The 144,179-nt window shown below is 43.7% G+C and overlaps 4 protein-coding genes across 5 annotated transcripts in view; 3 read left to right on the top strand and 1 right to left on the bottom strand.

The window, feature by feature from the left end:
• LOC109881223 (calsyntenin-2) overlaps positions 1 to 25,140 on the top strand; it is a 410,239-nt gene extending 385,099 nt beyond the window's left edge. The window contains exons 12-17 of the mRNA XM_031791101.1: positions 1,516 to 1,727; positions 4,315 to 4,485; positions 5,166 to 5,311; positions 5,556 to 5,679; positions 18,964 to 19,148; positions 20,299 to 25,140. Coding sequence (XP_031646961.1) covers positions 1,516 to 1,727; positions 4,315 to 4,485; positions 5,166 to 5,311; positions 5,556 to 5,679; positions 18,964 to 19,148; positions 20,299 to 20,481 — 1,021 coding nt within the window. The 3' untranslated portion in view covers positions 20,482 to 25,140. The remainder of the gene's footprint in view (positions 1 to 1,515; positions 1,728 to 4,314; positions 4,486 to 5,165; positions 5,312 to 5,555; positions 5,680 to 18,963; positions 19,149 to 20,298) is intronic.
• Positions 25,141 to 30,581: 5,441 nt separating this feature from the next.
• On the top strand, positions 30,582 to 32,004 carry LOC109881220 (uncharacterized). Its single transcript, XM_031789420.1, has 3 exons — positions 30,582 to 31,310; positions 31,424 to 31,648; positions 31,765 to 32,004. Exons 1-3 carry the CDS (start codon positions 30,600 to 30,602, stop codon positions 31,819 to 31,821), a joined length of 993 nt encoding a protein of 330 aa, XP_031645280.1. The 5' UTR covers positions 30,582 to 30,599; the 3' UTR covers positions 31,822 to 32,004.
• Positions 32,005 to 49,148: 17,144 nt separating this feature from the next.
• Positions 49,149 to 99,169, top strand: LOC109881221 (SPRY domain-containing SOCS box protein 4-like). Of its 2 annotated transcripts, none has more exons than XM_020473370.2 (3): positions 49,149 to 49,779; positions 87,573 to 88,425; positions 97,702 to 99,169. In XM_020473370.2, exons 2-3 carry the CDS (start codon positions 87,717 to 87,719, stop codon positions 97,827 to 97,829), a joined length of 837 nt encoding a protein of 278 aa, XP_020328959.1. In that variant the 5' UTR covers positions 49,149 to 49,779; positions 87,573 to 87,716; the 3' UTR covers positions 97,830 to 99,169. The 2 variants fall into 2 exon arrangements, with proteins under 2 accessions (XP_020328959.1, XP_020328960.1); XM_020473371.2 differs by lacking the exon at positions 49,149 to 49,779 and adding an exon at positions 80,445 to 81,054.
• Positions 99,170 to 100,993: 1,824 nt separating this feature from the next.
• LOC109881222 (solute carrier family 25 member 36-A) lies at positions 100,994 to 127,811 on the bottom strand. Its single transcript, XM_020473372.2, has 7 exons — positions 127,369 to 127,811; positions 118,293 to 118,457; positions 114,930 to 115,007; positions 106,869 to 106,969; positions 104,876 to 104,942; positions 104,475 to 104,758; positions 100,994 to 104,282 (listed from the first exon to the last, which is right to left on the bottom strand). Exons 1-7 carry the CDS (start codon positions 127,407 to 127,409, stop codon positions 104,089 to 104,091), a joined length of 930 nt encoding a protein of 309 aa, XP_020328961.1. The 5' UTR covers positions 127,410 to 127,811; the 3' UTR covers positions 100,994 to 104,088.
• Positions 127,812 to 144,179: the final 16,368 nt, after the last annotated feature.

The raw sequence follows: 144,179 nt of genomic DNA, 5'->3' as shown, positions 1-144,179 counted from the left end.
TCTCCTCTCCACAACAATACCCTGCTGCTCCACTGTCTCTGCCTCCTCTCCACAACAATATCCTGCTGCTCCACTGTCTCTGCCTCCTCTCCACAACAATACCCTGCTGCTCCACTGTCTCTGCCTCCTCTCCACAACAATACCCTGCTGCTCCACTGTCTCTGCCTCCTCTCCACAACAATACCATGCCGCTCCACTGTCTCTGCCTCCTCTCCTCAACAATACCCTGCTGCTCCACTGTCTCTGCCTCCTCTCCACAACAATACCATGCCGCTCCACTGTCTCTGCCTCCTCTCCTCAACAATACCCTGCTGCTCCACTGTCTCTGCCTCCTCTCCTCAACAATACCCTGCCGCTCCACTGTCTCTGCCTCCTCTCCACAACAATACCCTGCTGCTCCACTGTCTCTGCCTCCTCTCCACAACAATACCCTGCTGCTCCACTGCCTCTGCCTCCTCTCCACAACAATACCCTGCCGAGGCGAGGAAAGACACAACTTGTGGATCACCGCTTGAGAGAAAAAGAGAAAGGGAGATTAGGCTATACCACGCTTGACTGAAAACATGTTTTTTACACCAGAAAGAGGGAGATATGACTGTGAAATCCCTGTGTGTTAGTGTTCCATGTGAGGGCTTTTACAGCGGTGTTTATGCGTGAAATAAACAAGAACTAGGCCAGCAGCAATGTCATATATAACGGGTAATCACAGGTAATTATGTCGGAATCTCCTTATGCTTGTGCATTTTTCTGCAAAGCTCCAACTGAATAAAGAGCTGTTGTTGTGCCAGTCCCAGCCTCTGACAGATGTTCAACTTCCTTCTCTGTAACTACATGGATGTGAAAAACATCCCTCTAGTTGCTACCAGCTTTCACAGCTCCCTTGTTAACTGTATTTTCCTTCTCTCCTCAGCCTCCCTCTTTCTCTCTCTCTCCTCAGCCTCCCCTCTCTCTCTCCCCAGCCTCCCTCTCTCTCTCTCCCTCACTCTTTCTCTCCTCAGCCTCCACCTGTCTCTCTCTTTCTCTCCTAAGCCTCCCTCCTTCTCTCCTCATCCTCCCTCTCTCTTTCTCTCCCTCACCCTTTCTCTCCTCAGCCTCCACCTGTCTCTCGCTTTCTCTCCTAAGCCTCCCTCCCTCTCTCCTCATCCCCCCTCTCTCTCTCTCTCCATATTGTATCTTGCTCCTGTGGTTTCTCATTGATTGATGTCTAATCTGCATTGTTTATGCAGTATGTGTCAGGTTATTTATGCATGTCTATGTCAGATGTCTGTCTCACAGATGTCTGCATTCAGTCAGCCTCACAGTGTAGTAGGTGGAGGCTTATTCAACCTTTTCAAGGTTGCTGATTTCTGGAATTAGCCCACGCACACATTCTCAAAGTATCTAAGTATTCAATGGCTCTGATATTTCACACATACCTGAAGTGATGCCCAGCAAACACATACTGAAACATACATTCACATTCTATTTAATCAGAGTTAACCCTTCCCTCCATCTCTGTATTCCTCGCCCTCCCAGGTGTTTTGGGGAGGACACGTGTATCTCCATCCCGGACATCGATGCAGTGGTGATGGTGCTGCAGCCCAGTGAACCCAGGATCACCATAGCTGGGGTGGACAGACTGACCAGGCCAGTAGCTGACCTCAGAGGACCAGCCGGACTCACTCTGTTCCAGGACCTTCACATCATCAGTACTGTCACCAAGGGAGACACAGCCTCACACCATACAGGTACAGGGTACAGGCATAGAGGTGTGTTTGTGTGTGTGTGTGTGTGTGTGTGTGTGTGTGTGTGTGTGTGTGTGTGTGTGTGTGTGTGTGTGTGTGTGTGCGTGCGTGCGTGCGTGTGTGTGTAAAGGGAGAAATTGATAGATACTGGGTGCAAACCAAACAGAGAGAGAGAGAGAGAGAAATAGACAGAGAATAGCAGAGGGGAATGGCTTGTAATTATAATACTGGTCCAAGACACACTGCTCACCACCACAAAACTATTTGATTAGGTTGAAGTCTTTAGACTCTGGAGAGCACAACATCTCCTGTCATATTGGAACTTCATCAACTCCTCTCTATCCCATACACGCACACGCCATTAACCACACGCTCCTAGTCACACAACAGTTGGCTAATATATAGCCTCCAGCTGTGGTCTCCATTTCAGCTGCAGAACGAGAGGAGGAAAGAAGGAGGCTGAGTCCTGAAAGCGCTGCAGAGTGTTTTCCACCTTCCTGACAATGGAGCGAGTGAAACCTCTCGCTCTGGTTATCCCCGTCTAATTGGCAGCTATAGCGTTGAGGCTGAGGCAGAGCACTGCTGTTCTGTGTTGTTCCCAGACTCCGCACTGAGAGGACTAGAGACGGGATTTAAATGTCATTTCCATTTGCTGTTCAGCCAGGCAGGAACCCATGCAATCATTTGTCTGGTAGGCAGAGGTCTTAGTCAGCGGGGGGGCTGGACTGTAGAAGCTGGGGATAGTGGGAGGGAGGGAGGGCAAGTCTGATGTCAGTTGTACAGGCCGGCTCTGTTCTGCCTCCCCCACCATTCACAGTTCCTTTAGTAAGAATTGTGACTTGCACAGCAGGATTAGACTGTACTTAGTGTGGAGAAAGGGTCACCGGGTGTTAAACGGCTCAGTGCAGCAGTAGGATAGTTGGAGATCCCCGCACACACACACACAATCTCATACAATATGAAATACAGATTCCATTCACTCCATCATATGACATCTACTCTCGCTCTTTCTTTCAGGTTTCATTATGTTTGCCCTCCATGAGTTATTCTCCTCTTCTCTGTATTTGTTAGTCTCTCATGCTCTACTCTTTCCTTACACCAGCACACTCTCCTCTCCACTCCTTTCTAAACATTCTCTCCTCTCCACTATATCTCCACTCCTTTCTAAACATTCTCTCCTCTCCACTGTATCTCCACTCCTTTCTAAACATTCTCTCCTCTCCACTGTATCTCCACTCCTTTCTAAACATTCTCTCCTCTCCACTGTATCTCCACTCCTTTCTAAACATGTTCTCCTCTCCACTGTATCTGCACTCCTTTCTAAACATTCTCTCCTCTCCACTGTATCTCCACTCCTTTCTAAACATTCTCTCCTCTCCACTGTATCTCCACTCCATTCTAAACATTCCCTCCTCTCCACTGTATCTCCACTCCATTCTAAACATTCCCTCCTCTCCACTCCATTCTAAACATTCCCTCCTCTCCACTCCATTCTAAACATTCCCTCCTCTCCACTCCATTATAAACATTCTCTCCTCTCCACTGTATCTCAACTCCTTTCTAAACATTCTCTCCTCTCCACTGTATCTCCACTCCTTTCTAAACATTCTCTCCTCCCCACTGTATCTCCACTCCTTTCTAAACATTCTCTCCTCTCCATGGTGCAGTATTCCATCTCTCTCAGTCTGCATGTCTCATGGGGTCTCCTCAGCTCCAGATGTTTACCCTCCTTCCCTCAGTTAGCACAGCTCTGAGATCAGTCAAGCCTCAGCCAGGGATAGAGGAGAACCAGGGTCTTCCCGGACCCCTGCTCTTCCAAGGACAGCCCCTGATTTGAGGAGTGTCTCTCCGTAGGGAGGCTGTTGAGTGGGCATGCCAGGTGTTACCCCTCCCCAGGAGAGAACACAGCAGGCTGAGAGGCAGGGAGCGCTAGAGAACTGTGGCTAACCTAACTGTACAGCAGACTCTGTGACACCCAGGCTGGCTGAGTGTGTAGCAACAGAGGTCGTTAAAAATGCAGCTGAAGAGTTTTTGAACAGTGTTTTTGAACAGCGTTTTGGGGAAAATAGCTTGTTAATTTAAGTTGGTTAGTGTGGAATAGTGTTTAAAACAATGCTCTTGGATAATATTGTTGTGTACAGATGCACAATCTTAATTTGACCCTGCTTCTCACAGCAGGAAAATAATCCTGCAGCGACAGGAAATGTAAATGATTGTGTGGATTGTAATTAATGGGCATTTTTGTAGGTGGTGAATCATTTATTGTTATGATAAATCTAATTTAGTTTATTTGCACAAATAGAAAGGTAGTTTGTAACATTAAATAACATCAACAGTATGTGCAGGAGTGGAAGAAAGACCCAAACAGCTTGTCTAGTAACCCCCCATAATGGTCAGAAATCCTACAGATTCAGCAGTGTGGACACTTTAAAGTGAAACTACAACCTTTAGAAGCCTTGTTAAAACCTCCGATACACTACCAGTTGTATTTCCTGCTGTGCAACAGACGGATCAAATTAACATAGCAGGTCTGTATGTGTGAGCGCATGCATTCAACTGTGTATGTGTGTGTGTGTGTTTTTTCTTTCAGCGGGCAGGCTGGGGGTCCAGGAGGAGATCATCCATAACCTGGACTACTGTGACATCCTGGTGCTGGGGGAGGAGCTAAGGCCGGAGCAGGAGGGTCTCCAGCTGCAGCGTAGCACCCTGCTGGGGAAACACCTGGACGCCACCAACTCCACCTCCGGCATGTCTATATACGGTAAGTTACCATGGCAATATCTAACCTCCAGACCTCTAACCCATATATAACCTCTGACCCTTACCCCAACTCCACCTCTGGCATGTCTCCATCTATGTTACCATGCAAACATCTAACCATAACCCACATCTTCCTCCATAACCATAACCCCCATCTTCCTCCATAACCATAAACCCCCATCTTCCTCCATAACCATAAACCCCCATCTTCCTCTATAACCATAAACCCCCATCTTCCTCTATAAAAATAACCCCCATCTTCCTCCATAACCCCCATCTTCCTCCATAACCATAAACCCCCATCTTCCTCCATAACCCCCATCTTCCTCTATAACCCCCATCTTCCTCCATAACCATAACCCCCATCTTCCTCCATAACCCCCATCTTCCTCTATAACCCCCATCTTCCTCCATAACCCCCATCTTCCTCTATAAACCCCATCTTCCACCATAACCATAACCCCCATCTTCCTCCATAACCATAACCCCCATCTTCCTCCATAACCATAACCCCCATCTTCCTCCATAACCCCCATCTTCCTCTATAACCCCCATCTTCCTCCATAACCATAACCCCCATCTTCCTCTATAAAAACTAACCCCTATCTTCCTCTATAACCATAACCCCTGTATCTATGAAACTGGTAGTGACCATAGAAACATGTCCACCATCTCTCTTAGGTGTGGACTCGATGTCCAACTATGAGCAGGTGATCAGACAGGTGCATTACCACAACTGGCACCCCACCCAGACCCCAGACAGGAAGTTCCGTCTCACCTGCTCCGAGCTCAACGGACGCTACACCAGCAATGAGTTCACCCTGGAGGTCAGTGGACTAGAGAATGGAATGATAAAGATATAGGGATTCCAATGTTCCTGTGCTTTTAGAGATTATATTTGTTTAGACAATTCCTGACTTGAGACCCCTTTCCTTCTATGTTCTTGCTCTAGCCAGAAAACCTCTGACAGTTCTGTGTCTAATAGTCCTTATTTGTAGTTTACTCTTATATTTTCTGAGACATTTATCTTATTATACCTATAACCTTGCTCTCTATTCTTGCCCCCCCCAGATCAGTGTACTCCACAAATCAGAGGCTGGGGAGCATGTCAATCACATGGTAGCCCCGCCCCAGTACATGCAAGTGGTTCATCATCCGGCCATGGTCCACAGTCTATACCCCACACACGGTTCAGGTAAGACTGTAGAATCAGTCTATACACCACACACTGCTCACTACAGAATAAGCAGTCTATACCATACACACAGCTCACTACAGAATCATCAGTCTATACCCTACACACAGCTCACCATAGAATCAGCAGTCTATACCCCACACACAACTCACTACAGAATCATCAGTCTATACACCACACACAGCTCACTATAGAATCATCAGTCTATACTCCACACACAGCTCACTACAGAATCAGTCTATACCCCACACACAGCTCACTATAGAATCAGTCTATACCCCACACACAGCTCACTACAGAATCATCAGTCTATATCCCACACACAGCTCACTACAAAATCATCAGTCTATACCCCACACACAGCTCACTATAGAATCATCAGTCTATACACCACACACAGCTCACTACAGAATAAGCAGTCTATACCATACACACAGCTCACTACAGAATCATCAGTCTATACCCTACACACAGCTCACCATAGAATCAGCAGTCTATACCCCACACACAACTCACTACAGAATCATCAGACTATACACCACACACAGCTCACTATAGAATCAGTCTATACACCACACACAGCTCACTACAGAATCATCAGTCTATACCCCACACACAACTCACTACAGAATCAGCGGTCTATATCCCACACACAGCTCACTATAGAATCATCAGTCTATACACCACACACAGCTCACTACAGAATCATCAGTCTATACCCCACACACAACTCACTACAGAATCAGCAGTCTATACCCCACACGCAGCTCACTACAGAATCAGTCTATACCCCACACACAGCTCACTACAGAATCATCAGTCTATACACCACACACAGCTCACTACAGAATCATCAGTCTATACCCCACACACATCTCACTACAGAATCAGCAGTCTATACCCCACACGCAGCTCACTACAGAATCAGTCTATACCCCACACACAACTCACTATAGAATCAGTCTATACCCCACACACAGCTCACTACAGAATCAGCAATCTATACTCCACACAGCTCACTACAGAATCATCAGTCTATAGACCACACACAGCTCACTACAGAATCAGCAGTCTATACTCCACACACAGCTCACTATAGAATCAGTCTATGCCCCACACACAGCTCACTACAGAATCATCAGTCTATATCCCACACACAGCTCACTACAAAATCATCAGTCTATACCCCACACACAGCTCACTATAGAATCATCAGTCTATACCCCACACACAGCTCACTACAGAATCATCAGTCTATACTCCACACACAGCTCACTACAGGATCATCAGTCTATACCCCACACACAGCTCACTATAGAATCAGTCTATACCCCACACACAGCTCACTATAGAATAATCAGTCTATACCCCACACACAGCTCACTATAGAATCATCAGTCTATATCCCAAACACAGCTCACTATAGAATCATCAGTCTATACTCCACACACAGCTCACTACAGAATCATCAGTCTATAAACCACACACAGCTCACTACAGAATCAGCAGTCTATACTCCACACACAGCTCACTATAGAATCAGTCTATACCCCACACACAGCTAACTACAGAATCATCAGTCTATACCCCACACACAGCTCACTACAGAATCAGTCTATACCCCACACACAGCTCACTATAGAATCAGTCTATACCCCACACACAGCTCACTACAGAATCATCAGTCTATATCCCACACACAGCTCACTACAAAATCATCAGTCTATACCCCACACACAGCTCACTATAGAATCAGTCTATACACCACACACAGCTCACTACAGAATAAGCAGTCTATACCATACACACAGCTCACCATAGAATCAGCAGTCTATACCCCACACACAACTCACTACAGAATCATCAGTCTATACACCACACACAGCTCACTATAGAATCATCAGTCTATACACCACACACAGCTCACTACAGAATCATCAGTCTATACCCCACACACAACTCACTACAGAATCAGCGGTCTATATCCCACACACAGCTGACTATAGAATCATCAGTCTATACACCACACACAGCTCACTACAGAATCATCAGTCTATACCCCACACACAACTCACTACAGAATCAGCAGTCTATACCCCACACGCAGCTCACTACAGAATCAGTCTATACCCCACACACAGCTCACTACCGAATCAGCAGTCTATACTCCACACACAGCTCACTACAGAATCATCAGTCTATACACCACACACAGCTCACTACAGAATCAGTCTATACCCCACACACATCTCACTACAGAATCAGCAGTCTATACCCCACACGCAGCTCACTACAGAATCAGTCTATACCCCACACACAACTCACTATAGAATCAGTCTATACCCCACACACAGCTCACTACAGAATCAGCAGTCTATACTCCACACACAGCTCACTACAGAATCATCAGTCTATAGACCACACACAGCTCACTACAGAATCAGCAGTCTATACTCCACACACAGCTCACTATAGAATCATCAGTCTATACTCCACACACACCTCACTACAGGATCATCAGTCTATACCCCACACACAGCTCACTACAGAATCATCAGTCTATATCCCACACACAGCTCACTACAAAATCATCAGTCTATACCCCACACACAGCTCACTATAGAATCATCAGTCTATACCCCACACACAGCTCACTACAGAATCATCAGTCTATACACCACACACAGCTCACTACAGAATCAGTCTATACCCCACACACATCTCACTACAGAATCAGCAGTCTATACCCCACACGCAGCTCACTACAGAATCAGTCTATACCCCACACACAACTCACTATAGAATCAGTCTATACCCCACACACAGCTCACTACAGAATCAGCAGTCTATACTCCACACACAGCTCACTACAGAATCATCAGTCTATAGACCACACACAGCTCACTACAGAATCAGCAGTCTATACTCCACACACAGCTCACTATAGAATCATCAGTCTATACTCCACACACACCTCACTACAGGATCATCAGTCTATACCCCACACACAGCTCACTACAGAATCATCAGTCTATATCCCACACACAGCTCACTACAAAATCATCAGTCTATACCCCACACACAGCTCACTATAGAATCATCAGTCTATACCCCACACACAGCTCACTACAGAATCATCAGTCTATACTCCACACACAGCTCACTACAGGATCATCAGTCTATACCCCACACACAGCTCACTATAGAATCATCAGTCTATACCCCACACACAGCTCACTATAGAATCATCAGTCTATATCCCACACACAGCTCACTATAGAATCATCAGTCTATACCCCACACACAGCTCACTATAGAATCATCAGTCTATACCCCACACACAGCTCACTACAGAATCAGCAGTCTATACCCCACACACAGCTCACTATAGAATCAGTCTATACCCCACACACAGCTAACTACAGAATCAGTCTATACCCCACACACAGCTCACTACAGAATCAGTCTATACCCCACACACAGCTCACTATAGAATCAGTCTATACCCCACACACAGCTCACTACAGAATCATCAGTCTATATCCCACACACAGCTCACTACAAAATCATCAGTCTATACCCCACACACAGCTCACTATAGAATCATCAGTCTATACACCACACACAGCTCACTACAGAATAAGCAGTCTATACCATACACACAGCTCACTACAGAATCATCAGTCTATACCCTACACACAGCTCACCATAGAATCAGCAGTCTATACCCCACACACAACTCACTACAGAATCATCAGTATATACCCCACACACAACTCACTACAGAGTCAGCGGTCTATATCCCACACACAGCTCACTATAGAATCATCAGTCTATACACCACACACAGCTCACTACAGAATCATCAGTCTATACCCCACACACAACTCACTACAGAATCAGCAGTCTATACCCCACACGCAGCTCACTACAGAATCAGTCTATACCCCACACACAGCTCACTACCGAATCAGCAGTCTATACTCCACACACAGCTCACTACAGAATCATCAGTCTATACACCACACACAGCTCACTACAGAATCATCAGTCTATACCCCACACACATCTCACTACAGAATCAGCAGTCTATACCCCACACGCAGCTCACTACAGAATCAGTCTATACCCCACACACAACTCACTATAGAATCAGTCTATACCCCACACACAGCTCACTACAGAATCAGCAGTCTATACTCCACACACAGCTCACTACAGAATCATCAGTCTATAGACCACACACAGCTCACTACAGAATCAGCAGTCTATACTCCACACACAGCTCACTATAGAATCATCAGTCTATACTCCACACACAGCTCACTACAGGATCATCAGTCTATACCCCACACACAGCTCACTACAAAATCATCAGTCTATACCCCACACACAGCTCACTATAGAATCATCAGTCTATACCCCACACACAGCTCACTACAGAATCATCAGTCTATACTCCACACACAGCTCACTACAGGATCATCAGTCTATACCCCACACACAGCTCACTATAGAATCATCAGTCTATACACCACACACAGCTCACTACAGAATCATCAGTATATACCCCACACACAACTCACTACAGAGTCAGCGGTCTATATCCCACACACAGCTCACTATAGAATCAGTCTATACCCCACACACAGCTCACTATAGAATCATCAGTCTATATCCCACACACAGCTCACTATAGAATCATCAGTCTATACCCCACACACAGCTCACTATAGAATCATCAGTCTATATCCCACACACAGCTCACTATAGAATCATCAGTCTATACCCCACACACAGCTCACTATAGAATCATCAGTCTATATCCCACACACAGCTCACTACAGAATCAGCAGTCTATACCCCACACACAGCTCACTATAGAATCATCAGTCTATATCCCACACACAGCTCACTATAGAATTATCAGTCTATACCCCACACACAGCTCACCATAGAATCTGCAGTCTATACACCACACACAGCTCACTACAGAATCATCAGTCTATACACCACACACAACTCACTACAGAATCAGCAGTCTATACCCCACACACAGCTCACTATAGAATCAGTCTATACCCCACACACAGCTCACTACAGAATCAGCAGTCTATACCCCACACACAACTCACTACAGAATCTTCAGTCTATACCCCACACACAGCTCACTATAGAATCATCAGTCTATACACAACACACAGCTCACTACAGAATCATCAGTCTATACCCCACACACAACTCACTATAGAATCATCAGTCTATACCCCACACACAGCTCACTATAGAATCAGTCTATACCCCACACACAGCTCACTACAGAATCAGCAGTCTATACTCCACACACAGCTCACTACAGAATCATCAGTCTATACACCACACACAGCTCACTATAGAATCATCAGTCTATACTCCACACACAACTCACTACAGAATCAGCAGTCTATATCCCACACACAGCTCACTATAGAATCATCAGTCTATATCCCACACACAGCTCACTATAGAATCATCAGTCTATACCCCACACACAGCTCACTATAGAATCATCAGTCTATATCCCACACACAGCTCACTACAGAATCAGCAGTCTATACCCCACACACAGCTCACTATAGAATCAGTCTATACCCCACACACAGCTCACTACAGAATCAGCAGTCTATACTCCACACACAGCTCACTACAGAATCATCAGTCTATACACCACACACAGCTCACTACAGAATCAGCAGTCTATACTCCACACACAGCTCACTACAGAATCAGTCTATACACCACACACAGCTCACTACAGAATCAGCAGTCTATACACCACACACAGCTCACTATAGAATCATCAGTCTATACCCCACACACAGCTCACTACAGAATCATCAGTCTATAACCCACACACAGCTCACTACAAAATCAGTCTATACCCCACACACAGCTCACTATAGAATCAGTCTATACCCCACACACAGCTCACTACAGAATCATCAGTCTATATCCCACACACAGCTCACTATAGAATCATCAGTCTATACACCACACACAGCTCACTACAGAATCATCAGTCTATACCCCACACACAACTCACTACAGAATCAGCAGTCTATACCCCACACACAGCTCACTATAGAATCAGTCTATACCCCACACACAGCTCACTACCGAATCAGCAGTCTATACTCCACACACAGCTCACTACAGAATCATCAGTCTATACACCACACACAGCTCACTACAGAATCATCAGTCTATACCCCACACACAACTCCCTACAGAATCAGCAGTCTATACCCCACACGCAGCTCACTACAGAATCAAATCTATACCCCACACACAACTCACTATAGAATCAGTCTATACCCCACACACAGCTCACTACAGAATCAGCAGTCTATACTCCACACACAGCTCACTACAGAATCATCAGTCTATACACCACACACAGCTCACTACAGAATCAGCAGTCTATACCCCACACACAGCTCACTATAGAATAATCAGTCTATACCCCACACACAGCTCACTATAGAATCATCAGTCTATACCCCACACACAGCTCACTATAGAATCATCAGTCTATATCCCACACACAGCTCACTACAGAATCAGCAGTCTATACCCCACACACAGCTCACTATAGAATCATCAGTCTATATCCCACACACAGCTCACTATAGAATTATCAGTCTATACCCCACACACAGCTCACCATAGAATCAGCAGTCTATACACCACACACAGCTCACTACAGAATCATCAGTCTATACCCCACACACAACTCACTACAGAATCAGCAGTCTATATCCCACACACAGCTCACTATAGAATCATCAGTCTATACACCACACACAGCTCACTACAGAATCATCAGTCTATACCCCACACACAACTCACTACAGAATCAGCAGTCTATACCCCACACGCAGCTCACTACAGAATCAGTCTATACCCCACACACAGCTCACTATAGAATCAGTCTATACACCACACACAGCTCACTACCGAATCAGCAGTCTATACACCACACACAGCTCACTACAGAATCATCAGTCTATACCCCACACACATCTCACTACAGAATCAGCAGTCTATACTCCACACACAGCTCACTACAGAATCATCAGTCTATACACCACACACAACTCACTACAGAATCAGCAGTCTATATCCCACACACAGCTCACTATAGAATCATCAGTCTATAGACCACACACAGCTCACTACAGAATCATCAGTCTATACCCCACACACAACTCACTACAGAATCAGCAGTCTATACCCCACACACAGCTCACTACAGAATCAGCAGTCTATACCCCACACACAGCTCACTATAGAATCAGTCTATACCCCACACAAAGCTCACTACCGAATCAGCAGTCTATACTCCACACACAACTCACTACAGAATCAGCAGTCTATATCCCACACACAGCTCACTATAGAATCATCAGTCTATATCCCACACACAGCTCACTATAGAATCATCAGTCTATACCCCACACACAGCTCACTATAGAATCATCAGTCTATATCCCACACACAGCTCACTACAGAATCAGCAGTCTATACCCCACACACAGCTCACTATAGAATCAGTCTATACCCCACACACAGCTCACTACAGAATCAGCAGTCTATACTCCACACACAGCTCACTACAGAATCATCAGTCTATACACCACACACAGCTCACTACAGAATCAGCAGTCTATACTCCACACACAGCTCACTACAGAATCAGTCTATACACCACACACAGCTCACTACAGAATCAGCAGTCTATACTCCACACACAGCTCACTACAGAATCAGTCTATACACCACACACAGCTCACTACAGAATCAGCAGTCTATACCCCACACACAGCTCACTATAGAATAATCAGTCTATACCCCACACACAGCTCACTATAGAATCATCAGTCTATATCCCACACACAGCTCACTATAGAATCATCAGTCTATACCCCACACACAGCTCACTATAGAATCATCAGTCTATATCCCACACACAGCTCACTATAGAATCAGCAGTCTATACCCCACACACAGCTCACTATAGAATCATCAGTCTATATCCCACACACAGCTCACTATAGAATTATCAGTCTATACCCCACACACAGCTCACCATAGAATCAGCAGTCTATACACCACACACAGCTCACTACAGAATCAGTCTATACCCCACACACAACTCACTACAGAATCAGCAGTCTATATCCCACACACAGCTCACTATAGAATCATCAGTCTATACACCACACACAGCTCACTACAGAATCATCAGTCTATACCCCACACACAACTCACTACAGAATCAGCAGTCTATATCCCACACACAGCTCACTATAGAATCATCAGTCTATACACCACACACAGCTCACTACAGAATCATCAGTCTATACCCCACACACAACTCACTACAGAATCAGCAGTCTATACCCCACACGCAGCTCACTACAGAATCAGTCTATACCCCATACACAGCTCACTATAGAATCAGTCTATACACCACACACAGCTCACTACCGAATCAGCAGTCTATACACCACACACAGCTCACTACAGAATCATCAGTCTATACCCCACACACATCTCACTACAGAATCAGCAGTCTATACTCCACACACAGCTCACTACAGAATCATCAGTCTATACACCACACACAGCTCACTACAGAATCATCAGTCTATACCCCACACACAACTCACTACAGAATCAGCAGTCTATACCCCACACACATCTCACTACAGAATCAGCAGTCTATACTCCACACACAGCTCACTACAGAATCATCAGTCTATACCCCACACACAACTCACTACAGAATCAGCAGTCTATACCCCACACACAGCTCACTATAGAATCAGTCTATACCCCACACAAAGCTCACTACCGAATCAGCAGTCTATACTCCACACACAGCTCACTATAGAATCATCAGTCTATACTCCACACACAGCTCACTATAGAATCATCAGTCTATACACCACACACAGCTCACTACAGAATCATCAGTCTATACCCCACACACAACTCACTACAGAATCAGCAGTCTATATCCCACACACAGCTCACTATAGAATCATCAGTCTATATCCCACACACAGCTCACTATAGAATCATCAGTCTATACCCCACACACAGCTCACTATAGAATCATCAGTCTATATCCCACACACAGCTCACTACAGAATCAGCAGTCTATACCCCACACACAGCTCACTATAGAATCAGTCTATACCCCACACACAGCTCACTACAGAATCAGCAGTCTATACTCCACACACAGCTCACTACAGAATCATCAGTCTATACACCACACACAGCTCACTACAGAATCAGCAGTCTATACTCCACACACAGCTCACTACAGAATCAGTCTATACACCACACACAGCTCACTACAGAATCAGCAGTCTATACCCCACACACAGCTCACTATAGAATCAGTCTATACCCCACACAAAGCTCACTACCGAATCAGCAGTCTATACTCCACACACAGCTCACTACAGAATCATCAGTCTATACACCACACGCAGCTCACTACAGAATCATCAGTCTATACCCCACACACAACTCACTACAGAATCAGCAGTCTATACCCCACACGCAGCTCACTACAGAATCAGTCTATACCCCACCCACAACTCACTGTAGAATCAGTCTATACCCCACACACAGCTCACTACAGAATCAGCAGTCTATACTCCACACACAGCTCACTACAGAATCATCAGTCTATACACCACACACAGCTCACTACAGAATCAGCAGTCTATACCCCACACACAGCTCACTATAGAATCATCAGTCTATACCCCACACACAGCTCACTATAGAATCATCAGTCTATATCCCACACACAGCTCACTATAGAATCATCAGTCTATACACCACACACAGCTCACTACAGAATCAGCAGTCTATACCCCACACACAGCTCACTATAGAATAATCAGTCTATACCCCACACACAGCTCACTATAGAATCATCAGTCTATACCCCACACACAGCTCACCATAGAATCAGCAGTCTATACACCACACACAGCTCACTACAGAATCATCAGTCTATACCCCACACACAACTCACTACAGAATCAGCAGTCTATATCCCACACACAGCTCACTATAGAATCATCAGTCTATACACCACACACAGCTCACTACAGAATCATCAGTCTATACACCACACACAACTCACTACAGAATCAGCAGTCTATACCCCACACGCAGCTCACTATAGAATCAGTCTATACCCCACACACAGCTCACTACAAAATCAGCGGTCTATATCCCACACACAGCTCACTACAAAATCATCAGTCTATACCCCACACACAGCTCACTATAGAATAATCAGTCTATACCCCACACACAGCTCACTATAGAATCATCAGTCTATATCCCACACACAGCTCACTATAGAATCATCAGTCTATACACCACACACAGCTCACTACAGAATCAGTCTATACCCCACACACAACTCACTACAGAATCAGCAGTCTATATCCCACACACAGCTCACTATAGAAGCATCAGTCTATACACCACACACAGCTCACTACAGAATCATCAGTCTATACCCCACACACAGCTCACTATAGAATCATCAGTCTATACCCCACACACAGCTCACTATAGAATCATCAGTCTATATCCCACACACAGCTCACTATAGAATCATCAGTCTATACCCCACACACAGCTCACTATAGAATCATCAGTCTATATCCCACACACAGCTCACTACAGAATCAGCAGTCTATACCCCACACACAGCTCACTATAGAATCAGTCTATACACCACACACAGCTCACTACAGAATCATCAGTCTATACCCCACACACAGCTCACTATAGAATCATCAGTCTATATCCCACACACAGCTCACTACAGAATCAGCAGTCTATACCCCACACACAGCTCACTATAGAATCATCAGTCTATATCCCACACACAGCTCACTATTGAATTATCAGTCTATACCCCACACACAGCTCACTATAGAATCATCAGTCTATGTCCCACACACAGCTTAACCATCAAGCCTGATAATTCTGTTCCAGACCAACATTAGCACACCTAATTCAATGAATCAGAGCAGTTGATGAGTCGAAGTGGGTGTGTTCATAGATCTTCAGGACTAGGATCTTCAGAACCCAGTGAGTCCACTCTATAGCTAGCACAGAGACAGTGATACATCTTAGTTAAAAAACAGAGAGAGAGGCTGGTGAAAAAGACCCTACAGATCTCAATCTTGAACATCGCCTCCCAATTTCTGCTTTCTGCTAATTATTTATTAAACCCTAATGGATGGCTTAGTGTCCTGGGGAGCTCTGTGCCCTACCACTGCTTTTAAAGGTTGGGAAAGAGCAGGTGTGTGTGTCTGTGTGTCTGTGTGTGTGTGTGTGTGTGTGTGTGTGTGTGTGTGTGTGTGTGTGTGTGTGTGTGTGTGTGTGTGTGTGTGTAAGAAACTGGACTACAGTATAAGTGGAGAAGGGGGAAAACTGTGTGTGCATGTGTAAATAGCTACTATTGTTGAAGAGAGAGAGATGCAGAATTCTGCAAAAATATCTTCAGTGTACAACGTAGAACACCAAATAATGCATGCAGAGCAAAATTAGGCCGATACCCACTAATTATCAAAATCCAGAAAAGAGCAGTTCAATTCCACAACCACCTAAAAGGAAGCGATTCCCAAACCTTCCATAACAAAGCCATCACCTACAGAGAGATGAACCTGGAGAAGAGTCCCTTAAGCAAGCTGGTTCTAGGGCTCTGTTCACAAACACAAACAGACCCCCAGGACAGCAAAATCAAATCAAATGTATTTATGTAGCCCTTCGTACATCAGCTGATATCTCAAAGTGCTGTACAGAAACCCAGCCTAAAACCCCAAACAGCAAGCAATGCAGGTGTAGAAGCACGGTGGCTAGGAAAAACTCCCTTGAAAGGCCAAAACCTAGGAAGAAACCTAGAGAGGAACCAGGCTATGTGGGGTGGCCAGTCCTCTTCTGGCTGTGCCGGGTGGAGATTATAACAGAACATGGCCAAGATGTTCAAATGTTCATAAATGACCAGCATGGTCAAATAATAATAAGGCAGAACAGTTGAAACTGGAGCAGCAGCACAGCCAGGTGGACTGGGGACAGCAAGGAGTCATCATGTCAGGTAGTCCTGAGGCATGGTCCTAGGGCTCAGGTCCTCCGAGAGAGAGAAAGAAAGAGAGAATTAGATAGAGCACACTTAAATTCACACAGGACACCGAATAGGACAGGAGAAGTACTCCAGACATAACAAACTGACCCTAGCCCCCCAACACAAACTACTGCAGCATAAATACTGGAGGCTGAGACAGGAGGGGTCAGGAGAACAACACAATTAGACCCAACCAAATCATGAGAAAACAAAAAGATAATTACTTGACACATTGGAAAGAATTAACAAAAAAACAGAGCAAACTAGAAAGCTATTTGGCCTTAAACAGAGAGTACACAGTGGCAGAATGGCAACCAGTGAAGAACAGACACCATTGTAAATACAACCCATATTTATGCTTATTTATTTTCCTTAACCATTTGTACATTGTTACAACACTGTATGTATATATGTGACATTTATAATGTCTTTATTGTTTTTAAACTTCTGTCTGTGTAATGTTTACTGTTAATTTTTATTGTTTATTTCACTTTTGTATATTGTCTACCTCACTTGCTTTGGCAATGTTAACACATGTTTCCCATGCCAATAAAGCCCCTTGAATTGAGAGAGAGAGAGAGAGAGAGAGAAAGAGAGAACAGGGAGGAGGGAAGAGAAAGATTTTCCCGATAGTGTCTTTAATGAGGTGAATAATGTACATTGTTCTGTTAGGAGACCATACACACCCTCTAGCAACATTCTGTGTGCATTCATGTATATATACTGAGGGGGCTTTTACATGAGAGAGATCAATGGCTATGGATTGGTCTTTAAAAAATCTCTCTCTGTCTGTGTGTGTAATAAGGAGGCAGACTGAATCAATTGACCAATTAAAAGAGTCCTCTGTAGCTGGATGAACACACACATTTCTAATATCTTCTCTGAAGGACAGAGAGAGAAGGCAGGGTGGTGATCTTATTTTGAAAGTACAGATCAGATCAGCATTCAACAGATAAACATTACAGATCAAGGACCTTGTGTGTGATATTTTGGTTGTGTGCATAACCAAATATTTGTAATGCGTGTGGGTGCACCATGTTACTTAACATACATTAACATTACCTTTCCCCAAGGAGTCCCCAGTGCTGCCACAGTGGTGATAGTGATCTGTATCGCCGCCCTGGTGGTGGTGGTTGTGCTAGGCATCTACCGTATTCACCTGACACACCAACAGGAGGGCAGGAGCTCAGACACAACCAAGGAGGGAGAGCTGGACTGGAACGACTCAGCGCTCAATATCACAGTCAATCCTATGGAGGTAAGGGACTGAAAACAAAACCGTGAGGGAGAGGCAAGGGAGGAATAAAGGAAGGAAGGTGAGTGTTGTAGGGACCAGATTTTGGAACAGCCTTAAGGGCAGTAAGTAGGAGGAGGCAGCAGGATCAGGGGCAAGATACTGTCCAGTATATTAACAGTGAAAGGTGGTTCCAGGTGAATGACAAGTTCCTATGAATAGTTACATAATCTTTACAGAATACAGGTTTGAATAGAAATCAAAACCCTAAGCCTCAATCAGGCCTACCCTGCCAAACCAATAGTAGCAGGTTGGGGCATACCAGGTTATGGACAGCCTCCAAAACAGCTCACATACCAGAGCTAGAGCATCCCTCCAGCTCACAGCTCATAGGTGAAACAGGTACCTTTATACCTATGGCCCCTCCTTATGGAACATCCCATTAAACATGGTGCTCTTTACCCATTAAATCATGTTAACAGGCATCTTCATTATATTACATATTACATTGAAATAAACATCTTAAACATTCCTGGCTTATCCTCAATGCGTGAAATCTTTAAATGAATGAATACACATTTCATAACAATAGTTCTGCAACCTGCGTATGGTCCCATTACGCACGGACATGATAGACAAGACATGGAGCTCCGAGATGAGCCAACTTCAAACACAGGACACATTACAATATGGAAATAAACAAACTTCTTTCTCGTCAGTGTAGCAGGTGTCCATGTGCACCTGAACATGGCATCCACTTGGAGGATTGCAAAAGGGTCAATTAATGCATTTAAATATGAAACTGAAATTCGTCACAATGCAACTTGACCAAACATTTGCTCAACACACATTTAGCCTTACGCACAATAAATAGCCATGATACTGGCAAGAGGGAAATAACAACAGTATACACTTTTATAATAAATTAATTACTAGATATATAGGGACACATGAATGCGCTAAACAAGGGGAATTCAATAATTAGTGACGAGAGGTACTGAGTCAGCTTCGTCACAGTGAGAAAAGGGAGAATGGACTGAAATAGAGTGAGTACCTGAAGATAGAGGGCAGAGGGAGAAATGGGACATAGTGAAACAGAGTAGGATACACAAGGGCCACAGTAATCAGCTCCAGAGCCTGTCACACACCTGTTGCCTCTCTGTGCCCCATGCAGAGCTTCCAGGAGCCCCAGGGAGCTGAGGAAGAGGCCAGTGAGGAGGAGGAGGAAGATGAAGAGGATGACATCACCAGCACAGAGTCAGACGACAGTGAGGAGGAGGAGGTTCAAGGAGCTCCCAGGGTACAACAGAGCAGCAAGAGGGGCCAGCTGGACTGGGACAACTCTACATTAACCTGAATAAAATTATACATACACACTGATGCACACACATACACACTGATGCACACACATACACACTGATGTATATACACACACGCTGAGGCGTCAACATACTCACTACTATAAAATAAATTGTTCAAGTCATGAGACTACCTGAGATTTCTCTGAGTTGAGGTAACATCTCCCCCTACTGGTGAAAAAAGGAAATGGTATTAAGAATAGAATGAGCACTAAAGTGAAAACACACACACACACACACACACACACACACACACACACAACACCAGTCTGAATTTAAAAAGACTCCTTTCCTTTATGTCAAACTATGTGGTGTTAACTAAAGGCTACCCTGTGGTACTCCAATGCTGTAATACTATCCTGTGGTCTTGAGTACCTCAGACCTCAAGCCCTCGTCCACAAGCTGAAACCTTACCTACTGTTTTTTACTGAGACTGTGAAAAAAAGACAACAAAATGTGAAAATACTGTATACAACTGAAATTGCTTGTCAAACATCTGTTCTCCACCTATTTTTTCAGGGTCTAAAATCTTGTCTGAGAAACTGTGGTCCTATAGGTCGCTGTGATCTTTTGTAATGGTAACAACCAACTAATGAAACAAATACCAAATGATAGTCTTTGGGTGGAGTTTTCCTTTAAGATGGTACAGTCCAGTATAGGGGAACACCTTCGATCCTTACCTTGATACACTATATTGCAAAAGTATGTGGACACCCCATCAAATTAGTGGATTTGGCTATTTCGGTCACATCCGTTGCTGACGGGTGTATAAAATCCAGCTCACCGCCATGCAGTCTCCAAAGACAAACATTGTCAGTAGAATGGCCCTACTTAAGAGCTCAGTGACTTTCAACATGGCACCGTCATAGGATGTCACCTTTCCAACAAGTTAGTTCATCAAATTTCTGCCCTGCTAGAGCTGCCCCGGTCAACTGTAAGTGCTGTTATTGTGAAGTGGAAACATCTAGGAGCAACAACAGCTTAGCCACAAGGGGAAGGCCACAGAAAGGGACCGCTGAGGACTGAAACTGAAAAAATGATGTCCTCGGGTGGGACAATCACTCCCGAATTCAAAACTGCCTCTGGAAGCAACGTCAGCACAAGAACTGTTTGTCGGGGGCTTCATGAAATTGGTTTCCATGGCCGAGCAGCCGCACACAAGCCTAAGATCACCATGTGCAATGCCAAACATCAGCTTGAGTGGTGTAAAGCTCACCGCCACTGGACTCTGGAGCACTGGAAACATGTTCTCTGGAGTGATGAATCACTCTTCCCCATCTGGCAGTCCGACAGACGAATCTGGGTTCCAGTAGAACGCTACCTGCACAAATGCGTAGTGCCAACTGTAGTTTGGTGGAGGAGGAACAATGGTCTGGGGCTGTTTTTCATGCATCGGGCTCGGCCCCTTAGTTCCAGTGAAGGGAAATCTTATCGCTAAGGAATACAATGCCATTCTAGATTATGCTATGCTTCCAACTTTGTGGCAACAGTTTGGGAAAGGCACTTTCCTGTTTCAGCATGACAATGCCCCCGTGCACAAAGCAAGGTTCTCACGCAATTGCACACCCTATAGAAATGTTGCGCAACATTAGCTCATGGGCTCTCATGAAGTGTTTGATTAGATTTTCGATTACATTTGCATTGATGTGAGAGTGATTAAAGGGACAACAGAGTGCTGAGGACCAGGCAGTTAGCAAGTTTGGTAGACTACTAATTACCATCAGCAGCATAAGAGCTTGGAGAAGCCTAATTACCATGACTAAGCGGTCATTTGTAATTTGACTGCCTTCATGACTCGTGCCCGCCAGTGTGGCGGTAACACCCCTACATACAGAAATGGTTTGTCGAGATCGGTGTGGAAGAACTTGACTGGCCTGCACAGAGCCCTGACCTCAACACCATTGGAATGAATTGGAATGCCGACTGCAAGCCAGGCATAATCGGCCAACATCAGTGCCCGACCTCACTAATGCTCGTGGCTGAATGGAAGCAAGACCCTGCAGCAATGTTCCAACATCTAGTGGAAATCCTTCCCAGAAGAGTGGAGGCTGTTATAGCAGCAGAGGGGGGACCAACTCTATATTAATGCCCATGAATTTGGAATGAGATGTTTGACGAGCAGATGTCCACATACTTTTGGTCATGTAGTGTATCTGTGTTCAGTATATCATACCTTTTGTCTATTGCATCAAATTAAAATTTAAGACAAAATAAGAAAAAATTATTGCATTGATTTGCAATATTTTAATACCTGAAAAATATGTTGGGTTTATTGCAATGGAACATATTTGATTTATCACTGCGTATTTAAGCCTGGATGATGTGTCTAGGTGATTTTACATTTGGTGTAACCAATGGCACTAAACAATCTTTATTTGTTTTTTGATTGGTGTCCTGTTGGAGATGTTGTAGTTACTTGAGGCATAATCATGCAGTTGCAACGTTACAGAATGTGCAGATAGAAATATGTTGCATAGAACAGACACGTTTCTCTGTCATGCAAAACAATAACCATGTCAGCTATATGCTTTTAATTTCTATCTTCAATATTCTGTACCCAACTGAATAAGCACCCAGGTGAAAGTTGACCTTGCCTGTTCTGATTTTTTGGACACACTATAAGAGAGAAGGAACCTTGTACATTTTGATATGTTCCTCTTACCTGTACATACTGACTAGAGTAGGTGACCCTGCCCTGAACCTAGCAAAGCCCCTCCCTCTGTTCATCTGTATGTATGTATGCACACCCCCCCCATCTTTATGTACTAACCCACCCATGTCATTTAATTCTGTTCATATCACACCAAACCCACCCCTCTATGTTTGCATCTCAATGTTCAGTTCATTCCAAATGGCTGTGCTCTCTGTCTCTGTTAAGACAGGCAAGACAAACAGACACCGCTGTTCCTACATTTTAGGATGGGAGACAACAGTGGGAAATGATCATGGAGGTTAAACCAATTTAAACCCAACTTAAACTGGTTAATGGGCAGGGCATGTATAGGGTGTTGTCTTCTGTCTTTCTGTAGTCAATCCCAGCAGTCCCCCTTACCCCCATCATACACAGTCCACCTATTACAAATGTTGTTTAACCTGCCATGAGGAGAAATTGAACGTTTCTATTTTCTTCATTTGGGTATTTGACTGTGTGACCCTGCTTGACGTATTCCTTCCCGGGGATAGTCCTTTGGTTCTAGCTGTACCCGTATGTATCCCCTTTGAACCCTTGCTGGACTTTGCATCAATCCTCCCCAATGTTCTCCCAACGTTTGATTTATAACAGTGGTCACCAACATTTGAGTCAAGATCACTTTCGCAGTCAAAAGGCAAGCCAAGATCTACCACTCAGATAATAATTTTTACATTAACCTAATAAAAACATCTCTGTCAGAATGAGATTTGTGCAGTACACAATATATTATCTTAGCATATTGGCTATATTCCTGCCCTGACAATATTGTTATTCTCGACCATATTATATTTCAAAACTCGAGCTAATAGATCAGTTGGTGTAGCACTTGTGAGGCACAGCTGAGCATAAATAATACGCTTTTTTATTTAACTGGACTGATGGTACAGTACCTGCATCTGATGGTCATGGTGATTTTAAGACAACCGGGAACTCTGAATAAACGAGGTCAAACCAAGAAGTCAGTGAACTTCAGGTCGGGAAGTCGGAGTTCTAGAAAGATACCAGCGTTTACGAGTTGGATGACCATTCAAAACTATTTTCCAAAAGTCGGATATTGCTTTTTCCGAGTTCCCAGTTGTCTTGAACGATTACAAGTCAATGAATCCCGAGTTCCCAGTTATTTAAAAAAAAAAAATAAATAACAGTCTCAGTGGGTGGAAGAAATGAGCAGCAGACGGTCCTTGCTCTCTCCTTCCTTTCCTCCAGTGAGACTGACCAGAGAGAGGGGACAGTCTTCCACCTGATGGCAAAACTCGAGTCGCACCACATCTGCCTCGGCACAAATTCATGTTGTTCCTATGACCAGCGAAAGTGAAATACTCCTCGATATTAAAATACACACGACGAGCAGCTAATAATAACAATACAAACGCAAGGCTAGCCATACACTTGGCTACTCAATCATTTTCCGGGGTCGTGGATGTAGGTAGGCACCGTGAATTGAGCTATCCGATTGGCCACCACCAAAAGCGCACTCGATTTAGCCACATATCTCCCGGTCCGCAGGGTAGCCGGAGTTTGTCTTTTCAGACAAATGCAATGGTAAAAAATGGTAAAACTTTGTATACCGGGTGCCCAGGGCTTCCGAATCAAGTTGAACGTACCGGCAACACGGAAAAAAAGGGGCGCAAGCGTATCCTGTTACCGTTGGCTTTTCTACAGAAATGTTTGGTGATCGACTAGGAATGCCTTGAAGATCAACCTGTCAATCAACATTAAATAAAGGGTAAAAAATTGTTTTAAATAAATTACAATCGCGATCCACCGGTTGGTGACCACTGTTAGAGAAGAAGAAGAAGAAGAAGAAGAAGAAGAAGAAGAAAATAAATATCATCCTCGTAAAATGTGTAAAACCTTTTTTCGGTTTTTCTTGATTTTTTCTTTGGACTGTTTTTCTTAGTTTACTTTAGATGGTCACTACAACACTTTCTGTCAATTGACCAATAAAGACTTGTTTTACAATCTAGCTGTGTCTCATTCATTCTGCAGTCCCATATCAATTTGTTCAATACAGAAAACAACTAGAGAATGTGAATTAAAATGGGGTGGGAAATACTCAGCCGCAGGTCACTAATTAGTCATATAGTTAAGTCTATGGACATTTCAGCCTATGGCATTTCAAAGCTATGAAAGGTATTAGACCAATTTAACCGTTTAACCCTCCTGTTGTGTTAGTTTCATGTTAATTAATTCTGTGTTCCCAGTCCAAAATGACCATCCCATTATAGCTGATTATAAATCCATAATAATACATACAGTGGGGCAAAAAAGTAATTAGTCAGCCACCAATTGTGCAAGTTCTCCCACTTAAAAAGATGAGAGAGGCCTGTAATTTTCATTATAGGTACACTTCAACTATGACAGACAAAATGAGGAAAAAAATCCAGAAAATCACATTGTAGGATTTTTAATGAATTTATTTGCAAATTATGGTGGAAAATAAGTATTTGGTCACCTACAAACAAGCAAGATTTCTGGCTCTCACAGACCTGTAACTTCTTCTTTAAGAGGCTCCTCTGTCCTTCACTCGTTACCTGTATTAATGGAACCTGTTTGAACTTGTTATCAGTATAAAAGACACCTGTCCACAACCTCAAACAGTCATACTCCAAACTCCACTATGGCCAAGACCAAAGAGCTGTCAAAGGACACCAGAAACAAAATTGTAGACCTGCACCAGGCTGGGAAGACTGAATCTGCAATAGGTAAGCAGCTTGGTTTGAAGAAATCAACTGTGGGAGCAATTATTAGGAAATGGAAGACATACAAGACCACTGATAATCTCCCTCGATCTGGGGCTCCACGCAAGATCTCACCCCGTGAGGTCAAAATGATCACAAGAACGGTGAGCAAAAATCCCAGAACCACACGGGGGGACCTAGTGAATGACCTGCAGAGAGCTGGGACCAACGTACCAAAGCCTCCCATCAGTAACACACTACGCTGCCAGGGACTCAAATCCTGCAGTGCCAGACGTGTCCCCCTGCTTAAGCCAGTACATGTCCAGGCCCGTCTGAAGTTTGCTAGAGAGCATTTGGACGATCCAGAAGAAGATTGGGAGAATGTCATATGGTCAGATGAAACCAAAATATAACTTTTTGGTAAAAACTCAACTCGTCGTGTTTGGAGGACAAAGAATGCTGAGTTGCATCCAAAGAACACCATACCTACTGTGAAGCATGGGGGTGGAAACATCATGCTTTGGGGCTGTTTTTCTGCAAAGGGACCAGGACGACTGATCCGTGTAAAGGAAAGAATGAATGGGGCCATGTATCGTGAGATTTTGAGTGAAAACCTCCTTCCATCAGCAAGGGCATTGAAGATGAAACGTGGCTGGGTCTTTCAGCATGCCAATTATCCCGAACACACCGCCCGGGCAACGAAAGAGTGGCTTTGTGAGAAGCATTTCAAGGTCCTGGAGTGGCCTAGCCAGTCTCCAGATCTCAACCCCATAGAAAATCTTTGGAGGGAGTTGAAAGTCTGTGTTGCCCAGCATCAGCCCCAAAACATCACTGCTCTAGAGGAGATCTGCATGGAGGAATGGGCCAAAATACCAGCAACATTGTGTGAATGTGTGAACAGAAAACGTTTGACCTCTGTCATTGCCAACAAAGGGTATATAACAAAGTATTGAGAAACTTTTGTTATTGACCAAATACTTATTTTCCACCATAATTTGCAAATAAATTCATAAAAAATCCTACAATGTGATTTTCTGGATTTTTTCAAATAATTTTGTCTGTCATAGCTGAAGTGTACCTATGATGAAAATTACAGGCCTCTCTCATCTTTTTAAGTGGGAGAACTTGCACAATTGGAGGCTGACTAAATACTTTTTTGCCCCACTGTATATCACCTAATGCTGTGTTAGATCTTTTTATCAACTTAAATTATTGTGAACATTACACGTTTTTAACTTCTATTTGCTATTTATGGCCTGTAGGCCTCATTGACCTGAGCTCATACAACTCTTTTTTGAGTAAAAAAAAAGATGGATTATTGTATTATTTTGACTATAACAAATACTCAGATGAAACCTATTGTGCTATTTATCACAGACTACTTTGTGTCAAAGTTTAACAAGGATTCTCTCCTCACCAGTGTCATGATCAAAGATATGATCAAGAGCCTCGCATACAGTATATCGTTTGGTCATTGTGGTGCCACAGAATTAATTGTGAGCAAGGCCTCAAAAAAGCTTTATATTCCAGCGCTGCAAGAAAAGTTCTATATATTATTGAAACAATTTTGCAATTGTTTGTGAGAATGCCAACAGATGTGGTTCCCGTGGGGGAAATATTCTATTGGGGAAAGGTTACCGTGGGGGTTGCCATGGAAGCCAAGAAGGGGAGTGAGATGTGTGTGTGTGTGTTTAATCCAATGTCAAATGTAATACAATGTCTCCATCTAGTGGCCATTTCTAGTGATGTGTTTATTGGTAGTGTTAATCAACTTTTTCCCCACTTCGAGGAAATAGGCTGTAGAGAATCATATTAAAGCGCTGGGCTTGGAATTTGACCACGTTAACACATAATTCGGCCGCCAGGTACGCTGCCATAATAACGTCATAGACGGCCGAAAGTGTACGTCATAGTAAAACAGCTGAGATATTCCCGCGAGTTTCACTTTTTGATCGCATTCAGACGTGCTGAAGAACGTAAGTGCCTCAGTAATGAATGAAAAATACAGATTAATTAACTAGATTAGGCTAATTAAATATAAAGATCTCTATTAGAATTTGCAACCAAAATGTAAGCCAATGAGTGAAATAGAAAGTAGGCTAGCCTAACGAGCGAAATCTAATCATTACTTTGTTTTCTTTAGGATATCTCACGCATAAAATAGAATTGGGAATCTGTTATCTAATACAAGAATGCTTGGTACTGATTCTGAATCCGGCTGTTGGCCGCGCTTGAGGTCTTCGAAGATGCGCAACAACCCCAAAGCCAAACACACAGGAAAGGAGATAGGGTATGAAACAGATAAAAAGCCTAACAAGTACTGAAGTAGTGCCATATATGATTTTTATTTTTATATGGACTGGAATAACAGAAATAGTCATCTGAAAATGTCTGGCATAGTGGGGGGATATCTGTAGTGTAACTGTGACTACATTAGTATTTTTTTTCCAGCTCTCCCCTCTCTGACCCCTAAGCCTGCCTGTTACCCCTTCTAGCTCCCAGGATGCCCAGATAAAAGCTGAGCTTGACCCAGTGACCCGCTCCCTGGCTCTCCACCTGTGCTGCCCAGCCTGTGACACTCTCCTCCTCCAGCCTGTGTCTCTGCCCTGTGGCCACTGCCTCTGTCGGCCCTGCCTGGAAGGTGTCCGCAAGAAGCCGCCCAGCACCAAGGCTTCTGATGCCGAGCAACCTCAGCCCAGCTCCCAGTGCCCCCGCTGCCTGGTCCACTACTCCCTCCAGCCCGGCGAGTCCTGGCACTTCCCAGAGAACCTTCTCCTGGCTAACGTGGCTGAGCAGCTCCTGGAAAGGTTTAAGGGCTTGAGGCGGGTGAAGCAACCCAAAAACACCCGTGCCAAGAAGATACCCCTGAGGGTGACCGCCTGCGAGATCTGCTGTAAGCAGCGCAAGGCCCAGCGCTACTGCCACACCTGCGGCCTCAACTACTGTGCCAAGTGCCTGAGAAAACTCCATGGCAAACGGGCATTCCAGGTCCACGTGCTGACGGAGCCCGTGGAGAGCGGGTGCCGCGATCCGTGCCCCACCCACCACGACCGCTCCCTGTCCCACTGTTGCCTTGACGACGGAGCTCTGGGGTGCCAGGGGTGCATGGAACAGGGGCACCAGGGACACGATGTGTCACTAGTCCACGATGCCCGCGCCCACATGGAGGTGGGCATCCACAATTCCCTAGAGCAGGCTTGGAAGGGTAAGGTCACGTCTACTACTCTAATTTCATGGATTTATGTCGTTCATTTGACATCTTAATGTTGCTGCACAAACAGCTTTTGTTCAGTTAATTAGCTTTCATAAGTGTAGCCAGAATATACCAGTGCTAACCTTTCACATCTTAATTACTCCAAGTAAAAAATACATTCTCAAAATCCAATCTCTGTGAATCACAGTAATAGTAGCCAATGTTCCCTCAAAAGAAAATAGGCACTGAGCAAATTTCAGGTCTGCTGAGGACAAACTTGAACATTTTGAAAATTCTGTGCAAATTCCAGCGCAAGTTTACTGTGAACACTGAGGTCGTACTCGCTTTAAGTTTCAGTTTTAACAGTGGTCAGGTAGGCTACTATGGATATTTTATCATAATGTAGGTCTACCAGAGTGGCCTACCATTGAAAACAATGGAGAAAAATACATCCCATAACATTTTAACATGGAAATAGCTGTTCTATCAATCAGCCTACAGTAGCAGCAAATGTGTGGTGTTCAATGTAGGCCTACATTCCATGAGACTTAAAAAAACATGCAGGGCTTAACATTACCCCGTTATCCACTAGTCCTTCAGACAAGGAGATGGCTTAAAATGTTTTGTTGTTTGATGCAAGACGCCACTTTACAAAATAAAATGCATTATTATTCCTATACCATTATTATAGAAAACCAGACAAATTATGCTTCCCTCTGCCTATTGGCTACTTACCTTATCAAGCCTGTCTCAAAATACAACACTGCCCCTTTAACACTTAAAAAACGCACTTTACCTGACTAGCTTTTCAAAGATGACTAGAAATGCACACATCTTGTGCTCTTGTCGGAAGCAACCACTCCCCCATTGTTGACTAGAAATGAGAGATAACCGGGCTAATGACTCACTAACTAGCAAAGAATATGAACAAATGTGCACAGGTTTGATCTCAAAACAAGCGCATCTACTCGTGACCACTCATGTTGTAAACACAGTCAAGATCAAAGTGAATGGCACAGATCCATATATGACTATTTGCATATAGGCCTACTGCAGCTCTGATTGGTTATGGTGCTGTAGAGTAGGGGCCTGAGTCATGCCTGTCAATGCAATAGAATAATACGCCAATGCTCTCTGCATACAAGGAAATCTCTTACACAGTTAATTTAGCATACAAAGTCTTGCATAGTTTGTTTTGTTTCAGTATGTTACATTGAATGTGGCTAATATTGTATTGATTTGAGCACAATTTCCCACAGTATAGTGAAACGTGGATAGTGTTAACTAAAGGGAAAAACTAGGAAGTTGAGTGAAGTTCAAACTCATTCTTCTCTGCATGGGCTGATATTTCTTCTGCCCGGCCATCTGAGGGGAGCTGCATGCCGACGCACGTGCACAGCTTAGAGGGAATATTATGTCAAACAGATTACTTGCAGCAGAGTAAACTCAAAGTTAATTCATTAAAAGTTCATACAGAAATGTAAGTTTGTATCAGATGTTTATTGCTGCACCCGTCATGTGGCTGTAGTGAAGTCCCAGTGTGAAGCTGACATGGTGTTCATGGACCAGTTGAGGGCCCGGACGGACTCCGACGGCACCGAGCTAAGACGCCGTGTACGAGAGGGCTTCCTGTCTCTCCATAATGTCCTGCTAGACCAGGAGGCATTGCTGCTCTCACACCTGGACAACCTGACCTCCAGCACCTGCAGCGGAGCCATTGACTTCCTCCAGACCTCTGCCCCACTCCTGGGCTCCCTGACTGGGCTGGAGATGATCTCTGAACAGGCCCTTCTGGAGCCCAACACCGTGGCCTTCCTGACCGGGGCCATGGCTCTGACCCAGCGGCTGCAGAGGGTCAACGGGGACATTCATCGCCCTGCCCTGACTCTCCAGGAGGGGGAGCCCTTCAAGGGGGTGAAGATGGACTTTGATGCCCTCTTTAGGGACCTGCAGGCCCTGCTGGGGACCCACCTCCACTGGAAGAGCCCCGAAGTGGCTGCAGTGGTTTCTGTGGCGACCAGCATGGAGGCAGACGTTTTGGAGGGGTGCTGCGAGGTGGTGCAGCTGCCGTCATGCCCAGGGACCCCCCACCGCTCCCTGGCGGACTCACCCCGAAGCCCCCGGACCCCCAGGAGCCACAGGAAGCTGGTGATGGAGGAACAGCTGGGCCTGTCAGCTGGGGACTGCAGCGATAAGGAACGCTATCTGCTGCCCAGGCCCCCCATCATCTACCAGCACATCGTCAGTGGAGCCACTGTGGAGGTACAGTTAAACAGCAACTATGGACTTATTCAGGAATTAAACTTCAAATGTATTGTTTTATATCTATGTAGACGTTATCCAATATGATGATAGTTATCTATCTGTCTGTGTAGATCTTCTGGATGCTGCCCATGGGTGAAGAGGTGGAGACCTTTGACATCCACTTCCAGGATGCTGTTACCGTGGGGATGGCCATGGAGGAGGGGAAGGGAGTGGTCCTGGTGGGGCTGAAGACATGCAACCTGCAGACGGCCGGGCTCTGCCTAAACACACACTACCTGTTCCGGGCACGCTCTGTCAACAGCAACGGGGCCGGGGAGTGGAGCTCCTCCTACAGAGTGAGTGTGGTATTACATGACCAATGACATTCACTGACTGACTGTGAGCCCAATCCTATTTTGATATACATGAGTATTACTAACAACTAACTTGTTCATGTTGTCATTGTTCCCAGGTGAACACCGAGTGCCAGGGAGATGAGGCCAAGGCAGCCATGACACAGGAAATCTAACTCTTACAACAGGAAATAAAGATCCCACACATCAAATCTCATACTCCATATGTCTACTTACAATCTGCCATTTACACATATTACTTTACATTATCAAACAGAAACATACATTGCATAAAAAAATAATGCAAGCAACTTTGAAAAAGTGAGTTATTCAATTTTTTCAATAAACACAATGCACACATCTTGTTGCTATGTGGAATTTGTTCCTAACTAATTCACCTGGTTAAATAAAGGTTAATCAGAATAAAATTGTATTGACCACTTTAAAATTATAGTCTTAGTCACGTCTCGGTGCCCAGAGCAAACAGTGGAAATCTTTCTTTAATCACCTATGAAAAAAACCACTAATTAACATCAGGCTAACGAGTCCTAGGTGACCCTCTCGTTATACAACATTAAATAATTACATCCTATTACCCCCAGCAGCAGCAGCCCTCTGCTATTACAGCCCACACATCTCTCAAGGACATTGTAATCCACTCATTCTAATTAAAACACTGCTGAAAGTGCACTGTCCGGAAAAATTTGGTAAGTGTCGTGACTTGACTTTAAAATCAATCTGAGGATTGTTATTTATCTAATTACCTAAATATGTTTAATTGTTACCCGATTAAATTTATCATGTAAAAATTAACTCATTAGGATCTGGGGTACCACGAGAGGGGTTCTTTAAAGAGTTGCCATCTCCCGAATTAAACTCTAAAGGTCTTTACCTATCACATCTATAAACAGTCAATGTATTAATCATAACCTCATATCATATCATCATTCTGAACAGTCGTAACCTCCTTGCATCTGCAAAAACCTGAGACTTTCTTATGATTCAGTATTACACAAATTGGTGTAATTATTTATTTACAAACTAATTAAATGGTAACACAGGATAACATACACACTTAATACGTTAAAAACAGGTCCATAGCGGACTGACAACAATATGGCTGCCTGTTACAAAAGACATGGAGAGGGCGAGAGGGAGAGAGACCCTTAACGTTGGTACATACTCTCACATACTCTCACTTATAGTAGTCCTATACTTTGCACACGAACCGCCGCCCGCTTGGAGTGAGAAATCATTAATATATTTACGTGAAATGCCTTGGTTTGCCGTGTCTCTATCAAAACCATACCAGTGATTGTCCGGGAGGTAGTTTTATTGTCTCTACCTCGTGTTGAGATTCAGGGCTCAAACCGCTCTAATAGTGCAGCTGCAGCTCTATGTCTCTCTGGTCTGATATGTAAATTCTTAACCCATCATTTCATACAGTTTGTTCAAAAGGGCGGTTCCGTCAGGCTGACACACTCTCTGACCTCACTCAGTGGCGTGACTTGTAACTTGTGCAAAGTTTATGTAAAACAATTATATATTTTGTCTCTTAAAATCATTTCCCTCTCTTAACAAAAACACTTTCATCATTTTTCATATTTCATGCACAACACATTGGATGGACACTTCACTCATGTAGTGTGTGTACTTTCCAAGCTCCAGCATTTCCTTTAGAACATTTTTTTTTATATGATATCACAAAATTACAACCAAAATGACATTAGTGGTCTTTAGATCACCTCTGACCATTCCCCACGTTTTATGTTTGAAACATTGTTCCAGTATTCGCTTTAGAACATGTTATAGTTTCAGCGGGAAAAGTCTGTAGAAACAAAAGACCTTCCTCTGGTGAACATTGGAGAGGGAGAGCTGAATGTTATGTCCTTGATTTACAACAGGGTGTGAGTTGATCCTCATTAACCCCAACAGCCCCACCGGTCCACCTGGTGCATGGTTGGTTATATGAGGGTTGGTCTGGGTGATAGAGTCTGTTGTGTGAACATGGTGTCTGTGCTGTAATATTAGTCATCTGCTCCACTATGAGAGGCTGTTAACCTGCAATATCACACTACATTTATAAAACAAGTCATTGTGTCCTTTAAAATCACTACAGGCATCGCTCTTTCTCTCGCTTTTTTTCTCTCTCTGTCTCTTACTCGCTCTCTCATACACACACTTAGGCTGCGTCTACACAGGCAGCCCAATTCTGATATTTTACCACTTTGGTATTTTGACCAATCAGATCAGCTGTTTTGCCAATAATTGTGCAAAATATTAGATTTTGGCTGCCTGTGTAAACACAGACTTATAGTACATGGATCATAATGTCATCTATTCTTTTCTTGTCTTCAAACACATGGTTAGCAGATGTTATTGGTCACATTCACATGGTTAGCAGATGTTATTGGTCACATACCCATGGTTAGCAGATGCTATTGGTCACATACCCATGGTTAGCAGATGTTATTGGTCACATACACATGGTTAGCAGATGTTATTGGTCACATACCCATGGTTAGCAGATGTTATTGGTCACATACCCATGGTTAGCAGATGTTATTGTGGGTGTAGCAAAATGCTTGTGCTTCTGGTTCTGACAGTGCAGTAATATCTAACAAATAATCTAACAATTCCACAACAACTACCTTATCATCATCATTGCCATCCCCACAGTCTGTGAGGAAAGAGAGGACTGATTGCCACAGTGTTATTTGAGGATTCATCAGTGATAATGCTGTAATCTTACCTGCTTGTGTACAATGTTACAGTGCAGTAGGCCTGATCCTCATGGACAAGTACAAAGTTACAGTGCAGTAGGCCTGATCCTCATAGACAAGTACAATGTTACAGTGGAGTAGGCCTAATCCTCATGGACAAGTACAGTGTTACAGTGCAGTAGGCCTGATCCTCATAGACAAGTACAATGTTACAGTGCAGTAGGCCTAATCCTCATGGACAAGTACAATGTTACAGTGGAGTAGGCCTAATCCTCATGGACAAGTACAATGTTACAGTGCAGTAGGCCTAATCCTCATGGACAAGTACAATGTTACAGTGGAGTAGGTCTGATCCTCATGGACAAGTACAATGTTACAGTGCAGTAGGCCTGATCCTCATAGACAAGTACAAAGTTACAGTGCAGTAGGCCTGATCCTCATAGACAAGTACAAAGTTACAGTGCAGTAGGCCTGATCCTCATAGACAAGTACAAAGTTACAGTGCAGTAGGCCTGATCCTCATAGACAAGTACAATGTTACAGTGGAGTAGGCCTAATCCTCATGGACAAGTACAGTGTTACAGTGCAGTAGGCCTGATCCTCATAGACAAGTACAATGTTACAGTGCAGTAGGCCTAATCCTCATGGACAAGTACAATGTTACAGTGGAGTAGGCCTAATCCTCATGGACAAGTACAATGTTACAGTGCAGTAGGCCTAATCCTCATAGACAAGTACAGTGTTACAGTGCAGTAGGCCTGATCCTCATAGACAAGTACAATGTTACAGTGCAGTAGGCCTAATCCTCATGGACAAGTACAATGTTACAGTGGAGTAGGCCTAATCCTCATGGACAAGTACAATGTTACAGTGCAGTAGGCCTAATCATCATAGACAAGTACAGTGTTACAGTGCAGTAGGCCTGATCCTCATAGACAAGTACAATGTTACAGTGCAGTAGGCCTAATCCTCATGGACAAGTACAATGTTACAGTGCAGTAGGCCTAATCCTCATGGACAAGTGCATTGTTACAGTGCAGTAGGCCTAATCCCCATAGACAAGTACAATGTTACAGTGCAGTAGGCCTGATCCTCATAGACAAGTACAATGTTACAGTGCAGTAGGCCTAATCCTCATGGACAAGTACATTGTTACAGTGCAGTAGGCCTAATCCCCATAGACAAGTACAATGTTACAGTGCAGTAGGCCTGATCCTCATAGACAAGTACAATGTTACAGTGCAGTAGGCCTGATCCTCATGGACAAGTACAATGTTACAGTGGAGTAGGCCTAATCCTCATAGACAAGTACAATGTTACAGTGCAGTAGGCCTGATCCTCATAGACAAGTACAATGTTACAGTGGAGTAGGCCTAATCCTCATGGACAAGTACAATGTTACAGTGCAGTAGGCCTAATCCTCATAGACAAGTACAGTGTTACAGTGCAGTAGGCCTGATCCTCATAGACAAGTACAATGTTACAGTGCAGTAGGCCTAATCCTCATGGACAAGTACAATGTTACAGTGCAGTAGGCCTAATCCTCATGGACAAGTACATTGTTACAGTGCAGTAGGCCTAATCCCCATAGACAAGTACAATGTTACAGTGCAGTAGGCCTGATCCTCATAGACAAGTACAATGTTACAGTGCAGTAGGCCTAATCCTCATGGACAAGTACATTGTTACAGTGCAGTAGGCCTAATCCCCATAGACAAGTACAATGTTACAGTGCAGTAGGCCTGGTCCTCATAGACAAGTACAATGTTACAGTGCAGTAGGCCTGATCCTCATGGACAAGTACAATGTTACAGTGGAGTAGGCCTAATCCTCATAGACAAGTACAATGTTACAGTGCAGTAGGCCTGATCCTCATAGACAAGTACAAAGTTACAGTGCAGTAGGCCTGATCCTCATAGACAAGTACAAAGTTACAGTGCAGTAGACCTGATCCTCATACACAAGTACAATGTTACAGTGGAGTAGGCCTAATCCTCATGGACAAGTACAGTGTTACAGTGCAGTAGGCCTGATCCTCATAGACAAGTACAATGTTACAGTGCTGTAGGCCTAATCCTCATGGACAAGTACAATGTTACAGTGCAGTAGGCCTAATCCTCATGGACAAGTACAAAGTTACAGTGGAGTAGGTCTGATCCTCATGGACAAGTACAAAGTTACAGTGCAGTAGGCCTGATCCTCATAGACAAGTACAAAGTTACAGTGCAGTAGGCCTGATCCTCATAGACAAGTACAAAGTTACAGTGCAGTAGGCCTGATCCTCATAGACAAGTACAAAGTTACAGTGCAGTAGGCCTGATCCTCATAGACAAGTACAATGTTACAGTGGAGTAGGCCTAATCCTCATGGACAAGTACAGTGTTACAGTGCAGTAGGCCTGATCCTCATAGACAAGTACAATGTTACAGTGCAGTAGGCCTAATCCTCATGGACAAGTACAATGTTACAGTGGAGTAGGCCTAATCCTCATGGACAAGTACAATGTTACAGTGCAGTAGGCCTAATCCTCATAGACAAGTACAGTGTTACAGTGCAGTAGGCCTGATCCTCATAGACAAGTACAATGTTACAGTGCAGTAGGCCTAATCCTCATGGACAAGTACAATGTTACAGTGGAGTAGGCCTAATCCTCATGGACAAGTACAATGTTACAGTGCAGTAGGCCTAATCCTCATAGACAAGTACAGTGTTACAGTGCAGTAGGCCTGATCCTCATAGACAAGTACAATGTTACAGTGCAGTAGGCCTAATCCTCATGGACAAGTACAATGTTACAGTGCAGTAGGCCTAATCCTCATGGACAAGTACATTGTTACAGTGCAGTAGGCCTAATCCCCATAGACAAGTACAATGTTACAGTGCAGTAGGCCTGATCCTCATAGACAAGTACAATGTTACAGTGCAGTAGGCCTAATCCTCATGGACAAGTACATTGTTACAGTGCAGTAGGCCTAATCCCCATAGACAAGTACAATGTTACAGTGCAGTAGGCCTGATCCTCATAGACAAGTACAATGTTACAGTGCAGTAGGCCTGATCCTCATGGACAAGTACAATGTTACAGTGGAGTAGGCCTAATCCTCATAGACAAGTACAATGTTACAGTGCAGTAGGCCTGATCCTCATAGACACGTACAATGTTACAGTGCAGTAGGCCTGATCCTCATAGACAAGTACAAAGTTACATTGCAGTAGGCCTGATCCTCATAGACAAGTACAAAGTTACAGTGCAGTAGACCTGATCCTCATAGACAAGTACAATGTTACAGTGGAGTAGGCCTAATCCTCATGGACAAGTACAGTGTTACAGTGCAGTAGGCCTGATCCTCATAGACAAGTACAATGTTACAGTGCAGTAGGCCTAATCCTCATGGACAAGTACAATGTTACAGTGGAGTAGGCCTAATCCTCATGGACAAGTACAATGTTACAGTGCAGTAGGCCTGATCCTCATAGACAAGTACAATGTTACAGTGGAGTAGGCCTAATCCTCATGGACAAGTACAATGTTACAGTGCAGTAGGCCTAATCCTCATAGACAAGTACAGTGTTACAGTGCAGTAGGCCTGATCCTCATAGACAAGTACAATGTTACAGTGCAGTAGGCCTAATCCTCATGGACAAGTACAATGTTACAGTGCAGTAGGCCTAATCCTCATGGACAAGTACAAAGTTACATTGCAGTAGGCCTGATCCTCATAGACAAGTACAAAGTTACAGTGCAGTAGACCTGATCCTCATAGACAAGTACAATGTTACAGTGGAGTAGGCCTAATCCTCATGGACAAGTACAGTGTTACAGTGCAGTAGGCCTGATCCTCATAGACAAGTACAATGTTACAGTGCAGTAGGCCTAATCCTCATGGACAAGTACAATGTTACAGTGGAGTAGGCCTAATCCTCATGGACAAGTACAATGTTACAGTGCAGTAGGCCTGATCCTCATAGACAAGTACAATGTTACAGTGGAGTAGGCCTAATCCTCATGGACAAGTACAATGTTACAGTGCAGTAGGCCTAATCCTCATAGACAAGTACAGTGTTACAGTGCAGTAGGCCTGATCCTCATAGACAAGTACAATGTTACAGTGCAGTAGGCCTAATCCTCATGGACAAGTACAATGTTACAGTGCAGTAGGCCTAATCCTCATGGACAAGTGCATTGTTACAGTGCAGTAGGCCTAATCCCCATAGACAAGTACAATGTTACAGTGCAGTAGGCCTGATCCTCATAGACAAGTACAATGTTACAGTGCAGTAGGCCTAATCCTCATGGACAAGTACATTGTTACAGTGCAGTAGGCCTAATCCCCATAGACAAGTACAATGTTACAGTGCAGTAGGCCTGATCCTCATAGACAAGTACAATGTTACAGTGCAGTAGGCCTGATCCTCATGGACAAGTACAATGTTACAGTGGAGTAGGCCTAATCCTCATAGACAAGTACAATGTTACAGTGCAGTAGGCCTGATCCTCATAGACAAGTACAAAGTTACAGTGCAGTAGGCCTGATCCTCATAGACAAGTACAAAGTTACAGTGCAGTAGACCTGATCCTCATACACAAGTACAATGTTACAGTGGAGTAGGCCTAATCCTCATGGACAAGTACAGTGTTACAGTGCAGTAGGCCTGATCCTCATAGACAAGTACAATGTTACAGTGCTGTAGGTCTAATCCTCATGGACAAGTACAATGTTACAGTGGAGTAGGCCTAATCCTCATGGACAAGTACAATGTTACAGTGCAGTAGGCCTGATCCTCATAGACAAGTACAATGTTACAGTGGAGTAGGCCTAATCCTCATGGACAAGTACAATGTTACAGTGCAGTAGGCCTAATCCTCATAGACAAGTACAGTGTTACAGTGCAGTAGGCCTGATCCTCATAGACAAGTACAATGTTACAGTGCAGTAGGCCTAATCCTCATGGACAAGTACATTGTTACAGTGCAGTAGGCCTAATCCCCATAGACAAGTACAATGTTACAGTGCAGTAGGCCTGATCCTCATAGACAAGTACAATGTTACAGTGCAGTAGGCCTGATCCTCATGGACAAGTACAATGTTACAGTGGAGTAGGCCTAATCCTCATAGACAAGTACAATGTTACAGTGCAGTAGGCCTAATCCTCATGGACAAGTACAATGTTACAGTGCAGTAGGCCTAATCCTCATGGACAAGTACAATGTTACAGTGGAGTAGGCCTGATCCTCATAGACAAGTACAATGTTACAGTGGAGTAGGCCTGATCCTCATAGACAAGTACAATGTTACAGTGCAGTAGGCCTAATCCTCATGGACAAGTACAATGTTACAGTGCAGTAGGCCTAATCCTCATGGACAAGTACAATGTTACAGTGCAGTAGGCCTAATCCTCATGGACAAGTACAATGTTACAGTGCAGTAGGCCTGATCCTCATGGACAAGTACAATGTTACAGTGCAGTAGGCCTGATCCTCATGGACAAGTACAATGTTACAGTGCAGTAGGCCTGATCCTCATAGACAAGTACAATGTTACAGTGCAGTAGGCCTGATCCTCATAGACAAGTACAAAGTCACAGTGCAGTAGGCCTGATCCTCATGGACAAGTACAATGTTACAGTGCAGTAGGCCTGATCCTCATGGACAAGTACAATGTTACAGTGCAGTAGGCCTGATCCTTATAGACAAGTACATGGTTGCTATTTCCAGAATTGACCAAAAGATGGGAACATAGATCCCACCAGCACAGGATCAGGTGGAGCAACAAATATTCCGCATCAGCAAAAAAATAAAACTAATCTAAACTCCCAGGTGAGTTTATTATGACAAGGTTTCCAGCTTCATCAGAGTTGTGCTGATGATCATGATTGTATAATAACAGAGCGTAGCATGCAAAGTCAGAGGAAATGGGACTCATGCTGAGCTCAAGTGACTTGCCTACATTTGTATGGCTGACATCAGTACAAACACAGCAGGAGTCCTGTTTGTGTACACAGAGGGAGAATCTTAATTGCATACTCCTCACTTCTTCTCTCCTCACCTCCTTCTCAAAACCCATTGGATAAGAAAGCCAGAGGTCCCTACCCTCTGACCTCCTCCAATCGGTTTTGAGAAGGAAGAGTGGAGAAAGGTTGCAATGAGTATGCAATTACGATTCTCCCATACAGTAGAAACCAGCCTGTGATCATGTGGCATAGTGACTACTTGTGAATCCATGCATGCATGAGTTATACGATTGTGTTTGTAAGGTCACGAGGTCATACAGTCATCCAAAAGCCTTGACATCATCTGTAGAACATACACAACACACATGTTATTGGTCACATACACATGGTTAGGGGTTTAGGCAATGTCACTGGTATCACCATAAGGCTGTGGCCTCTAATTGTGTGTGTATGTGTGTGTGTGCGCATTACAGTTGCTAATTTGAGATGAACCTTCACAGTAACAGTGTTTGGCTGCACTAATAGGCAGTGGCTGACATTTGAAAAGGTTGAGATGGAGGGTGGGGGGTCTCACTCGCATTCTGACTAAAGAGTCGGTTCCCTTGTGCAGAATGGCCAGAGGATAAAACATTGAGACTCAAGCTTTTGTCCTAGCTAATCCTTAGACCATTTATTGTAAAAATCTAATTCATTCCTATGCTACAATATACAGGTAGGTGGTAGGCTAAATTAAATGTTATGTCACTCAATCTTCTCCATCTCTCTCTCAACATCTGTTCTCATAGTATGCAGTCATGCAAAACCAATGTTTATTCAAGAATAATAAGGGATGTAGGAGAAGAGATAAGTAGGCAGTAGGAAAGGTATCAGTGGAAGACAGAGATATGGAGAGATGAAATTAGAGACAGAGCGAGAGAGAGAGTGTTGGAGGGACTACAGCAGCAACTAGATCTTCTGCACAGATTCTGTCAGACCTGGGCCCTGACAGTAAAACTCAGTAAGACAAAAATAATGGTGTTCCAAAAAAGGTCCAGTTGCCAGGACCACAAATACAAATTCCATCTAGACACCGCTGCCATAGAGCACACAAAAATCAATACATACCTCCACCTAAACATCAGCACCACAGGTAACTTCCACAAAGCTGTGAACGAGCTGAGAAACAAGGCAAGAAGGGCCTTCTACACCATCAAAGGTACATAACATTTGACATACCAGCCATACCAGACATACCAGGATCTGTCTAAAAATAGTTTAATCAGTTATAGAACCCATTGCCCTTTATGGTTGTGAGGTCTGGGGTCCGCTCACCAACCAAGACTTCACAAAATGGGACAAACACCAAATTGAGACTCTGCAAAAATATCCTCTGTGTATAATGTAACACACCAAATAATGCATGCAGAGCAGAATTAGGCTGATATCCGCTAATTATCAAAATCCAGAAAAGAGCCTTTGAATTCTACAACCACCGAAAAGGAAGTGATTCCCAAACCTTCCATAACAAAGCCATCACCTACAGAGAGATGAACCTGGAGAAGAGTCCCCTAAGCAAGCTGGTCATGGGACTCTGTTCACAAACACAAAGAGAGCCCACAGAGCCCCCAGACAGCAACACAATTAGACCCAACCAAATCATGAGAAAACAAAAAGATAATTTCTTGACACATTGGGAAGAATTAACAAAACAACAGAGCAAACTAGAATGCTATTTGGCCCTAAACAGAAAGTACACAGTGGCAGAATACCTGACCACTGTGACTGATACAAACTTAAGGAACGCTTTGACTATGTACAGACTCAGTAAGCATTGCCTTGCTATTGAGAAAGGCCGCCGTAGGCAGACATGGCTCTCAAGAGAAGACAGGCTATGTGCACACTGCCCACAAAATGAGATGGAAACTGAGCTGCACTTCCTAACCTCCTGCCAAATGTATGACCATATTAGAGACACATATTTCCCTCAGATTACACAGACCCATGAAGATTTCGAAAACAAATCCAATTGATTTGATAAACTCCCATATATATTGGGTGAAATACCACAGTGTGCCATCACAACAGCAAGATGTGTGACCTGTTGCCACAAGAAAAGGGCAACAAGTGGAGAACAAACACCATTGAAAATACATCCTATATTTATGTTAATTTATTTTCAATTTTTCACTTTAAATATTTGCACATTGTTACAACACTGTATATAGCCATAATATGGCATTTGAAATGTCTCTATTCCTTTAGAACTGTTGTGAATGTAATATTTACTGTTCATTTTTTATTGTTTGTCACTTTTGTCTTCCTTTATCGCAACAAAGCATCCTTCACTCATGCTGCCAAACATGCCCTCGTAAAACTGACTGCACTACCGATCCTCGACTTCGGTGATGTCATCTATAAAATAGCCTCCAACACTTTACTCAACAAACTGGATGCAGTCTATCACAGTGCCATCCGTTTTGTCACCAAAGCCCCATACACTACCCACCATTGCGACCTGTACGCTCTCGTTGGTTGGCCCTCGCTTCATACTCGTCGCCAAATCCACTGGCTACACGTTATCTACAAGTCTCTGCTAGGTAAAGCCCCGCCTTATCTCAGCTCGCTGGTCACCATAGCAGCACCCACCCATAGCACGCGCTCCGGCAGGTATATCTCACTGGTCACCCCCAAAGCCAACTCCTCCTTTGGTTGTCTTTCCTTCCAGTTCTCTGCTGCCCATCAAATCAAATCAAATCACATTTATTTATATAGCCCTTCGTACATCAGCTGATATCTCAAAGTGCTGTACAGAAACCCAGCCTAAAACCCCAAACAGCAAGCAATGCAGGTGTAGAAGCACGGTGGCTAGGAAAAACTCCCTAGAAAGGCCAAAACCTAGGAAGAAACCTAGAGAGGAACCAGGCTATGTGGGGTGGCCAGTCCTCTTCTGGCTGTGCCAGGTGGAGATTATAACAGAACATGGCCAAGATGTTCAAATGTTCATAAATGACCAGCATGGTCGAATAATAATAAGGCAGAACAGTTGAAACTGGAGCAGCAGCACAGTCAGGTGGAAGTTGAAACTGGAGCAGCAGCATGGCCAGGTGGTTCCATGACTGGAACGAATTGCAAAAATCTCTGAAGCTGGAGACTCACATCTCCCTCCATAGCTTTAAGCACCAGCTGTCAGAGCAGTTTACAGATCACTGCACCTGTACTTAGCCTATCTGTAAACAGCCCATCTATCTACCTACCTCATCCCCATACTGGTATTTATTTATTTATTTTGCTCCTTTGCATCCCAGTATCTCTACCTGCACATTCATCTTCTGCCGATCTACCATTCCAGTGTTTAATTGCTATATTGTAATTACTTCGCCACCATGGCCTATTTATTTCCTTAACTTACCTCATTTGCACTCACTGTATATAGACTTTTTGTTTTCTTTTGTTCTACTGTATTATTGACTGTATGTTTTGTTTATTCCATGTGTAACTCTGTGTTGTTGTATGTTGAATTGCTACGCTTTATCTTGGCCAGGTCACAGTTGCAAATGAGAACTTGTTCTCAACTAGCCTACCTGGTTAAATAAAGGTGAAATAAATAAATAAAATAAAAGTCTATTATCTATTTCACTTGCTTTGGCAATGTAAACATATGTTTCTCATGCCAATAAAAATATTTGAATTGAGAGAGAGAGAGTTAAAGCTAGATAAGTGAGAGCACCATACTGAGAAGTGTGTTTTATATTTATTTGCATGTGGGGTATAGCATCTACTGTCTGGCTAACTGGAGTAAACATCTACAAAAACATTTGTTTTTATCATTCCGCTGCTAGCTCAATATGACTAGAAATGAACAACACCTCCAATACACTCAAACAGTACCAATAGTATGATGGACCAGTCTCAATACCACAACTTTAACACATATTGTATACTCAATGTCCGAGCCCCTACCCCTTGATATTTAGTCCTAAAAGAAATGGTTATTAGCATAGTAGTAGATCCACTTAACCCGTCTTCAGGCCAGGTAGGATGTTCCGCGAACTATCCAATCCTCTCAAAATTACTATAGTACTTTGAGGTAGTGGCTAGGACTTTGTTTCGAATTTGGCATCATACATACACAGTAACACCACAACACCCCTGCAAAAACAGATGCAGCAAGCTGCTAAGCCTGTATCCTCATTTCGGAAAAGAAGGGAGGGGGCAGAGAGAGAGAGAGAGTGAGGAGGAAGAATGAGAGAGAGACTGTTGTTTGTTGTTTTCCCATCGTAGTCGTGGGGATTATATCAAACAGGCTTAGTAGATGACTCTTAGGGGCTTGTGTTTTTGTTCTCTTGGCTAAATAAAGAAACTATTATTCGGCACATCTCTGGTGCTGTGCTTACTCAGAGGACTAACTCACCCTTCCTACTCTCAAATGTATCATTTATGTCAATCTCTCCCCATCGTCCTCTATCCTTTACTGTCACTTCTCATTGCCTGCCTGTCTCTCTGAATCCCTGCTCTACTCCCCCTATATCACTTTTCCAGCATTGCAGAGGCACCTCCCATCTTGCAGAGAAATAACTTGTGGGAGAGGGAGGCTGAGTGTAAGAGGACAAGGGGAAACAACAGTCTTAGATAAGCCCAGGGGAATCTCCCATCATCCTCTACTTTAGCAACACGCAGATGACTGCTCTGGGAAGGTGAGCCACTTAAAGTAGACGTTACTCATAAGCACAGGTTAAAGACCAGCTTCCTCTCCCCCTAATCCTAACCATTAACGACCAGCTTCCCCTTCCCCTAATCCTAACCATTAACGACCAGCTTCCCCGTCCCCTAATCCTAATCATTAACGACCAGCTTCCCCGTCCCCTAATCCTAACCATTAATGACCAGCTTCCCCGTCCCCTAATCCTAACCATTAACGACCAGCTTCCCCGTCCCCTAATCCTAACCATTAACGACCAGCTTCCCCTTCCCCTAATCCTAACCATTAACGACCAGCTTCCCCGTCCCCTAATCCTAACCATTAACGACCAGCTTCCCCGTCCCCTAATCCTAACCATTAACGACCAGCTTCCCCGTCCCCTAATCCTAACCATTAACGACCAGCTTCCCCGTCCCCTAATCCTAACCATTAACGACCAGCTTCCCCGTCCCCTAATCCTAACCATTAACGACCAGCTTCCCCTTACCCTAATCCTAATCCTAATCATTAGTTGGAAAACAACCAAACCTGATCTCAGATAAGTATCTGGAGACAACTTTATCTTACATCAGGTGCAGTGGAGGCTCATAATAATGGCTGGAATTGAGTGTAATGGCTGGAATGGAGTGTATAGAATGATATCAAACATAAACCATTCCATTCACTCCATTCCGGACATTATTATGAGCCATCCTCCCCTCAGCAGCCTCCACTGGTCAGGTGAGTCAGCTACTGGGGCAGAACAGTAAGAATTGTCTGGTAGTCTACATTGGCACTGGCAAAATCCCAGCAAAATAGAGAAGCGATGGCAAAGTTAAGATTCATACAGAAAAGTATTGTTCTGTGGGTGTTCCTTCAGACATCCACTGCTTCTGTTGCCCACTATCTAGGTGAAGACCCCCGCCTCAGCACTGTGTAGGTCTACAAAGAGACACTCACAAAACTTCCCTTGAGCTTTGTCTGAACTCTGGCTAACTCTGCAACCAAACAAGTTTTCATCTGCAAAACCACATCACATAAGGGAGGGTGAAATCAGAGACCCCGAATAAAAATCCTTTCCTATTCTTTCTCTCTCTCTCACACACACACACACACACACACACACACACACACACACACACACACACACACACACACACACACACACACACACACACACACACACACACATACACACACACACACACACAAATGAAAACAAAACACTGGCCCACATATAAGGGAAAGTGAAAGAAAGTTCAGCACAACGGAAGCAATACAGGCTGTTACTCATTTTCATGATTTTTAATGAGCAGAAAACTTCATGGTGGCGTTTGACTGTCAATACATGATGATCAAATCAATCCGGTTTAGTGACACCCCAGGGAGGAAATGTCACAGTGATAAGAGAGGATTAGGAGGAGAAAAGAAAAGGAAGAGCTAATGAAAGGCAGATGCAGGCAGAGAGAGAGCAGAGACAGTGAGAGACGTCGGTGTCTATAGACTTGAAGAAGTTTCAGCAACTGGTGGTGGGAACATTTATGGGAGGCTGGGGTAAAGTATGAAAAGATTATGAGAACCACACACACAGTCTATCTGGAGCTCACAGAACACACACACAGTCTGTAGTTTACCGCCCCAGCGAGATGGTTGCTCTAAGACATAAACATCCAACTGATGATGATGATTCATAGCCCCACACTCTGTGTGTGTGTGTGTGTGTGTGTGTGTGTGTGTGTGTGTGTGTGTGTGTGTGTGTGTGTGTGTGTGTGTGTGTGTGTGTGTGTGTGTGTGTGTGTGTGTGTGTGTGTGTGTGTGTGTGTGTGTGTGTGTGTGTGTGTGTGTGTGTGAGAGAGAGAGAGAGCAAGAGAGAGAGAGAGAGAGAGAGAGAGAGAGAAAGAAAGAAAGAGCAAGAGCGAGAGAGAAAGAGAGAATTTACATAGTTCAATGGATCAAATCACAAGGGAAAATAAAAGTGCTGAGCAGACAGCTCTGTTAATGTCAGGTGTCAACAGCAATGAGAACAGATTAATCTGGCAGTCTGACCACACACACACACACACACGGATATGCAGGCTGAGCACAGCACAGCATAAGCCTACCCCTGGCACCATTTGAACAATTCTGAGCTGTATGCAGTCAAGCGCTTAGACGTATACCATTGGGCGATCAATGGTAATGTGTATAATGACAAAATATAATCAATATTGTTGTACAATGACTTGTGATCAATGGTGATGTTTAGTATTGATTTCAACTCTAAGCCTCATTGAAATTGATTTCACTCTATTTCGATATCCTGCCCCTTAGGTCAGAATCTATAGTCCCTAAATCACAACATCTATGTCTACTATCTGGTCTTCCTCATGTAGGCCTATCTTACTCTCTGTAGGCCTATTAGGAGAAGAGCCTACATGCCTGTATTCAAGGCTATAGCTGTGTAGGCCTTAGCCCTTGATCATGAGTCTAAGTTTCCTTACTTCAAACATAAGAGTCATTGGTCGCCGGGGTCTTCTGTAGGGGAGCTATGTTAAGAGCCGCAACGCTTGGTGCGAACATTAACACACATCGCTTGCAGGCCTTAGCTTTCATATTGTCAAGAAATCATTTTCCAAAAACAAAAGGTTAAGTTGATACACACCTTTATAGGGTTATCAGGCCATATTTCAATGTTACAGTGCTTGTTTACAGAAAACAGACAGAAGACAGAGTGGACTCAATGTGAACAAAGCTGTCTGCATGTTCTTCCCAAAGAGGGCAACTGATGCTACTGAGCCAGATATCTATGTGTCTGGGGAGAGGCTCCAGGTGGTATCTGATGCTACTGAGACAGATATCTATGTGTCTGGGGAGAGGCTCCAGGTGGTATCTGATGCTACTGAGACAGATATCTATGTGTCTGGGGAGAGGCTCCAGGTGGTATCTGATGCTACTGAGCCAGATATCTATGTGTCTGGGGAGAGGCTCCAGGTGGTATCTGATGCTACTGAGACAGATATCTATGTGTCTGGGGAGAGGCTCCAGGTGGTATCTGATGCTACTGAGACAGATATCTATGTGTCTGGGGAGAGGCTCCAGGTGGTATCTGATGCTACTGAGCCAGATATCTATGTGTCTGGGGAGAGGCTCCAGGTGGTATCTGATGCTACTGAGCCAGATATCTATGTGTCTGGGGAGAGGCTCCAGGTGGTATCTGATGCTACTGAGACAGATATCTATGTGTCTGGGGAGAGGCTCCAGGTGGTATCTGATGCTACTGAGACAGATATCTATGTGTCTGGGGAGAGGCTCCAGGTGGTATCTGATGCTACTGAGCCAGATATCTATGTGTCTGGGGAGAGGCTCCAGGTGGTATCTGATGCTACTGAGACAGATATCTATGTGTCTGGGGAGAGGCTCCAGGTGGTATCTGATGCTACTGAGACAGATATCTATGTGTCTGGGGAGAGGCTCCAGGTGGTATCTGATGCTACTGAGCCAGATATCTATGTGTCTGGGGAGAGGCTCCAGGTGGTATCTGATGCTACTGAGCCAGATATCTATGTGTCTGGGGAGAGGCTCCAGGTGGTATCTGATACTTGATTCCAACCTCTCTTTTAAAAAGCAGGTGAGAAAGGGAACTCAAATAACCAAATCCAACCTCGTTCATTTCCAATTCATGCGAAATTGTCCGACTACAGAGGTAGCCAAACTGAACTTCAATGCATTGATACTTCCCCACTTAACATACTGGTTGACTAGTTGGGCCCAAGCTTGCTGTACAACATTAAAACCCAGTCAGTCTGTCTACAATCAGGTTCTCAAGGTGCTTGATAGAAAGCCAATAGCCATAATCACTGTTACATCCTCAGAAAACATAAGCTCCCGAGTTGGGGAAATATTGCGCAATATAGCAACCCATCTCCCAGGGCGGCAGGGTAGCCTAGTGGTTAGAGCGTTGGACTAGTAACCGGAAGGTTGCAAGTTCAAACCCCTGAGCCGACAAGGTACAAATCTGTCGTTCTGCCCCTGAACAGGCAGTTAACCCACTGTTCCTAGGCAGTTATTGAAAATAAGAATGTGTTCTTAACTGACTTGCCTGGTTAAATAAAGGTAAAATTAATTTAAGATCCTGAATGGCCTGGCTCCTCCTCCACTTTGTACTTTTGTCAAACATAAAACCCAAACCCACGGCAACAGAACCACGAGGTCTGCCATGAGAGGTGACTGTATAGTTCCCTTAAACAGAACATGTAAGGTATTTGGACTAAGGAGTAACCGTTAGGCTCCTTTGGTCCAATATTGGGCAATGTAGGCCTATGCTATTTAGTAACATTTAGGATAGTTGCATAGAAAAAGTCATTTCAAATTTAGACTAGGATACTTCTTCACTCCCCGAGGTCAGTGTTGTGAGCAAAACTAGCTAGTCGAATTATTATATCCTCGCCACGAAAAATGGGCTGACTTTAGGACAGCGGAAAGAAATGGCTCTGCTGTTGCCCTAGCCATCACCTATTGCGGGTCCTATCCCTCGAGCGACTTGGCCTATCAGTGCGTATCAGCGACACATGAACGGTGATTTCCACGGAATGGCTCGCGGAACAAAGAAGTCGCCCGTCGCGAATTCCCGTATCGGTAGATAGAGAGAATTCGCCGATAAAACAGCACAGAAGAGTAAAGTTAGTGCGGCTTGGGTGAAATAAAATGATTATCTTCGACGCGTAATAGAAAAAAAGTCCAGCGTTTTCTTATGCTCAAGGAGAGAACTTGGCGTCGTGAGGGCTTTGTCGGTCGCAAGGCGAGGCTTTTGGCTACATTGGCACGTAAGTAAAATATGTCTTGCCTGCTTTCATTTTTTTCCCGTCGAATATAATAAGGTTTGAACACATTCGATAGTGTTGTTCAATATGCTCTCTATTGTTGACGTTTAGAAAACTTGGCAGTGTTTACAACTTTTGTCGCACTGGGTTGGGTATGTTTGTTGTTGTACATGTTGTTTTTATGAAGCTGCAGCAACTCAATAAGCCATTCGTACGAGAAGGCTAATTTAGGACTTTATTGAAATAAAATGGGAAGCGAGGCTTGGTAACTTGAGAAGCATAACTTGTCTTTGGCATTTACTTGTAATTACATTTATTTATTTTACAATTAATTCATCTCACCGTTTACAAGAGCTTGGGAAATAATGACAAAATATTAATAAACTTATTATGATTCGAATGTTCTCGAATGTTTTCGGTTCTGAGTGGCTACAAGCAAATAAACATAATTTCACCCAAAATATGTTGTTGACAACATGTAGAATATTCAGGATTTAATTCTGTCGAAAACTGGGACACGGAGTAGGCCACCGTAATGGTTATTAATTACATCAGGAAAGCACTTTTTTGCTTTAAGTATTAGCCCACTGTATTGTAGTCTACTCCTTTGCAGAATTTGCATGTCGGCTTGCTATTTGATACCCTGCTTTGGGCAGTTTCCTATTGTCACAGCTGAATTTACGTCAGTGTAGTCTTTGATTCTACAGACAGACAGGTGGGCAAACAGGAGAGATATTTTACAGCGGGGGTAGGTTTACCAAAACGGACGCCTATTCAAGTGGATCTGTTGCAGTTTATTGGTCATTTTTAAATGGTTAATGCCTTATCTCCTGGAGGGACAGTAACCACACCATCTGCCTGACCTGGCCCTTCCGGAGCAGGAACACTGTCCAGATGAAGTGTGATGGGATTACCTTGGGATGGACCTAAAGAGCCAGTTATCATATTGATGTGCTTTTCTTTCCTTAATGCGTCTTAGTGGATGGTACATTAAACCTCTTTGTCACCAGAGTAGGCCTTGCTTACTCTTCTGACTAGGCCTACAATAACCCATTTATATGGAAAACCATTACCAGTTTTTGGCTGTTGTATAGGCCCAATCAATGAATGATCCCATGGGAAGTATTCAGATAGTTCCTAGTATAGAACCATTCACAGCCCGCACACTCAATTATTAACATCTGGGGTTTGAACCCACAACCTCAGTCATGTCAGGTGACCTATGAACCCTATAGTCACCTAGATGGGCGACATCCATAGTGCATCATGACCACACCGATGCAGAGCTGGAATAGGCACACTGTTGGAAGTTGTTGTTGACCAAACACACAAGCTATTTCTATGTGAACAAATTAAGACTTTCGAGGTCATTTGTACATATAGGTAGGGGTAAAGTGACTATATACATAGATAATAAACAGAGTAGGAGCTGTGTAAAAACAAAAGAGGGGGGTCAATGTAAATAGTCCGGTTGGCCGTTTCATTAATTGTTCAGCAGTCTGATGGCTTGGGGGTAGAAGCTGTTAAGGAGCCATTTGGACCTAGACTTGGTGCTCTGGTACCGCTTGCCGTGCGGTAGCAGAGAACAGTCTATGACTTGGGTGACTGGAGTCACAATTTTTGGGCCTTCCTCTGACACTGCCTACTATACAGGTCCTTGATGGCAGGACGCTTGGCTCAGTGATGTACTGGGCTGTGTGCACTACCCTCTAATGCCTTACGGTCAGATGCCGAGTGGTGATACAACTGGTCAGGATACTCTCGATAATGCAGCTGTAGAACCTTTTGAGGATCTGGGGACCCATGCCAAATCTTTTCAGTCTCTCGAAGGGGAAAATGGGTTGTCGTGCCCTCTTCACAACTTTTTTGGTGTGTTTGGATTGAAGGATCTGTACTGTTAGATTTCAGTGCCGCCTTTGATATTATTGACCATAACCTGTTATGGTTTTTCAACCTCAGCTCTGAATCCAGGATATAGCAATCTTATCTAATAGAACATTGGGTTTTCTTTAATGGAAGCTTCTCTAATGTTAAACATGGAAAGTGTGGTGTGCGGGGCATCTCTCTAGGCCCTCTACTCTTTTCTATTTTTACCAATGACCTGCCACTGGCATTAAAGAAAGCTACTGACATTAAAGAAAGCCTTTGTCCATGTACGGTAATGATTCAATGCTATAAATAGTCATTATATCATATTATATGTTTTAAACAACTAGATCTGATTTGCACATATATTAAATGTTAAAATAATGAATAATTTTAGTACAGTGTAGTCCAACACTCAAAATAAAAAACGAACATATATTTAATTTCAAACCAACAACCACAGCTAGTGAATCACTGTAAAAGTTGCTGTCAGTTTTAGGATGGGTGGCCAGTAATAAACTAGTCCTGAACATCTCTAAAACTAAGAGCAATGTATTTGGTACAAATCATTCCTAAGTTCTAGACCTCCTTTGAATCTGGTAATGAATGGTGAGGCTTTTTAGACTAAATTACTTGCTTTTACTTTAGATTGTTTTTAGTCAGGGACAGTCCTAAACCATTGAATCAATATGTTGACAATCTCGGTCAACTGAAAGTAATCTGTTCTTTTGACCAATCGTTTGGTTGAAATGTTTAAATGGGTTTTAATAAAATCAACTATATGTATTGAGCTTGTCTGATGCTTTAAGCACACTGTTTGATTAAGCTTGTGCTAGTAAACTTGCAACATTGGTTAACATTCTGGACCCTCAGTTTCCTGTGCCAGTGAGCTCGGGACACACACGGGGTAAGGGGTCATCAGGTAGGCCTATTCTATGACATTTCCACTGGATCAGAGCATTACATTTTTCCATATTCATGCTGAGTGGTTATCAAAAGGGAAAGAGCTTGATCCCCCCCCCCCCCCCCAAAAAAAAAATACATTTAGGAATTATTGTCATTCTCAATGGATGTAAAAACAGACTTTGTTTGCTTGCTGTTTGAGGTGAAAACATTACTTTGAGAAGCTCCATAGCTCATTAGTGGTAGTGTGTTTTAAACATTTATATACCTACATTTATATACCTACATGGCCAGGAAACCTATAGGCCTACCTCTGTGTAATCGGGTGCGTGTCCAAGCAAAAGACAATGACTAAATTGACAAAACTTAATTAAATGAACCAAAACTTGTTTCTCACAAGCATAGGTTGTGTTATCTGCAAACAACATGCCCACTCCGGCAAATGAGAATGGTAAAAGACTGGAATAATAATATATTGAATGCATTAACAGAAAGTACTGTAACCAAACAAACATTGTAGGTTAGGAATTAACGGTAAATGTACTACTGGTGAGATATGTAATGGGGAATTGATAGACCTTAACAATCAAATGCAAACAATTCACACAATGAAGTTGTGAAAGCAATGAATTTTCACAAATTAACGGAAGAGTGCATTCTGGAGAGACGTGCATCTCTCAAATCAAATCTAATTTTATTTGTCACACACATGGTTAGCAGATGTTAATGCGAGTGTAGCGAAATGCTTGTGCTTCTAGTTCCGACAATGCAGTAATAACCAACAAGTAATCTAACTAACAATTCCAAAACTACTGTCTTATACGCAGTGTAAGGGGATAAAGAATATGTACATAAGGATATATGAATGAGTGATGGTACAGAGCAGCATAGGCAAGATACAGTAGATGATATCGAGTACAGTATATACATATGAGATGAGTATGTAAACAAAGTGGCATAGTTAAAGTGGCTAGTGATACATGTATTACATAAGGATGCAGTCGATGATATAGAGTACAGTATATACGTATGCATATGAGATGAATAATGTAGGGTAAGTAACATTATATAAGGTAGCATTGTTTAAAGTGGCTAGTGATATATTTACATAATTTCCTATCAATTCCCATTATTAAAGTGGCTGGAGTTGAGTCAGTGTCATTGTCAGTGTGTTGGCAGCAGCCACTCAATGTTAGTGGTGGCTGTTTAACAGTCTGATGGCCTTGAGATAGAAGCTGTTTTTCAGTCTCTCGGTCCCAGCTTTGATGCACCTGTACTGACCTCGCCTTCTGGATGATAGCGGGGTGAACAGGCAGTGGCTCGGGTGGTTGATGTCCTTGATGATCTTTATGGCCTTCCTGTAACATCGGGTGGTGTGGGTGTCCTGGAGGGCAGGTAGTTTGCCCCCGGTGATGCGTTGTGCAGACCTCACTACCCTCTGGAGAGCCTTACGGTTGAGGGCGGAGCAGTTGCCGTACCAGGCGGTGATACAGCCCGACAGGATGCTCTCGATTGTGCATCTGTAGAAGTTTGTGAGTGCTTTTGGTGACAAGCCGAATTTCTTCAGCCTCCTGAGGTTGAAGAGGTGCTGCTGCGCCTTCTTCACGATGCTGTCTGTGTGAGTGGACCAATTCAGTTTGTCTGTGATGTGTATGCCGAGGAACTTAACTTGCTACCCTCTCCACTACTGTTCCATCGATGTGGATAGGGGGGTGTTCCCTCTGCTGTTTCCTGAAGTCCACAATCATCTCCTTAGTTTTTTTGACGTTGAGTGTGAGGTTATTTTCCTGACACCACACCCCGAGGGCCCTCACCTCCTCCCTGTAGGCCGTCTCGTCGTTGTTGGTAATCAAGCCTACCACTGTTGTGTCGTCCGCAAACTTGATGATTGAGTTGGAGGCGTGCGTGGCCACGCAGTCGTGGGTGAACAGGGAGTACAGGAGAGGGCTCAGAACACACCCTTGTGGGGCCCCAGTGTTGAGGATCAGCGGGGAGGAGATGTTGTTGCCTACCCTCACCACCTGGGGGCGGCCCGTCAGGAAGTCCAGTACCCAGTTGCACAGGGCGGGGTCGAGACCTAGGGTCTCGAGCTTGGAGGGTACTATGGTGTTGAATGCCGAGCTGTAGTCGATGAACAGCATTCTCACATAGGTATTCCTCTTGTCCAGATGGGTTAGGGCAGTGTGCAGTGTGGTTGAGATTGCATCGTCTGTGGACCTATTTGGGCGGTAAGCAAATTGGAGTGGGTCTAGGGTGTCAGGTAGGGTGGAGGTGATATGGTCCTTGACTAGTCTCTCAAAGCACTTCATGATGACGGATGTGAGTGCTACGGGGCGGTAGTCGTTTAGCTCAGTTACCTTAGCTTTCTTGGGAACAGGAACAATGGTGGCCCTCTTGAAGCATGTGGGAACAGCAGACTGGTATAGGGATTGATTGAATATGTCCGTAAACACACCGGCCAGCTGGTCTGCGCATGCTCTAAGGGCGCGGCTGGGGATGCCGTCTGGGCCTGCAGCCTTGCGAGGGTTAACACGTTTAAATGTTTTACTCACCTCGGCTGCAGTGAAGGAGAGACCGCATGTTTTCGTTGCAGGCCGTGTCAGTGGCACTGTATTGTCCTCAAAGCGGGCAAAAAAGTTATTTAGTCTGCCTGGGAGCAAGACATCCTGGTCCGTGACTGGGCTGGATTTCTTCCTGTAGTCCGTGATTGACTGTAGACCCTGCCACATGCCTCCTGCCACATGATTGTGGAGGTCAGGTCATCTGATGCAGCACTCATCACTCTCTCTTTCTTGGTCAAATAGCCTACACAGCCTGGAGGTGTGTTGGGTCATTGTCCTGTTGAAAATCAAATGATGGTCCTACTAAGCGCAAACCAGATGGGATGGTGTATCGCTGCAGAATACTGTGGTAGCCATGCTGGTTAAGTGCGCCTTGAATTCTAAATCAATCACAGACCGTGTCACCAGCAAAGACCCATCACACCTTCTCCTCCATGCTTCACAGTGGGAACCACACATGCATAGATCATCCGTTCACCAACTCTGCGTCTCACAAAGACACAGCGGTTGGAACCAAATATCTCAAATTTGGTCTCATTGGAGGGACATCAAAGGACAGATTTCCACCGGTCTAACGTCCATTGCTCATGTTTCTTGGCCCAAGCAAGTCTCTTCTTCTTATTGGTGTCCTTTTAGTAGTTGTTTCTTTGCAGCAATTCAACCATGAAGGCCTGATTTCATGCAGTCTCCTCTGAACAGTTGATGTTGAGATGTCTGTTACTTGAACTCTGTGAATAATTTTTTGGGGCTGAAATTTGTGAGGCTGGTAACTCTAATGAACTTATCCTCTGCAGCAGAGTTAACTCTGGGCCTTACTTTCCTGTGGCAGTCCTCATGAGAGCCTGTTTCATCATAGTGCTTGATGGTTTTTGCGACTGCACTTGAAGAAAGTTCTTTAAATTCTCTAGATTCACTGACCATGTCTTAAAGTAATGATGGACTGTTTCACTTTGCTTATTTAAGCTGTTCTTGACATAATATGGACTTGGTCTTTTACCGAATAGGGCTCTCTTCTGTATACCATCTCTATATTGGCACATCACAACTGATTGGCTCAAAAGCATTAACGAGGAAAGAAATTCCACAAATTAACTTTTGACAAGGCACACCTGTTAATTAAAATGCATTCCAAGTGACTTCCTCATGATGCTGGTTGAGAGATTACCAAGAGTGTGCAAAGCTGTCATCAAGGCAACGGGTGACTATTTTGAAGAATCTAAAATATATTTTGATTGAACTGTTTTTTTTTTTTGGTTACGACATGATTCCATATGTGCTATTTTATAGTTTTGATGTCTTCAATATTATTCTACAATGTAGAAAACAGTAAAAATAAAGAAACCCTTGAATGAGTAGGTGTGTCCGAACTTTTGACGGGTGCTGTGTCTCTCTCGATAAACCAAACAACCGACCAGACGACTAATTGTGGTCAGTCCTTCAATGGTTGTAAATCTGTGTAGAGGTCTGTCCGTGATATAGATTCTCTGCTTATTTGACATCACACTCCACAAAGCAAGTCCTAAAACTTGACTAGTTTTATCTTGATTATTGTCCAGTCACATGGTCTAGTGCTGCAAAGAAGTACCTAGTTAAGGCTGCTGCTAGCCCAAAACAGAGTTTCACATTTAGCTTTTCATTGTAATCAGAGGGCTAATATCAAAACTATGCATGCCAGTCTCTCTTGGCTAAGAGTTGAGGAAAGACTGACTGGATCACTTCTTGATTTTATAAGAAACATTCATGTGTAGGAAATTCCAAATAGTTTGAATAGTAAACTTGCACACAGCACTGATACACACACACACTTTTCACAGTCCCCATGTCCAGAACAAATTCAAGGGAACATAGTATTATACAGAGCCATTATTGCATTTAATTCCCTTCCATCTTAACTACTGCAAGTGAACAGCAAACCTGGTTTTAAAAAACGAACAATGCTTCACCTCATGGCACGCTTCTCCCCCAAGTGACCTACTTGTTGTGTGTATGTACTGACACGTATTGTGCATCTATCAGTAACACGTACGTGTTAATGTTTTAAAATGTATGTAAATTAATGTCTTTTTCATTGTGTCGGACCCCTTTAAGACTAGCTGTTGCCATTGGCTAATGGGGATCCTTATAAAAACAAATGGGCAGAATGTCTACTCTTGGTCTGAGGATTGACCTCAGAAATCAGGATAGCTTGGATCAGAGCAAAGAAGGATGATTTCTAGACCTACACATTGGGCTTTGAGTTTCTTTGTCCATCTGTGTGGATTCACCTTAAACTACATATTAACTAATAATGAGCTGTCTGTAAACCCTTTGACCCCCTTAAAGGATGTCATATGTGTATGGAGTGCGTTAAGTAAAAGCACAGTTTGCGGAACACATCTGTCTTGTCTTTTAGACTGCTTCTAAGGACAGCCAGTGAGTGGTAGACATAATTTGAGAGCGTGTGCTAGATCCTGGAAGAAAGATTGTGATGGAACACCTCTCAGCACACCACCCCTGAATACACTATAATGTAACCAGTTTATATTGTGGTGTTTGTTGCATAGCCTACTGTCACATGCAGTACAAACAGGGTGTGCATGTGACTACCGTATTGCAATAAACATCACACACGGGGTCCGTGCTTCCTAAGTGTGTGTTCAATGGAGTGGTGGTGTGTTGAGGGAAACAGAATTGCCTACCCTGTCACAATCCTGCTTCACACTCTGTCAATTGGTGCTAATGTTGATAGCTATATTGTTTTCACTGTACCCTACCACAAAGTAAGCTAGCTGTGCTGACACTGACAGGACACCCTAATGTTGTTGTGAGCAGGTTATGTGACCATGAATCAGGTTATGCTGCCCCCCTCTGAGTCTCAGTAGGGGGGGCTGGTGTGGCTCAGGGCCATCCTGAGAGAGGCGTTGGCAGCTTGTTTCAGCTTCTTCCATGTTTCTGTCACAGAGGGGGAAAAATGCTAAAACTGCATTCAGGGACTGACTCTAGGAGTTTATGATGCAGAAGAAGCAACGTTTCTGAGCTACTTTGATGCATGTGGTTATCGCTATGACAACTATATTGCTGCTGTGATATTTAGGTAATTTATTGTGATAAATGAGGTTGCAAATGACTGGCGTGTGACAGTCCTCTCGTTGAGCAGAAATCAGTCAACCCAACAAACCACTGTGGTGACATACAGAATATACACGCAACAATTTCATTGATTTTACAGAGTTACAGTTCATATGACGAAATGTCAATTGAAATAGATCAATCAATTACATTTTAAAAGGGGCTTTATAAATACTAATGCCGATGTCACACAGTACTGTACAGAAACCCAGCCTAAAACCCCAAACAGCAAGCAATGCAGATGTAGAAGCACGGTGGCTAGGAAAAACTCCCTAGAAAGGCAGGAACCTAGAGAGGAACCAGGCTCTGATGGGTGGCCAGTCCTCTTCTGGCTGTGCCGGGAGGCAACTATTACAGTACATGGCCAAAGTGTGTGTGAGCGAGAGAGACGACAAACTGCAGGTCCGGGACAAGCAGCACGTCTAGTGAACAGGTCAGGGTTTCTTATCCGCAGGCAGAACAATTTAAATGGGTTCATTAGTCCTTAATCTATGGAATTCACGACTGGGAATACAGATACCTTTTTGTGCATTCAAACTGCCATCGATAAAATGCAATTGTATTCGTTGTCCATAGTTTATGCCTGCTCATACCATAACCCCACTGCCACCATGGGCTGCTATTAACAACGTTGACATCAGCAAACGGCTTGCCCACATGACTCCATACACGTGGTCTGTGGTTGTGAAGCCAGTTGGACGTACTGCCAAATCCTCTAAAATGATTTTTGAAGCAGCTTATGGTAGAGTAATGAACATTCAATTCTCCCTCTGACAGGTGCATGCTACTCATGTTGATCACCATCTTGGGAACATAGCTTCCAGGAACATTAACGTTATCAGAACAGCACAAATCATTTCACATCCTCTTCCATCCTTCTGTTCATTCGGAGCTCAGAAGGGATCCCCACGGTCCAGGAGGAATGGCATGCAGTAGTTCCTCCGCTCCACCTTGCTCAGAGCCTGTGGGATCATGATGGAGGTGATGAATGCATTTTAATCTCCACACAAACCAACAGTGCTGCGTCAGCCAGCAGCTGTCCAGAGTCGTTATACACTAGCACTAGTCCCATCGGCCGTGCCTGTGTGTCCTGTAGCCCCCTGTCCCTCCCTCCCCTCACACACACTGCTGAGTCAGTCAAATGGTAATGTTTAGAAATCCCATTCAAAGTGATAGGTCACTGAATGACACACTGGGCTGTAAAGGGGACAGTGGGACAATTTAAAGGCCTTGTTCCCACAGTGTAATATCATATAATTACTGTAGTAGCCTTAATTTAATTGCTCAAGTTGTGGCATGACTCCCATGTTCATTTACTGCCCACAGGCATTTTAATCTGTTTTGGACTAACTCGCTTGGTCTGCACCATTTAGTGTGTGTGTGTGCGAGCGAGAGCGACTCGGTCACAAAGATAATAGATTTTTCAAAGCCACTTTTGTACTATAGTTGTAGGCTACTCTTACTGATGTCACTTGTGTCCTGTGATAATAACGATGACAACAGGTTTGCGTGCATTTTGTTTTCTGTAATCTGCTATGTCCAATTTCATGGAAATGAAGGTTATAATCAGACAGCATGACCATTATGTAAAGAAGCAACGGTCTAAAACAACCAGTTGTTGAACTTAGTTACCAGGGTAAGCTGTCAAACTGGAAGGTTGTGTGTGATTACAGAGAGATGGTTTGCTGCGTATGTTGTCAACTTACTTGTGGCCTCTGGTTGTTTTTGAGTGATGTGGTATTTTTCTATGCACACTCACAGGACTCTACACTCTCACACACTGACACTCCAACATGCACACACATTTATACTGGCTACACACACTCACAGGACTCTACACTCCAACATGCACACACATTTATACTGGCTACACACACTCGCATACAATCATCATTTACACTGCTGCTACTTCCCCACACTACACCACCGCCACCAGCCTATATTGTTGACAACAGGCAGGATGTGGCCATGGACTGCTTACACCAAATCCTGACTGCCGCCAGCATGACACATCAGGAACCGGGATTTGTCAAGGCAATGTTTTTCCACTCCTTAATTTGTCCGGTGTTGGTGATTGCGTGCCCACTGGAGCTGCTTCTTGATTTTATCTGATAGGAGTGGAACCCGGTGTGGGGTCGGTCTTTGTCATGGATGGGCTATTGCAGCAGACAACGAGTTGTGCGTTCCGAGATGCCGTTCTGCACACCACTGTTATACTGCACCTTTATTTCCCTGTGTTATATAGTAAGCTACGGCAACGTGACTCACTGTCTGTAGGAGCTAACCATTTTCCTGGACAGGTGCTGTACCTAATTAACTGGCACCTGAGTGGGGCTTCTTTCTAGTGTTATTTTTGTGTTTTTATTCTACCTTGTTATTTTTAGTACTACATTGATATTGCAAGAATGGCATTTCAATGTACTTAACTTGATGTGGTGATCTGAGTCCATATGCCTGAACTTGTGCCCCCCTACACACGCAGACCACATCCCCACACACACACCACACCCCCACACACCACACTTACAGGCGATGGATACCTCTCTCCATAGTGGAGGAGAGATGTAGCAGAACAGTCATTCATCTCTTTTCCAGATCTGAGGGTGAGAGAGGCTCCTCAGAGACTTGCACCCACACATTTCTGGAGTTCTGCAGTACTGAACATGCATGCTGAAGCTATGGTACCCTACACATGCACACAACAGCATATTGACTGCTGTGAGCACGTATTCATGTCTATATTGGTACGTTGGTTCTGGTAACCATCGATATTTGTGAAGAGTAGGATGGCAATCCAAGTGCATTGTTCATCTTTCTGGTCCTAGATATTCTAAAATGAGACCAATTACATATCTATTCACATTTGTATTCCGATAATTGTGTATAAGTCAGTCGGCAGGCTCTTTGATGTTAATCTTGATGTGCGGCATGTTCACCCCCCCCCCCCAAATCAGCATGAGTCTGATCTAAAGGAGGAGAGGGCAGGAAAGCACAGTTAGACTGGAGTGGAGAGATGGATACAGGGAAATGGACTGAGACAAAGCGTGGGGGTGGAGGGAGAAGGGGGTGGAGGGAGAAGGGGGTGGAGGGAGAAGGGGGTGGAGGGAGAAGGGGGTGGAGGGAGAAGGGGGTGGAGGGAGAAGGGGGTGGAGGGGGAGGGGGATGGAGGGATGGGGGGAGACGGGGATGGAGGGAGACGGGGATGGAGGGAGAAGGGGATGGGGGGGAGACGGTGATCAATAAAAGAGGGGGAGACTGATGGAATGCGGCGACATGGGAGTAAGATTGGGGAAAAAATGGATCTGGCAGTGAGAGAGAATTCTTTAAAAAGTCTCCGATTGCAAGGGAACACTTAAACAACACAATGTAACTCCAAGTCAATGATGGGGCAAACAATTATTTAGTCAGCCACCAATGGTGCAACTTCTCCCACTTAAAAAGATGAGAGGCCTGTAATTTTCATCATAGGTACACTTCAACTATGACAGACAAAATGAGAAGGAAAAATCCAGAAAATCACATTGTAGGATTTTTTATGAATTTATTTGCAAATTATGGTGGAAAATAAGTATTTGGTCACCTACAAACAAGCAAGATTTCTGGCTCTCACAGACCTGTAACTTCTTCTTTAAGAGGCTCCTCTGTCCTCCACTCGTTACCTGTATTATTGGCACCTGTTTGAACTTGTTATCAGTATAAAAGACCTGGCTACAACCTCAAACAGTCGCACTCCAAACTCCACTATGGCCAAGACCAAAGAGCTGTCAAAGGACACCAGAAACAAAATTGTAGACCTGCACCAGGCTGGGAAGACTGAATCTGCAATAGGTAAGCAGCTTGGTTTGAAGAAATCAACTGGGAGCAATTATTAGGAAATGGAAGACATACAAGGCCACTGATAATCTCCCTCGATCTGGGGCTCCACGCAAGATCTCACCCCGTGGGGTCAAAATGAACGGTGAGCAAAAATCCCAGAACCACACCGGGTGACCTAGTGAATGACCTGCAGAGAGCTGGTACCAAAGTAACAAAAGCCTACCATCAGTAACACACTACGCCGCCAGGGACTCAAATCCTGCAGTGCCAGACGTGTCCCCCTGCTTAAGCCAGTACATGTTCAGGCCCGTCTGAAGTTTGCTAGAGAGCATTTGGATGATCCAGAAGAAGATTGGGAGAATGTCATATGGTCAGATGAAACCAAAATATTACTTTTTGGTAAAAACTCAACTCGTCGTGTTTGGAGGACAAAGAATGCTGAGTTGCATCCAAAGAACACCATACCTACTGTGAAGCATGGGGGTGGAAACATCATGCTTTGGGGCTGTTTTTCTGCAAAGGGACGAGGATGACTGATCCGTGTAAAGGAAAGAATGAATCGGGCCATGTATCGTGAGATTTTGAGTGAAACGTGGATGAAATGTGGCTGGGTCTTTCAGCATGACAATGATCCCAAACACACCGCCCGGGCAACGAAGGAGTGGCTTCGTAAGAAGCATTTCAAGGTCCTGGAGTGGCCTAGCCAGTCTCTAGATCTCAACCCCATAGAAAATCTTTGGAGGGAGTAGAAAGTCTGTGTTGCCCAGCAACCGCCCCAAAACATCACTGCTCTAGAGGAGATCTGCATGGAGGAATGGGCCAAAATACCAGTAACAGTGTGTGACAACCTTGTGAAGACTTACAGAAAACGTTTGACCTCTGTCATTGCCAACAAAGGGTATATAACAAAGTATTGAGAAACTTTTGTTATTGACCAAATGCTTATTTTCCACCATAATTTGCTAATAAATTAATTACAAATCCTACAATGTGATTTTCTGGATTTTTTCTCTCACATTTTGTACCTATGCTGAAAATTCCAGGCATCATCTTTTTAAGTGTGAGAACTTGCACAATTGGTGGCTCTCTAAATACTTTTTTGCCCCACTGTACATGTAGGTAGAGTTATTAAAGTGACTGCAAAGATGATAACAACAGAGTAGCAGCAGTGTAAAAGGGGCAATGCAAATAATCTGGGTGGCCATTTGATTAGATGTTCAGCGGATGGTCAGGCTCACCGTAGTCTTGTAGGTCAAGAGGTTGCTGTGTCATGTCACTAAATCATGCCCCAGGAAGTCTTCCCTCCAGTATGTCAATGAGACCTCGCCCCTCACCCCAGCTGCCACTTCTCCCACTCCTTTTTAGTCATCTGTTGTTTTATGGTCTGTTCTATATGGCATGCAAAGCGTTGTACCTGTTGCCTGGGTCAGACACAGGACAGTGTCTCGAGGCTCCTATTCACAGATGGACAGAGAATTCTCACCCTGCCTCACATAAATCACAACATCAAACAATGAGGCTACTCCGATCAGAATTGGATCAGTGTTCTCCGGATCCAATGTGTTGCACACTGTCCTCCCAGTCTCTGCAGAGCGCATCAGAGTATAATTATTGTAGGCCTATGTAGACGGGCACGAGTGGTCTTTCAATCACACAGTCGTGAAATGTGTTTGAGGTCAAAGCGACCCTAGCCTTACGTGCACAGTTGTAGGTCATTTTTGGTCAGCAATGAGAAAATCATGGTGTGCACCATGGGGGAGATTTGCACAGCAAGTAAAATAATAACCAGCCAAACTACACTATGTTATGAATTTGCTATCTTGCTAGTTCATTATTTAGCTATGTCTTAATGGCATTGTCATGTCCCATGTCCTAAAATAACTTTCCGCCGACACTTGTGTAGAACTGAAAATGGCTGACACGCAGTTGATACTGGTGCACAGTTGATGAAACTAATGCTGCATATTCCCGGTTGTAAAACTGTCTCTCAGATTCTCAAAATTGGTTAGGATTCTCCTCTATTCCATCCTGGCCAAGTAAAAAAATATATTCTTAGAGTAGCCTAATTGACAAACTCATGCTTTCAAGCTCGCCCATGAACACAGAATATTTTAACCTTACAAATAAATAAACATCTTACTTAGCTACCTTAGCCATTTGATACTTGATTCATTTAATGAAGGAATTATTTGAAAAAGATAACAGTATTTGGTTGTTGTTGGAACCCCTTGCCAACAGCCAATGAAATTGCAGGGCGCCAAATACAAATCAACAGAAATCAAATTTCTCAGACATACAAGTATTAGGCACCATTTTAAAGACACTGTTCTTGGATTAATCAGAATTGTGTCTGATTTCAAAAATGCTTTACAGCGAAAGCTCCACAAACGATTGTTAGGTCACCACCAAGTCACAGAAAAACTCAGCCATTTTTCCAGCCAAAGAGAGGAGTCACAAAGCACAAATGGAGATAAAATGAATCACTAACCTTTGATGATCTTTATCAGATGACACTCATAGGACTTCATGTATTGTGTGTTCTATTCGGTAAAGTTCATATTTATATAAAAAAAATCTAATTTTACATTGGCGTGTTACGGTCAGTAGTTCCGAAACATGCAGTGATTTTGCAGAGAGCCACATGAATTTACAGAAATACTCATTATATATTTTGATAAATACATGTGTTATACATGGAAATATAGATAAACTTCTCCTTAATGCAACCGCTGTGTCAGAAAAAAAACTTTACGAAAAAAGCATCATCTGAGTACGGTGCTCAGAGCCCAAACCAGCCAAAATAAATATCCGCCATGTTGCGCAGTCAACATTAGTCAGAAATGGCATTATAAATATTCACTTACCTTTGATCTTCATCAGAATGCACTCCCAGGAATCCCAGTTCAACAGTAAATGTTTGATTTGTTCCGTAAAGTCCATCAGTTATGTCCAAATAGCTTATTTTGTTAGGGCATTTGGTAAACAAATCCAAATGCGCGTTCAGGTCCAGCCGAACATCGTTCAAAAAGTTATATTACAGGTCGTAGAAACTTGTCAAACTAAGTATAGAATCAACCTTTAGGGTGTTTTTATCATAAATGTTAAATAATTTTCCAGCCGGAGAATTCCATTGTCTGTAGAAAAGCAATGGAACGAGAGCTACCTCATGTGAAATGCGCATGACTGAGAACGAGGCTGCTGCCAGACCCCTTAGTCAAACAGTTCTCATCCGGCCCCCCTTCACAGTAGAAGCCTTTCTAAAGACGGTTGACATCTATTGGAAGCCTTAGGAAGTGCAAAATGACCCATATCCTACAGTGTATTCGTTAGGGGCTGAGTTCAAAAACTACAAATGTCCGATTTCCCACTTCCTGTTTGGATTTTTTTCTCAGGTTTTTGCCTGCCATATGAGTTATGTTATACACAGACATCATTCAAACAGTTTTAGAAACTTCAGAGTGTTTTCTATCCAATACTAATAATACTATGCATATATTAGCATCTGGGACTGAGTAGGAGGCAGTTTACTCTGGCACGCTATTCATCCCCCTATTCCAAAGAAGTTAATGGTAAATAGCTGTGCTGCTGTAAGGGTCTATGCCTCCTTAAAGACTACCCCCACCATCATGGCTGCCTTGGGTTCGTTGATCCTCCTGTTAGGCTAAGCAGCAGTAGCCTCAGTCTAGGCCTTCCCAGCAGGTGTGACTTGACTGTGGTCCCTGCACAGCAAGTCTGGTCGACCGGAACACGACTGTGACTGAACACTTGCTTCCCAAATCTCCCCCTGAGCACCGGAGTGCGCTGAACAATACACAAGTCCTTTGGTGTTCAGTCAATCACCCGCCAATCAAGACTAGTAGTGCTGTGCTGGAGAAAGTTTTCTTTTGGACCTGACTGAGTCTTAAGAGTCAACACACAGGTGGACACACAAGCTCTGGTTTCACCAGTTCTCTCGCATTGTAAGCTGCTGTTAGTTTCTCAGTTCCAGCATGAATAACAGAATTGTCTTGTGTGTTCTTTAGGGCTGACCTCAATTAGTCGACTGGTCGATTGCGTTTAAAAAAAATGTAGCATTGTCAAATATGAAAAATGTTTAGCACACGAGATGCATTCATGCCCTTCTGAGTGGACTAATCCATTGTGCAGGCCGCAGGTATGGCTCACCAGTAGTACATTTATCATTAATTCCTATCAAGCGGCAATATCTCATCTACAACGCTTGTTTGGTTACAGTAATTTGTTTGCATTGAATTGTATTATTGTTGCAGTCTTACCATTGTCATTGTAGGAGTGGACACGTTGTTTGCAGAACGCACAACCTAGGCTTCACTTGCGAGAAAGTTTTGGTTTATTTCGATCCATTTGTTTGGAGCGCTCCTGTCTATCTTGAGTAAGGACATGCACCTGATTATGCATATAGAAGTAGGACTAGTCCATCTGGCCTGCGTGCATATGTAGGCCTATAATATGACCATTTGGGGATGTGATACTAGTTCTGAGTGTCTTAACTGGCCATCACTGTGGAGCTTCTCAGTTTTATTTTTTTCTTCATCTCATACAGCAAGCTAACAAAGTCTGTTTTTGCATCCATTTGAGAAGGACAATAGTTCCTCAACATAGCCTTTTGGATTACCGGAATGAAAGGGGAAAACATGTAATGCTCTGATCTGGTGGAAATGTCATAAAATTGGCCTACCTGATTTACTACTTATCCCTTGTGCAAAATTGATACAATGATTAAAGTTCCTGGCAGCCAGTGATTTATAGGATAATTGTTTTCATCAGGATATTTTCTACCTATGGGCTGCAATGGATTTTTGTTGTTTTTACTGCAATGTTTTTATTTATGTAGGCTATTTTTACATATTGGCAATAAAAGTTACAATTCTAAAATAGAATTTTGATTAACCACATTACATTGATTTTTACTTTATTATAAATTAAACTGTTCCATGAAAATGTACATATGAAAATCATAACTGGCATGCAGATCAGAAGAAATGGTAGGAGAACTCAGCACTCCAAATAGGAAAGGTTGCCGACCTCTGGTGTAGCCTAACTTCGGGAGCATAATATCAGAATCTGCCAAGGCCAGCAGGAGGGTCAGGAACAGGTTTGTTTTATTCTGGTTAGGCTATATTGATCTCTGGCTCCATCTTTAGTAATCTGTCTTCAGTTTTAATTGCAATTCTTAAAGCATCAGACAACACAGGGCCAAGTGTTCCTCTAACACCAACTCTGGACGCCTGCTTTGTTCCTGGTTCCTGCCACGCTGCACAATCTAATGTATCTTTTTGATCTCAGCAGTTGGTCCTATCTGTGGAATCTTTTTTTCTGTATAACTATCTCTATTGTTTTAGTTGGGAACTGACTTGTATTTACATAGATATTTTAAAGTAACTATGCTTGCTCTGGCCTAGAGTTGTGCTACTTGCAGTGACGGACCATATGTTTTATCCTTGGAGGTCGGTGTTTGCACATGTTTTTTGCCTGTTGATTCGTGTGCATTTGCCTGTTTTATCTGTGATATAAGCATGTGTGTCATAGATGTATGTCAATCATGGCAGGGCCCTGTTATGAATAGAGCTCACATCCCTGTCAACATCACCCAGCTCTCCAGACTGGCTTGAGATTAGATGAGTGACAGCGGTCTGTCCATCCCTAACGGGGTCATCGCTCTTGGGAGGTTCATCTCTCCCTGGTGGGTTTTTGACGAGCACAGTGACGCAGGATGAGCCAGGGACAGGGGGCAGGATGGTATGATCCACACTAACAAGCTACTAATTGGTTGTTAATGTGACAGAGTGGGGTTTGAGTCACAAGGCTATTTTAGCCCACTGATCTAAGGCCTAGACATTTGAAAACGTAAGTCTATTGAAATCTACTTACACAAAAAGGATTAGCGTCTACCAGGCTTGGGATTTAAATTTAGACTGACCATAATTTCTTCAATCAGTGATTGGCCTCCATTGGGTAGACTTGCCCATTCGGCTAAGCTTTGAACCCACTCATCATCACCAGTCTCTAAGGCCTTGTGGAGTCAGTTGAGAATCAACTGACTGCTCCAAATAAGTTGAGAAATTCTTGACAAAAGGTAAAGGTATACTGCACTTGCATCCTTACTGTAGTTCTGTCTCTGAGGATATTTTTTAAACCAAGCACACTGCTATCCCAGAGGTTCAGGGGTTCAAATATCTGGTTTCTCATGTTAACAACAATCTCTTAATATTTCATTACTTAATTATTCCTGTAATCAGTCATCGGCCTATTAACGTGCTGTCTGCCAAGGTGGACAAATAGTGGTTGGAGCAGAACCTCATAGGGATGATTTGCGTTCTTATTTTAGAGCCCCTGCTGCAGGCTCATGCTGTAATGGCTGGCGGGCTGGCTGGGTATTTTGGGAGCTAATTTATTGCATCTCTCTCAAGGGGGTGGTGGGGGGAAGGAGGGAGTGGGGTGTAAGATATGCATCCAGGGCTCCTTCCCGACTGGTGATTCATCTCCATGCTACATCGGCATGACGTGCCGTTTTTTATTTCACAATTTAATTTGTGTGAAGATGACGCTATTCAGCCGGCACTCGTATACAAGTAAAGTCTATGGGGGAGAAACTCACCCTGAGTGTTTTGTGGAGAGAGAGAGAGAAAAGAGCACCGGGTTGGAGGGAGATGAAGAGAGGTCTGTTTTATATCCCCAGTGGCTCATACCGATAAATGGCTGGCCCCAGTCTTCCCACTGACGCACAAATGTCACATCATAAAAAACAGTACGCACTCTTCCAGTGTCTCTCTCTCACCCCCTGCCTTGCAAAGCACTCAATTATACCATGGGGTTTTCCTCCACCACCACCTCGTCCTATCAAGCGGCAAAACTGTGTTCCTAAGTGCATTTGAGCTAAATTGAAGCGGCCTCAATCACAGAGCTGCTATGATTTATTTTCTTTAATTCGAGACGCGATAAAACTGCAAGGTGAGGTCTGTCATTACCTTACCATTACATGCTGTTGGTTAGGGATGTGGCGAGTGGTGTTTTGGATAACTAATTGTCATGCAAAACGGCCACGATTGTCATAATTGTCATTTTGGTTTAATTGTTATTTGTATTGTACTGCATTATAATGCTACGACATACGTAATGGTTTAGCTATGACATATCTAATGGTTTAGCTACGACATACAGTTGAAGATTAAGTTTACATACACCTTACATACATTTAAGCTCAGTTTTTCACAATTCCTGACATTTAATCCTAGTAAAAATTCCCTGCCTTAGGTCAATTAGGATCACCACTTTATTTTAAGAATGTGAAATGTTAGAATAATAGTAGAGAGAAGGATTTATTTCAGCTTTTATTTCTTTCATCACATTCCTAGTGGGTCAGAAGTTTACATACACTCAATTAGTATTTGGTAGCATTGCCTTTTTTAAATTGTCAAAGGTTTCGGGTAGCCTTCCACAAGCTTTCCACAATGAGTTGGGTGAATGTTGGCCCATTCCTCCTGACACAGCCGGTGTAACTGAGTCAGGTTTGTAGGCCTCCTTACTCACACACACTTTTTCAGTTCTGCCCACAAATTTTCTATAGGACGGATGTCAGGGCTTTGTGATGGCCACTCCAATACCTTGACTTTGTTGTCCTTAAGCCATTTTGCCACAAGTTTGGAAGTATGCTCGGGGTCATTGTCCATTTGGAAGACCCATTTGCGACCAAGCTTTAACTTCCTGACTGATGTGGATATATTGAAGAAACATCGGACAATTTTCCGTCCTCATGATGCCATCTATTTTTTTGAAGTGCACCAGTCCCTCCTGCAGCAAAGCACCCCCACAACATGATTCTGCCACCCTCGTGCTTCACGGTTGGGATGGTGTTCTTTGGTTTGCAAGCCTCCCCCTTTTTCCTCCAAACATAATGATGGTCATTATGGCCAAACAGTTCTATTTTTGTTTCATCAGACCAGAGGACATTTCTCCAAAAGGTACGGTCTTTGTCCCCATGTGCAGTTGCAAACCGTAGTCTGGCTTTTTTAAATGGCGGTTTTGGAGCAGTGACATCTTCCTTGCTGAGCGGCCTTTCAGGTTATGTCTATCGGATACGTTTTACTGTGGATATAGATACCTTTGTACATGTTTCCTCCAGAATCTTTACAAGGTCCTTTGCTGTTGTTCTGGGATTGATTTGCACTTTTCGCACCAAAGTACGTTCATCTCTAGAAGACGATGCGTCTCCTTCCTGAGCAGTATGACGGCTGTGTGGTCCCATGGTGTTTAGTCTTGCGTACTATTGTTTGCACAGATGAACATGGTACCTTCAGGCATTTGGTTCATCCTTGGGAGCAATTTCCAGACTTGTGGAGGTCTACAATCTTTTTATTACTGGCCCAACACTAACCCCGTGTGCTCGTAAAATGATTACCAACCTTATACACTTCATGTAAAAATAAGAAACTGCTATTGGGTAAACTATAGCTACTTGAAAATACATTTCAAAATAAAATGTATGAAGAGTGTTATGATATTTCTTTTAGTTCACGGTTTTGCCCATAATTGCGGGCAAAGGCAGCCCCCTTGTGGAATCAAAAAAAGCAGCTTCCTATAGTTCTCTCTGTTTTGCCCAGTTGGCACATGTGAGCTTGATGCACCCCAAGTCAAAGCATCATTGGCTTGTTGTAGTGCAAACCTGCTGTTCTTTTGTGTACCAGTCACTCAGGGACTTATCTAAAGATAATGACTTCCTTGTTTTAGTGTAGAGTGAAACCAGTACCCAAACTAACAAGGAGGAATCTGACCTTTTTTCCACTTTGTGTTTCGCTATGACCTTAGTGTCATTCTCCTTTCGATGCCCATTCAACTCTCATACCGGTCTGTCCACACAAAACGAGTGTTTTGAATGCTGGAGTCAGGGTAACCTCGGTGTGTGTGTGTGTGTGTGTGTGTGTGTGTGGTGCCGGGGGGAAGAATGGAACTACAAAGACCCATTCTGAAGAAGATTCAGTTAGTGAATGAGGGAGAAGTGGAGGGAACAGGTGGTGAATTGTGAAGAAAGAGCAATAAGAGACATCAGTCTCAACTCTAGCCATTCCAACCTGCTGCCTATCTATCACATCACTATGTGTGTGTTTTTGTTTGTGGGCCTGATGAGCTGGGAGAGATGTCTCCTCTAATCAGTAGATTATTCATGATGATGCTGGACTGGAGGCCTGAGGGAAGGGCACTGTAATCTGCCCAACACTTCCACTTTGCCGTTTTCCCATATGATGCAAAGTGCCCTCTATAGGTTAAAATCCCTTATCATATGCACTATAGTCTGCCCTGCTATGGAAACATTTGCATGTATTGATCTCGGATGAAGATTAAGATTCCTAAAAGGTTGTTGCTTTTTTTTCTTTCTTAAATCCATTTTCTGCTCATTGATGTTGAGCATCCATTGGATTATTCTCCACAGGAAACTGAGAACAACACTATCTCTTGGAGCACACTGGAACTCTTTTCAAGATACAGTGGGCCAAAAAAGTATTTAGTCAGTCACCAATTGTGCAAGTTCTCCCACTTAAAAAAAGATGAGAGGCCTGTCATTTTCATCATAGGTACACTTAAACTATGCCCGACAAAATGAGGGGGGAAAAAATCCAGAAAATCACATTGTAGGATTTTTGATGAATTTATTTGCAAATTATGGTGGAAAATAAGTATTTGGTCAATAACAAAAGTTTATCTCAAGAATTTGTTATATACCCTTTGTTGGCAATGACAGAGGTCAAATGTTTTCTGTAAGTCTTCACAAGGTTTTCACACACTGTTGCTGGTATTTTGGCCCATTCCTCCATGCAGATCTCCTCTAGAGCAGTGATGTTTTGGGGCTGATGCTGGGCAACAGACTTTCAACTTCCTCCAAAGATTTTCTATGGGGTCGAGATCTGGAGACTGGCTAGGCCACTCCAGGACCTTGAAATGCTTCTTACAAAGCCACTCCTTCGTTGCCCGGGCGGTGTTGGGATCATTGTCATGCTGAAAGACCCAGCCACGTTTCATCTTCAATGCCCTTGCTGATGGAAGGAGGTTTTCACTCAAAATCTCACGATACATGGCCCCATTCATTCTTTCCTTTACACAGATCAGTCGTCCTGGTCCCTTTGCAGAAAAACAGCCCCAAAGCATGATGTTTCCACCCCCATGCTTCACAGTAGGTATGGTGTTCTTTGGATGCAACTCAGCATTCTTTGTCCTCCAAACACGACGAGTTGAGTTTTTACCAAAAAGTAATATTCTGGTTTCATCTGACCATATGACATTCTCCCAATCTTCTTCTGGATCATCCAAATGCTCTCTAGCAAACTTCAGACGGGCCTGAACATGTACTGGCTTAAGCAGGGGGACACGTCTGGCACTGCAGGATTTGAGTCCCTGGCGGCGTAGTGTGTTACTGATGGTAGGCTTTTGTTACTTTGGTCCCAGCTCTCTGCAGGTCATTCACTAGGTCCCCCCGTGTGGTTCTGGGATTTTTGCTCACCGTTCTTGTGATCATTTTGACCCCACGGGGTGAGATCTTGCGTGGAGCCCCAGATCGAGGGAGATTGGTCTTGTATGTCTTCCATTTCCTAATAATTGCTCCCACAGTTGATTTCTTCAAACCAAGCTGCTTACCTATTGTAGATTCAGTCTTCCCAGCCTGGTGCAGGTCTACAATTTTGTTTCTGGTGTCCTTTGACAGCTCTTTGGTCTTTGCCATAGTGGAGTTTGGAGTGTGACTGTTTGAGGTTGTGGACAGGTGTCTTTTATACTGATAACAAGTTCAAACAGGTGCCATTAATACAGGTAACAAGTGGAGGACAGAGGAGCCTCTTAAAGAAGAAGTTACAGGTCTATGAGACCCAGAAATCTTGCTTGTTTGTAGGTGACCACACACTTATTTTCCATCATAATTTGCAAATAAATTCATTAAAAATCCTACAATGTGATTTTCTGTATTTTTTTTCTTCTCATTTTGTCTGTCATAGTTTAAGTGTACCTATGATGAAAATTGCAGGCCTCATCTTTTTAAGTGAGAGAACTTGCACAATTGGTGGCTGACTAAATACTTTTTGCTCCACTGTACCTTTTTGTGTAGTGAAAAGGATGCTGCAGCTATTCAGCTGTGCTGTCTGACTTTACAGTGCCTTGCGAAAGTATTCGGCCCCCTTGAACTTTGACCTTTTGCCACATTTCAGGCTTCAAACATAAAGATATAAAACTATTTTTTTGTGAAGAATCAACAACAAGTGGGACACAATCATGAAGTGGAATGACATTTATTGGATATTTCAAACTTTTTTAACAAATCAAAAACTGGAAAATTGGGCAGCCCCCTTATTCAGCCCCCTTAAGTTAATACTTTGTAGCGCCACCTTTTGCTGCGATTACAGCTGTAAGTCGCTTGGGGTATGTCTCTATCAGTTTTAAACATTGAGAGACTGAATTTTTTTCCCATTCCTCCTTGCAAAACAGCTCGAGCTCAGTGAGGTTGGATGGAGAGCATTTGTGAACAGCAGTTTTCAGTTCTTTCCACAGATTCTCGATTGGATTCAGGTCTGGACTTTGACTTGGCCATTCTAACACCTGGATATGTTTATTTTTGAACCATTCCATTGTAGATTTTGCTTTATGTTTTGGATCATTGTCTTGTTGGAAGACAAATCTCCGTCCCAGTCTCAGGTCTTTTGCAGACTCCATCAGGTTTTCTTCCAGAATGGTCCTGTATTTGGCTCCATCCATCTTCCCATCAATTTTAACCATCTTCCCTGTCCCTGCTGAAGAAAAGCAGGCCCAAACCATGATGCTGCCACCACCATGTTTGACAGTGGGGATGGTGTGTTCAGGGTGATGAGCTGTGTTGCTTTTACGCCAAACATAACGTTTTGCATTGTTGCCAAAAAGTTCAATTTTGGTTTCATCTGACCAGAGCACCTTCTTCCACATGTTTGGTGTGTCTCCCAGGTGGCTTGTGGCAAACTTTAAACAACACTTTTTATGGATATCTTTAAGAAATGGCTTTCTTCTTGCCACTCTTCCATAAAGGCCAGATTTGTGCAATATACGACTGATTGTTGTCCTATGGACAGAGTCTCCCACCTCAGCTGTAGATCTCTGCAGTTCATCCAGAGTGATCATGGGCCTCTTGGCCGCATCTCTGATCAGTCTTCTCCTTGTATGAGCTGAAAGTTTAGAGGGACGGCCAGGTCTTGGTAGATTTGCAGTGGTCTGATACTCCTTCCATTTCAATATTATCGCTTGCACAGTGCTCCTTGGGATGTTTAAAGCTTGGGAAATATTTTTGTATCCAAATCCGGCTTTAAACGTCTTCACAACAGTATCTCGGACCTGCCTGGTGTGTTCCTTGTTCTTCATGATGCTCTCTGCGCTTTTAACGGACCTCTGAGACTATCACAGTGCAGGTGCATTTATACGGAGACTTGATTACACACAGGTGGATTGTATTTATCATCATTAGTCATTTAGGTCAACATTGGATCATTCAGAGATCCTCACTGAACTTCTGGAGAGAGTTTGCTGCACTGAAAGTAAAGGGGCTGAATAATTATGCACGCCCAATTTTTCAGTTTTTGATTTGTTAACAAAGTTTGAAATATCCAATAAATGTCGTTCCACTTCATGATTGTGTCCCACTTGTTGTTGATTCTTCACAAAAAAATACAGTTTTATATCTTTATGTTTGAAGCCTGAAATGTGGCAAAAGGTCGCAAAGTTCAAGGGGGCCAAATACTTTTGCAAGGCACTGTATACGCAGAGGCTTGTTAACAATCTTCCTTTTACAGTCTATGGAACTGCAGCTTTTCAGCAGCAGCCAATAGACATCACACCCTGCCCCTTCTCCCACTGCTTTCACTGAAGTTTTTATTTTGCGCCTTAGCTACCAAACGGTCTTCTCTCCAATCCTCATTTAGCTTAATTGCTGCTGAGCCCCGGCCTAGCAAGATAGACAGGGAGATTGTGAGGGAGAGGTGAAGGTAGCTATAATGAGAAAGGCGTGATGTATTAATCAGGCCTGACGTCTCTCATCCCCTCTAATCTCATCAAGTGGTAGAGAGCTCCCAGTTCCACCCAGCAACATCTGTGGACTCAAAATTATCCACCTGTTAACCAGGTTTCCACCTCGTGAAACCGGAGGCTGCAGCACTTTACACAGCAGATGGATGTGGACTTGGCTGGGTAGTCTCGTCTCCAGTGGTTCACCAGGTGGTTGAGGATTGAAGTTACTGCTGGTTTGGTGTTATTTTGGAGTTAAGTGTGTGTTTTGGGTCTAGTTTGGTGGAAGCAACAGGGGCACCGTGAGAATAGGTTTGTTTTCTGGATAGTGTGTGTGTGTGTGGAGGCTGGGAATTATTCCGTGCACGAGAGACCTTGTAGTCACATTGTGATTAGAGGCTGTTTTCCTTAGGCTGAGAAATGTACTACAGTGACGCAGCCAACGGAGTCGTTTCATCAATTCCGCCCCGGCCTAATGGCCAATTTAGCCATCAAACGACAGGCGGTGCAGCACTACACGCCTGGTTAATGTTTGAAGAGGTGGCGCCTGAACATTTGATGAACATTAAGATTGCAATGCCCCATATGGTTCTCTCTCTCTATACCTCCCTCCTCCTTCGCTGTCCTTTCTCTCTGACTTACCTTCCCTCTGGTTGATTGGTATTGAGCTATTCCCACTTGGTACAGAATGTCTCCCTGTGTAATGTCACCTGCGTGCCTCGTGTCTGCTGTAGGCAGGTCCACATTGGTTATGTAATGATTAGAGCCTTCAGTCCTGTGATCTTGGCTAAGGTTTGAGGGAATGTCCCGTGCTGAAGCCTATTAAAGTAGCTGTACTGCACATCCAGGTTACTAAAGTTCCTTGCCCTCAACTTTACTAGGTCACTGTTTGACTCTGAATTCCCCTACACTAAACTTTAGTACACTTACAGTTGAGTGTCCTTTCACCTCCCAAGGCGCCTGCCTCATTCCATGTCACTGTCTAGGCCGGTGTCCTGTCTTATTCTACTGGTTGTCTCATGGGGCTCACGAGTGGCGCAGAATCTCAGTGTAGAGACGTCACTACAATCCCTGGTTCGAATCCAGGCTCTATCACATCTGGCCGTAATTGGAAGTCCCATAAGGCGGCGCACAATTGGATCAGCGTCGTCTGATTTTGGCCAGGGTAGGCCATCATTGTAAATAAGAATTTGTTCTCAAGTGACTTGCCTAGTTATATAAATGTTAAATAAAGTTTAAAACATCTGATCCTCTCCTCCAATCCATTTTAAAGAGAGAGGTGAGGAAACACGGACTAAAGAAGCAAGGATTCGACCGCTAGTAATGTTTCCAGACAGGGTCTAATATGTACTGTCCTGATTCTACCTGCTGTCTCGCTGGCCCCCTTCTGTTTCTCCTCAGGAAGTAGGCAGGCCACAGTAATTGGTGATTGACCTGTGACCTTTGGACTTGGTGATTTGGTTGTTCGCTGTGGACTACAGATCTCAGATGAATTAACAGGTGAACTCACATACAACCAGCAGAACACTAGTCTACTAATAATTTGTTCCTTACAGTTGATGGACCCAATTCAACTCCTTCATTGGACATTGACTGCATTCCAGAACCATTCAAAGTGTAAAACGGGCACAAAACAAGAGTGGACTTTGATTACGCATACTATAAAAACACTACACCTTCCAACAAAAGCAGCAGAGATGAGGTGCTGTCGTTTTATTCAGAGATACTAATAAAAGATCCTGTACATGTCATGATGCCAAATGGTGCCGAGTGCTTTTGATTGTTCATTCCTATTGATGGATTCACCCATGTGTTATTTAATAGATTGTTCCCATTTCTATGACCCAGGGGCCATGGTGAGGAACCTGATCAGAACTGTTTGGGCTTACTTAACTGCTGGCCCACGTAACCAGAGCCTTCAGCCTGGGTACTTATTAATATTTGAACAGGGTCCAGCCCAATCAGCTGAAATGCTCTGTAAACATGGAGAGACCGATTTGGGTTTTAACCTACTAGTATCACAGTGACAATACAGTGAGCGCTAGGCTGTCGCTATCCGTCATCACCCCATTATGAATTACATTCTAGAGCATTATTTATCAATGTACCCCAAGCCCTTTATAAAGTGTATAGGAGGTTCTGGCTTCATACACTAGTTCGACCCACGTGGAGCATCAACATGCCACAGTCGGTTCCCAAGCGCTACCCAAACCTGTTTTTCTGGGCTTTTTTGTTGTTGCCTGTATGGTGATGTGATGACAAGTATCATTGTCTATAATTTATCCATTGATTTGCTTAACTGTTGGCTGATAGGAGGGATTTTATGAGAGGAGTTGTGAAAGAGTCATCAACAAATATTTTATTTGTCACATGCGCCGAATACAACCGGTACCGTGAAATGCTTACTTACAAGCTCTTAACCAACCATGCAGTTCTAGAAATGGAGTTAAGAAAATATTTACTAAATAAACACAATTTTAAAAGTAAAATAACAATAACGAGGCCATATAAAGTACCAGTAAAAAGTTGACACACCCACTCATTCCAGGGTTTTCTTTGTTTTTACTATTATATACGTTGTAGAGTAGTAGTGAAGGCATCAAAACTATGAAATAACACACTTTTCATGTAGTAACCAAAAAAGTGTTAAACAAATCCAAATATATTCGAGATTCTTCAAAGTAGCCACCCTTTGCCTTGATGACCCCGAGTTACCTCTGCTGCAGAGGACAAGTTCATTAGAGTTACCATCCCCAGAAATTGCAGCCCAATTAAATGCTTCACATAGTTGAAGTAACAGACACACCTCAACATCAACTGTTCAGAGGAGAATGCGTGAATCAGGCCTTCATGGTCGAAAGGCTGCAAAGAAACTACTACTAAAGGACACCAATAAGAGGAGACTTGCTTGGGCGAAGAAACTCGAGCAATGAACAATAGACCGGTGGAAGTCTGTCCTTTGGTCTGATATTTTTGGTTCCAACCACGGTGTCTTTGAGACGCAAAGTAGGTGAACAGATGATCTTCACGTGTGGTTCTCACCGTGAAGTATGGAGGAGGATGTGTGGGGTGCTTTGCTGGTGACACTGTCTGATTTATTTAATCGGCATGGCTGCCACAGCATTCTGCAGCGATAGGCCAGTCCAAATAGGTGAAAACCAGATGGTATCATTTGTTTTTCAACAGGACAATGATTTAACACACCTCCAGGCTGTGTAAGGGTTATTTCACCAAGAAGGAGAGTGATGGAGTGCTACATCAGATGACCTGGCCTCCACAATCACCCGACCTCAACCCAATTGAGATGGTTTGGGAGGAGTTGGACCGCAGAGTGAAGGTAAAGCAGACAACAAGTGCTCAGCATATGTGGGAACTCATTCAAGAGCATTCCAGGTGAAGCTGGTTGAGAGAATGCTAAGAGTGTGCACAGCTCTCAAGGCAAAGGGTGGCTACTTTGAATAATCTAAAATCCAAAATGAAGTTTGATTTGTTTAACAATTTGTTTGGTTACTACATGATTCCATATGTTTCATAGATTGAATGTCTTCACAATTATTCTACAATGTAGAAAATAGTCAAAATAAATAAAAACCCTTGAATGAGTAGGTGTGTCTGAACTTTTGACTAGTACTATATGTCCTGCCCTGCTCACCTTGACTAACCTTCATGAATAGCTCCTGTCAGAATGTGTCTTGTGTGTGGTTGTGAGTGTGTGTACTCAACCCAGTGGATTATGCCTCCAGAATACACCTTGTGCTTACAGTAAAACGACTCCTGCCAAGTCTGACTGGACTTTGAACGAGTGGCTTTGTCTGTATTGGGGCCAGATCTCAACTTCATTATCTGGATCCAACTAGTGGCAATGCACGTACTGGCCCCCAGAGCAGTGCTAAGGTATGATGCCAGCTATTCTGTTATTCAGCTCTATACTGGCCATTCTGCTCTTGGCTGGGTGCATATCTGGAGGAGCTGGATTACTGAAGCAGTGGGTTAGGGGGTGATATTGTGCTCTTCAGTCTCCTTTGTGTATGAGACGGGAATTGATTTGGACAAATGGCTGCTCATTTACCAACCCTGGCTGGCCAACCCCCTTTGATCTTTGTTGTAAAGTGATTCATCTTCACTGTCTGTCGGTCTGTTTTTAAGAGGAGATAAAAGTAGCACTACTCTTTCAAGATGGCTGTTTGTGATGCGGTGTTGTGAAGGAGATACTCTTTTATAGCTAGCATCCTGCAAGTTTTTTATGTGGTATGTGCACGCACAGTCTGATCTGTAATCTATTTCTACCATTCCTCTTCCTCTGTTGCTCTTTGACTGCTTTCTCTTTCATCTCCCAACCTTTTCCCCCTCCCCCCACTCTGCCTTCCTTGTCTTTAGCCATCCCTTTTTCTTCTCCTTACTCTCTGATCTCTCGCATGATTGCCTTTTCTACTCGCTTCCTGGTGATGGAGTGAATGGAACCTCCAGTAGTAAAACTTATCTCTTTTGTTTCACTCCACCTCCAAATTTCTCTCCCTCTTTCTCTTAATCTTAATTTCTCTTAATCATGCTGCCTTCTCTGTAAGGGACTGTGCTTTTGACAGTTGTGAAGCAAAGGTTGTAGCTAGCTAGTTGACTGACGTGAGGGTTGAAATTGACCGGAATGTAAAAACAGTGGCAGTGGCGTTGAAAGGGTTTCCAGACTGTCCTCGGTGCTGTGCTCGGTGCTGTGCTCGGTGCTGTGCTCGGTGCTGTCCTGTTCTGCTCAGACGAGGGGAGGTCTTCTGTCTAACACAGAGGTCATACACACACAGAGCTGCTGTCACTCAACAGGAGCCTACGTCAAAACAAAGCAGAAACAACAGGTTATAGTGTCCTAATGTGCGCTCTCTTACGCAAAACTTTTTTTATACAGAATGCATTCCAATGTATTAGCAGGTGGTCGTAGAATCTCTGTGTGTGTGTGTGTGTGGTATAGAGACTTGACTGGACTCTACAGCTTGTGATTTAAGCCACTCCAGATTGAGGAAAGGGCATGGTGAGAGGAATGCCGCTCTGAAGTGTGGGTAGGAGCAGATATGGTGGGAAGGCTTTCTTGTCTCTCAAGGGAGAAACATGAGAGGGAAAGGGGGATGGATAGGCACTGAGAAGGCTAGAGAAGAGGCGGGCATGGTTGCAAAGCTGAACAGTGAGAAGGTTAGGTGGGAGAGGGCTGACATGTTGATATGAACAAGTATGTCATGTTCTCTCCATACTTGTAAGGTTATGTGTCTGTGAGAGGAGGAGTAACATGATACAGCTCTCCCACCATCATTGAGCCCTCCCTCTTTCTCCCTTAGTTTCCCTCTATTCAGTCTCTCCTACTGAAGGAACACTACAGAGCATTCTCTCTTTCCCTCACTCCTAATGAGGCTGCCTCCGCAGCAACCAGCAAAGTACAGTCCAGCCAAGGTTGCTTTCCGCTCTGAGTTCTGAAAGGTTTGGTCAGTGGCATGTCCACAGAACCTTTACCCAAAAACAACCGCTCTGATTCTCTACTCTCTATTCACTTCTCATTTTTCGTCGTCCTCAGGACTGGCTTATTGCATCAGTCACTTAGTCAGTGAGGGACTGTTTACCAGTCTCTTTGTTCTCTTTCCTGCTCCTTTGCTTTGTTCCATCGCTCCACTTGAAGCACAGAGCGAAAGAGAGACTGGGGTGTTTTCTAATAGTTGGGAGAGACTTTCTGTGGCCTTATGCTTAGCCACCTCCCTCGCTCATTCCCCCCCTTTCTCCTTGCAGTGGCTGTTTTCCTGTCGTAGCTGGGAACTGACTGAGGCAAGACTGTTTTCCTGTTGTGGCGTCACTTACTGACATTTCTATTCTATTTCTCGCTTTCTGTATTTCTCTCTCGATCCACTATTCTGGCCACAGTTGGACAAGGCTTTTAGGATTTCCTCTCTCCTCTAGTGTTTGCGTACACATTGCCTTGAGTCGTGAGAAATCTAATTGCTGACACCAGCTTGACCTTGGATATCGCATGGTAAGAAGTTCCTCTCATTCTGTTTCTTTCTCCATGTTGGCGCTCGCTCTCCTTGTCTTTCTCTGTCTCGCTTTGTCTCTAGCTCTCTGTGTGTGGCACAGTTGTGTTCAAGCAAGGTTGTGCTAGCATGTTATAGGGACTCAGTATGGGAAATATAAATTGAAGGGAGCTGTGTGGTACTCTAGCATTCCACAGCTGTTTGGCACACACAGAGCAAGAGAAGCCATTTCCTGTAGGTTTGGGGTTACACAAGTCTGGAGAGTCACTGTCTTTTCTGTCCTGTGAGATGACGTGCGCTGCTTTTTTAACAGTAAGCAGTAAAGCACAGTCATTATCAGGATGTTATGTCTTGAAGTATTGGATTTCCCCTTGGCTCTCTAACTGTAACAGTATCTTATGGTTTGTTGTCGTACTTGCACTATGGTAGTGGAATATTATTCAGTCTCACAGTAAATCCCTCGGTGTTGTATTTTTAAGTTCCTGTTAGAGCAAGTCATATTTGTGTTAGGTCGAGTGTGTACGACTAGTGATGTGCTCACCCTATCACTAACGCAGTTCGTTCACACCTCGGTGTGTGTCCACTAGTCCTTGCTCAGATGGACTGGATCACTAAAATAGGTCAAACTCTGCCCACCTTTTGTGTGACATTGGAGTTATCATCAGAATCTCACATTAATAAGTGTAACCCCTCATCTTCCAATATGCCCACATATCACAGGTGTTTTCCCCTCTGCTCAATAGTCATTTCTTGAGAGGTTTTTCTCCAGTGGAGTTGTATTGATCCCTGGCCAGCCAATGGCCCACGACACAGACAACAACACAATACAATGGGAAACCATTTACTCTTGAGTTAGGACTGTGTGACGGTTATCTGCTGCTCCACAAAGCACATGAGATTGAGGGGATGAACAGGGGAGGGAGGGAGGCACAACAATCTTGGCGCCAAGGGATAGCACGTGGCTGAGATAAAGGCGTGCTAAGGGGACAGATATGATAGGATGTATGGGAACAAAGGGTTGCTAGTAAAGACATGCACGGTTTTAAAATCCACTTAGAATCAGATAATCTGCTATTTATTAGCTCTATAACTCAGATGGTGTGCATGTGGAAAACTGCATGTCTGCATGTATCGGTTCAAAGCTGCTGTCACCCGTTTGATCTTGTCTGCTATAATGCGCCTGCAAGGCATGTATGAGTCTCTGTGTGGCCTTGTATTGTCCTGCCAGTCTCTGTATTTGCTATGCTAACAACGACACTGCCAACGCCAGCCAGCTCTTCTCACCTATACTAACAGAGGAGAGGTGTACCAGAATAACTAGTGATGTTCATATTCCTCTGATTTCTCTACTTTGCTCATCATCCCTGCCTCCTGTACCCATCTCTTCCCCCTTCCTGTAATCTCCCTCTCGCCTCTGTTCATCACTCCAGATTTCTGAGGACCTATGCCAAATCCTTTCAGTCTCCTGAGGGGGAATAGGTTTTGTTGTGTTCGCTTCACAACTGTCTTGGTGTGCCTGGACCATGTTAGTTAATTTGTTGGTGATGTGGACACCAAGGAACTTGAAGCTCTCAACCAGCTCCACTACAGCCACGTCGATGAGAATGGTGGCGTGCTTGGTCCTCTTTTTCCTGTAGTCCACAATCATCTCCTTTGTCTTGATCATGTTGAGGGAGAGGTTGTTATCCTGGCACCATGCAGCCAGGTCTCAGCCTATGGGGAGGAGGTCAGTGTCGTCGTTGTCGGTGAGTGAACAGGGAGTACAGGAGGGGACTGAGCACGCACCCCTGAGGAGCCCCTGTGAGGATCCCTGGGAGGATCAGCGTGGCAGATGTGTTGTTACCTACCCTTATCACCTGGGGGGCGGCCTGTTGGGATGTCCAGGATCCAGTTGCAGAGGGAGGCGTTTAGCCCCAGAGTCCTTAGCTTATTGATGAGCTTTGACGCCACTATGGTGTTGACCGCTGAGCTAAGGTCAATGAATAGCATTCTCATTGAGGGGTTCCATTTGTCTAGGTGGGAAAGGGCAGTGTGGATTGCAATAGAGAGTTCATGATCTGTTAGGGCGGTATGTAAATTGGAGTGGGTCTAGGGTTTCTGGAATAATGGTGACATGAGCCATGACCAGCCTTTCAAAGCACTTCATGGCTACAGACGTGAGTGCTACGGTTCAGTAGTCATTTAGGCAGGTTACCTTAGTGTTCTTGGGCACAGGGACTATGGCGGTCTCCTTAAAACATGTTGGTGTTATAGACTTGGACAGGGAGAGGTTTAAAATGTCAGTGAAGATGTTTGCCAGTTGGTCACCGCATGCTCACAGTACACATCCTGGTAATCAGTCTGGCCTTGGGAATGTTGACCTGTTTACAGGTCTTACTCATATCGGCTTCAGAGAACGTGATCACACAGTCTTCTGGAACAGCTGGTGCTCTCATGCACGTTTCAGTGTTATTTGCCTCGAAGCGAACATAGAAGTAGTTTAGCTCATCTGATAGGCTCGTGTCACTGGGCAGTTCTCGGCTGTGCTTCCCTTTTGTAGTCTGTAATGGTTTGCAAGCCCTTCCACGTCCGACGAGCGCCAGAGCTGGTGTAGTACGATTCGATCTTAGTCCTATATTGATGCTATGCCCGTTTGATCAGAGGGCATAGCAAGATTTCTCATTAGCTTCCAGGTTAGAGTCCCACTCCTTGAAAGCGGCAGCTCTAGCCTTTAGCTCAGTGCAGGTGTTGCCTGTAATCCATGGCTTCTGGTTGGGGTATGTACGTACGGTCACTGTGGGGATGACGTCATCAATGCACTTATTGATGAAGCCAAACACTGATGTGGTGTACTCTTCAATGACATCAAAGAAATCCTGGGAGATATTCCAGTCTGTGCTAGCAAAACAGACCTGTAGCTTTTCATCTGACCACTTTTCTTATTAAGTCACTGGTGCTTCCTGCTTTTAATTTTTTGCTTGTATGTTGGAATTAGGTTAGATTTATGGTCAGATTTGCCAAATAGGGGATGAGGGAGCTGTATGTGTTGTATGCGTCTCTGTGTGGAGTAAAGGTGGTCCAGTGATTGAAAAAATAATAATTTTATATAAATTTTTTAAAATTTTTTTTAGTTGCACATCTTAACATGCTGATAGAAATTTGGTAAGATGGATTTATGTTTCCCTGTAAGTCCTCGGCTACTAAGAGCGCCTCTGGGTGAGCGTTTTCTTGTTGGCTTATAGTGGAATACAGCTCATTCAGTGCGGTCTTAGTGCCAGCATCAGTTTGTGGTGGTATGTAGACAGTTACGAAAAATGCGGATAAACTCTCTAGGTAGATAGTGTGGTCTACAGCTTATCCTTAAATACTCTTCCTTAGGTGAGCAAAACTTTGAGACTTTCTTAGATATCGTGCACCATTTGTTATTTACAAAAATACATATTCTGCTGCCCTTTGTCTTACCAGACGCCTCTTCTGTCCTGCCGATACAGTGTATAACCAGCCATCTGTATGTTGATATGTCGTCGTTCAGCCAGGACCCCGTGAAGTATAAGTTATTCGTTTGGAATGTCCCGTTGGTAGTTTAATCTTCCGCGTAGGTCATCGATTTTATTTTCAAAAGATTGCACGTTTGCTAGCAGAATGGAAGGAAGTGGGGGTTTATTCAATCGCCTACAAATTCTCAGAAGGCAGCCCGCCCTCTGTCCCCCTTTTCTCCTCCTCCTCATGCAAATGGCGGGATCTGGGCCTGTTCCCAGGAAAGCAGTATATCATTGACGTTGTGTTGCTCATCGGACTCTGCCAGTCCATGGTGAATAATTGCAGTTTGGATGTCCAGAAGTTATTTTCGGTTATAAGAGACGGTAGCAGCAACATTATGTACAAAATAAGTTACAAAATATGTTAGAAGCAACGCAAAAAAACACAATTTTTTTCTACATGTAGAATCACACAAAAATATTGGCAGTCAGACGCCCACCGGTGGGTGGTCCCTAAAACTAATGTTGAACGAACGGCAAATGAGCGGCAGATTGACATTTGTTGTAGTGGGTGCGCTCTTACACTCTCACACCCATCTCCTCCCTTGCACCCATCTCCTATCCCCCACAGCTCAAACTATTTTTTTTATTTTTTTATTTCACCTTTATTTAACTAGGTAGGCTAGTTGAGAACAAGTTCTCATTTGCAACTGCGATCTGGCCAAGATAAAGCATAGCAGTGTGAACAGACAACACAGAGTTACACATGGAGTAAACAATTAACAAGTCAATAACACAGTAGAAAAAAAAGGGGAGTCTATATACATTGTGTGCAAAAGGCATGAGGAGGTAGGCGAATAATTACAATTTTGCAGATTAACACTGGAGTGATAAATGATCAGATGGACATGTACAGGTAGAGATATTGGTGTGCAAAAGAGCAGAAAAGTAAATAAAAACAGTATGGGGATGAGGTAGGTGAAAATGGGTGGGCTATTTACCAATAGACTATGTACAGCTGCAGCGATCGGTTAGCTGCTCAGATAGCATATTGAAGAGGACAGAGGCCCAGATTAGTATAAAACACCAGATGGTTTGGTGTGTGTGCCTTCACACACTGGCCACAGGGGTCAAGAGAACACTCATACAACACGCATACAGAGAGACATTACTTCATTCACAGGATGGAGAGACCGACACACACCAGCAGCACATAGGCTCAGAAGTGTGTGCACGCGCGTTGCTAATGCTATTGACATGTGACTGCAGACATCTTGGTAATGAAGTTGAGATCAGCAGGAGAGAATGTCACTCCTTTTCCACACTGTGTTGTCTGCCTTGATGTTTCTCCCCCCAGGGGTCATAAGATGACGAGTAGCTTCCCTCAGACGAGACAAGCCACTTAACCCGTCTTTAGCACTTTATCTCCGGCAGCAAGTGTCTGCATGTCATACAACACAGTGTGATCAGTGAGTCTCAGTGGGCCTCATTGCGTTATGCGATGTGGTAAATAGGACCCTTCATTCCAGCACAAATGGCACCATGAGTCATTTATAAACTTATAAATGAATTAATATGTAATCAAATCACATTTTATTGGTCACATACATGTGTTTAGCAGATGTTATTGCGGATGTGGTGAAATGCTTGTGTTTCTGGTGCCAACAGTGCAGTAATATCTCACAAGTATTGTCTAACAATTTCACAATGTACACAAATCTAATGTAAATGGAAGACGTAGCTTTAATTTGTATAGAGAGAGACAGTGCAATGCAAATGAGGGTTGAAACACACTGGCACATGTGTATTGCTTTGCACAGACAGTAGTTTCAGTGTGTGTTATGTGGTTATTAAATCTGGACCTGGCTTGCCTCCTCTGCCTCGCCTCCTCTGCCTCGCCTCCTCTGCCTCGCCTCCTCTGCCTCGCCTCCTCTGCCTCGCCTCCTCTGCCTCGCCTCCTCTGCCTCCTCTGCCTCGCCTCCTCTGCCTCGCCTCCTCTGCCTCGCCTCCTCTGCCTCGCCTCCTCTGCCTCGCCTCCTCTGCCTCGCCTCCTCTGCCTCGCCTCCTCTGCCTCGCCTCCTCTGCCTCGCCTCCTCTGCCTCGCCTCCTCTGCCTCGCCTCCTCTGCCTCGCCTCCTCTGCCTCGCCTCCTCTGCCTCCCCCTGGTGTTTGGGTTGAATGTGACTGCTTCCCACCATTGTGTCCCAGCAGCAGCTCAGCTCTCTCAGGGAGTTGCAGGTTGCCAGTTAAGTGTTCTCTCTCTCCCTGTTCTCTATAAGTGGAGTGGGTCTCTTTCCTCAAACAGGGAGGGAGTATTTGAAACGGGACATTTTGCAACAGGTGGAAACAGATGGAAGTCGGTGGGTTTTTGGGAAATGTAGTGGCAGGGTGAATGTTCCAGAGATAGTTATGTAAAATCTGTGGCACGGTAACTGACTGTTTTGACATCTTTGTGGAATGATTTCTCATCTTTTTGGTCTTGTTTAGTCTCCACCCAGAGGAATGTTAGTGTTCCATCTAGAATATCCTTCATTTTTAAGAACACACAAAGGCCTTTTCATTGTGCATGTGAGTGACCCCACGTTTGTCATGGTGTGTTTTGTTATACAGTGTTTGGTCTTCTCTGTTCAGTATCTGGTAAGTGTGTGGTTGAGTGACTACGTTTCTGGGGTGGTGGGGCAGTCTCCTCTTGTTTGGTGTGTAGTTTGAACGTTCATGTCTGGTGCCCTTGGAGTGTGAGGCTGCTCAGATGTTCCCTCTTCTTCCAGAGGGCTGGTAGGAACCACAGGGCAACCGGAGGCTGTTTCAGACTGGTACACCTTTTTTTCGTGTCTTCCTCCCCCTCTACTCTTCTGATGTGTTGTGTTTTTAATTTGGGTGAAGGAAGCCTTTTGCAGCCGCATTAGCCTGTCTGTTTGAGAGTTAAATTTTCAATATGTGAGGAAAAGGGCTTAAACATTTTTTTTTGTCTTTGCACAGCTGCTGTGTGTAACATGAGTTTGGGAAAGTGAGAATATGTCATGATAAAGTCAAGTAATGTTTTCCTCTTTGTCTCTCCTCTAGTTGCGAGTTTCCTCTGACAGTGGACTGAGTGTCTCTGTGAGCGTCTCTCAACCTGGGACGACTGCTCTTCTGGCCACAGCGTCCATGAGGTAACGGCGGGAAGCCCCATACTACCCTCGCTCCAACCCCCCCCCCCCTGCAGCGATGGGTCAGAAGATCTCAGGCAGCATCAAGTCAGTGGACGCACGGGGTGAGCCTTCATACCGGCCGGTCCGCCGTGAGCTGCGGGGTCCAGACTTCTGCCGGCCTCCTCGTTTGGACCTGCTTCTGGACATGCCCCCTGCGACCTCTGACCTGCAGCTCCACCACGCCTGGAACCCCGAAGACCGCTCGCTCAACGTCTTTGTCAAGGAGGATGACAAGCTGACCTTCCACCGCCACCCGGTGGCCCAGAGCACCGACTGCATCCGCGGCCAGGTGGGCTACACACGGGGGCTCCATGTCTGGCGGATCCACTGGCCGGTGAGACAACGAGGAACACACGCTGTTGTAGGGGTGGGCACGGCTGACGCTCTTCTACACTCTGTGGGTTACACGGCCCTGGTGGGTTCGGACTGTGAGTCGTGGGGCTGGGACTTGGGCCGGAACAGACTCTACCATGACAGTAAGAACAGGCCGGCCTCCAACTCGGCACCAACATACCCGTGTTTCCTGGAGGCAGACGAGTCGTTTGTTCTGCCAGATGCCCTGCTGGTGGTGCTGGACATGGACGAGGGCTCACTCAGCTTCATGGTGGACGGCCAGTACCTGGGCGTGGCCTTCAGAGGGTTAAAGGGCAAGAGGCTGTACCCCATCGTCAGCGCCGTGTGGGGACACTGTGAGGTCTCCATCCGCTACGTCAATGGACTGGATCGTAAGTTAATGTCCTTATGCCTTGACAGTGGGAAACCTCTCTCTCTCTGGCTGTTTTGCCTTCTGTTTGTTCTGTCTACATTATATTGTGGGGTTTGCTGTAGTCTGTGCTGTGGTTTTGTATACCTCAGTCAGCATAGCATACTCCGACAAGGCTATGTATTCTCTAATACTGTAGCTCAAAGCAACTATAATATCAGCAAGTCAATGCTGCGTTATGCCTTGAGGGCGCTCACTTTCCTTTCTCTCTGGCTCTAGTTTAGAAAACAATAAAGCACAATGTCAAAACCCAGTGACTCATGCACCCATACTCTCCCCATCTCTGAATATAAAACCAAGTTGGAGCGCTCGCTTTTCATTGTTTACTGTGTTGATGAGGGGAGGCAGGCGGGACGAGGGAGGCGTCTGTAGGAAATGTTGAACAGCACAATTATATTGTGTTTGGAGCTGGGGCTTATTTTAGAAGTGCTGAGGCAGCCTCTCGCCCAGGGGAGATTTCTGATGAATCGACATGCGCAGAGCACATGAATATGACCAGTGGGAGGGATGGAAAGATGGAGGGACAGAGCTGGAGGAAGAAAGAGAATGGGGGAAAGGGAGGGAGTGAGATGAAGTGGTTAAGGTTAATAATTATGAATTAAACTTAGTGCTTTTTATTACAATTTCATAGCACTTTAAGCAACAACAAAACAAAATGCAATTTTGTAAAACAGTATAGATGGACTGTCATGGCAGGCGGGGTAGTTAGTTAATGGCTTGCATAGTCGGTGCCAGGAGGAAGGCTAGAGTAGAGGCAGTTCAGAGATGAAATGGAGGGAGGTCACATCCAGGGGGTTTCAGATTGGTCCAGAGCCGTTCATCAGGGCGCCCTTGCTATCGCTGATGCAGCGCTTCTCAGTAGTACTCTCTGAAGTCAGACTCCATGGGTAGAACCCCTCCACTACTGATGTGTAGCACCCACCTGGGTGAAGCTACGACACTCAGGAAGGTGTCAGAGAAGCACACTGCACATCAGTCCAGAACAGTCCTCCCTGACGCTAACCACTGGAGACAACTACTGAAAAAGGTTGAAGGAGAAAGACATTTGGATTTAATCATCTGTGTGTCTGTCAGTCAGTCATGGGTTTTGGACATAATGGACTGGAGACGATGAGGCTGTGTGTTGACAGACAGTAAGTGACCGTTTCCTCACTAGGTTAGTCCCAGAGACTCTGTCTGAATAATACTGTAGTAGTGACAGCCTGAGCATGGAGATGCTGTATACCAGTGGTGGCTTACCTTCCTCCTGCAGACCTACTGGATACTGAGATTCTACCAATCAGCTGCTCATCAGGACCTAGATTAGCTGCATCAGCTGTGTTGGAGCAGGAGCTAGAGTTGGCCACTGGTCTCTGTCAATCTGTAGCCTCCAGTACACTAATCAGTGGCATGTCAGTACAGCGAGACTAGCTGATAGTGTTTTATACTTCAGACTGCCTGGGTTGACTGTATACAGTTCTGTGTGTAGTGACTGCCTCTGCTACTGTGGAGAGAAAGTGGGGGAGGGCCTGCTGGTGTGTGTTTCTCGGCTCTGATCTATAAAAAGATGCCTTTACCCATAGTAAGCTTACCCATAAGCTCTCTCCTCAGTCAACCCCCTCACCCCCCTTAGACGGTCAGACATTAACTACTAATTTTCATGGCCGCAAGCCAGGTGTTTGTGTGAGTTCACGGAAGGGAGCCAGGAGTGGAGTAATTCTGGAGGCAGTCCCAGTGTGGCGCAGAGCTCAATGTCTCGCCTTGCGAAGGAAGGTGTGTGTATTGTGCCCCATATCTCACAGACCAACACACTGGGCTGTTTGTGTGGAACGTGTGACATTAATGCATTATTCTATAGCCCATTAGAACACAAGCCCTATTCTTCATCAACTGGTTTACTTTCAAGAGGATAAAGGAGGGGTTTTAGTGTTGGTTTATTATAGGGCATGGGGTTGTCTCACTCTCCCCCCTTCTATTTCTCTCTACCCTTTTTCTCAATTTCCCTCACAATATCCCTCTTTCTCCAGCTCTCTCTCCCCTCTGCTGTGTTTTCCCAAACTAAATGAAGATGTTAAGGGAATGAAGTTTTATAATGTAAGAGAAGCTAATGGAAGCAGCTTCTGAAGCATAACTCTGTCCACCCCATGTCCTTGCTTTGTCACAACTCTGTAGCCTCATGCAGGAATCCTGTGTGTGTCATCTTCTCTCTACACTCTTCCATCACTTTCTCAAATTGTCCCTTAACACAGTTAATGCAATTCTCTGATCCTGTCTTTCTCAGCGAACACATAGTTTCTTCTCCACACGACTTTCACACTGATAGAAGCTTTATTGATTTCTTTAGTGTTTATTTTGCTCCATAAAGCCTATAAATAGAAAACAATAGGAGAGGGGGGGGGGGGGGGATCAGGCTGTCCTGCTAGCTATATTCTAATAGCACTGTTCTTCACATACCAAAATGGCACAACACTACAGCCATAGGGAGGCTACCAGCAGCCAAACTCATTCAGAGCTTAACAAGAGAATATCAAGAGGTGAGCACTTTGCAAAACCTCTGTTACAAATACACACCATTTCATGCTGGCTCTTTCTCACTCGCTCTCTCCCCCTGATCTCTTTCTACCTCACTCCCACTCTTTCGTTTACCCTCAAATCCCTGCTTCAATATGTACACTTCTGATCATGTAGGGGAGTTGCTGTAGAAACCGTTTAGCTGAATGGGGAGAGGAGACGTTACAGCAAGTGCTGGCTTGGGGAGGGAGATTTAGGCTGGGGATGGTGTGTTGGCTGGGACGGGATCATCTTGGTTGTGAATGGAGGCTCCTCTTGTTTGGAGCCATGAAACTCTGCTGTAAGTTTCCTGATAGTGTGGAGAATAGATTCACAGACCGTGAGTACGCTTACATGAACACTAATAATTCAATATTAAACTGATTTATGTCAGCAGGCCGAGTATGGTAATAGTCACAGACACCTTACTCTGCTTATCTGAATTGGTTTAATGTCAAAATCGAGGTAAGCATACAGCGATTTTAAACACACATTTTATTTTGCGATCTTTAGAATGATTAGGACACGTAAACCGCTTAATCAGCATTCCAGTGGTGTGTTTGATCTGCACATGTGCCAGCACCGGGTATTGCAAGCCTCCCTCTTATGCACGAGTGAAGTGAGTTTGGAAAAACAGAGTGTGCATCTTTAGAAATAGTTTTCAGATACAAACTTTATATGTCCGAACTCTGAATATAATAGCCTTCGCAAAAATAACATTGTCACTGTGGTAGAACGTTTATTTTCATTTGTGATTTACTGCTGTCAACAGGATTATTGGGGAAATAGTTATTCTTGCAAAGTATGTAAACGTTTTAAACAAACTACATTAATCTGACTATCCACAATAATGGTGTTGTGTGCATGTAACCGTACTCAATGTCTTGCAGAAGTATAGCAGGACCCAAGTGTATAGGGGCACTGCAGGGGTTAGTGGCTAAATGGACTGGATCATTTGCTTCTGTCTGGGGATCAGTGGCTAAACGGACTGGATCATTTGCTTCTGTCTGGGGATCAGTGGCTAAATGGACGGGATCATTTGCTTTTGTCTGGGGATCAGTGGCTAAACAGACTGGATCATTTGCTTCTGTCTGGGGATCAGTGGCTAAACAGACTGGATCATTTGCTTCTGTCTGGGGATCAGTGGCTAAATGGACGGGATCATTTGCTTCTGTCTGGGGATCAGTGGCTAAATGGACTGGATCATTTGCTTCTGTCTGGGGATCGGTGGCTAAATGGACTGGATCATTTGCTTCTGTCTGGGGATCGGTGGCTAAATGGACTGGATCATTTGCTTCTGTCTGGGGATCGGTGGCTAAATGGACTGGATCATTTGCTTCTGTCTGGGGATCGGTGGCTAAATGGACTGGATCATTTGCTTCTGTCTGGGGATCGGTGGCTAAATGGACTGGATCATTTGCTTCTGTCTGGGGATCGGTGGCTAAATGGACTGGATCATTTGCTTCTGTCTGGGGATCAGTGGCTGGGACATTTGGTTCTGTCTGGTAATAAAGCGCCAACGGACGACTGGTGTCCGTTAGTTCAGTGGGCAATTGGATTCAGCTGAAGTCAGCGATTCAATTTGGACGCTGACATTTCCAATTTGAGAGAGGCTGAGGCTTGCCCTTTCTCTTGCTCTCTCTCTTCCTCACTGCTGTTTCCATTCGTTATTTCTCACACTCTCCTTGTGATGTCCTTTCTCTCTCTCCCCCTGTGATGTGTTCGTTCTCTCTCTCCCCCTGTGATGATCTGTCTGTCCTGTCTGTCTGATGCGCGCTCTCACTCACTCTCCCTGTGATGTGCTCTTGGGGATTGGTCACTGTTGTACGTTCTTTCCCATGCTTACTTACTGGAAAAATCAATCACGCAGGATGAGCTGCTCATTTTATGCATTGACGTCACACACGTCTTGTCACAAGATGGTCATTTTATACATTTGTGTGACACACACTACTTGCCATAATAAGTCAGTCTTTTTATATATTTTACATCTGACACACACACGCTCCACACACACGCTCCCACTCCCACTCATGAGGTGGTCATTGGAACTGGTGCACAGTTTGAGATGTTATCCATCTCCACTGGCACAGTTCTCCATATTGATTAGATAAGCTCTGAGTCTGGAATCAACAAGTCCATACTGAATATCCTGACAGCAGGTCAATTGGCATCTCTCCTGGTTGCACGCAAAGACTGAGTTTGAGAGGAAATGAGAGATGGCAGGAGAGATTGATCCGAAACAAAGATGGGGAGAGCTCGAGAAGAAATTGGGACAGCAGGATCAAGATACGTGTGTGGACACCCCTTCAAATTAGCAGATTCGGGTAGTTCAGCCACATCTGTTGCTGACGGGTGTATAAAATCGAGCACACAGGCATGCAATCACCAAGGTCAAACATTGGCAGTAGAACGGCCTTACTGAAGAGCTCAGTGACTTTCAACGTGGCACCGTCATAGGATGCCACCTTTCCAACAAGTCAGTTCGTCAAATTTCTGGCCTGTTAGATCTGCCCTGATCAACTGTGCTGTTATTTTGAATCGTAAATGTCTGAGCAACAACAAGAACTGTTCGTCGGGAGCTTCGGGAAATGGGTTTCCATGGCTGAGCAGCTGCACACAAGCCTAAGATCACCAAGTGTCGGCTGGAGTGGTGTAAAGCTTGCCGCCATTGGACTCTGGAGCAGTGGAAACGCATTCTCTGGAGTGATGAATCATGCTTCACCATCTGGCAGTTTGATGGGTAAATCAGGGTTTGGCGGATGCCAGGGGATCGCTACGTACCCCAATGCGTAGTGCCAACTTTAAAGTTTGGAATAATCATCTGGGGCCGTTTTTCATGGTTTGGGCTAGGCCCCTTAGTTCCAGTGAAGGGAAATCTTAACGCTACAGCATACAATGACATTCTAGATGATTCGGTGCTTCCAACTTTGGTAACAGTTAGGGGAAGGCCCTTTCCTGTTTTAGCATGACAATGCCCCCGTGCACAAAGCGAGGTCCATATAGAAATGGTTTGTTGAAATCTGTGTGGAAGATCTTGACTGGCCTGCACAGAGCCCTGACCTCAACCCCATCGAACACATGTGCAATGAATTGGAACGCCGACTGAAAGCCAGGCCTAATCATCCAACATCAGTGCCCTAGCTCTGTTTCCACCTGAGTGCATGTCTACATACAGGCCTAGAGCATGCTCCCGATTGTCCCAGAACGAGAGCCCTGGACTATACCTGAATCAGACAGACAGACAGCATCATATCTGCTTTACTGACACAAACCTGTATCTCACCGTTATTAACCGAGCAGTGGGGGAGAGGGGGACTGAGTCAGGGGAGAGAAAGATAGATGGATGGACATAAACGGGATAGGAGGAGAGGGATGGAGATGAAGAAAGTGGCTTGCTTGATATTACTTTCTAGTCCCTTTAACTGAACCACTTCCTGCTAATTTGCTCCATTAATACTTAATATCACCCTGTCCTGTTTGCTTTTATCCCATGTTTTGAAGTGTAATATGGGTTTTTATGAACCCACATGGCATGCAGTTCAGCAAGCCAAGGCAGACAAGCTTCTGCATAGAATACTGACCAACATGTAGCTGTTATTCTCCCCTACCTCTCCCTTTTCTGTCTCTTTCTTTGTGAAGACTATTTCAAGCTAATCATGATACCTAAGAGATACGCACCATACAGGTTTCTCCAAACACACCCACACACCTACATTCACCGGAGCAGTGTGGAGTCTGATAGCTCAGCCAGACTGTTGATTGACAGCAGACATTAACAGACTCCTGCTCAGATTCCCGCTGTTTGATGGGACCACTTGTCGCTGGTGGCAACGCAGGGAGAGGGCGAACCAGCTGGACGATTGGACAGTTTCCAGGAAGCAGCAGCAGCATCATAATTATGATCCCTCCTATGCAATTCCCATAGCTCCACTGAATAACATGCTATGTTACTGTTCCTCTCAATTGACTCAACTATGGCTCTCCATGTTAATAGGCTTGCCTTGTTTGTGTGTGTGTTCCTGACACACGGCTACAGTGAGATGATCGTCTTCCTTTAGTAAGCCTAGGTAATGACACACCAGTGTGTGAACCATGTGTGTGCAGGTGGTGAGAGCTACCTTTCACTACTGAGTTCAGAGGTCACCTAATATATCCTGGCTCTCTAACAGGAATTGTAGATTTTACATCCTCCAGGTGGTGCCCAACTGTCTTACGCCCATATAACCATGGAGTCAGACAAACAGAAGAAACATGCAGACAGGAGATTACATCCATCCATCTCCCACAATCCCTCTGCGCAGCAAGTGAGGTGTAGGCTGTGACCTGTTTAGCCCGTTAGTAAGTCAGATAGGCAGGCCGGATCCTGGAAGTCGACATCTGGATGTGCGTGTGTATTTGTCTGTGTGTGTCTAAGGCCTATGTTTTACGGTAGTTTCTTGGAAGTTGAGTCAATCATCACTTTGCACGTTTCTTTTGGATCTTTGTTAGTTTTAAGAACATTCATTATATGGTGAAATACAGTGCCTTGCGAAAGTATTCGGCCCCCTTGAACTTTGCGACCTTTTGCCACATTTCAGGCTTCAAACATAAAGATATAAAACTGTATTTTTTTGTGAAGAATCAACAAGTGGGACACAATCATGAAGTGGAACGACATTTTTTGGATATTTCAAACTTTTTTAACAAATCAAAAACTGAAAAATTGGGCGTGCAAAATTATTCAGCCCCTTTACTTTCAGTGCAGCAAACTCTCTCCAGAAGTTCAGTGAGGATCTCTGAATGATCCAATATTGACCTAAATAACTAATGATGATAAATACAATCCACCTGTGTGTAATCAAGTCTCCGTATAAATGCACCTGCACTGTGATAGTCTCAGAGGTCCGTTAAAAGCGCAGAGAGCATCATGAAGAACAAGGAACACACCAGGCAGGTCCGAGATACTGTTGTGAAGAAGTTTAAAGCCGGATTTGGATACAAAAGGATTTCCCAAGCTTTAAACATCCCAAGGAGCACTGTGCAAGCGATAATATTGAAATGGAAGGAGTATCAGACCACTGCAAATCTACCAAGACCTGGCCGTCCCTCTAAACTTTCAGCTCATACAAGGAGAAGACTGATCAGAGATGCAGCCAAGAGGCCTATGATCACTCTGGATGAACTGCAGAGATCTACAGCTGAGGTGGGAGACTCTGTCCATAGGACAACAATCAGTCGTATATTGCACAAATCTGGCCTTTATGGAAGAGTGGCAAGAAGAAAGCCATTTCTTAAAGATATCCATAAAAAGTGTTGTTTAAAGTTTGCCACAAGCCACCTGGGAGACACACCAAACATGTGGAAGAAGGTGCTCTGGTCAGATGAAACCAAAATTGAACTTTTTGGCAACAATGCAAAATGTTATGTTTGGCGTAAAAGCAACACAGCTCATCACCCTGAACACATCATCCCCACTGTCAAACATGGTGGTGGCAGCATCATGGTTTGGGCCTGCTTTTCTTCAGCAGGGACAGGGAAGATGGTTAAAATTGATGGGAAGATGGATGGAGCCAAATACAGGACCATTCTGGAAGAAAACCTGATGGAGTCTGCAAAAGACCTGAGACTGGGACGGAGATTTGTCTTCCAACAAGACAATGATCCAAAACATAAAGCAAAATCTACAATGGAATGGTTCAAAAATAAACATATCCAGGTGTTAGAATGGCCAAGTCAAAGTCCAGACCTGAATCCAATCGAGAATCTGTGGAAAGAACTGAAAACTGCTGTTCACAAATGCTCTCCATACAACCTCACTGAGCTCGAGCTGTTTTGCAAGGAGGAATGGGAAAACATTTCAGTCTCTCGATGTGCAAAACTGATAGAGACATACCCCAAGCGACTTACAGCTGTAATCACAGCAAAAGGTGGCGCTACAAAGTATTAACTTAAGGGGGCTGAATAATTTTGCACGCCCAATTTTTCCGTTTTTGATTTGTTAAAAAAGTTTGAAATATCCAATAAATGTCGTTCCACTTCATGATTGTGTCCCACTTGTTGTTGATTCTTCACAAAAAAATACAGTTTTATATCTTTATGTTTGAAGCCTGAAATGTGGCAAAAGGTCACAAAGTTCAAGGGGGCCGAATACTTTCGCAAGGCACTGTAGATCATGTCAAAAGCCAGCCTGCTTTTGTATCACATCCTTCCTATGGAAACATCTTAGTGTATAATACAGGAGAGTCCAATGTCAGTGTGTTGTCTAGTGGTCACGTAGCTACAAGGGCACCAGTCCATTTAGAGGATTCCCTAGGGTCCCCCTTGACACCACCCACTCTGTCTATTCCAAGCCATGTGGCCAGTGACTCAGCAGATTGTGTATGTGTACTTTAGTGAGGGAGACTGTGTGTTGTGAGCTCCTGAGCATCACCTTCACACGGTGCTCAGGAGAGTGTCTGCTCTGTAAGTCCAGCACAAACAGATGGTCACGGCAGGTGGACCGGTCAAGTTGACGTCCGTGAAGGGCACTCTCATTATCAAAGTTTCTCTGTGTGGGAAGATCTCTGACACAAACAAATGCACTTAAAAGCCCTTCTGAGAATGATATCATATTGCTTAGTCTACACCAATATTAAATGCACTCATTGCCATTCCTTCTGAAATAGCATCTATTAAATCTGTGTGAACATTCCTTTTTTAATGTCCTCTTCTCTCCTGTCTGTCACAGCGGAGCCCCTCCCCCTGATGGACCTGTGCAGGCGAGTGGCCAGGCTGGCTCTGGGGCGGGACCGACTCAACCAGATAGACACCCTCCCTCTGCCAGAGACCCTCAAGAACTACCTCCAGTACCAGTGACCCCACACATTCACCAGGACAACGAACGACTGACTGCTTGACGGCAGCTACATTTCACTACAGTCAACCCCCAAAAATGTAACCCTGACCCATTGGACATCTACTCAGGATAATGATGATGGTCTAGAGGAAGCCTATGAAGGAGTTCAGAGTTTCTTTTTAGGATTTGTCAGTTTTTTTAAATGTGTTTTTATTTTATTTGCTCACTGCTGTGATGGTTGATGGAAGGAGGGGGGTGGGCTTGAGACTGGACTGTAGCAGAAGTGTTGGGCTATGATGCTGACTTCTCATTGGGTATATGGGTCTGTAGTGCTTCTAGAATATGTGCCTGGAGGAACAGGGCGTTTGGGGATGATGGATATAGACATCATACATAGTTACTGTACATCTATACAGATTCTCTGGAAGGCTCTCGGAACATCTAGATATTTATATTTAGACCCTATAGCAGGCTCCACTGAGACTCACCAGCCCCTAGCCACAGGGAGTTAGATATTTATATTTAGACCCTATAGCAGGCTCCACTGAGACTCACCAGCCCCTAGCCACAGGGAGTTAGAGGATGGAAAACACACAGGCAGGCAAACATCCTTGAATGCATGCATATGCAAACACTCGCTCGTGCTCAGAGGGGCTGTTTTCAGTGTGAGTGGCGTGAGGTTTTATGCATGTGTGGGTTGGTGCGTATCGGCCTTGCTCCGCAACAGGCAACCCGAGGCATCAGTCAGACCCACTCTGACCCCACTGAGTTTGGGGACACTGCAGCCCTGATATATTTTAGTGCCCTGCTGCACTACACCTCCCTCTCAACTGGCAGTCTCTTTATTTATCAGCGGATTTCATTGGATCCAGGCTTCCATTAGGTCTCTGTCTGGGTGAGTGACTGGGTCTGCGTCAAATGACACCCTATTCCCTACATAGTGCACTACGTTTGATCAGCCTGATCAGGAGTGCACTACGTCGGGATAGGGTGCCGTTGTGGACATACCCTGGGATGTTGTCAGTCAGTGTGTGTTAAAGCTGATTGAAGTTGATCAGAGGGCCAATCCGCTATTACTGTTTATGTGCCTGCGCAGAGAAAGCACACGACACCTGTCACAGGAGACTGTTTTAAAAAAATGTATATGCTGCTTTGTTTTTTCACTCCTCCTGTTCTTAACCCGATGGTGATATTCCTCTTTTAAATACGTTTTCTCTTTTTATGAATGAGGCTTTTGTTTATTTCTATTGTATTAAGATCTATTTGCCGAACAGGAAGTGACCCGGTTGAGAGAGACTGATCGAGGAATGTGCTGCAATGAGCATCTTTTTAAATGTGAATTAAAAAAAACAGAACCCAACATACTGGTGTTTTTTCCCCAATTGGACCTACTGTCACCTCAGCGTGTCACTGTCATCCAAATGAAGGGAAGTCTCAATGCTGCCCAGCACTTTCACACACTAAGCCTTTGAACCAAAACTATAGTATTGAATTTCTCTAACTGTGATTTAAAATCTGATGCTGTAGTTGGCTGCATGTATTTGATATTTAGTCTCAGTAATGTTTTGTGATCCTGATGTCCCATGGGGCAGGTAGGCTGAACAGAGCCTGTTGCGATCACCCTTCATGGTTTACAGCATAAATCTGTCTCTGATCATACTGTAGAAAAATCACACCAGGACAAGAGCGCCAAGCAACAGCAAAGTGGTCATGATGAGATGATTTAACGCAAGTGGTGAGTGTGGTTGTAGGGAAGGAAAAATGTCCCTAAATGGTTACAATCATCCTCCCTCTAGGAAGGCTTGGTAAGGATGGTCTTGCAGGGCCATAGTTACCGGGCCATAGTTACCTGCCCATTACCAGAAGGGCACATAACTGGTGTTCTACCACATGGATCTCAGGCGAAGGCTTTTGTGCTGAAATTAAGGTTGAGAAGCGAAGATTTGAAGGAAAGGATGATAACGGGTTTTGGGGCATGACGCCGGACACCACAATTCGTGAGGCTAAAACCAGGTATTGGAATATCGACTCCGTAATGAATTTACTCCCTCGTGGAAACGTAGGATCAAATCAGGATAAAAACTGAAGTTGTTTGACCTGTTTAAAAGGGGCTTATCCTTGATACACCCCATTTCTTGAGTGTGTTGTGGCAGCTGCACTGCTATGATTACAATTGAGCTCTAGTCTATCCAGTTGACTGGGGTATAATCTTACAACGGTGGCTATTGGCTCTCTCCTTTCCGTAATCTTCGCCCCACTACTCACCCTCGCCAAGCAGCTTTCCATCATCCATATTATTACTGTCTGCACTCCTCCTTTTTCTTGTCTGTTCTTTCCATCACTTTCATAATGAAAGGTGGAATCTCTCCCCTCACCTGTCTATTCTACTGCATTCACACTCCATGATGCCCATCAACATTCCTCCTCTCACTCTTCTCCCTCCTTTACCTCCCTCTCATCCTGTAGTGAGTGTCATATAGGGTGGAGGTGGGGGGGGGGAGAATGTAGCGGTTGAAGGGCTGTTGTCTTGCATGGAGGGAAGATGAAGAAATGTATACTCATTTAGTTATTTTCTTCTGCAGAGTGTGGTGTAAAAGTTCTCTCTCTAAGGCAGATCAAATGAATGAGTGCTTGACTTCTCAAAGCAAAACTTCTCTTTGACCTATTTTAATGATCTTTAAACAACGGGTAGACTCCCCATAGTCAGCCCTGTAGACAGGACACACACCACAGGAGGTTGGTGGCACCTTTAATTTAGGAGGACACGCTCATGGTATCAAACATGGTTTCCAGGTGTTTGATGCCATTCCATTTGTGCCATTATGGACCGTCCTCCACTGACACACAGAAATAGCCCTTTACTTACGGTAGGTAGTTGTCAATCACATTTTAAATAGCCGTGAATGTGGTCAGTGCAGGCATGGAATACAACTGGCAGAACCACTAACACGAGGTTAGCAGCACATGGCTGGATGGTATCTCGTCTTCCCAGAGCTGTGGTGTGGTCAACACACTGGCCTGTGAATGGACCTGGGGGCCATTGTCAACTAACCAAAGGGACTAGGCGGGGGGAAAAATCACACAGTCTACTGAAGTACTGTGTTAGTATGGACTGGGGAGAGAAGGATCATTGCCCTTTTCAACAACATAATACATTGTTGCTGTGACATCAATGACAACCATATGAAGAATGGAAAGTACACTTTATTGAAAGAGAATTTGACAAATGAGCACCTCACTGCCATTCCACGTCCACCGTGTGGTAGAGGGTATTGTGTGAAGGTCATTTCTCTGAAAAGACATGTCATGTATGGAGCTGTAGGAGGGTTCAGTGTCTGGCTGACGTCAACATCAGACCCATGACAGTCATTCTTTTAGCACCACTTCAACGGAACTGACTCACAGTCACATACTTATTATGATTGCTAAATACTGCACTATTTAAACACCTGCCCCCCCCAATCCTCAAACACATATTGGACTATAAATTGTGCCTTCCTGTATTATACTTATGATCAAATATTTTACGGAGCCATTTTCTTTTTGTGGCACTGTGAAGAACCTGCACGTAAGCATTTAGTTGGGTGGTGTTATGCCATGTATCCCGTACATACCACTAATACAAATGGAAACTTGGGTGTGTTTGTTATAAGCGACTTGGTAGTTTGCTGCAGGCACCTGAAGTCAATACTGCCATCTGCTGGTTATAAAAACAGTAGTGAACTGTTTCTTTCCTTGCCGGTAAAGTTAGACATTTTCTGGAAACAATCAAACCACAAATGCCCCGAGCACCCTTTCCCATTTATGGAAATTTGTTTTACAAACCAGGGGTGTGAGAAGAATGCATAGAGTCAGCCACGCATCTAGGAGGCTCGTCAAAGACCTCATGAGCAAATACAAAACACAAATTAGAGGAAACAAATGGAAAAACATAGTCCATTAATGACTGAGCATACTTCTGACACACACCTATAAAACAAAAAAGGGCATGACAATCATATGGAACAGAAACACGCTCTCGAACACACAATTCAAACATTCAGGGACAAGATGAGTACAGACGCATGTGAAAGAACAGTGTACCAAATGTCTCTGGTTATAAGCACACACAGACCCAGAGTAGAAACATGCACATGTTGGCCAGGGATGGGCAACTGGCGGCCTTCGTGGATCAATTAAAACATATATATTAATTATACAGGGAGCTCCAAGTACTGGGACAGTGACACTTTGTTTTGGCAGTCTCCCCATTTTAGGGGACCAAAAGTATTGGGACAAATGCACTTAGGTGTAGTAAAAAGTTCAGTATTTTGCCCCATATTCAGAGCACGTCAAGATTGACTACAAATGTGTTTGATGCATTTGCTGTTTGTTTTGGTTGTGTTTGTGCCCAATAGAAATTAATGGTAAATGTGTTGAGAATGTTTCTAAAATCGTGAATTATGACGAGTGAGACAGACGAATACAGGTGCAACTTGTGGTTGTGCACCCCCTCTTAAGGAACCCCCTCTTAAGGAACAGTAAGCATGTTATGAACTTAATTCCTATTTCTAGCATTAGTGTGACCTGTGGATATTTGACTGAATGGCTGCAGTGATGATTACATGTGCTGGGAAGGCTCTTCGTGCTCATATCATGTGAGTGGGGAAAGGTCAGTAGGTAAGGTCGTCTCTATGGTTACACAAGACTGAATGTAAACAAGGAGATGAACATTGAGTTCTCACAGTTTCAAAATGACAATCAGAAAATAACAGGAAAAGCAGCTAAATAAAGGGAGAAGTAGACAGCAAGCATCTTTCTGTTCAAGGCATCAAAACTATTTCTTTTCCAAATGTAGTCAACTTGTAAAAACACATACTGCATAAAGTATGGATAGACAACACAGGGTCTCCTTATCGTGTAGCATTTCACACACAAGAGAATTCCATCTATTCCCAAAGTGAACACTGGACAGAGTGTCTCATCGGTAACATGTGGATTCTGAGGCAGAGAAAAGAGATGCAACTGGAGGTCGGAGCAGGTCTATAGAAAAGTGCAGAAAGAGTCACACAATGCTCTGTCAAAGGGGGGAGGAGGGGAAACCTTAGGGTTCACCCTCATCTCCCAAAAAACAGTTTAAACTCCTATGACTGGGTAGAAAAATGCAACAATGTTACATCTTATGAAGACATTTATACGATTTCATATAATTGTCTTGTTAAGTTTGTAAACGTATGCATTTTCTCTCTTAGAATATTTACACAAAGTTGCCATCTGATGTGACAACGCTCCCATAGTCTTTCGTTTGTTATTCCTTGTGTTGATTAACATTCAAGTAGTTTAAAATGGCGGATGATTCTGGTCAGTCTGGGTGGTATGAGGGAGTGGGTCAAAAGGTTCTTACTATCGCCCACTTTACAGAACATCCACACAAAGAGAACACTGTAAAGACTACTGTATGAGTCAGAGTTTCAAGCCTTATAGTGTTAGTCAGGGCCGGCCGGCCAGCCAGTCACAGAGGTTAGGTTAGACCTGGCTGTAGGGATGACCTGTGAGCTTGCTGTCCTGGGGTGGAGGGGACCAGGCTTGGTCCTGAGTGCAAAGCAGACCCGACCAGCACTGTGTGTGGTTCTGAATGCCTGCGGTCCAACTGTGGTTTAATGAGATCCAGAAACAAGGGCTGGTCTGACCTTTGCTCCTCTTCCTCATCACTATTGTGCATCTATACCAGTCAGTTGAAGTTGTCACGCAAGGCAAGGCACGTCCCCTATCCACCTCGCTCAAACCTTCAACCCAATTCTTAAGACCTCCCTGCACTCAACAAGCCTCTACTCTACTGCCCCCTTGACACACAAACCAGAGAAATGATTAGCATTGTTAGACTAAAATAGCTGGAGTGTTCTCCCCACTGTACCTGCTCCAGTAAGCTATGCTCTTGTAAAGAAGCTTATTTAGGAGACAATAAGAGAGGGCAAGAAAAGGAGAGAGAAAGGGCTCCTAAGAACTCCTTTTCAATGACACTGCTTCTTTTTAAACACCTTTAAACCATATCCCCAAAACAAACATGGTGATTTCCTGTCTACCAACCCCTCTTCCTGTGTCGTGCACCCCTGAAAACAAACCAACCCCCATCCCAAAACAGGGTGCTTTTGGGACAATTTGCTTTTGTTTTAGACAGGATGGAGGGACTGGAGGTGAGAGATGAGTACCTGGTCCCTCTCCTGTTTCTTGGGGGTCTCTTTGTGCCATTGGTCCATCTCTCTAGGGTTTAATCTGGGGTCGTAGGTCAAGGGAAAAAGGTTAACCGTTTAGCATGTAGACCACTAGTTCGTAGGTACACATCATGATGGCGGTGTTAGGGATCTGGCGCACCAGGTGGGTGGTGAGGCCGCGGTACAGCGCCCGGTAGCCCTCTTCCTTGGGCACCGTGGTCAGAGTCTGGAAGAAGGAACGGTACTTGGTGCCTTCCTCCCGTAGCCGGGTCCGGATCACTTCTGTAAAGATGGGAAAAGGAGAGGAGCACGCTCATTTCCTGGTACATTTAAAATAAATACTTTCCCAGTACTAGATTCCATACTGGAACCAATACTAACTACAGGTTCTAACTAGTCTAAGGACTACAAACACATGACGGACTATAAACCCCCCCATCCTCAACTCCTGCTCCCAGGATGCAGTGCCCTCACCGTGGGGGTAAGCAATGGATGTGGCACAGGTCTTGGAGGTGGCAGCGGCGAGCATCATCCCCACAAAGTCTGAGGCATCCTTGGACGACTCCTCGTCCATGTGCTGCGTGGCCTTGGCCTCCAGGATGCGCCGCTTGATGCTCTCGTAGATGACAAAGTGGATCACAGTCTCTGAGATTCCAGCGTAGGACGCTGACATTCCCCGGTAGAACCCTCGCAGGCCTTCTGTCTGGTATACCCGCCGCAAACACTCAAACGCATTCATGGGCTTCTCCCCGCGGTTCCTATGAAAGGCAGGCGGAAAAGGATTTACTAATGGTACCAACGACAGAGGCGTTGTACACCGACACCACATCCTAAATCCACCTCTAGCCACTACCTACTCAGACCTGTGTGTTTACCTGGAGTCCAGCTGCATGCGAGTCTTGATGAGCCAGATAGGGTTGGTAGCTGTGATGGCTGTGAACCCTGAGAGGAAGGACAAGAGCTCTGATGATTCAGACACTTAACTTTACAGACAAACACCACCAACACCAGGAGTGTCTGTCTACCAAGCTGTAGAACAAAACACTGTCCAAATATTCTCTGGGGCATCAACCCTAAAGGGAATTTAAAACCATCAGAAATGAAGAACTGTTAACCTTGTCAACACGTTTTTAAGAGAGACGAGCTCATGAACATACCACAGTATGACAAGGCCTAGGATATCTGTGTTGTGACAGCATGTTAGTGTGTGTAAATGTTACACTTCCATAATTTCAGTGTTCGACTGCTTTAGCCTGGCAGTCATGTTGACACTGATCTCAGGGTTATTCCTAGCTCTGCAGATGCCACTTGGCTACACAACTCTCTGTAGCACATATCTACGATGTACCAATGAGCTCTCTGTATTACAACTCTCTCTACCAATGGCAAACAGGCTTCTTTTCTCACCAGCCTATCTACACACCAGTCTCATACCAGAGCCAGTCTATTCCCGTCCCTGAGCTCCTGCATCACAGAGAGAAAGAACCCTGTTGTGGCTAATACTGGTTCTACAGGTAGCTGCACCTCATGGAGTGGCCACTAGAGGGAGTATTTGGGCCTTGATTTGACTGGTGGAAGGACAGAGCCATGCTGCTCAGAGGGAAAGAGTGTTAACGTAAACCTGTCAAAAACACCTGGAGGGATCTGGATCACGTTCCTCCCTGGTCCTCTATTACAGAAACACGCAGTGCTCTTTAAAAGCCCAGCTTGCTTGACTGACCTAAATTCTAAAAGGGTAGAAGCCAGGAGTCTAGGCTACATAACATATTTCTCCTAGGATCACTGACACTGGACAGAAATAATCATTTAGAGAATGTATTTCCTCATCTAGAAAAGGCCAGTGTGTGTGTGTGTGTGTGTGTGTGTGTGTGTAATACTGTACAAGTTGGAGTTTTACAATATAATTTTATGATAATAGGTAGAATCTACCACACTTTTGCTGGAGGCAAAACTGGAGGAAAAGGTCTCTGCATACTTCCAGTCGGATGCAAATGTCTTTAACTGTGGCTGAGCTTCCAGTCAGTGGACCTTCATCAGGACATCTCATGTCACCAACATGTATGAAACCAGCTTGCGTCTAGGAAGGCGGTTTAGTCGATCTTCCAAAATAAGGTTTTACCATCTCTAGTACTGCTTACATCAGCATGCCAGGGAGTTGCTCTGCCTGTATCAGCCTGATATGCCAGGTTTAACATGGGGTTGTCACTTTGAAGCAGAGGTGCATAATGGCCAGGGGGAAACAGATGATTCAGTGTGTGTACAGGAGGCCTAGGGAAGTGTCTAGGTTTGAGCTCTTGCATTATATTAGGCCTAACTGAGACTTGTCTTGAAAAAGGGTTTGTAGACGGAACCTCAACAATAAATAGACTATTCTACTCCCTTGCCTTTGGAAAATCAACAATGTCCTAACAAAATGCAGATGGAAAGACAGAGGGACGCCTCGTGTCAAACTAGTTTAGCCACTAGGCTAGAGGATTAGGTCATATGAGGAGCTGTCACAGGAACCAACAGGCTGAGAGCTGCTGGGTAGATATACTGTAGCACGAGACTAGAATATAGAAACCTAACCCTAGAATAGGAAGGTAAGGTAGGGGACCTCTACAGAACTAGTCAGTCTGGGTTTGACTGGACTTGCCACCACTGACCCAGCAGCTCTCTGGCATGTCTGACCAACACATTAGAAGTGGTCACATCACATGACTCTCCAGGTTAGCTTATCATCCAAAATGACTAGCTACAGTTGACTGAATACTCACAGAAAGATGGATGATTGAAAAGTATACCTACTAATGAAAAATCTATTCATAAAAGTGTAAAAAAAGACTACATGGTATAGTGTTAGAAAGTGGGTGAGGTTGGTGTGGTTACCTGCCAAGCCAGCAGACACCATGTGGACCTGTGTAGAGTCCGGCTGAAACACTCCATTCATTCTCTCTTTGGCACTGGAGTATGCAGCAAAATAGATGGCTCTGGAGGAGACAGGGGGAGAACATGATACATACAGCACAGGAATCAACATCTTCACCGTCCCTGGTGGGGAAACCCTTGTCCTGCCAAGGAACTTACAGAATACAGTAGAAGGTACATGTATTCATACCGAACCGTTCGGTATTGGGGACTTCGGTTCGGTCCGCACTGTGAACCCGAATGAATACATTAAATATATAAAACATTAAAACCACTAGGTCTATATGCTATGTCTACGCTGTGTTGTATGCCTGGAGTAAATCTGTTTCAGGCTATTCTGTTGAAACATAGAGCCTATCCGCACATTGTAATCAAATTTGAGTCTTAATATGCCGCATTTAAAAGTCCTTTTTTGAGGCGGAGCCGGGAACTAGTTCTGTACGATGGCGAGTGGTAGGGTCGATAAACCAAGAGGATTCTCCATCAACGTTTAAAATATGTTGGTTTCTCAATAGATTACAACAGCAATGGACAGAGAGTTGTGGATAAAACACAAAAAAATATGTGGCCACTGATCAACAATAGCTTATGCAACTGCCAACATCTCAAACTTTCACGACAGAACCTCAGTATTCCTACAACCGGAGCAAGACGGAAATGCAAAAGAACAACTTTGTCTCCCCTCGGCATTCAAGTAGCTATTCGCAGTTGATTCTGACCGGGCAACATAATTGACAAGAGTGATCGGTATGTTAATGCCGGTGGATATGAGCAATTTTTGGTGGTTGAGAAGAATAGTAGGTTTCAGCACCTCGTGAAAGTTCTCCAGCCACAATCTACACACAATACCCCCAAATTACAAAGCAAAAGGTTTAGAAATTTGCACAAATTTATTACAAAAAAAATATTGAAATATCCCATTTACATAAGTATTCAGACCCTTTACTCAGTACTTTTGAGGCACCTTAGTCAGCGATTACAGCCTCAAGTCTTCTTGGGTATGATGCTACAAGCTTGACACACCTGTATTTGGGGAGTTTCTCCCATTCTTCTCTGCAGATCTTCTCAAACTGTCAGGTTGGATGGGGAGCGTTGCTGCACAGTTATTTTCAGGTCTGTCCAGAGATGTTCGATCGGGTTCAAGTCCAGGCTGTGGCTGGGCCACTCAAGGACATTCAGAGACTTGTCCCGAAGCCACTCCTACGTTGTCTTGGCTGTGGCTTAGGGTCGTTGTCCTGTCGGAAGGTGAAACTTTGACCCAGTCTGGGGTCCTCAGTACTCTGGAGCAGGTTTTCATCAAGGATCTCTGTACTTTGTTCCGTTCATCTTTCCTTTGATCCTGACTAGTCTCCCAGTCCTAGCCTCTGGAAAACATCCCCACAGCATTATGCTGCCACCACCATGCTTCACAGTAGGGATGGTGCCAGGTTTCCTCCAGATGTGACACTTGGCATTCAGGCCAAAGAGTTCAAGCTTGGTTTCATCAGACCAGAGAATCTTGCTTCTCATGCTCTGAGAGTCTTTAGGTGCCTTTTGGCAAACCAAGTGGGATGTCATGTGCCTTTTACTAAGCAGTACCTTGTGTCTGGCCACTCTACCATAAAGGCCTGATTGGTGGAGTGCTGCAGAGATGGGAGAACCTTCCAGAAAGACAACCATCTCCACAGAGGAACTCTGGAGCTTCGTCAGAGTGACCATCGGATTCTTGGTCACCTCCCTGACCAAGGCCCTTCTCCCCCGATTGCTCATTTTGGCTGGGCGGACATTCCATTCAAGAATGGAGGTGTTTTGGTATCCTTCCCCAGATCTGTGCCTCAACACAATCCTGTCTCAGATCTTTACAGACAATACCTTTGACATAATGGCTTGGTTTTTGCTGTGACATTCACTGTCAACCTTGGGACCCTATATAGACAGGTGTGTGACTTTCCAAATCATGTCCAATCAATTGAATTTACCAAAGGTGGACTTCAATCAAGTTGTAGAAACAACTCAACGATGATCAATGGAAACAGGATACACCTGAGCTCAATTTCAAATCTCATTGCAAAGGGTCTGAATACTTACGTAAATAAGATATGTTTAACATTTTTAATAAATTAGCAAACATTCCTAAATACCTTTTTTGCTTTGTCATTATGGGGTGTAGAATGATAAAAAATAAAAAAAAGATCCTCATCAATTTTAGAATAAGGCTGTAATGCTACAAAAGTCAAGGGGTCTGAATACTTTCCAAATTCACAGTAAGAAGCCAAAGCTGAAGTTGTCAATGAATTGGCCAACACACCCTGTGTTGTGCTTACTACTGATGGATGGACCTCCAGGGCTACAGCCCATCACATTTCCACGGACTGAGAGATGAGAAATACGTGCTACAGAGTCACACAAGTGCCCATATTTTTCTGTTTGTAAGAAAGTATTATAGCATAGGCCTATACTATGTCTGAGCCATGTTTACATATTGATTTCAAGCGCACATTGAGTAATCGTGTTTTCATTTAAGAAAATCCAGTGTTATTTTTGATGGTGCTCTCATCGGGCATTATGACTCATGATCATATATAGAATCAGGAATAAAAGCTTTTTTTAAAAGCTGGGGTTAGGTTTAGAGTTAAGTTTAAGGTTACATTTTTGGGTTAAGGTAAGAGTATGGGTTAGGGAAAATAGGACTTTGAATGGAACTGAAATGTGTGTCCCTACAAGGTTAGCTGTACAAGACTGTGCGTGTGTCTAGCCTAGGCTATACACACACACACACACACTACTTGACCAACATTTTGTGGACACCTGCTTGTCAAACATCTCATTCCAAAATCATGGGCATTAATATGGAGTCCAATGGCGGTGAGCTTTACACCACTCCAGCCGACGCTTGGAATTGCGCATGGTGATCTGAGGATTGTGTTTGGCTGCCATGGAAACACATTTCATGAAGCTCCCGATGAACTGTTCTTTTGCTGCCTGTGCTTCCAGAGGCAGTTTGGATTAAAAATATATAATAAAATCGGTAGCGAGTGTTGCAACTAAGGACAGTTGATGAGTTTGTGTGGCCTATCACTTTGCTGCTGAGCCGATGTTGCTCCTAGACATTTCCACTTCACAATAACAGCACTTACAGTTGACGGGGCAGCTCTAGCAGGGTAAGAAATATTACAAACTGACTTGATGGAAAAGGTGGCATCGTATGACGGTGCTATGTTGAAAGTCACTGAGCTCTTCAGTACAGGCCATTCTACTGCCAATGTTTGTCTATGGAAATTGTTATGACTGTGTGCTCGATTTTATACAACTGTCAGCAACGGGTGTGACTGAAATAGCTGAATCCACATATTTGAAGTGGTGTCTACATACCTTTGACCATGTTGTGCATTTCGTGTTACATCAATTTGACTCGTCTACGCGTCTACACTGACAGTGTCAACAAAGCACTCCACATACACTTAGCACAAGCTCTTGTTAGACATAGCATTAGCTATCCTCTACCATTAGCTACCACTTAGACGCATCATCATCAGCAGGCCAGGGGCTAATTAGCATTAGTAGCAATTTAGCAACAAATCTTTTCTCTCACTCCTACAGATGGTTAGCTCACTGGCTGGCTACAGTACGGTGCCACTGAGCCCTGATCATTGTAGCTGTGATCGGCTTCCCTCTCTCACTCAGAAACCCTAGTTTGCTTGTTCTCTCCTTTATCCTCCACAGTGACCGACAGTGTTATGTAACAGCATTAAGACTGTGGGATGGACAGCCTGATGCAGTGCATTAGTGCTGTTTGTCCAGTCTAATACGGAACCCAAACTGGCTGCGCGCGCCATCGTGTATAAATGTATTTTGTCCCCCCACACCAAACACAAATCACAACACGCAGGTTAAAATATCAAAACAAACTCTGAACCAATTACATTAATTTGGGGACAGGTAAAAAGCCAATTTAGCAAGCTTGCTATTGCCAGATAATTTGTTCTGAGATAAACATTGAGTTGTTATTTTACCTGAAATGCACAAGGTCCTCTACTCTGACAATTAATCCACACAAAACCGTCAACCGAATCGTTTCTAGTGATCTCTCCTCCTAGGCCTTTTCTTCTCTTGACTTTATATTGCGATTGGCAACCATCATAAATTACATGCACTACCGCCACCGACCTCATTCATCTTTCAGTCACCCACGTGGGTAAAAATAATGAGATGGCACGTTGGTACCTGCTTCTATTTTTAGCCCTTGGCAACACAGACGCTGGTTGGCGCGAGAGCAGTGTGGGTGTAATAATTGAATAATATATGATTTTGACATTTATTTTGCGATGCAAGCGGTGTAGTCAGCCTGTAACAGATGGACAAGGAATGAGAATCACTATGACAGTGACTGATTCACAACTCCTCTCTGTAAAAGTACATCTGTAAGATGTAAAAAGGACCCACGTCAACACAGTAACCTCCCAGAACCCTTTGACTATTAACCACGGCAACAAAGTGACCCCTCTGACATTCCTACACAACAACTGAGAACGCAGACTCCAGTGCTATCCACTGTGTGTGTCCGCAGTTGGCCTCCAGTGGGTCAATGTCAGATAATGTTAATAATAGCTCCTTCCACATAGGATAGGCTAGATTAGGGTTGTCAAGGGAGGGTATATTACTGGAAACTTTTGGAGTTTACCAGTAAACTACCAGATTTTTGGTATCTTTTTTATGTGATCTATCACAGGTCATCTAGTGGCCGTTTTGCGTACTTCAGATTATCACAGGTGTAAGTCTCTGGGCCTCTGAGTGGCCTTATCACATGTAAAACATATGAACAAACTTAATAATCGATCAAAATGTAGACAGGGCAATCTGTATTCAATAGAGCAAGTAAACAAAACATGCACCTTTTTTCCTCTTGCGTAACTCTCAACAGTGTAACGTTGTTCCAGGATGTGCCTCTTCTTCGTTGCACCAATGATTAACTTCAACCCAATTCCAAAGACTGGTGACATCCTGTGGAAGTCGTAGGACCTGTAAAATGGTCGCTATCAAATATCCCTTGGCAAAGACAACTGAGGGAACGGTCAGAGGCAAAAAAAAAAAATCTGAACGGTTTTTCCTCTGGGTTTTGCCTGCTACATAAGTTCTGTTATAGTCACAGACATGATTGAACCAGTTTTAGAAACTTCGGAGTGTTTTCTATCCACACCTACTAATCATATGCATATAATATATTCCTGGCATGAGTAGCAGGAAGTTGAAATTGTGCACGCTATTTATCCAAAAGTGGAAATGCTGCCCCCTATCCCTAAGAAGTTTTAATCTTGAAACTACCCCTCCTGGATCCGGGAGAATTGTTATCAACTGACACTAATTAGCATAACGCAACGGACAAAAAAAATCTTACTAGAAAATATTCATATTCATGAAATCACAAGTGAAATATAGTGAAACACAGCTTAGCCTTTTGTTAATCACCCTGTCATCTCAGATTTAGAAATTATGCTTTACAGCCAAAGCAAGACAAGCATTTGTGTAAGTATATCGATAGCCTAGCATAGCATTATGTCCAGCTAGCAGCAGGAAGCTTGGTCACGAAAATCAGAAAAGCAATCAAATTAAATCATTTACCTTTGATGAGCTTCGGATGTTTTCACTCACAAGACTCCCAGTTAGACAGCAAATGTTCCTTTTGTTCCATAAAGATTATTTTTATAGCCGAAATACCTCTGTTTCTTGTCCACGTTTTGTTGAGAAATCCACCGGAAATTGCGGTCACGACAACGCCGAAAAAAACTCCAAATTAGATCCACAATATCGACAAACATGGCAAACATTTTTTTATAATCAATCCTCAAGGTGTTTTTCAAATATCTATTCGATAATATATCAACCGGGACAATTGGCTTTTCAGTAGGAGCGAGAGGAACAATGGCCGCCTTTGTCTATTACACAAAAATCACTCTGAGAGCTCCCACCTGACCACTGACACAATGTTGTCGTTCATGTTCATTTTCAAAATAAAAGCCTGAAACTATGTCTAGTGGCTGTAGACACATTAGGGAAGCCATAGAAAAAGGAATCTGGTTGATATCCCTTTCAAATGGGCAATAGGGATGCATAGGAACACAGGGGTTTCAAAATAAGAGTCACTTCCTGATTGGATTTTTCTCAGGCTTTCGCCTGCAATATCAGTTGTTATACTCAGACAATATTTTTACAGTTTTGGAAACTTTAGAGTGTTTTCTATCCTAAGCTGTCAATTATATGCATATTCTAGCATCTGGTCCTGAGAAATAGCCTGTTTACTTTGGGAATGTTATTTTTCCAAAAATGAAACGGTGCCCCCTAGCCTTAAGAGGTTTTAACAAGATGTTTATCTTTCATTTGCTGTATTGGACATGTTAATGTGTAGTTATTTGTATTTTAATGAATTATCTTTGAAAGACAAGGAAAATGGGCATTTCTTTTTTTGCTGATTTTATATATACACTGAACTTCTCTGATGCTTTGAGCATGCTGTTTGAATAAATAATAAGACAAATGACTCAAGAGGGAGCTAGAGATCAACCAGAGGAAAAATAACCTGCTCTTGACCCTCCTCCTGGCCGCGGCAAAATAATCTGCCATTATGCTCCTGAAGATGAGTGTAATAGGCTACTCCAGGGGTTGGCATCCTTTTCCATTTGGAGTGCCAATTAATGACCATGTCTACCAATCTGCGTGCCAGTTATGATCTTCATATGCACATGTTCCTGGAACAGTTTAATTTAATTTATAATACAAAGTATACCTCAAAATAATTGTCATGTAGTTCATTTGAATTATTTCTAAATGAAAATGATACAAATCTAAAAGTGACTTCTATGCCATAGCCTAGTTCGCTAGCACGAGTTGGCAATGGCCTAACATGCCAGTCAGGTCAGACACAGCTGTGGGGTATTTGTTCAAGGTATGAGAAGTAAATCAGGTATTTTATGACGTTTCCACTGGATCAGGTTTATTGGCCTACAGTTGCTCACAGGCCAGGTAGCCTATATGCGTAATCAGGTGCGTGTCCTTCCTCAACATTGACAGGAGCACTCCAAACAAAAGACATTGAATAAATTGACAAAACTCATAAATCGAATGAAATAAACCAAAACCTATTCCTCACAAGTGTAGCATAGGTTGTGAGTTCTGCAAACAAGGTGCCCACTCCGACAATGAGAACAGTAAACTGTAATAATATATTGAATGCATGAACAGAAATGACCGTAAACAATTATGTGAATTAACGGTAAAAGTAGGCTACTACTGGTGATCTATGTAATGGGGAATTGATAGACTAACAATCAAGGGCAAAGAATTCACACAAAGTTATGAACCAATGAACGGGCACGAAATAGCGGAAGAGAGCACATTCAGGAGAGACGTGCATTATGCATCTTAGCCACACTCTCCTTCTTGGACTGTGGCATCCCCGCTGCCTCCTCAATGGATTAGTCCTCTGAGACAGGTGCAAATCAGACCGGTGTCTCGGGTGCCATTAATTTTTCGATCTGCGATTGAGCAACTAAAATAATCTTGGTCAACCAACAGCCTATCGACCAATCGACTAAATGGAGTCACCCCTAATATGATATTTATTTTAACAGTTATTCAAGAATCAATTACCAAAGTTACGTTGGATTATGGATTACTTTAGTAAATTACCGGTAGCTTTGCCATCATAGGGCAGATACTGTGTAGAGCACACATACAATGAGCTCTAAAAGTATTGGGTCAGTGTCAAATTTTTGGTTGTTTTGGCTTCGTACTCCAGCACTTTCGATTTGAAATTAAACAATTGCTAAAGAGGTTCAAGTGTAGACTGTCAGCTTTAATTTGAGGGTATTTTCATCCATATCAGGTGAACCGTTTAGAAATGAAGACTTTTTATGCATCAGGTAACTCTGCATGAAATGTTTGGATGGAAACATGGTTAATTATATTGTTTAGCCTGAAATATGAAATGATCATACAATAATATCATTTAATTCATCTAAAATGTTTTAAGTAATGTTGGGTGCTTACCTGGAGGGGGCCACGCCCACTAGATTAGGCCCCAGGCCCCTGAACAGAGAGCGGGCTCCTTCTTTCTCAAGAATCAACCTGAAGACAAAAACACATCTTATACCCACCACTCACAAATATTCACTTAAACTTCAGTGGAGTTTATAACAATGAACTAGGAATAGGGTCTGCTGAAAGCCTTGCTGGATTGTAACAATTTGTAGAAAGAAAAGCATGAAGTATGATTGTAGTTGGATACGATGTGATATATCCTGCTGCTGGGGTACGCTACAGATCCCCAGACAGGCCTTTCCCTGAAGGTAGGGGAGAGAGAGACAAGCTCTAGGAGTTGGATTTCAGTCCACATGGCACTACCTGCCGAGTAGACATGAGCCTGAGCAAACAACATGGGGTTTCGTGAGGAGGGAGGGATCCTGCTGCCAAACCCCACAAGAGGACAGGGGGTAGAGCGGAGGGCGTGTATACACCCAAAATACACCAGCTCATTTTTACTCTGGTTTCTTGAGACTTCTACACATTAGGCTACTTAGGACTGTTTACTGTGAAGTTTAATGTGCAAAGCTGGAGGGCAATGACAGTAATACATCCCAAACTATCAAAACCAATAACACAAGCATAGAGTATTGTATTTGTACAGTTTGATGGTTAACAAACATAACTAGGCATTGGAATATAGGCCTATGCCTGTTTGATCTTGTGAGCTGATAGTCTATGTTACGATGACAATTAGGGCTGGGTGATATGGCCAAAATGTCTAATAAAGATACATACAGATAAATATAAAGATAGATACAGTTGAAGTCGGAGGTTTACGAGGTTGGAGACATTAAAAATTGTTTTTCAACCACTCCACTAATTTGTAGTTCACAAACTATAGTTTTGGCAAGTCAGTTAGGACATCTACTGTGTGAATGTTCCATGTGCAGTAATTTTTCCAACAATTGTTTACAGACAGATTATTTCACTTATAACTCACTGTATCACAATTCCAATTTAAACTACTTGGAAAACTCCAGAAAATGATGTCATCACCTTAGAGGCTTCTATTAGGCTAATTGACATCATTTGTGTCAATTAGATGTGGATGCATTTCAAGGCCTACCTTCAAACTCAGTGCATCTTTGCTTGACATCATGGGGAAAGAAAAAAGAAAAAAAATCTGCCACGACCTCAGATCATTTTTTTATAGACCTTCACAAGTCTGGTTCATCCTTGGGAGCAATTTCCAAATGCCTGAAGGTACCACGTTCATCTGTACAAACAATAGTACGCAAGTATAAACATCATGGGACCACGCAGCCGTCATACCGCTCAGGAAGGAGACACGTTCTATCTCCTAGAGATGAAAGTACTTTGGTGTAAAAAGTGAAAATCAATTCCAGAACAAAGGATCTTGTGAAGATGCTGGAGGAAACATGTACAAAAGTATCTATATCCACTGTAAAACGAGTCCTATATCGACATAACCTTAAAGACCGCTCAGCAAGGAAGAAGCCACTGCTCCAAAACCGCCATAAAAAAAGCCAGACTACAGTTTGCAACTGCACATGGGGACAAAGATCGTACTTTTCATACTTTTTGATGAAACAAAAATAGAACTGTTTGGCCATAGTGACCATCGTTATGTTTGGAGGAAAAAGGGGGAGGCTTGCAAACCAAAGAACACCATCCCAACCGTGAAGCACGGGGGTGGCAGAATCATGTTGTGGGGATGCTTTGCTGCAGGAGGGACTGGTGCACTTCACAAAATAGATGGCATCATGAGGCAGGAAAATTGTCAGATGTTTCTTCAATATATCCACATCAGTCAGGAAGTTAAAGGTTGGTCACAAATGGGTCTTCCAAATGGACAATGATCCCAAGCATACTTCCAAAGTTGTTGCAAAATGGCTTAAGGACAACAAAGTCAAGGTATTGGAGTGGCCATCACAAGGCCCTGACCTCAATCCTATAGAACATTTTTGGGCAGAACTGAAAAAGCAAGTGTGAGCAAGGAGGCCTACAAACCTGACTAAGTTTCAGCTCTGTCAGGAGGAATGGGACAATTCACCCAACTCATTGTGGGAAGCTTGTGGAAGGCTACCTGAAACGTTTGACCCAAGTCAAAACAATTTAAAGGCAATGCTACCAAATACTAATTGAGTGTTTGTAAACGTTTGACCCACTGGGAATGCGATGAAAGAAATAAAAGCTGAAATAAATCACTCCACTAATATTCTGACATTTCACATTCTCATAATAAAAGTGGTGATCCTAACTGACCTAAGACCTAAGCATTTTTACTTGGATTGAATGTCAGGAATTGTGAAAAAACTGAGTTTAAACGTATTTAACTAAGGTGTATGTAAACTTCCGACTTCGACTGTACATATCACGATATAGCACATTTTCTGTAAATTCAATGAATAAATAGTTTAATTAAAATGACCACATGCGAAGGCCTATTTCTTATTACATTTGAATTATACTCAACAAATAAAAAGGTACTTACTCATATTAGATTATTTCTCCTTTTATTTAGAACCCTTGTATAAATGTTTAATTAAGCACGTAACAAAATATTAATGTATAAAATCTAAAAAGGTAAATAGAAAACACTTAAACTATACTTGCAAACCACATTTATTTACACCTAAAATATATATATATTTTTGGGGGCGAGCCTGTTTTGCATGTCATTTTGGCATTACGTGTCATATCAATTCTCATTTGGTAACCTGGGTCGAGTATTAGCACCAACTGGCAAAACTGTGTAAATTGGGGCCATATCTAGCAGATGTATGTTGTAACGGCAGCTGTTCTCTCCTTCCATCTGCATGATTCTTTGCCATATGGTGTGCCGCGGGCAAAAGCCTCTTGGAACGTCTGAGTCAGTGGTTTGTTTTGAGCACTCGACTGTACTTTTTGGGGTCTCATCCATAGACACTCTTCGTACGGTTTCACGTAATTCTTGCATAGGTGGTAAAAGAGGTTATTGGTGTTTGAGCCTGTTGTCGGGACCAGCCTGCGGCATATTTGACAGAGGACAGTTTTCTGGTCCGTGTCAAACTCATACCCAAACCACGTCCATGCAAACTAAGTAGCCCCTCTTTTAGGTACGAGCAACGTGTCTCCGTGCCACGTTCACTCTCCTCCATGTTCATTCGTGTTGCAAATTTCCATGTGGAAGAATGCAAAGCATCGTCCAATTGACAAAAAATATTGCCGTAAAGTGCTTGATTTGCGACAAAATGAAATAAACAGAGCATAATATGAAACGATAAGACGTTTTTCTATATCTTCCCACGATATAAATCGTCATATCGCCCAGCCCTAATGACAATGCTAGAAAATCAAGTTGTGCAGGCTGAATATAATACCCACTTGAGGCAGTGCAAAGGTCCTGGAGGGGACATGCGTGCTACGCTGGGCACATTGACGGTACTGAGCTGCACCTCAGACACGTAGAGTGTGATATGGGATGACTGTAGTCTGGTCTTCACCACCTCCAGAGGACAGGTCAGGATGGCTCCTACCGTTCCCCCACACCTAGAGGAGGAGAGGGGGAGAGAGAACACAGTGGGGAAGAAAAGTGAAGTGGCAGCACATATCACTCAGCTGCTCGAGAAAAGCAGCAGACAAACTGTCTGTCTGGATGGAAGGTGCTAATTCCATTACAGAAATACACTGTGGATGGAATCCAGAGGATCTGCGGCTTGTGGAGACTAGGGGAGGCTTGTTGAGCAGTGTGGAGACTAGGAGAGGCTTGTGGGGCAGTGTGGGGACTAGGAGAGGCTTGTTGAGCAGTGTGGAAACTAGGAGAGGCTTGTGGGGCAGTGTGGGGACTAGGAGAGGCGTGTGGGGCAGTGCGGGGACTAGGAGAGGCTTGTGGGGCAGTGCGGGGACTAGGAGAGGCTTGTGGGGCAGTGCGGGGACTAGGAGAGGCTTGTGGGGCAGTGCGGGGACTAGGAGAGGCTTGTGGAGCAGTGCGGGGACTAGGAGAGGATTGTGGAGCAGTGCGGGGACTAGGATAGGCTTGTGGGGCAGTGCGGGGACTAGGAGAGGCTTGTGGGGCAGTGCGGGGACTAGGAGAGGCTTGTGGGGCAGTGTGGGGACTAGGAGAGGCTTGTGGGGCAGTGTGGAGACTAGGAGAGGCTTGTGGGGCAGTGTGGAGACTAGGAGAGGCTTGTGGAGCAGTACGGCGACTAGGAGAGGCTTGTGGAGCAGTGCGGGGACTAGGAGAGGCTTGTGGAGCAGTGTGGGGACTAGGAGAGGCTTGTGGGGCAGTGTGGAGATTAGGAGAGGCTTGTGGGGCAGTGTGGAGACTAGGAGAGGCTTGTGGGGCAGTGTGGGGACTAGGCAAGGCTTGGCTTTGGAGAGTCAGCACAGTAATGCCACGTCTGTGGCAAAAACTGTTCTCGTCTGGAATTAATCAATGCAATAACAAACACTTTGTGCAGGTACCCTTCACACACCTAATTTGACCTAATGCTTTCCAAAAGCACACAAATGACCAGGCTACCAGAAATACTATCAGACACCCACAAATGTCTATGACTGAGTCTAAGCTTCTTCATATGAACTCATGAATACAACATGGTTTTGACCGCAATGGAAGTGGGATGATTTGAAAGAAGAAGCCTACATTCTACGAATCCTTTGGGGGCAATATGGCAAGTAGATAGTACGTTTATAACCTAGCCCTGAGCAATTGCCCTGTGTTGTATCATAAAATATTTTTGACTAAATCATTTTTTTTAAGATATGAGGGAATCTTTTCAGCCAAACCCCAGTAAATGACAGATACGGTGGTTGATCATTAATCCATACTTCTATTGAGGGAGATGGCCACAGTAAAAAGACAGAGTGAAGCCCACCTGCTAAACATGCACGCCTGGCACATGTGGACTGCGCATGTCTACACATGCGACAGAATATGAGCACCGTGGAGGACATTAGCAAAGGTAAACAATGGGAGGGTGCAGTGCTAAACTCTCTTCCAATAGTCCTGTCAAGCTACTGATGTTATTTTGAAAGAAAAGGAGAACATGTCTAGGCCTTTTTCACAATATGTCTGCCATGCGTAATGAAACAAACTTGTGTTTTTATTATGATGTCAATAAAAAGATCGAAAGCGATTGAGACGCAACCGAATGTTACGGCGACCCGCATGACACAGTTACAGGGGAAGGGGCTAGCCAATTAAACTCAACCATTTACGATGGAGTTGAGCAGTGACTAGTGTGGACTGACTGGAGTTCCCGATATCACATTACGTTTATATTAAAAACTACAGATTTCAGCACCCAAAGAATAGCCGGGATTTACACATGACATTGTCCTGTGTAAATGCAGGCTATTCTTTGGGTGTTGAAATCTGTTTATGCAAAGTCGGGACTCCAGTCTGCCCACACTAGTCACATATCAACTCCATTGGAAATTGTGGAGTTTAGTTGGCTAGGAAGCAGAAAAACCCAGCCCTGTTGATTAAGCTACTGCCCATCATAAACTAACGATTACCTCTATTCCTTCCAGAATGGTTCACTCATGGCGTGGTGTGGGGGCTGTGGTTGGCAAAGTGGTCAGGGTTATATCCTACCTGTTTGACCCTGTCTGGGGGTATCATCGGATGGGGCCACAGTGTCTCCTTGACCCCTCCTGTCTCAGCCTCCAGTATTTATGCTGCAGTAGTTTGTGTGTCGGGGGGCTAGGGTCAGTCTGTTATGTCTGGAGTATTTCTCCTGTCTTATCCGGTGTCCTGTGTGAATTTAAGTATGCTCTCTCTAATTCTCTCTCTCGGAGGACCTGAGCCCTAGGACCATGCCTGAAGACTACCTGGCACGATGACGCTTTGCTGTCCCCAGTCCACCTGGCCATGCTGACCTGTTGCACCCTTGACAACCACTGTGATTACTATTATTTGACCATGTTGGTCATTTATGAACATTTGGGCCATGTTCTGTTATAATTCTCCACCCGGCACAGCCAGAAGAGGACAGGCCACCCCTCATAGCCTGGTTCCTCTCTAGGTTTCTTCCTAGGTTCCTGCCTTTCTAGGGAGTTTTTCCTAACTACCGTGCTTCTACACCTGCATTGCTTGCTGTTTGGGGTTTTAGGCTGGGTTTCTGTACAGCACTTTGAGATATCAGCTGATGTAAGAAGGGCTATATAAATACATTAGATTTATTGGTGTCAAGTCACCCTCATACAGTAGGGGTCTTTCAATACTCCCCGACATATTTCACAATTGGTAGTCTGAGCTGAAATTGGCCATGTGCAGACTTCTGGCGACGATGTGGTGAGGAGCAGCAGCTAACTAAAGAGGGTGTGTAGCTCCAACCTGATTTTAACTCATTATTCAACATCTAGTTACACATTTTGTTTACTAATTGCCCAAAATATCGGTTACATCGGGAAACAAAAGTGGTCTACCTGCAACTACTGCTAGCAAGGAAAATGGTGGAGAAGAACAGCCTGTTCTAGAGGAGATTCACAAAATGAACAAAAATCTCAGAGAAAATTGCAAAAATGGGTGAAGATTTGGCTGAAATAAAACATACAGCGGACACACTCGACAACCAAGTTAAACGCCGAAGAAAGGATATCAACATTGGAGGACAAGAACACACACCTAAACCACACTGTTGAACAAATGGAGACTGTGCATAAAAAACTGGAAGAATGACTTCAATACCAGGAAAATCTGAGAAAGTTGGAAAAATGCACTTCAGAACAGAGGGGTTCCCGAAATCCACATAAATACGGTGGATTGTGTGAAAGACATTTTACGCAATCTATTTGAAGACACACAGGAGGATGTTAACAACATGACCATTGAGAGAACACATCGGACACTGACCTGCCCCACGTAACCCCCGGCCTATCCTGGGGAAATTCTTACTATACACCAGGCCTATCCTGGGGAAATTCTTACTATACACCAGGCCTATCCTGGGGAAATTCTTACTATACACCAGGCCTATCCTGGGGAAATTCTTACTATACACCAGGCCTATCCTGGGGAAATTCTTACTATACACCAGGCCTATCCTGGGGAAATTCTTACTATACACCAGGCCTATCCTGGGTAAATTCTTACTATACACCAGGCCTATCCTGGGTAAATTCTTACTATACACCAGGCCTATCCTGGGTAAATTCTTACTATACACCGGGCCTATCCTGGGGAAATTCTTACTATACACCGGGCCTATCCTGGGGAAATTCTTACTATACACCGGGCCTATCCTGGGGAAATTCTTACTATACACCGGGCCTATCCTGGGGAAATTCTTACTATACACCAGGCCTATCCTGGGGAAATTCTTACTATACACCAGGCCTATCCTGGGGAAATTCTTACTATACACCAGGCCTATCCTGGGGAAATTCTTACTATACACCAGGCCTATCCTGGGGAAATTCTTACTATACACCAGGCCTATCCTGGGGAAATTCTTACTATACACCAGGCCTATCCTGGGGAAATTCTTACTATACACCAGGCCTATCCTGGGGAAATTCTTACTATACACCAGGCCTATCCTGGGGAAATTCTTACTATACACCAGGCCTATCCTGGGGAAATTCTTACTATACACAGACAGGAAGAAGTTCCAGCTCAAAGCAAAATAACTCAGGACTTTTCACTGCAAAGGGACAAAGGTGGAGTTTTTTCCCGACGTTTCCAAGGACAAGAGAAATGCGTCCACGGAGGTAAGACGTATGTGCATGAAAAGGGGACTAAAATACTCCTTGCAATACCCTGCCGTGTTCTGGGTTACTGTGAGAGGATCACTACGTCGTTCTTACAGACCCAAAGAAGGGTGTTGCGGACCTCAATGAGGCTGAACAATCTGAGTAGCGTGGTAGGCTATGGAAGATCCACATGATGGGTGGTTCATCAGGGATGGACTACCATGCTTCTCTAAACTGATAGAACTTCCTATGTTGTAAGCAGTCTCACGGAGTGTTTATGCTGTGAATGTTGCCTACAATGTATCTTTCTGGTTAACAGTTGATATCATTATAGTGCTAGATTGCGCAGGATTATAGATTTACGGTCATAGTAGGGATAAACATATATTCTTTTAAGTTTTCACTCTTATCATAACAGCAATAGTTGGTCAATATAGGCGTGTTTGTGCCATGTATGATGGGCACAACCCAAAGTGTACGTTTATTTTATCATTATTATGACCTATACAAATCTCCCTTCTGTGTTTATTCTCTGCTTACATTGCTGCCTTATGGAATTAGACAGTTCATGAGAATGGTAATATCTTCTCTTTGTGAGTATAATGACCAGCCTGTCTTTAGGTTCAATGTTTTTTCTATGACATGTCATCGCTGTCGTTTAAAAATGGATATGGTCATAAAACGTTCTTATTCTGGTTGGAGCGTCAGTGCTGAGAAGACCTCGGGACACTTCACACGAATGAAGGCCTGGTTTAGGGGGAGGGTGATAAAAAAAAGAAGAAGTTGTATCTTGTGGGTTTGGGATATGTTTATTGTTCAATGGGAAGTTTAGTGTTCTATGTGGGGTGCACTAAGTCGCTCACTTTCTTTGATTCTATAAGCATCGATTTAAAATATTCTAACAGTCGTCACATTTTGGTAGTAGTATATTTACATTATAAATCAGAATTATAAAATCAGGCCCCTGGTGCATTTTTGGTTAAATTCAAAACTGTTGTAACCAGGACCTACAAAACTCAAGAAGCAATTGAAACACTGCTGGTCTTTATGATATATGGAGACTGATCAATCCAACCACTTGTGATTACACATTATTTTCTAATAGGCACACTGTTTATTCACACATCGACTATTTTCTGATCTCACACGATAACTATGACAGATCACGCTCCCATTGATCTGACTGTTGGAATAGGAGAAGGAAAATAAAAATGTTAATGTTGGTGAATGAACACCAGCCTCCTTTGTGAATTCCTTTGTGCCAGTACACACTACAAAACAGGCACATGTGCAGGTCATTCACTAGGTCCCCCCGTGTGGTTCTGGGATTTTTGCTCACCGTTCTTGCGATCATTTTGACCCCACGGGGTGAGATCTTGCGTGGACCCCCAGATCGAGGGAGATTATCAGTGGTCTTGTATGTTTTCCATTTCCTAATAATTGCTCCCACAGTTGATTTTTTCAAACCAAGCTGCTTACCTATTGCAGATTCAGTCTTCCCAGCCTGGTGCAGGTCTACAATTTTGTTTCTGGTGTCCTTTGACAGCTCTTTGGTCTTGGCCATAGTGGAGTTTGGAGTGTGACTGTTTGAGGTTGTGGACCGGTGTCTTTTATACTGATAACAAGTTCAAACAGGTGCCATTAATACAGGTAATGAGTGGAGGACAGAGGAGCCTCTTAAAGAAGGTCTGTGAGAGCCAGAAATCTTGCTTGTTTGTAGGTGACCAAATACTTATTTTCCACCATAATTTGCTAATAATTTGTTAATTCATTAAAAATCCTAATGTGATTTTCTGGATTTAAAAAATAATAATTTTGTCTAAAACAGTTGAAATGTACCCATGATGGAAATTACAGGCCTCTCATCTTTTTAAGTGGGAGAACTTGCACAATTGGTGGCTGACTAAATACTTTTTTGCCCCACTGTATATATTGCCACCTAATAGGTGGATTTAATGGAACTTGTAAGGGTTTGAAGGCCGTATGGGAAAAAGACCTGGAGGTCATTTTAGAGAGGAGGAATGAGAGATGCCTGGTTCAAACTGATTCAATTTAAAGTGTTCAATAGGATTTACTGGACTCCTCTACAAGTTGCTCTAACCACAACCAAAAGAGCCACATTGAGACACTGGAGGGAGAAGGACCCTCCCTCATATCAGGAATGGTACATAGCCTTGGCAGAAACTGCTTCATATGAAAGATTTATTTATAAAGTTAATTGTCAACTCAATATTTTTATTGATATCTGGAGACATTTTCTCTCAGCGATAGAAAGAGAAAACTATCTGTAAAGGCCTGATAGACTACAGACATACAGAGATGATTGGTAGTGGTAGGGATGTTTGTTTTGTCTTTCCTTTTGTTATAATAGTTATGCATGGGGGGGGGGGTTGTTTCCTCTTTTTTATTGTACGTGTGGTGCCGGTCTGGATTTGGACACACCATTCAAATGAGTGTGCGGATGAGTCCAGGCTTTTGACTGGTACTGTATATTAATGTTTGGGGCAGCAGGGTAGCCTAGTGGTTAGAACGTTGGACTAGCAACCGAAAGGTTGCAATTCTAAATACCTGAGCTGACAAGGTACAGATCTGTCGTTCTGCCCCCGAACAGGCAGTTAACCCACTGTTCCTAGGCAGTCATTGAAAATAAGAATTTGTTCTTAACTGACTTGCCTAGTTAAATAAAGGTCAAATAAAATAAATCAAAATGTCTGCCATTTATTGTTCAGTGATAAATGTAATTCAATTATATTGCTATATTGTGAAAACAAAAAAACTACCAAAAATAATAATTGGCCATGTTTTTTTTTTTTACCTTTATTTAACCAGGCAAGTCAGTTAAGAACACATTCTTATTTTCAATGACGGCCTGGGAACAGTGGGTTAACTGCCTGTTCAGGGGCAGAACGACAGATTTGTACCTTGTCAGCTCCGGGGTTTGAACTCACAACCTTCCGGTTACTAGTCCAACGCTCTAACCACTAGGTTAGAATTAAGAATTAAGGAGCGCTCTTGCTCTGTATTGATCCATCTTGGCATTTTTCCATGAGTCTGTGAGTAACACATGCAGGAATGCTTCTTGCCCTGCAGCCTCAAGCTTGACATGCGCCTTCACACACAACAGCGTCCCAGCTGAAATGTGAGTCCTGAAATCTTCAACATAATCTTGAAAGCATCTCGTCTGTTGTTTCACTCTATTGACAATACTGCCCTTGTAGATTGCGGTTATTTATAAATAAAATCCTCATCTAGCACTTGTATGTTACGGTTATTTATAAATAAAATCCTCATCTAGCCCTTGATCATGACTAAGTTCAAGTTCCATTACACATAACAGTCATTGGAAGAAGGGTCTTCTGTATGTGGACATTTTGTTAAGAGCCCTGGGGCTTGGTCTGAACAATAACACACATCGCTTGCGGTACGGTTTTAGAAGCATACGGATCTTATCTTTCATATCAAAGAGAAATACTTTTCTAAAAACAAAAGGTTGAATTGATACCGTTATAGGGTTTGTGTTCCCACACTACCATATCTCGATGTTACAGTGCGTGTTTACGGAAGACAGAAGGACCGCCTGTGCTAATTCGCGATTGTGCATGCTCCAAACACCTGGGTGTAACAGAATAAGGCTGCCAGAAATGTGCTGTCACTGAAAAATACTTTTGGCTGCAACTGTGATAAAGCCGGTTGAAACAGTGAACAGTAAGTGTGTATTTTGCATTTGTGGAATTATTTTGATGTGATATGAAAGTAGAGGGATTTAAGTTTGTAGAACCGTATGGGAATTTAGAATCAATTTATGTTTAGGTGGAGTATTTGGTTGTTTTGGCTGCCAAAGCAAGTGTACCTCTGAAAATAACATATACCTTGGACCTTAATTAACATTTAATGGTAACGTTAGGCTCCTTATAAGCACATCTTGGTCTAGTATTCATACTATCAGTCATGGCTCGCTTCAATGTGACACGGACAGTGTGGGCATCATGACTACTTACCATTACAACCTTGGGCTGTATAGGTTTAATTGGAGAAGAGTTCCCCATCGGCTGCGGCGGTTCAGGTAATGTATAGCTGGCCATGGCACGACCTTAGAGAACATTTGTTTTGGTTCTGACGCCGTATCTTGATCAGATGCCACTATGAGATGTAATACTTATACCTCAGTGAGAGAAAACGGATAGTTTACAGCTTACCAGAATATTAGACGTCCTCTTTTGAGCGTTAATGGGGCATTAGTTGCACGAGTAGCTAAATAAATTTAATAGTAAGGGATGACAGGAAACGTTAAAATTAGCTAACGTTAGAATGTGAAATAAGGTCAAAACAATGGCATCCGAGCGCACGTGCTAAAACTAGTGTATCAGCGTGGATTATGGCTAATAGTCTGACAATATATCAAGTTAGTATTTAGAGAATAGCAATAGAAAAACTCGTATACAATAGAACAGCTGGCCATGTTGATTTGGACGCAAAACTTCTACATAACGCCGCAAAATAAACGGTCCTACCAAAACCAGACAGGATCAGTTATGACATTGAATTTAGCTAGGTAATATTAGCTAGTTAACAAGCTAGCAAAACATCTGTTACAGGCACATCATCAGGAAGGAGTCCAGACTAACAGCAACTAATAGATAACTAGCTAACTATACATATTTGAATTGTATTGTTTACTAGCTAGCTTCATCTTCCATTCCATTATGATAAGTACTGTTACAGTGGACTGTATTACTAGCAAGCGATTAGCAATGATACTCACCCTCCAGCAAACAGATGAACCAGGGTATCTCTCTGACTCATTCTGTCTCATATTCACAGGACCCGTACGCAGGGCACCACTTTGGGTTGGTAGGAGGGCTGACGATAAGGAATTTGTAACTTATTGATCACTAGTCCAATGCGCCGTGTTTTGGTAGAGGTCAGTTGCTAGCAAAAACGAGTATATGTAACGTTAGCTTCACAAGCTAATAGTTGCCCTCCCCCGATTAAAAACCTCGCGGTCTCGACAGTGACTTTGCGGCTGTTCTGTGTCAACAGGGATACTATTTTGCCATAGTGGATGTATTTTTCTAGTGAATAAATAAAAATAGTTGTGATAAACTTATACCCCGACACATGTTTTGCACGATTGTTACATTCCTCGCCGCCAAGCCGTGCCACACTGAACGCTACAGCGACATGACAGAATGGTTTTCATCGAAAGGGAAGTCGCAAAACAAAGGCTGTGATTGGCGGATGTGTAGAATGACGTCATTAAACCCCGCCCCGTCACAACTACTTTTTCACGTGATCAGACTTTGAATGGAAGCTTTGCAAGCTGGTGATACAGCAAGCTTAAATCAAATCGAATAATATTTTTATTGGTCGCGTACACATACAGTATTTTGCAGATGTTATCGCAGGTGCAGCGAAATGCTTGTTTCTAGTTCCAAAAGTGCAGCATACCTAACATACAAAACAATACAAAGAAATCCAAAACATTGAAATAAAGATATTAAGAAATATCCGTATGGGCAATGTCAGAGTCTAGAATAAATATGTATTTGATGGTGTGTATAGACAGTAGGCTGTTCATTTCCGGTCACAACATGTAGACTTGTTTACGTGCTGCTGTGCGTTTTGTTGCTAACCTTACTTTGCTATACCTGCCAACGTTACGGTTTTTACTTTTTAATTACGTTAATATTTTTTGTTTTTCCCTCGCTCGACTTTTTTCTTTCTACGTTTTCACTCCGGACGCTTTATCTGGACTTGGTTCGTAGGGACCTCCAACAGCCGAAGCTAAATAGTAACATTAACATGATGCCTTCTAATTGCAGTCGATGTACTCATAATATACAGGAGAACGTTCGCCTTACGGCGAGGATAGCTATGCTGCAAGACCAGCTTCAGACGCCATCGTTAGGCATGGGCAATTTAAGTGTAGGAAGGATGAAACAGCGTCCGTGCCACCAGTAAGTACAGATAGTAGTATACATCCCCTCGCACAGTCCCCGCAGCCAAGATGGTGCTGGCTAAAGCTAAAACTTGCGAGTATAGAGATATAGTTATCCACGTCTGCACCAACAATGTTAGGATGAAACAGTCAGAGGTCACCAAGCGCAACAGCTTCAGCGTGTAAATCAGCTATAAAGATATGGAGGGGGGCTCTCATCTTATCTAAGAACATAGACAGGGGTCTAGCTCCACAATGAGATAGGGTGCAGGACAGGCTGTTAACTAGCCTGCCAGCTTAGTGGAGTCTGCACTAGCACAGTCAGTGTAGTCAGCTCAGCTATCCCCATTGAGACCGTGTTTGTGCCTCGACCTAGGTTTGGAAAAACTAAACATGGCAGTGTTCGCCTTAGCAATCTCACTGGAATAAAGACCTCCTCCATTCCTGCCAGTATTGAAAGAGATTGTGATACCTCACATCTCAAAATAGGGCTACTTAATGTTAGATCCCTCACTTCAAGGCAGTTATAATCAATGAACTAATCACTGATCATAATCTTGATGTGATTGGCCTGACTGAAACATGGCTTAAGCCTGATGTATTTACTGTTAAATGAGGCCTCACCTTCTGGTTACACTAGTGGCCATATCCCCCGCACATCCCGTAAAGGCGGAGGTGTTGCTAACATTTACGATAGCAAATTTCAATTTATAAAAAAAACACAGACGTTTTCGTCTTTTGAGCTTCTAGTCATGAAATCTATGTAGCCTACTCAATCACTTTTTATAGCTACTGTTTACAGGCCTCATGGGCCAGATACAATGTTCCACACTGAGGTCCCTGAATTCCTATCAGACCTTGAAGTCATGGCAGATAATATTCAAATTTTTGGGGACTTTTAATATTCACATGGAAAAGTCCATAAACCCACTCCAAAAGGCCGTGGAATAAATGTTGTAGATCTTAATGTTTTTCCTCATAATCCTGGACTATCGGACCACCATTTTATTACGTTTGCAATTGCAACAAATAATCTGCTCATACCCCAACCAAAGATCATCAAAAGTTGTGCTATAAATTCTCGGACAACCCAAAGATTCCTAGATGCCCTTCCAGACTCCCTCTACCTATCCAAGGACGTCAGAGTACAAAAATCAGTTAACCACCTAACTGAGGAACTAAATGTAACCTTGCGCAATACCCTAGATGCAGTCGCATCCCTAAAAACCAAAAACATTGGTCATAAGAAACTAGCTCCCTGGTATACAGAAAATACCCAAGCTCTGAAGCAAGCTTCCAGAAAATTGGAACCGAAATTGCGCTACACCAAACCGGAAGTCTTCCGACTAGCTTGGAAAGACAGTACCGTGCAGTATCGAAGAGCCCTCACTGCTGCTTGATCATCCTATTTTTCCAACTTAATTGAGGAAAAGTAAGAACAATCCAAAATGAATTTTTGATACTGTCGCAAAGCTAACTAAAAAGCAGCATTCCCCAAGAGAGGATGGCTTTCACTTCAGCATTGATAAATTCATTAACTTCTTTGAGGAAAAGATCATGATCATTAGAAAGCAAATTACGGACTCCTCTTTAAATCTGCGTATTCCTCCAAAGCTCAGTTGTCCTGAGTCTGCACAACTCCGCCAGGACCTAGGATCAAGGGAGGCACTCAAGTTTTTTAGTAGTATATCTCTTGACAAATTGATGAAAATAATCATGGCCTCTAAACCTTCAAGCTGCATACTGGACCCTATTCCAACTAAACTACTGAAAGAGCTGCTTCCTGTGCTTGGCCCTCCTATGTTGAACATAATAAACGGCTCTCTATCTACAGGATGTGTACCAAACTCACTAAAAGGGGCAGTAATAAAGCCTCTCTTGAAAAAGCGATGCCTTGACCCAGAAAATATAAAAAACTATCAGCGGCTCAGTGTTTTCCTTGAAGCGGGCGAAGAAGGTCTTTAACTTGTCCGGGACTGAGGCGTCGGTGCCCGCGATATGGCTGGCTTTCCCTTTATATTCCGTGATTGTCTGGAGTCCCTGCCACATACATTGAATTACGACTCCACTTTGTCCATGTGTTGTTGTTTTGCCTCGTTGATTGCCTAATGGAGGGCATAGCTGGTATGTTTGTACACATCCATGTTACCTGAGCTGCTGCAACTCCTATTCTTTGTAAGTGCGTAACTGACATGGACATTGAAGGTGAAATGCAGGGTAGTTCTTATTTAGAATGAGTAAGTATCAGTCTTGTGATGCCTATGATTTAGAGGTAGGTGAAAGCAAAGAGAACTTCTTGAGTAAGGAGAAAGATCACTAAAGTGAAATGTTATGCATGTCAGTGTTTTGCAATGTAATATCCTTCTTACCGCATTCTTGAAGTTAGTGGTTGGAAAGTAAGTCTGACTGTGTAAACATTTCAGCTGCACTACTACCGACCAAAACAACATGGCCACCTTGAAAAGGTCCTTGTTGTAGTGGCCAGTGAGGAAAAAAAGACAACCTTGGAATCAATTACAAAGAGTTCAGCTCAGAGGGAGTGTCAATTACACAAACACAATAATATTGACCTCCCTCGTGGAATGCTGTTATGTAACCAACAAGGATCTTTTGCACATAAAACAAACCAAACACAAAGTGGGCTTTGGGAATAAGTATATGCTGGTAGCATACAACTTATGCATGTGTAGGATGAATTGGGACATTGGTGACCACAACGTTGGTATAGCATGCTAAAATGGATTTTGCCTCTATTTGTTTGTGTGCAAGGTGACTTGAGCCATCCTGGTATTAAGGAGAAAATGCAGTGTTCTCATTTGAGCTAGAAAATAAAATGAATACGCCACTTGGTTTTATAACACATGCCAGATCATGTGCCTTATGGTGCTCTATGCTAATCACTTTACTGGCTGACTGCTTTCTGTATGAGAGAGAAGAGAGGAGATAGAGAGAGCAAGAAGGGCCTTCTATGCTATCAAAAGGAACATAAAATTTGACATACCAATTAGCATCTGGCTAAAAATACTTGGTTTCTATAACTCAGTTATAGAACCCACTGCCCTTTATGGTTGTGAGGTCTGGGGTCATCTCACCAATCAAGAATTCACAAAATGGGACAAACACCAAATTGTGACTCTGCATGCAGAATACTGCAAAAATATCCTCCGCGTACAACGTAAAACCCCTGTAACGTCTGATTCCAACTCACACTCTAAAAACACGTAGATCCCCTGAACGCAGCTCACTTTCCAGCTCACACTCCCAAACACAGATCCCCTGAACGTAGCTCAGATCCCAATCACCTGAATTCTGAACACCTGTTAACACACCTGTGTCATTATCACACAGTATTTAGTTCAGTTCTTTGCACCCCCTCATTGTGAGGTATTGTTTGTTTTGTGACACACTTCTATTTGGAGTGGTGGTTTTCCGTGTATGATAGTTTTTGCCTGCCTCACTAATGACGCCTTTTTCCTCTTCACTACCTGTACCTTAGCCTTTTGGATTTCCTGTTATCAACCTATTGCATGATCTCCCAGATGACGTTACTAGCCTTTTCCTGGTGCTCTGTTCACAAACACAAACAGAGCCCCAGGACAGCAACACAATTACACAACCAAATCATGAGAAAACAAAAGGATAATTACTTGACACATTGGGAAGAATTTACAAAAATACAAAAAAACAGAGCAAACTAGAATGCTATTTGGCCCTAAACAGAGAGCACACAGTGGCAAAATACCTAACCACTGACTAAATATTTGATGATGTACATACTGAGTGAGCATAGCCTTGCTATTGAGAAAGACCACAGAAGGCAGACCTGGCTCTCAATAGAAGACAGGCTATATGCACACTGCCCACAAAATGAGGTGGAAACTGAGATGCACTTCCTGACCTCCTGCCAAATGTATGATCATATTAGAGAAATCTTTCCCTCAGATTACAGCAGCCTAAGGCACTGCTTCTCAGTGCTTAAGGTGTCACTACAGACACCCTGGTTTGAATCCAGGCTGTATCACAACCGGACGTGATTGGGAGTCAGATAGGTTGGGGCACATTTGGCACAGCGTTGTCCGGGTTTGGCCGGTGTAGGCCGTCATTGTAAATAAGAATTTGTTCTTAACTGACTTGCCTGGTTAAATAACATTAAATACATGTCATTTGCCATATCGAAAAAATGTATCAACCCCTACAAAAGAATATCCATGAATTATAATCCAGATAATAATTAACATTTTCTGTTGCTGCAGGATTATTTTCCTGCTGTAGCAAACTGGCTCAAATTTAGATCCTACATCTGTAGATGCTCTAATAACACTGAGTCCTTATGGAATTACTCTGCAGTGATTTTGACCGTGTGGATGTCCATTACCACTTTTTATGTAATAGTCCTTTCCCTGTAGGCTTAGCGAGATAGGGAGGTATATCCTGACTTCCTTATGCTGTGTGTGAACATCACACATCTTCTGGACTTGTAATACAGTCCAAAACTGGCATAGAGCCAAAGGGAGAGCTTGAGAATTTGTTCCCTTCATCGGAATAAGATTACAGCTTCCTAGTCTTTCTGCCAAGACTCACTACGATATCACATGATCTTCCCCAGTGTTTTGGGAATACACTGAAACCAGCGTGTGGATGTGGGTACAGTGTAGTAGTTCTCTTAGGGCTCTTGGCCATTTTGGGCATTCCTCTGACACCACCTGATATTATTTTTAATTGAAACTTTATTTAACTAGGCAAGTCAGTTAATAACAAATTCTTATTTACAACGATGGCCTACCGGGGAACAGTGCCTTGTTCAGGGGACGAACAACAGATTTTGACCTTATCAGCTCACAGATTCAATTCAGCAACCTATTGGTTACTGGCCCAACACTCTAACCACTAGGCTACCTGCCACACCTAAATGATATAGATGTCCTGACGGGGAGCTCGGCCCTAGTGATGTACTGGACTGTTCTCACCACCCTCTGTAGTGCTTAGTGGTTGAGTGCGGGGCAGTTGCCATACCAAGCGGTGATGCAGCCAGTCAAGATGCTCTCAATGGTGCAGCTGTATAACTTTTTGAGGATCTGAGGGCCCATGCCAATTCTTCTCAGCCTCCTGAGGGGGAAGAGGAGCTGTCGTGCCCTCTTCGCAACTGTGTGGGTGTGTGTGGATCACTTGAAGCTCTTGACCTGCTCCACTACAGCCCTGTCGATGTGTATGTACATATAAATATATGGATGAGCGATGGTCATGCGGCATAGGCAAGATGCAGTAGATGGTATAGAATAGAATACAGTATATACATATGAGATGAGTAGTGTTGGATATGTACACATTATTAAAGTGGCATTATTTAAAGTGACTAGTGGTACCTTTTTTAGTCAGATTATTAAAGTGGCCAGAGATTTTAGTCTGTATGTTAGTAGCAGCCTCTCTGTGTTAGTGATGGCTGTTTAACAGTCTGATGGCCTTGTGATAGAAGCTGTTTTTCAGTCTCTCGGTCCCAGCTTTGATGCACCTGAACTGACCTCGCCTTCTGGATGATAGCGGGGTGAACAGGCAGTGGCTCGGGTGGTTGTTGTCCTTGATGATCTTTTTGGCCTTCCTGTGACATTGAGTGCTGTATATGTCCTGGAGGGCAGGTAGTTTACATCAATATTATTATCCAAAGATATACGGAACATATCCCAGTCCAATCTTGAAGTGTTGAATCCGATTGGTCAGACCAGCGTTGGATGGACCTGAGCATGGCCATTTTCTGTTTTAGTTTTTGCCAATAACCGGGGGAGCAATAAAATGGAGTCATGATCAGATTTGCCAAATGGAGGACAGGGGAGGGCTTTGTAATCATCGTGGAAGTTAGAGTAGCAGTGATCCAGACTGCTACCAAATCGTGTCGCGCATTCAATGTGCTGATAGAATTTAGGAAGAATTGTTCTCAGATTAGCTTTGTTAAAATCCCCAGCTACAATAAATGCCTCACATAATTATGTCCTCACATAATACAATGTCTTTAACTGAAATAAAATGACAATTGAATGACAAAACAATGCTCTAAAATTGGTTTGCCAGAAGTTAGTTTCAGTTCACTATGGTTGACGTTCCTTCAGCTGACTGAAGAGAAGGGAACGTCTAGGTTCCTTTTCCCGCTATATTTGGGAGAGGTGACTTGTGTCAGCTTGTCGACCGTATTAGTGTGCTCTGCCATGTTAGGGTGGTCCCTTACAAAAATAATTGATTTGGGGAATACCTGGGAAGGCCCATGTGTGTAAAGTAACTGAGGTGTGTTTGTGTCACATCCACCATATAAGGAGACTGTCATGGCATGGAGGGATATCCTTACAGCCAGTGGTGGGATTCTCATATTTTACAGGTATGTCTTTGTTCATGTAAACATGTGGATATGCTTAGGACACTAATAACGTGCATTTATGTTAAAAATTTAGTCTAGGCCTAATACTGAGCTGAATCATCCTTATACTGTAAATTATATCTTGAACTCCTTACCATTTCACCAAATTTGGAACTTAACCTTTCACCCAATTCTCTATATTACCACCTCAGCTTAGTATGAACTAACCTGTACCTTCAAGTACATGTTGATTTGGAAAGCTTTCCCGATCACTTACTCTTTTAAAATGTGTTTTTCTTGAACCAGAGATATGTCTGCAGAGACAATGATCAACTAATAACTCTAGCCAGTTGGCTCCTGAACCTCTCTTTGAACGGACCTTTATACCAAGCAGCTGCTATTAATATATCTGTGTGTATTTTACAGTGTGTGTTTGTGTGTGCACCAGTAGCAATGTTAAACTTTAACCCTTCGCAGGGCTGGGTTTTCCTCATGCCACGTATGGTACTGGTTGACCTGGAAGAAATTGGTCCTTTCCCAGCATTCCCTACTGCTCATGTGTGTGTGTGTGGGCACCCAGACACAGACTGAACCACAGTGACATGAGAGTTAAAATTACATATGTATACTATTCTATGATATCAACAGAATAGTATATTTTCTGGGTGATTTAAATATTGACTGGCTCTCATCAACCTGCCCACTCAAGAAATAACTTCAAACTGTAACCAGTGCCTGCAACCTGGTACAGGTTATCAGTCAACCTACCAGGGTAGTTACGAACATCACAGGAATGAAATCATCAACATGTATTGATCACATATTTACTAATGCTGCAGAAATTTGCTTTAAAGCAGTATCCAAATCCATAGGATGTAGTGATCACAATATAATAGCCATATCTAGGAAAACCAATGTTCCAAAGGCTGGGCCTAATATAATGTACAGTGGCAAGAAAAAGTAGGTGAACCCTTTGGAATTACCTGGATTTCTGCATAAATTGGTCATCAAATGTAATATGATCTTCATCTAAGTCACAACAACAGACAAACATAGTGTGCTTAAACTAATAACAGACAAATTATAGTTTTTTCTTTTCTATATTGAATACATAATTTAAACATTCACAGTATAGGATGGGAAAAGTATGTGAACCCCTAGGCTAATAACTTCTCCAAAAGCTAATTGGAGTCCAATCAAAGAGACAAGATCAGAGATGTTGGTTAGAGCTGCCCTACCCTAATAAAAACACTCACAAAATTTGAGTTTGCTATTCACAAGAAGCATTGCCTGATGTGAACCATGCCTCAAACAAAATAGATTTCAGAAGACCTAAGATTAAGAATTGATGACTTGTATAAAGCTGGAAAGAGTTACAAAAGTACCTCTAAAATCTTTGATGTTCATCAGTCCACGGTAAGACAAATTGTCTAGAAATGGTAAAAGTTCAGCATTTTTGCTACTCTCCCTAGGAGTGGCTGTCCTGCAAAGATGACTGCAAGAGCACAGAGCAGAATGCTCAATGAGGTTAAGAAGAATCCTAGAGTGTCAGCTAAAGACTTACAGAAATCTCTGGAACATGCTAACATCTCTGTTGACGAGTCTACGATACATAAAACCCTAAACAAGAATGGTGTTCATGGGAGGACACCACGGAAAAAGCCACTGCTGTCCAAAAACAACATTGCTGCACATCTGAAGTTTGCAAAAGTGCACCTGGATATTCCACAGCGCTACTGGCAAAATATTCTGTGGACAGATGAAACTAGAGGTGAGTTGTTTGGAAAGAACACACAACACTGTGTGGAGAACAAAAAGCTCAGCACACCAACATCAAAACCTCATCCCAACTGTAAAGTATGGTGGAAGGAGCATCATGGTTTGGGGCTGCTCTGCCTCAGGGCCTGGACAGCTTGCCATCATCAATGGAAAAATGAATTCCCAAGTTTATCAAAACATTTTGCAGGAAAATGTTAGGCTATATGTCCGCCAATTGAAGCTCAACAGAAGTTGGGTGATGCAAGAGGACAAAGACCCAAAACACAGAAGTAAATCAACAGAAGACAATACGCCTTCTGGAGTGGCCCAGTCCTGACCTCAACCCAATTGAGATGCTGTGGCATGACCTCAAGAGAACAGTTCACACCAGACATTCCAAGAATATTGCTGAACTGAAACAGTTTTGTAAAGAGGAATGGTCCAAAATTCTTCTTGACTGTTGTGTAGGTCTGGTCCGCAACTACAGAAAAAGTTTGGTTGAGGTCATTGCTTCCAGAGGGTCAACCAGTTATTAAATCCAAGGGTTCACACACTTTTCCCACCCTGCACTGTGAATGTTTACACTGTGTTCAATAAAGACCTAAAAATGTATAATTGTTTGTGTGTTATTAGTTTAAGCAGACTGCGATTGTCTATTGTTGGGACCTAGATGAATATCAGATCAAATTGTATGATCAATTTATGCAGAAATCCAGGTATTTCCAAAGGGTTCACATACTTTTTCTTGCCACTGTATAAGAGGTCATTCAAGAAGTTTTGTAGTGATTCATATGTTCATGATGTAAATAATATTTGCTGGTCTGTGGTGTGTAATGAGGAGCAACCAGACGCTGTACTTGGCACATTTATGAAATTGCTTATTCCAGTTACTAATAAGCAAAGTGACCCATTAAGAAAATGACTGGAAAAACTGTTAAATCTCCTTGGATTGATGAGGAATTAAAAAATTGTAGGGTTGAGAGGGATGAGGCAAAAGGTATGGCAAATAAGTCTGGCAGCCCAACTGATTGGCAAATGTACTGCAAATTAAGAAATCATGTGACTAAACTAAATAAAAATGCAAATAAACTATACTATGAAACAAAGATAAATGATATAAATAATGATAGTAAAAAGCTTTGAAGCTCCTTCAATGACATTTTGAGAATGAAAGCCAACTCGGCTCCATCGTTAATTGAATCAGATGGCTAATATATCACAAAATGTCATGATCGTTTGTAGAAACGGACCAAGGCACAGCGAATGTTGAGTTCCACATAATTTATTAATAGTAAAACTTAACAATAAACGAACAACGAACCGTGACTACAGAGTTGCTACATACACTTACTTAAAATACAATATCCCACAAACACTACTTAAATATGATCCACAATTATAGACAACGATTACCAGCTGCCTCTAATTGGGAATCATACAAAATCACCAACATAGAAAACAAAACTAGAACCCCACATAGAAATAATAAACTAGGCTAACCTGACCTACTCCACCATAGAAAATAAGGACTCTCTATGGTCAGGACGTGACGGTGCCCCCAACCCCCAAACATGTGGATCCCGGCCGCAAAACCTGAAACCAAAAGGGAGGGTTAGGTGGGGTGTCTAGTGTTGGTGGCGGCTCTGGTGCAGGATGAAGAACCCTCTCATCCCGCGGATCCTCCAGCATCGGAGGCAGCTCCGGTGCGGTACGAAGAACCCGCTCATCCCGCCAGCATTGGAGGCAGCTCCGGTGCGGGACGAAGAACCCACTCAGCTCGTGGATCTACCAACCCTGGTGGTCGCTCTGGTGCGGGCCGAAGAACCCGCTCATCCTGCGGATCCAGCCATGGACCCAGGCTGAACATTGTGACCGGACCGGACCCAGATGCCGAGGAAGGCTCCTGCCACGGAGCGGGACTGGGCGCCGTGTTTGGACTATTCATCAGCCCAGAGGAAGGCTCCTGCCATGGAGTTGGACTGGACGTCGTGTTTGGACTATACATCAGCCCAGAAGAAGGCTCCTGCCCTGGAGCTGGATCGGACACCATGCTCGGAAGCTCTGGACCGTTGACCCTCGCTGAAGGTTCCGGACCGTTGACCATCTCAGGAGGTTCCAGACTGTGGACCGTCGTTGGAGGTTCCGGACTGTGGACCGTCGTCTGAGGTTCCGGACTGTGGACCGTCGGAGGAGGTTCCGGACATGGACCGTCGGAGGAAGCTCCGGACTGGGAACCGTTGCCGGAAGTTCCGGACTGGGAACCAATCGCCGGAAGCTCCGGACCGGGAACCGTCGCCGGAAGCTCCGGACTGGGAACCGTCGCCGGTAGCACCGGACTGGGTACTGTCTCCGGAAGCCTGGTGACACGCACCTCAGGGCGAGCACGAGGAGCAGGCACAGAACGTACCGAACTGGGGAGGCGCACTGGAGGCCTGATGTGTGGGGCCGGTACAGGTGGCACCGGACTCGTGACACGCACTTCAGAGCAAGTGCGGGGAGAAGGAACAGGAAGTACTGGGCTGTGAAGGCACACCGGAGACCTGGTGAGTATAGCCTCCATCAATGGTACCGGTTCGATGACACACCTTGCACGGCAAGTGCGAGAAGCTAGCACAGGACGCATTGGGCTGTGGAGGTGCACTGGAGACCTGGCGCGTAGAGCCGGCACAAATTGTACCGGAACGATGAGGAGCTAGCACAGGACGTACTGGGCTGTGGAGGCGTACATCTGGGCGTGTGCGAAGAGCAGGCACAGGACGTGCTGGACTGGGGAGGCGCACTGGAGGCCTGATGCGTGGGACCAGCACAGATTGACACACTGTTCTCCCTTCTCTCCTTGCGTCTCCCGCCAAGGAAGGCGATCCTGTCTTGCCAGGATTTCTTCCCAAGTCCAGGATCCCTTTCTGTCCAGAATCTCCTCCCAAGTCCAGGATACACTCTCCTCCTTGGCACGCTGCTTGGTCCTGTTGTGGTGGGATATTCTGTCACGATCGTTTGTAGAAACGGACCAAGGCGCAGAGAATGTTGAGTTCCACATAATTTATTATTGGGTGAAACTTAACAAAAAACAATAAACGAACAATGAACCGTGACTACAGAGGTGCTACATACGCTTACTCAAAAATACAATATCCCACAAACACTACTTAAGTATGATCCCCAATTAGAGACAACGATTACCAGCTGCCTCTAATTGGGAATCATACAAAATCACCAACATAGAAAACAAAACTAGAACCCCACATAAAAATAATAAACTAGACTAACCCCCCAGTCACGCCCTGACCTACTCCACCATAGAAAATAAGGACTCTCTATGGTCAGGATGTGACACAAAACCCACTGATATTGTCAATTACTTTGAGTTTTTCATTGGCAAGATAAGCAAACGTAGGGATAACATGCCAGCAACAAACGCTGACACAACACATCTAAGTATATCTGACCAAATTATGAAAGACAAGAATTGTACTTTTGAATTCTGTAAAGTCAGTGTGGAAGAGGTGAAAAAATTATTGTTGTCTATCAACAATGACAAGCCACCGGGGTCTGACAATCTGGATGGAAAATTACTGAGGATAATAGCGGACGATATTGCCACTCCTATTTGCCACATCTTCAATTAAAGCCTACTAGAAAGTGTGTGCCCTCAGGCCTGGAGGGAAACTAAAGTCATTCCGCAACCCAAGAATAGTAAAGCCCCCTTTACTATCAGCCTGTTACCAACCCTTAGTAAACTTCTGGAAAAATTGTGATTGACCAGAAACAATGCTATTTCACAGTAAACAAATTGACAACAGACTTTCAGCATGCTTTTATAGGGAAGGACACTCAACAAGCACAGTACTTACACAAATGACTGATGATTGGCTGAGAGAAATAGATGATCAAATGATTGTGTGGGCTGTCTTGTTAGACTTCAGTTCGGCTTTTGACATTATCGATCATAGTCTGCTGCTGGAAAAACATGTGTGTTATGGCTTTACACCCCCTGCTATAATGTGGATAAAGAGTTACTTGTCTAACAGAACACATAGGGTGTTGTTTAATGGAAGCCTCTCCAACATAATCCAGGTAGAATCAGAAGTTCCCCAGGGCAGCTGTCCATAATAAAGCGCTACTCTGCCTTAACAACACTATCAACAAGGTAGGTCCTACAGGCCCTGGTTTTGTCACACCTAGACTACTGTTCAGTAGTGTGGTCAGGTGACACAAAGAGGGACTTAGGAAAATTGCAGTTGGCTCAGAACAGGGCAGCACGGCTGGCCCTTAAAAGTACATGGAGAGCTAATGTTAATGACATGCATGTCAATCTCTCATGGCTCACAGTGGAAGAGAGATTGACTTCATCGTTAGTTGTTTTTGTAAGAGGTGAATGTAATGAGCTGTCTGTTTAAAATACTAGCATACAGCTCGGACACCAATGCATACCCCACAAGACATGCGACCAGAGGTCTCTTCACAGTCCCCAAGTCCAGAACAGACTATGGGAAGCGCACAGTACTACATAGAGCCATGACTACAGCAAACTCTATTCCACATCAGGTAACTGATGCAAGCAGTAGAATCAGATTTAAAAAGCAGGTAAAAATACATCTTATTGAACAACGGGGACTGTGAAGAGACACACACAAAAGTACAGACACATTGTGATATTGTTGTATGGTGGTATTGAACATTTTGTGTTGTGGACACGTGGTGGTGTAGGGATGTTATATGATGTACTGTTTTATCTTTAGCTCATTCAGTACAAACATAGTTCACTGTTTTATATGTTGTTTTATATGTAATGTGGGTGCTTTGGACCCTAGGAAGAGTAGCTGCTGCCTTGGCAAGAACGAATTGGGATCCATAATAAATCCAAATCCAAATGATCAACATTTTTTGCAGTGCATATAACAAACTGTGACAGCAGTCATAAAACTAAACATCCGTGTCATGATGCAGATATATTCTCAATTAAAACAATTATTAGATACTGACTAGGCCTATATAAGAAACACACACACACACTACTTCCAATCACACACACACCCTCCCCATCCCATGATTCTTATTGCCGTATGGGCCTGTGGAAGAGGCCTCTTTAAGTCGAGGCACGTTTAGCAGGCAGCCTGGCTCATGTGACTGTCATACCTTCAGATATTACTGCAGGGACAAACCCAGGAATTTGAGACAGACAGGCCAGCCCAGGACAGCCTGGGATCCTCCACTGAACAAATGCCTAATTCAATCATCAATAATCAGAGACCTGCTTGCTGCACTCTGTACCCTGGCCCCAGGACACAGGAAGGGGCCACGAGGAGCCATCTGAACGCCACGGGACTGCAGGGATGCTCCTTAGTTAGGGGTCCTTCCGGGTCAAATGGATGGGCTGTTCAAATCACACGATAAAAACAACAAGAAATAAATAAAGAATTTGCATATTTTATACTATAACCAGCAATGAGATCACCAACATGATATGCATGAAGTGGTTCAGTGAAACAGGCCTAGTGTTATCAGACATTGTTTCATTTTCAAGAAGCGATATGGTATGATCAATAGACACTCAGTGACCTCAGTACTTAGATATAAGGTATTTAAGCTGTGGAGGCTGCTTAGCGGAGGACGGCTCATATTAATGTCTGTAACGGAGCGAATGGAATGACATCAAACAGATGGAAACCATGTGTTTGATGTACAGTATTGGATACTATTTCACTCATTACCACGAGCCCGTCCTCCCCAATTAACGTGCCACCAACCTCCTGTGTATTTAAGTACGACTCAGAAGTATTTCTGTCTGTAATAAAGCCCTTTTTGGGGGAAAATTCATTCTGATTGGTTGGGCCTGGTTCCCCAGTGGGTGGACCTATGCCCTCCCAGGCCCACCCATGGCTGCGCCATTGCCCAGTCATGTGAAATCCATAGATTGGGACCTAATGAATTTATTTCAATTGGACTGATTTCCTTATACACTGTAACTCAGTAAAATCTTTGAAGTTGTTGCATGTAGCGTTTATATTTTTGTTCAGTATATTTCTATGCTCCATCCAGCCACATAGGAAATGTCTAACTCCAGAGTGGGCATTCTTCCATTGTGACAGACACAGATACTTTGTTTTGAAAACCAGAACTCAGAAGATCGTTGTAATCTCCCTTGTTTGATCTGCATTGTAATAGAATAGAGAGTGATTAAAAACTTGGGGAACTAGCCATTGGAATGCACTATGGAAAGTTGCTCTGCCAAGCACAAGATAATCAGTGCTGTCAAAGTTCAATGTGTCCAAAAGGTTGCGCTCTAACAAAGCAGTTCTCATTCAAAGGACTTCAAAATGAATCCTATCGTAAATCCCTTTGTTTCATTGTTTCCCATCCTTCACCTACCCTGATGTGAAAGAACAGAGCAAATTAAATAACATTTGTTCTTTTTTGTCAGATCGGTGCTGTCACGGATTAGCCTCGAACAGAATGTAAGGTTACGAGATCCGGATTGTTCGTAGGAGGCTAGTCGTGGACAATATACCACTTAAAAATACTGATGCTTACTAAAAGGTAGCCTACATCATCTATCCACCCCTTATCTTTTTTCCGAAAAGTTGATTTGACAATGATGTTCTTCTAACCAACCATTTACAGAGGAGTGGTCAGCTCTACTGTTACAATAATAGTATAGTAGAATGGAATAGAAACAGTATAATTCTATATCCAACCTGCTGCTGTCTTGGTTGGACCAGCTCTCAATGAGACTAACCTGTATCAATAAATAAAACATATCTGCGAACAGATCAAGTCTGTGAAAACACACCAAAAGACGTAGAGGGGTCGGTCTGCAGGTCATTAGAAGAACAGAAATAGGACAGCACTCCTGTAAATACATTTAAATTGACATTTAATTTCCGCACAAATGTTTTGGGTATGAGCCCTTCTTCAGCATGCAAGGCAATGGCAATCAATATCACAACAACTTTACCTCACAGGTGGGCATAATTATAAATTCCCAGTAAATATTGGCCCATTCAGGAGATCCCAGCAGAGGGAGCTGTGGGGTGCCCTGAACATCAAATAAAGACACAGTGTGTAGACACACAACACAATACATATACATTATGATGTCATTACCTAAAAAATGTTTCAGGTCATTATAAAGCAGAGGAGGGTGATGGGAGGAGCTCATCTTAATGGAATGGAATTAATGGAACAGAGTCAAACGTTTTTGATACCGTTCCATTTATTCCATACCAGCCATTACAATGAAACCATCCTCCTATAGCTCCTCCCATCAGCTTCTGTTAAAAATTGCCTCCAAAAGAAACAATCGCCTCTAGGTAGTTCTGCCTGATGGTGATATGTTATGTCTACTGGTAGGTGATTAATTATCTGTAGGGTCAAGGTTGCAGGATATATATATATATATTTAACCTTTATTTAACCAGGAAAAGCCCATTGAGACCCAGAGTCTCTTTTTCAAGGGAGACCTGGCCAAGAAGGCAGCAAAAATCAATACATTACATAATTAGAACATACACCAATATAACAACATGATCCATCC

This window comes from Oncorhynchus kisutch, linkage group LG15, assembly GCF_002021735.2.
Source record: "Oncorhynchus kisutch isolate 150728-3 linkage group LG15, Okis_V2, whole genome shotgun sequence".
NCBI classification, from domain to species: Eukaryota; Metazoa; Chordata; class Actinopteri; order Salmoniformes; family Salmonidae; genus Oncorhynchus; species Oncorhynchus kisutch.
The sequence above is the reverse complement of the archived record's forward strand: the minus strand, read 5'-3'. Positions and strand labels throughout refer to the sequence as shown.

What these genes read in the sequence shown, in the direction of transcription:
- LOC109881221 (XM_020473370.2), top strand. Translation starts at nt 87,717, where the DNA reads ATGGGTCAGAAGATCTCAGGCAGCATCAAGTCAGTGGACGCACGGGGT. An exon ending in CTACGTCAATGGACTGGATC is followed by an intron (nt 88,426 to 97,701) that starts GTAAGTTAATGT and finishes TGTCTGTCACAG; the next exon opens with CGGAGCCCCTCCCCCTGATG.
- LOC109881222 (XM_020473372.2), bottom strand. Translation starts at nt 127,409, where the DNA reads ATGAGTCAGAGAGATACCCTGGTTCATCTGTTTGCTGGAGG. An exon ending in GTTCATCTGTTTGCTGGAGG is followed by an intron (nt 118,458 to 127,368) that starts GTGAGTATCATT and finishes CTCCTCCTCTAG; the next exon opens with GTGTGGGGGAACGGTAGGAG. An exon ending in GGTGTCTGCTGGCTTGGCAG is followed by an intron (nt 104,943 to 106,868) that starts GTAACCACACCA and finishes CCTTCCTCTCAG; the next exon opens with GGTTCACAGCCATCACAGCT.
- LOC109881220 (XM_031789420.1), top strand. Translation starts at nt 30,600, where the DNA reads ATGGTGTTCATGGACCAGTTGAGGGCCCGGACGGACTCCGACGGCACC. An exon ending in TCAGTGGAGCCACTGTGGAG is followed by an intron (nt 31,311 to 31,423) that starts GTACAGTTAAAC and finishes CTGTCTGTGTAG; the next exon opens with ATCTTCTGGATGCTGCCCAT. An exon ending in AGTGGAGCTCCTCCTACAGA is followed by an intron (nt 31,649 to 31,764) that starts GTGAGTGTGGTA and finishes CATTGTTCCCAG; the next exon opens with GTGAACACCGAGTGCCAGGG.